The sequence below is a fragment of the Acanthochromis polyacanthus genome, chromosome 7 (genome assembly GCF_021347895.1).
Source record: "Acanthochromis polyacanthus isolate Apoly-LR-REF ecotype Palm Island chromosome 7, KAUST_Apoly_ChrSc, whole genome shotgun sequence".
Lineage (NCBI taxonomy): Eukaryota > Metazoa > Chordata > Actinopteri > Pomacentridae > Acanthochromis > Acanthochromis polyacanthus.
In genome coordinates, this window is record NC_067119.1 from 16,181,559 (window position 1) to 16,286,576 (window position 105,018).

At 42.8% G+C, this 105,018-nt stretch overlaps 5 protein-coding genes across 5 annotated transcripts; 3 read left to right on the forward strand and 2 right to left on the reverse strand.

Moving 5' to 3' along the window:
• Nucleotides 1–1,028: 1,028 nt before the first annotated feature.
• On the reverse strand, nt 1,029–50,050 carry LOC110958495 (zinc finger SWIM domain-containing protein 6). Its single transcript, XM_022205061.2, has 14 exons — nt 49,553–50,050; nt 23,622–23,978; nt 21,477–21,625; nt 19,130–19,280; nt 17,357–17,536; nt 16,663–16,833; nt 16,383–16,529; nt 15,512–15,658; nt 14,452–14,712; nt 13,146–13,281; nt 7,871–8,028; nt 7,547–7,710; nt 5,015–5,096; nt 1,029–4,905 (listed from the first exon to the last, which is right to left on the reverse strand). The coding sequence occupies exons 1-14, from the start codon at nt 49,983–49,985 to the stop codon at nt 4,040–4,042; spliced, it is 3,402 nt and encodes a 1,133-aa protein (XP_022060753.1). The 5' UTR covers nt 49,986–50,050; the 3' UTR covers nt 1,029–4,039.
• Nucleotides 50,051–52,866: 2,816 nt separating this feature from the next.
• On the forward strand, nt 52,867–56,024 carry smim15 (small integral membrane protein 15). Its single transcript, XM_022205067.2, has 2 exons — nt 52,867–53,026; nt 54,737–56,024. The coding sequence occupies exon 2, from the start codon at nt 54,768–54,770 to the stop codon at nt 54,990–54,992; it is 225 nt and encodes a 74-aa protein (XP_022060759.1). The 5' UTR covers nt 52,867–53,026; nt 54,737–54,767; the 3' UTR covers nt 54,993–56,024.
• Nucleotides 56,025–56,446: 422 nt separating this feature from the next.
• On the reverse strand, nt 56,447–70,742 carry ndufaf2 (NADH:ubiquinone oxidoreductase complex assembly factor 2). The gene is given in 5 exon segments (XM_022205066.2): nt 56,447–57,179; nt 59,768–59,808; nt 60,786–60,875; nt 70,517–70,548; nt 70,550–70,742. Coding segments are annotated over 5 exon segments (486 nt in total). The 5' UTR covers nt 70,630–70,742; the 3' UTR covers nt 56,447–56,936.
• A 74-nt stretch (nt 70,743–70,816) lies between these two features.
• Nucleotides 70,817–83,342, forward strand: ercc8 (excision repair cross-complementation group 8). Its single transcript, XM_022205062.2, has 13 exons — nt 70,817–71,007; nt 71,102–71,187; nt 73,121–73,216; nt 73,544–73,645; nt 73,950–74,073; nt 75,059–75,140; nt 76,185–76,253; nt 76,359–76,425; nt 76,995–77,098; nt 77,900–78,024; nt 80,085–80,282; nt 82,261–82,356; nt 82,991–83,342. Exons 2-13 carry the CDS (start codon nt 71,111–71,113, stop codon nt 83,054–83,056), a joined length of 1,206 nt encoding a protein of 401 aa, XP_022060754.2. The 5' UTR covers nt 70,817–71,007; nt 71,102–71,110; the 3' UTR covers nt 83,057–83,342.
• Nucleotides 83,343–84,366: 1,024 nt separating this feature from the next.
• On the forward strand, nt 84,367–89,145 carry elovl7a (ELOVL fatty acid elongase 7a). Its single transcript, XM_022205065.2, has 8 exons — nt 84,367–84,618; nt 86,518–86,608; nt 86,781–86,971; nt 87,524–87,604; nt 87,735–87,791; nt 87,905–88,010; nt 88,114–88,250; nt 88,352–89,145. The coding sequence occupies exons 2-8, from the start codon at nt 86,545–86,547 to the stop codon at nt 88,598–88,600; spliced, it is 885 nt and encodes a 294-aa protein (XP_022060757.1). The 5' UTR covers nt 84,367–84,618; nt 86,518–86,544; the 3' UTR covers nt 88,601–89,145.
• Nucleotides 89,146–105,018: the final 15,873 nt, after the last annotated feature.

The following is a 105,018-nucleotide window of genomic DNA, read 5'->3' on the forward strand; positions in this document are numbered from 1 at the left end:
ACACACACACACACACAGTATTTCTCACAGGCAGGCATCCATCACATAACAAATGGACAGTCCTGTCTGGCCTCTGACAGCAGACGGGCGCTTTTGTTGCAAAACCTGACGAATTCCTCAATATCTAAGTGGACACCTCTATGGACAAATGTGGCTCATTAATGAGCGCACACAGATGGACAACATACACACACACACACACACACACACACACACACACACACACACACACACAGACGAGGACTGAGAACTCGTGCTGTGCTAAGTTGCAGTGTGTATACCGGTGTAGCCGTCTGCGCTTCATTACTGTTCACACACAGACAGTTGCAGTGTTTTTGTGTCAATGTTTAATGAGGGGCTGGGAGTCTGGGGACCTTACTGCTGTCAGGAGCTCCTGTAGTCTGGAGCTACCACCTGTTCCCATTCACTCCCTAAAGGCTTTAACACACACATGCGCGCACACACTCGCGTTGAAACACATGCAGACACACACACAGAGGCATGCAAACAAGAAGGAGCACGCACACACACATGCACATGCAGGCCTACACAAACACACACTTGACAAACTACATACACTGATTTAGTCATCCTGTGGCACCACTGTCAATGTTGGATACATGTAAACAGGTTATTGTGGTTGGCTGAGCCTGGCTGCCTGACAGAAGCTACAAAGACCATGGGAATATCAATTGATACATTTCATATTCCTCGTCAGCTCGCCCGAGACGACAGCGTGAAAGTTGCTGCCAGCGAGAGTGATCCCTCCCTGCCTTTTTCTGACACCGCTGTTTGATGGAGATCTGAACCATCCTGACTGATCGGCTCTCGCTGATACGCCAACCAACGCACGCCTTCAAGCTCACAGACCGCGTCCCATAATGATCCATGACAGACTTCCTGAGACAAAAGCGCAGCAGCAAAAAAAAAAAAAAAGAAAAGAAAAAAAAACACAACAAAAAAAAGAAAGTTTCCTGCTTTTTTTCCCGCTTCAGTGTCGAATAAACAGCTTCGAGAGGAAATAAATATACATTTCAAAAAACTAACTTTTATTAAAACAAAAAACAAAAACAAAAAAAAATCAATTATTGACTCATTAACAAGATTATAAAACAGTGATTTAGTTACATAAATAAATTGATATCGGTGTATCAAATCTTAATTTCATAAGCATGTATACATGGGTCATTGTAATAAATAAAATGGGAGAGCAGAAGATTCCTACACAAACAAACAAACAAAAAAACAAAAAAAATGAAATAAAAACAGCTAGAAAGACTCAGAGGAAATTGTTTCTGAAGAGAACAAGAGACACTGGACAACGTATTTTTTTTCCCACCAAACACACGTGAGGAATTGCTTTGTTAAAGCATGAGTTACACAGCCATTCACTTACTAATTAAGGACACTAAAGCTGGGACCAAGGTTGGTTGTCTCTCACCTCTTAGAACGCGTTTGGTTGTTAGATAGATCTTCTGTTTGGTTACTTTAAAGCGTTAAGACAAGGCAAGAGAAAAAGGCTGCTTTTATCTTTAATCAACACAAGATAGAAAAAGATACACGGAAAACGAAAAGAAAAGGAGAAATAAAGGAGAAAAAGGGAAAAAGGCAAGTCATGAGAGGACAGCTGAACATTGCAGAGGAGACACTGGAAATTCTGCAGTGAATGAAAGGAGAACTAAAAATTCTACTGAAGTCTGTGCATAATTAGCAAACGTAAGTCTTGTGGCGTTTCGTGACTGTTAAACTACTCCAGCGATGGTTATATTACTGCACAACCAGGCAGACTTCAGCCATGAGATGTCTTTAAATGCATGTAAGGCTCAACACAAAATGAACGATTTAGTTTTTTTTTTTAAAAAAACAGATTCATCTCCAATTAGCTCCCATATAAAGCACATTATACTGTCCCTCCCCCCCGATAGGATTCCGTGGAAAACTAGGCTAGTACAACAGCTTACATGCATAAGTAAGTACTTTAAGAAATCCTGTATTGTGTTTTCAAACATTTATCGATCAATGGCCTGGAGTAAGTCTACCTCCCTCCCCCTTTTCTATGCTTTAGTCAGCAGGAATGAACAGCAATGTTTCTTTTCTCTGCCGCCACCAATCTGACTCAACCTCCATTTCTGACGAGATCCAGCATCTCGAGTGTGAGCACGTGTGGCCTTGCGATTCCAAAAAAAAACAAAAAAAACAAAAACAAAGCAGTCAACAAGGTCAGTCTAGTCCTTCTGATATGTTCTGTTTGAACCAAAGAGAGAGAGAAATAAAGAAGACAAAAGAGAGAAAGAGATGGAGAGCAAGAGAGAGCAAACTACAGCGGCTTCAAGTATTTCACATTACATAGAATACTCTGTATAAATTAGTTAACATATACTTTCAGATCCTCCATATTCAGACATATACTATGGCATATATACAGAGTACAATAAATGCTCGCTCATGTTGTGTCGTGTTTTCGTCTTTTTCCTTGTAAGTCAGTCGTTCATTTGCTCCGCCTTTTTTTTTTTTTTTCCTGTGTAGAGAAAATCCCTGAGAACGTTCTGGTTGACAATTACTGAAGGTTCCACACAATGAACTATAACAGTAGAAAGTCTAATTTCTATGATTCACATGCACAGAGGGAAGTGACACTGGCCTAGTTTGAAAATACCATACGATGGTGGCTGTCGAGATGAGAGGGGAACGACGTACTGACGCGTCTTCTGAGTGCGTTTGGAGCCAATTTTTTGGATTTTTAGGTGGGGGATGTAAGAAGTACCGATGGCTGGGCAGTGACATACAGCAGAGCCGAGCACAGAAACACTTAGCAGGAATCTGACTCTAAGTAGCCTCATAACCTTGGTCTCACTAGTCAATCCCCCTTTTTTGTAATTAACACTGTCAGCTATCGTAGATGATAACTATCATGATAGCAAAAAAGAAAGCAAAATAACTGGGAGCAGGTTTAATACCGTATCATGAGGTAGTCATCTGCCTCTGGGTTTCTGTTTCAACTACAAAAACGCAACTATATCAGTTATTTAAGTCAAATCTGCGCTTTTGAAAGCCCAAAGTTGTACAACTTTACACTAATGTAGCAATAATACTCTTTGTGTCATCACTGCATGCTGTGTTCTGTGCAGAACAGGTACTCGTTTTTGGAGGTGGGTGAGATTGCAACGATAACAACAACAACACGAGTTAGCTAAGAGCATTGTTGTGGTGCGATGAAGATAATGCCTGGAACCCAGAGAAAACTAATGGCTGCTCAAGTGCTGCTTTTCTGCTGCTGCTGCTTCTGCTACCACTATGTCTGGAGAAATGCTGATGGCGGCTTTATGTCAGTGCTAAACCAATCTGTGCCGAGCCGAGCTAAGCTGTGCAGTGTTGCCCAGTTGCCCACCAGTGAGGGCCTGGACAGAGGGAGGTGCTCTGTGTGGTTTAAAGCCTTAGTTTCTCTTTGAGGATGCCGAGACATTGTTTTTTTTGTTGTTTTTTTTCCTTTTTCTTCATCGTCGTCTTTTCTTTTTTCCGTTTTTACATGAGCGCTATTGTAGAGGGGCTTCAGCCACTTGACAACATGTAACTCAATATACACATTGAAAAAGGGTAAAAAGATGCTTGAAATAATAAAAATTAAAAAAAAAAAGGAACCTAAAAAAATCTTTTTAAAAAAAGCCATTTCACTTTTCATTTTCGTCTCGCACACATGTAGAGAAATACACACAACATTCACAATGTGACAAATTTCCTCTCTTCTGAAAAATAAAAACACTTCTGTACACATAGTAGTAATAATATTATTAATAATAATAATAATAGTAATAATGTTTATAACAATAACAACAGCAAGAACAATAATACCGCAGGTGGCTCTGTTGATTTTTTTGTCATCTTTTCCTTTCTCTTTTTGCTTCATTCTACAAGTCACATCCCTCTTTTTACTTGTCTATTTTTATAAGTCCAAAAGAAGTTCAAAAGGCAGACTCAAGTTAATAGAAAAGTACTAGAGCAGGGAGGGAGGGGAGCTTCTGGCAAACCCCCAGCTTCGCCCTCAGCCGAACCGCTCCCTCACTAGCATCATTAGTTTCTTTTTGCCCTTGTAGATCTGTTTCAGGTTGTCTATGAATTGGGTGAACTGAATGTGTCCGTCGTGAGCCATCATGAAAGTCTCCCGGGCTTTGCCCAGGAATTCGATGAACTCGCTGTAGTGGCGCGGGCTGATGTGCGTGAGCCGTGAGTGCGTGGTGTTGATGTAGGCCCCGATGGTTGCGTCCAGCAGCTGCCTGAGCGGCGCCTTGTCCAGCGACATCAGCTTCCCAGAGTTCCTGCGGCTGTGCAGCGCCGACACCATGCCCGGCGTGGTCAGCGTGCACCGCCGCAAAATGTCAGAGAGCACGGTGGCGCACTTGACGCTCTTGACCACCAGGGGGATGACGGCGGCCAGCTCATTCTTCCCCAGCGAGTGGCTGAGCGCGCAGGCCCACAATACGTCATTGATGGCCGGGTGCGTGTCCTGGTTGTAACTGAGGTTCAGGTGGGCCATGGCTAACGTGGCCAGCTTGTACGCTCTCATCGGGTAACCGCGGTGTTCCATGTAGCGTGCAATAGTGAACAGCTGCGTGTAGCTCATTCCTGTCGCTGCCGCGTCCAGTACAATCTGGTAGGCTGTCTCGAAGGCAATGTGGTCCTTTTCACAGAGTGTAAGAGCAGAGAGGGCGCAGTTCTGGGGGTCCTTCATGGCACACTGCAGCGCCAGGGTGCGAGCGGACGACGCCAGGTTCTCCTGCTGGTGGCAGTCCAGGTGGAGGCGGACGATAGTGCTGTTGGACATGACAGTGGTGGCCACGATACTGGTGGCTTCTGTAGGGGTGAAGAGGGTGAACCAGCTCTGCATGATGCTGTCCAGTGCGTACACACCTGGCAGACAAGGACGGGATGGAAGGAACAGAAATGAGCAAAAATCCTCGGTATCAAGCAAGTCCTGAAACAATTAAACAAACCAAAGCATGCAGCCGGGGTGACTCACCAACTTCAGTGGCACACGTGACCAACCAGCGCACCATCTCTCTCCTCCTCCAGTTTAATGTGGACAGAGTTATTCTCATCACCTGAGCAGGATGGACATCGAAGGAGGAGGGGGGAAAGACGGGTGAGTTATAGAGCAAACATGCACAAAATAAAGCTGCACTACGCAAGTGAAACACATCTGTAATTCAACTAAAACAGTCTCAAAAACACAGAACAACTAATACGCACCTATGTTAACAGTTTAACTCTACAAAATACAGAAACATAAGGACGTTTCTATTCAAAAAGCATCAACTCCAGCCTGAGGTGCACAGAACAAGTAAAAAGTAAGATTGTCATTTGACTCATCTTCAATCCTTCAACCATCTGGACACGTTTAGATACTCAGAAAGCTAAAGGACCCACAAAGTTGCATCTGTAATAATATGGTAGACATCTGATGGGAGTCATAAGGTCCAGTGATTGCTCTGCATGGTTGTGTAATAGCTGTGCAATATGGAGCCATTCTGCAGGAACGACAGCACCCCATAGTGCAAATACTGTTCCCTCATGATGCTCCCGTATTCCAAGATAATAATGCTACCACAACCTTTTAAAAAATTCAGTTTCATGAACGTCGGTGTAAAACGCTTCCACAGAGCCAAAAGATTTCAACATAACAGATCCATTATGATTTCATTCAATAGATTTTATCCTCATTAGCTGGATTTTTTTCCTATAGGAGAACGATCCTGCTACAGAAAGACACTAATTAATAGAATACATTTCTGGGAGTATTACAGCTTACATAGCGAAACAGTGGTCTCACAGGGAGTTGGTTGAGTTAAATGTTAAAGTCATACATACCGATTGTATTAATAGGCATTTTTAACCCAGTGGTGGGGTTAAATGGCATGTAATCTTTTAACAATCACCAAAAATACACCATTTATCAGAGCGAGTTAAACACAAAGAAATCACTGGATTTTTAACTTTCTGATAGTCCATGAACTCATCATGTAAGATGTACACCCAGATAGCAAACTATGGGTGAATCAATGTTGAATCTATGTTGAGACCTAACGTCGAAATTATACAGAAAGCGCAAGGTTGATAAAATGTTGAGTCAGCGTTTGCTTTTCAACCATAAATCGCACTTTACCCAGATAGCAAAAGATGTTAAATCAATGTTGAATTAGGGTTAAGAAGGTTGAATTGTGGTTACGGTTGAAGACTGATGGTTGGATCAACGTTGATTCAACAACATTTTGTCAACATTGAAGTTTGTGTTTAAAAGATACCATTGAATCTACGTTGTATTTTGGTTTAATTAAAATGTTTGACAGGTCAATGTTTAATTAATGTTGAATCTATGTTTGCAAACATGTAATCTATGTAAGCAAACGTTGACTCAACATTTTATCAACCTTGCGCTTTCTGTATAATTTCTACGTTAGGTCTCAACATAGATTCAACATTGATTCACCCATAGTTTGCTATCTGGGCAGTGGTCCCTTGCGGGGCTGAGGTTCCAGAACCTCCCATGATATGCGAAAATCAGCAAAGTAGCGACTTTATATTTATTTGATTATATATAGACATATTTTAACGCTTTATAAACCCTCTCCACACTCTGATAAACCTTTCCCACACTCTTATAAACACGTCCTATGCTCTTAAACACTTCATACACTCTTAAACCTACATAATTTTCGAGCTTTCTGCAATGGTAAGCATCTTCCTCTGGCACTTGGGTTCGGTGACAGAAGCCTTAGAAGGCTCAGAACGCTTGATGGACATCCAGGGCTTGAAATAAATGAAACTTTTTACGAAAATTTCACAAAAAACACAACACCACAGAGCAATGCTATGCGCAACGATCAGACGTCGATGTGAAATGGATGTGAAAATTGCCCAAAACATACCATTCGTATTAAACTAATTTTGCGCTGAGGCCCAACCGAGAAACTATTAGAGACTGAACTGTGAGCAGCAGTCACATGACAAAAAATCTTTTAGGTTGAACTGCAGGCTGGACTTACACAGCAGCCAGCCTAACCCTAACCCACAGACGTGAGAAGTATGGGGGGGGGGGCGGAAATGTAAGCAGTAAAATATCCATAGTATGTAGAGGCATCTGTATTTTCAAGTTTTGATAACACCTGTGGGTATTTGGAGAAATGCTGTACATGCTGAATTTCTTTTTTTAATAATAAGAACAATTTTAACAAACAAGAAAATATTTTTTAAAATCATTTTGTTTAATAATTTTTAATGATTTATGTCATAACAACTGTAATGCTGCTTAAAAGATAGTTTTTACTTCTTTCTACTTTCAGCCATGGTGTTATTTCCACAGATCCTACAGACACTGGGGTCTGGGGTTTAGATGGTTCACATAGGTTTGCTATGAGACTAACTTACTGACATTTGTTTTCATATGGAGGCCTGATGTACACACACATTAAAATTTACAACCTCACAACCTTCAGAAAAACATACAGTTAAACACACAGCAGTCTGACACATAACGCAGGGTGTGTGTGCATACCTGCAGTCCCAGCTCCAGAGAGACTTTGAGAAGTGTGATGTCAGGCAGGCTGTCCATGAGTGTGGCGATCTTGAACGCGTCCTGTGCCAGTTTGAAGATGTGAGAGGAGGAGTGAATGTTTTTCTGGATGGACTCCAGAACCGTCTCCAGCCTGCGACTGTCACCTAGAAAGAATGTGAGCACAGAAATAGTTTAGATTGGGGCAGGGATTGCTGGTACACCTGTATAGATGTGCGTGTGGAGTAAGTTAATAGCATGGACGTTTTTCTGTTCGCAAAATGGAATTATGTTTGTTATCCTGCAAGTTTGAAAGCATATCTGCACCTTTGGCAGCAGTAAGCATGGTGGAGGCCAGCTCACACTGCTGAGACTCTATGTGGCTCAGGGTGAACCAGCGAGGGTAGCGGTTGGGGACTACGGACACGATGTGGTGAGGTCGCGAGAGGTCACCGGACGATGCCGTCGACTCCAACACCGGCAACCTGACGGAGAAACAACACGGAACATGAGATCCAAGCAATAGTCTGCGAAAAAAAACGACATTTTACTCCTCTTAAATTGACTGTTTTTAGGCTACTTCACATGATTAGCTATTTAAAATGAACATTAACCAGTGGATATAAAAGAATGATGTTACGACAAGGAACGCAGCGTAGCAAAGAAATGAGAGATGTTAATCAGTAAGCGGCAGAGAGACACCAAAGGTCTCACAAATCATCAGCATCACAGTGAAACCACTTCTTTCTTCGTACTGTAACAGACGGACAGACAGAAACATTGTACAGACAGAAAAAGTCTTCATTACCAAAAGTGACTTCAAAATGAAAATGTCTTCAGTCATCACGGGGGGATTACAGTTAGCCTATCCCTGCAATTTACTTTCAACCTAGTATTTAATCACCTAGAAACCAAGGTATAATTAGTATTTTCTTCACTCTAATTGGTCATAATGAAGTCAGAGCCGTGCAACACCTGCTAGTGGATGGAGGAGCTTCACTAGTTTCTGTCTCTCATTATAATAATACTGACAGGGCCAAGTCTTCACAAGCACCACGAGCACAACGCGATTACCACTGTGGCCGGCTCATCTACTATTCTGCTTCACTTCTCTTCCCTCCGCTCCCACCTCAGTTTCAAAGGTCTTCTTTCCTTCAGAAGACAGCACAACCTGGCCTTCTCTCAGCCAATCACAAAGCTAATTGAGTCCATGGGGAAATTAAGGAATTCACCTTCCAGCCCTGTAAGGCTGGACACACATCAAACAAATACCAACACACATCAATGAAAAGACCCACAGAGTGTGCACACACACACACACACGCGCTCAGACAGACACACACACCTGCCCTTTTGAAAACACATCAAAGCAGCCTGGTAAAAGCAATGTAATGCTAAATGCCAGTTTCAATTTCAGAGCAAAGTGCATGTGATACTGTTGCCACATGAGTGAAGGCATGCAAAAAAAAAAAAAAACTAGCCTCGTCTTTGCTCAGTTTTTGCCCAAGAGGGCACAAGCGGGGCTCGTCTCTCGGAGAGGGAAGGTGACAAAAACCCAGTCGAGATGCGCACAAGTGTGAACGCTGACACTTGGTGTAAAATGGAGATGTTTGGAAGCCCTAGCAACAGCCGGGTTCATTCCACACACATCTAAAGAGCTGCTAAAAGCTTCCACCACACTGGGGCCTTCTGGAAGATTCCTGGGGTGTAACAAAGCAAAAAAAGCAAGAAGAAGAAAAAAAAGAGAGGGCCCTGGGTAAAGATGGACGCCTCATCAACATTCCTGTCTTTGTTTGGTTTTCACCAGAGAGCCAGAGGCCTCCATTGGATGGGAGCTTGAGAGGCCAGGCCTGCTGAAAAATAGCCTCCTTTAAAATGTTGGGAGTAAAATCAGCGCTGAGCTATTGTTCCACGAGAAGCACAAAAAAAAGTTATGCTCTGAAGCGTTCAACCTAAGCACAAGTACAGTTTATTCCCAGACAGCGGTGCATTCTCTCCAAGCCCCCCCCCCGTAACTACCGCAAAATGGTGCACGCTGGCTATAAACACGATCATCTTCTCGACGCTATAACACTATACAAACTCTCAACTCAGTGTCAAGTGTGCTTAAAACACCAAATTAAACTCATATTTCTTTACAGCGCTGCCATGGCTGGATATAAATGTGTATTATCAATGATACATAAAACACTAACAGAGTGAGCTCTAAGAGGCAATCAATCCCAGTGTGAGTCAGTGGAGGGGGGGGCTTTGGTGTCAAATGGCTCCAGTGGCACTGCAGCACCCTGTCACATCTGAGAGGGACATAGCAATACTAATAGAAATATGCAACAGCAACGTGAGGAGGGAGTCTGCGAAGGACTACAGAAGATAGACCTCATGCGGTGAGGAGACACAGATGGGTACTTGAATATTTATTATTGATGGAATAATAACTGAACCTCATCCTGATGCATTCACGTCCGGACACATGCACATATATAGGAAGAACTAAATGTGCAGTGCAGCAAGTTTGCACAGAAGAAGCAAGACGAAGATGTTGATAAAACGCAGTCCAGCCAAGTTTTTACCTAAATCCTGAGGCCCTTTGGGTTTCTGGTCTGCATCACCATGACTACTGACCTCTTTACCTCGTGCTCCTTTCCACCTCCAACTGTAAACACCCTTCACTTTCGTAATTTATCAAGCACACATCTATCAGCCAAGCGACACATCCGGTGGAAGACCTTTCGTCTATACACAAACTCTGTCAGGATGAGATGTTCAGGACGCCTGACAGCAGGCATCAAGTCATGCATGACCAGAGTGGTAACCCCAGATTTTTACCTTTCAGGGGCCCAGGATGCTTGAACTGACATTTGGTTTAAGTGATGCATTTATTTTCTGCACAACATGAGGCTCATCAAAATGTCATCATAGTCTCGAGAAAATCTCAAATCATCAGCTTCCCGATGATCATCTTCTCAATGGCGTTATATTCAGAATGGTTTAGACTTCTCTTTTATCATTTCTCCTCCTGAGCATATGTGATGGTGATGCGGCTGTTTGAAAACGACTCTATACAGTGAACAAAAGTAACTAGAGACCTACTTATTCTCACTTTATATCACTAAATAGTAAATCCATTGTATGTTTCTGCTGTATTTCAGAGGTAAATTGCATGTTCTAATCCACTACATTTTCTTTAACAGCTACAGTTAATAGAAACTTTCCAGAATGTGGATGTTAACGCAGAGCATGTGAACTACCATGCATGTTTAGACTAAAAGCAGCATAGTGCCATTTAGATATTTATTTATTTTATTTATTTCAGACACAGAAACGGTCCATATAAATGATGATATGATGCATTTGTAATAACTACCCAAGAAAATATGTTATAAATCACTCACAAGGGACATTATAAGGATTTTCAATACTTTAAGTCCTGTCTGGTGCCACCATTTATGTACTTTTACTTAAACGCGTGAACGTATTTGTAATGGAAATAAATGATCAACTATGGATTTGAAAACCTAGTTTTTCCATATGAGCATGTGAATAATCAATATTGAAAATCTGTCATTCTCTATCCAAACGACCAAGTTTAAGAAAAAAAAACAACCATCAGCTACCTGTGAGTATCATTAGTAAAACACCGTCTTGGCTTATCCTCACACTGCAGTCATGATACGCAGCGCCGTATACTCAAAGATTATGGATTATGCAGAGGATCAAAAGGTTGTGGATTACAGCGCAGATCCAAAGTCATTAGCATTGGAAGACTCTGTATCTCATATGGAAATCTCACATGATAACAGGCGGCTGGGATTTGTCTCTTTGGCTTCCAAAGAGTCGAGATAAACGTAGTCTCTGGAGAGGCGACGAGCTTCTTCTTCTTCTTCTTCTTCTTCTTCTTCTTCTTCTTCTTCTGTGGCTGCAGTCAAATTCTGGGCAGCCTGTGAACCAGTAGGCAGCTCCTCTGTTTTTGTGTTGGCCGCTCACACCAAGCCAATCGCGCGGCATATGCTGCGCTCACACACTTTAATTAACCTCATCCAAGGCGCATAAACACACACACACACACACACACACACACACACACGCTTTAAAATACTCTTGTGGATATGCATTTGTGTATGCAGGCAGTCATCTCATTTACAAAAAAAAGCTGTTTTGAGACCAACTGTGACAGAGAGGACAAATCGAGAAAACAAGCAGAGAGAAAAGTGTGTATGGGGGTGTGTGTGCGTGTGTGTGAGTGTAAAAAGAGAGAGAGAGAAGCTTCCTCTCTCTCCTTGTATCAATGATAGTGTTATAATAGGTCCATTAAAATAGCCCTGGTTACTTTACCTCCTCCTCTATATTTAACTGTCCGCCGTCCCGTGGGAGCGGGGAGGTATATGCTATCACATTACACTACGCTACATTACACACATTCATTATCTGCTGAGTAGACACCCCTGGCTCCCAGGAGCACCCATAAGTGGCCATATTATTCTAAATCGCCGGTTTCACACCAAAGGAGCGAGGATGGAGGAAACAAAAGAAGAAGAAGAAAAAAACGGAGAAGGGAAGTAGCAAGGGAGGGAAGGGAGTGGCTGACTCAGGGAAAACAGGTTTGGGACGTGGGTTTTAGGGCCAAGGAGGGGACACAGAGTGGCTCAGTGTGCAACCTTGAAGCCACACTGAGACATCCAAACCATCTCGTTTCGGTTTTGTAAGCGTGTTATTTCAGTTCCTGACGCCTCCTAAGTGGTTAACTGCAGGAAGGTGTAAACCACGTGCCTGTTGTCTTTTTGTTCTCCGTTTGTCCGACTGTGACACATCATGGAACAAGAAGAAGAAACAAACAAACTCACTTTTCATTCATTCACTAATCGTTCGCCAGTCCTGCAGCGACGGACTCCGAGAAGCCCGGCTTTGTGGAAACACAACAAACATCTTCCCCACGCTGCCCTCTCCCTGTTGGCTCGGCATGTGTATGCGTGTGCGCGCATATGTGTGTGTGTGTGTGTGTGTAAATGCGATTCCTCCTCATTACAGCCACACTAATTACACTCTCATTAATGTAATTAATATTCACTGATCCAACTCCCACTAGTCACAACATCAAAACACAGCAGTGCAGACTGATTAACACACATACACATGTACACATTGTCCACAGATGAATACACACAGGAGCTTAATATAGAGAGATCACATGGACGACACAGAGAACCACAAACACAACGGTACCCCCAACTAAACACAAGCATGCACACAGCCATAACACTCTATATGTTTGTATATTTGTCCTTTAAAATCCGCTTTAAATAATCAGGATTCAGCCATTACGGCTTTAAAGCTTTAGGGGAACGCACAACAGTCTGCATGAAAAAGGAGAGATCACTACATATTCTTTTGTAATGTTCAGATTAGCCACTTCAGTCTCCCGGTTTTAGGTGGCAAGCAGTTTTTAAAAGGCTTCAATAGCCCAAATTTAGGGAGGGATTTTTGTATTCCAGTGATCAGTATTAAATTCTTCCAATTAAGATCAATCTAATTTGATTAAGAAGGTTGTGACATCATTACAGCAGCACACACACACACAAGCAAACGTAAATGTAAGCAGACCTACCGCATAGCTCTCAGTGCAATTTTGTACGCCAGTTCAGCGTCGTGAGGTAGGAGGGAGGTGAAGAGATAGCGGGCGAAGGTGTGCATGGGAACACTCTCTCTGTGGACAATCTCTCCAAGGCCAGAGTACGGACCGGCTGCTCAACAAAAGGAAACATACGCACAGAAAATAGGACTGTTCAGTGACGGAAATACAGCGATAAACGAATGATTGATCTCACTGAATCAATACAGTTTATGACTTAAACGCAATAAACAATACATCTTTATATTGTTGCATGCTGATTTGTCTCCTGCACGCTGAGGTGTGACCTATCTGGTCTGTTCCTTTCAGCCAGGAAGAAGCCGAGCCACGCAGCATTAAAACACGCTGTGACGTCAAAAACCATATGGTCGTGTGTGCAGACTTGGCCTCACACTCTCTTCCTTCCCTCCCCCTCTTCCTGCACTTCCCCTCATCTCTGGTGGGTTATTTTAAACCCCAACAGGCTTCTGAGCCACAGACCACATCACACAGTGGCGCGGCTGCAGCCTCCAGGGGCCCGCAGAGGCCTCAGAGCCTGGTGCTCTATTAGAGACGGAGCCAGAGGTGGGTGGTCGCGCCTGGGACGAGGCTGGCCTGGGGTTTGGGTGGGGACTGGACCAGAGTTTGACTGGGCTGGGCTCTCCAGGATGTGCCACCATCCCCCTGCTCCTTCTCTCCTTCCCACAACCAAAACCCATTCTGTTCCAGCTCCAGTCCTGTAAATGTACACACTGTTGTGTGTGCACGCATAAGTGTGCTGACACAATACCCCTGGTGTTACTGTGTAAAGAGCTCATTTTGGTCTGGCCCAGGGCAGCTCAGCCTCTATTTGCACCACAAAATGAAAGGATAATAAATAGTGAGACAGAGTCAAATGTGCTTTTCCTCTTTTAGCAAGAATGTGTAGGCTCCCGGTGTGTGGGAGGTGGATGAAAGACAGGGAGGAGGTGTGTCTATGTGTGTGCATCTGTATGTGTGGAGACTGCTGGGAAATGTAGTGAAATACATGTTAAACAGATTGCATTATGGAATGCTTTTCAAACAGCTTTACAATTTGCCCCTCATTCACGCACACAGTCATGGTTGTGGAGCCGCCTGCCTCCCCCACCCTCGAGAGCAACTTGATGCTCAGTATCTTGCCCAAGGACGCTTCAACATGTGGATGGGAGGAGCTTGGGACTGAATCTCCAGCCTTGTGCATAATGGACAACCCGCTACACCACCTGAGCCACAGCCGCCCGAGAATGTAAAGAAAAAAGGACAAATCTGGCAGCTTCCTCACCCTCCAGCAGAAAGACGGCCTGTTTACGGAAGATTTTGACCAAGGAGTCATCCAGTTCCACTTCCTGCAGCTTGGCCAATAGCTGCTCTTCGTTGCGACACACTTTTTCTTGAGCATACAGCCCATCAGGCATCACCCGCTGCTGGCCTAAGCCAATCAGAGCCGTCTCCACCGCCAGCGCCACGTACGATTCGCCGTCTCCCAGCAATCGCTGCACGGGCATTCGTTGGAGGTCTGCTCGGCTTACAACGCTGGAGCAGTCTGTGAAGAAGACGGAGAAGAGAGAAGAGGACACGAGGCAGATTAGAGGTGAGAAGTAAGGTAGCATGAAGTGGTCATGAACGTCTCTGAGGGTTTGGACGTCAGATGATTCCGTCTCCTGCGTCAGGCACAAAATGCAGGTCTAAATTGATGACCACCCCCCAAAAAAAGATCAGCGCCTCAGGAGCATTCCTCTGCTCAATGCTCTACCTCAGAGGAGAGGGCTATTTCTGTGAGCAGAGGAGGCAATGAGGGACAGAGCAATCACAGAGCGTAGGAGAGGAGAATTTAAAAAGCATGAGGAGGCACGATGAGATAAGACAAAGAGACTGGCGGTGAAGCTCCATTTAAACTATGCTTTCCAACTACGTGTTCTTCATCTGTATTCTTATTATGGGGCTACATTGATTTAAATAACTACACTGCAGTGCAAATCAGGCACTTTTTAATCCCAATCCAAAAATTAAACCCTGGGAATGGTACACATCAAGTCAGAAACAAAACTGCACAAATATGCAAGTGCCTTCTGAGCCATGTTACTTTTGCATAATTCTATATTTTTTATATATGGAAGTTATGCTGCCCCTGTATACAGCATGTTATTATACAACATCCGCAATGCCATACATATCGCATACAAATCACATAGTGCAAGGATGTGGTCCTGAGAAAATATATGCTAAAGACAGTATGAGCTTTTCAGATTTGTGTTGGCTTAGAATTTGTTTCATGGCTCCATTTAAGTACACATGTGCATTTGTTTTTATTCACAACGCCAGTAACTGTAAGCCAGCACTACCTGAGAGGTCTAAGCAGGTGTTGGAGCCCTCCTCGCCCGCTCGTCCCGACTCTGTCAGGGTGCTGAACAGAGTACCGATGGGATCCAGAGGGTGTCCCACCCAGCCCTCCATGTTGGTTATGGAGGTGTGGCCTTTATGGAGCAACTCTGAGCAAAGACAAAGCAGATAAAGACCCAGTTAGTCATGCAGCACTTGTTTCGCTTATCTACTGGCAATTAGTTTTTCCGGCTTAAACAGATGTGATAAGTTTCTTTAAATTCTGATCAAACATTCTGTACGTTATACAAATCAGCAGCCTCGGCATAATGAACATAGATTGCTCTGACAAAGACATACATGCGTACAAAATGCCACTATCTGTTTCTGCCTGTTATTAACTGCCCAGCAGCGCACCCTTTTTGCCCTCCCATTCCTCAAAATCCCACCCTCTCTTCCTTCTTCCACCCTGGATGGCACAAGGCTATGGAAACCAGAATAAACAGATTTAACAAATGCAGAATGTGACAGAGCATATCTCTATTGTTAATGTTAACAAAGTTCGAGTGGTCATCGGATCTAAAAATGCAAATGTTCTTTAAAATTTTGAAAAATTAATAAACTATTGAGATGTTGGGTATGAAACTCAGAACCTAAAAGGCTTCATGTCTGCATAATTCTGCATGAATCTAGATGAAGTTTTACTTGATTCTGGTTTTACAAAAGGCACGATGGGTCTTCAGATAAAGTATGAATACATATACATTTGATGTTGCTCTTTCATTTTCCTTGAGCTTTTCAACAGTATTTCATATGAGACAGATGCAGGCTGATGCTGTTTTGTGATAACGTTTAAGGCACTGAAACTTTAAGAATAACAGAATCTGGTCTCACCTTTCTTGTGCCGGCGAAAGTGCTCCAGTTGTCTTTGCTGTTGCCTTCGTAACGTGTTCACTACAGCGATGGCCAGTCGGAGAGCTTCTCTGGGGTAACCGTGGGAACGCAGGGCATCCACCCTGGCGCAGGCCGTTGGCACATGTTCTGAGTAAAAAAGGCAAAGTTTTAACCCCGACATTCTCCCTTCAGCTGCAAGGCATTCTCGGTCCAACTTATTGTGTATAAATAACTGCTCTGACACATGTGCTCGCTCACACCTACATACGCATAGACTCACCATGCCATAAGGGCCAACCACGTGAGTCGAAGAGGGAGCCCTCCTGGTTGTCATGGTAACAGTAGTTGGCATAGAGGTCACTGGCGATAATGTGCTGGAGGTGTCGGTCCTGCCAGTGCAGGTCACAGGCCTCAATGGCTCGCGTGAACACCGTCCTGTGGGGGCGCATCTCTGCAGAAGAAGGAGGAGGAGGAAGAGGAGTGAGAGGATTTTTAATGCTACATCATCTTCATGTGGTGAGAAACAGGCGCGCAGGGCCCACATGCAAGGGTGTCTGGTTGCTTTTTTGTCTTAAAAGCCCTAATATTTTAATATCAATCTCTATCTTATTTTTCAAGCATTAGCATAATAACTGTAAACAAACATAACCACCACCTAGAAGATTGGCAGCCTGAACTGGCTTCTACACCACAGAAAATCTGCCCGGGTGGTTTTAAAGGAAGAGAGCCACTGTTGTGGTGTAATCTGAGTGTAAGCTTTGAGAGTAAATGGTCTGCATTGGAAAAAATAGACTTGTTGATCATTCTAATTAAAGCATAAACAAACGCTTGCAGAATCTTCTCTGCACAATAGATGGAGGCTGGGCTGCTGATGCCTGCAGTTACTACATGCAGCACCTCTCACTTCTCAGCTGTGAGATACGTTGCTACAAAGTATGTTATTGACAGACATACAAAACTTGTCAATCTCTGACCTTGGTTGCCATGGGCACCCTGAGGCAGTGAGTGGGTGAGGTTGGGCAGCTCGTTGCCGTGGTTACCATCCTCCCAGGGGCAGACGTCCACGCTGTTCCATCTGCGCAGCTGGCGCAGCCACGATGACTTCTGCTCTGGTTTACAGTGGGGGTTCAGTACGATGCACATCCACAGGGCACCTGGACACGCACAGCACCAGCGTTAACACACACATACAGACTGACTTCAGTTATCTGCCCCACTTCCCAATTTGTGACAATGCTGGTGAGTCATACAATGCAGGAAAGTGAATCTTTTGAGATTTAAAATATCCTAAATACATATATCGCGCAAGATCGAAAGCTGGAGGCAGTTTTCCAAGATATAAAACATCATAACATTGTTTCTTGTTCTTTCAGAGCACAGTGTTTTTTTGTGCTGCCGCCATCTTGCGCTGGAATACAAAAGTCTGTGAAAACACAGAACTTAACTAGTCCAGAGGCAACGCTGACTGCACACACATCATTTTGGAGTAAATTGGAACAAACAGAATATGAAAAGTGGCTACGTCTCTGGGGATACAAGCGCATTCAGGGATTTTACTCTCAAGACTGCTGGAGATATGTACAATGCACAGTGTGTGTGTGTGTGTGTGTGTGTGTGTGTGTGTGTGTACAGATGTATGAGTGCACGGGCAGAGGGAGTTTGGGAGAAAGGACGGAGACAAGGACGGAGACAGAATATGAAGAGAGAGGAAAAAATACAAAAGGTGCAGAACAGAAAGAGAGCAGGAAAAAAAGGGGGGAGAAGAAAATGAAATGGGAGCGGAGATGATTTGGACAAGGAGACATGGGTGAGGACAAGTGAATGAGGCATGGCTTTGTGTCTAGAGGAGAGGAGTAGCTGCAACTCAAAGAGGAGAAAGACAAAAGAGAGAGAGAGAGAGAGAGAGAGAGAGAGAGGGAGAGAGGGAGAGAGCGGCGCCGAGAGGCAGCATTCACCACACATCAGGGGGAGTGATAAGGACTTGGGAAGAAGGGTTTGAAGTGTGGACTTCAAAGAGACCGTACACACACTTCCAAAAATACGTGGGATTGAAACAGATGAGATCACTGCGCTGTCCTCACAAAGTGCAGAACAAGACCAAAGGGAGAAAACGAACATCATCATCAACAACAGCAGCGGCAGCATCAACCGAGATATTAGAGGCAAACAACAAAGACAGGAGACAACACGACTGCTGTCCTGGTGACAGGCCTGTTGGTTTTTGTGGTTTGTGAGGAAGCGTTCTGCTGTAGGTACAGTACGTCTGTCAAAGGAACTACACACAGTATCAAACCAAACAAGTGCATGGTGAGCAGCACTCTGTCACATCAACTAAATATATAATGTGAAGTGTTTGAAAACATTGCAGAGGTTATAATATTTGGGGTTTTGATGAGGCGCGATGTGCCGCATTAAACAGTTTGTAATTCACAAAGACGCGCTCGGTGAGCTGCCAAACTTACAGTCGCAGCGAGAGGGAGAGACTGTGCTGTTAGTGTGTGTGTGTGTGTGTGTGTGTGTGTCTGCGAGTGTGTGCCTGTGTGGGCTTTCTTGGACACAAAGGACAAATAAACAAAGAAATATGCGCGTGCCTTTGTGTCAATGTCTGGGTTCGATCACCCGCCTTGCTAAATCTGTCTGCGCCTGTGTGCACAGTGAAGAAGATCTGTGTGTTTGAATGTGTGCACATATAGGACAGTACGTGTGTGTGTGTGTGTGTGTCTGTGCGGTGTGTTTTTCCTCCTCACCCAGCTCGTCCCAGAGCTGTCTGTACTTGTCGGTCATGGTGGTGCCCTGCTGTCTCCACAGTGCCAGCCGAGGGTCGGCCATGAACTGTTCTGTGATCAGTGTTAACATCCTCGCTCCGTTGGAGTCACGCATCTTCAGCATCTCCCTCACCTAGAGGGGGAGACGGGGGGGACAGGCCCGCACATATGTAGTTTATACCAACAGATGCACACAGAGCAGTGAGGACACAAACACCAAACGGCTCTCACACAAGTAGAACGACATGAGATACACAAGCATGCATACAATGAGAAAATTAAATAAAAACGTATACGGAATTTCAATTATGAAATTGCAACTACACGTACAGGGAATGTGACTTGGTGCTTTGGTGCAAAATAACAGTAAAACAGTAACATAAAGTGTTCTATGTATTTTTAACATTTCACAATTATTTATAAATGCATTTATTATCAATGCCTCTTACATTTTATGATTTTATCTGTGATCTAGGTGGTGAGATGCTGCATAAAATGATACTAGATACACAAACTGAGCGTTGAACTGAGCTGAATGGAATTTAATTGCAAAATATCGTCAAAAAATACTGGTTACATGCATAAACACTTCCTTACACACCTCACAAAGCACGTCCAAACACTTTAAATAGACAGACCAATATCCGCCTGCCTAGGTTATATTTATCTCCCAGTTTGTCTACTGAAAATAACACAGTCAACGTTCCATAACATGAAACTTTCACGGTCAAATCAATTTAACCTGTATCTGACTATTAAAATGCACAAAGTATGACTGGAACTAGTAAGGCTGAAATCTTGTGACAAAATTCCTCTCACTCCATCCTCAGGTTTTTCTTAAACGCTGTTTTAAAAGCTTGCCTTTGCTTTTAATTTAAATCTTGACTTGGAAAATCAATCTCTATTCAGACTAGTTTTATGACCTCCAAATAGTTTTGGTGCTTCATTTAACGTTGGAATATTCTTCAAAACTAGAGGTCACAAAGACAAATCCAGTCACTTAGACACAATGTGGTTCGGGAAGGTTAAATATTTCCAGTATTTACTGTTGAAGTTTGTCAGCATATTATTCTGGATGTTTAAAAAAAAAAGAATGAAAATCCAATTTGGTGGGGAAAAAAATCAATAACAGAAAAATATGTGGAATAAAACATTTGCAGTAACAGTAATTTAGCAATTTATTTTTTTCCTGTTCTGCTGCACACCCAGCAGCTGCAGTTTTTTTTTGTTTGTTTTTCCTTCACTTTCTCCAGAAGATTTTCTGAAGCTGTGCTAATAGCAAGAGGGACTCGTTTATTGTAAAAGCACGGTGGTCAGCATCTTCTTGGAGCAGGAAACATTACCAGTCTTTGGGTGTGTGAGGGAAAAGAAAATCCAAGTAAACACCAGTTTAAAGTACTTGAAAAATGGGGCTATTTTTCTGTAAAAACAAGCGGCAAGAACAGCAAACAGTGACGCTGAACTTTCACACCAACACCGTGGCATTCATGTGAGCACAAATAGTGTGTTTTGTGACTCGCTGGAGACGAGAGGAGACAACATTTATTCATAAACATACACACACACAGACACACCAGGAAAATTCCACAGATGCAGGCACACTTACAGTAGATTCAGCAATGCAAATAGAGTAAGTGTGTTTTCATGATTTGAAGGGCAGCTCTGTGGAACTATAAGTGTGTACATGAATGTGGGCGTGCGAGTGTGTATGCGTCCGTACACGTATATGTGGCTGTCTGTGGGAGTGTGTATGCGCGCTGAAAAGAATATAACAGGCAACAAAGAGCATGAAGCCGAGAGATATTCTAAAAGCCGCGCAGGCTGGATGATAATGGCCTTGGCTTGCAGTCTTTACATAGCACACAACGCATTAATGCCGGCCTAGCTCTCCCACTGTAATACCAGGAAACAGAGAGGACCGCACATCTCTCATGTAATCATTTAATCATGGCGGCAGAGCGGCATACAGTGCACGCTTTTCCCTCTTTCTATACCTCTTTCTTCTCTCTTTATCTAACAGTTTCTTTCCCTCCCGCAATTAGCTCGAGCGAAGAGACAGCATGCCCTTTAACGTGTGTACATTATCTTCCCAATCCCGTTTCTTAAGGGAATAAAAGATAATACAAGCGCACTCGACACAGAGGGGGGAAACATTTATTAAAAGGACGTGATGAAGCTGCATTTGTGTGCAAGAAATAAACAGAATGAGAGAGGTTATAGAGCTACAAGGAGAGAGCGCGCTTGTGGCCGTGACCGACAGGGCTGCTATGTGCTGTATGCGTGTTGTTATGTTCTGTATGTGCGTGAACGAATGTTCCTGGGTCCCGACCTTGCTGAAGAGCAGGTTGAGCTGCTTGCCCGAGCCGTGGTATCCTCCCTGGGACAGGAAGAGCTTGACTTGCTCCTGGACCTGCTCCTCATCCAGATGCCAGCAGTTCTCATCGTCCACACTGGCTCCTGCTGTGGGGTCCGGGGCCCCTACAAAACACATGCATACAGATATGTTATCTGAGCCTCGGGTGGCTGTGTTCTCTGATTAAAAATATGGTGTTGTTGGTATAGAGTAATTAGAATGATATAATTGGAAGATAACATGCTGGATTTTGTGATGGCAATCAGTTCTTTTTTTTTAATTTTATTCCAGAAAATTGGATGGATGGGAGGCATTATTAGCACAACAACCACAGTTTAAACCTAAGTTTAACCTAAACAAAAAGACCCCTTAAAAATACAGGTGATGGAAAAGACTTACCGTAGAAAATCTGAGTTTTTCCTATATGGAGGAAATTTTGCCAGTCCCTAAAGTGGTTCTATGTGCCCCCATCCCAAAGAAAAAAACCCGATAATATATAAAATGGTAAGAATTAATCATTAACCCTCCTGTCGTCCTGACCCGACCCATTTTAAAGTTTTAAAAATGTGGAAAACATATATATATATATATATATATATATATATATATATTATTATTATTATTATTATTATTTTCACAGTGAAAACTTCCACATTTTCTAAATTTTTTAGGAAATTTTTTAACATTTTTTGGTGGAAAAAAACAAATTAAAAAAATGTTGAAGAACATTCAGAAAAAAAATCAACCAAAATCCAGTGAATTTCACTGTCAAATTTGGGGATTTTTTATTTTTTTAAAAATTAAAACTTTTGAGGGAAACTTTTCAGGATTTTTTCTTCGTGAAGATTTTGCAAATTTTTATAAATTTGGGGAAATTTTTTCTAAATTTTTGGACTTTTTTCAGACAAGGCAACAACATTTTTTGGTAAGGCCAACACAAGGGTTAAAAAACGATTTTGTTAATTGGGGTTTCATGTCTTAAACATCATATGCATTTTTGTTTATCAAAGCATCAGAAAAAAAAAGGAAAATGCACATATTTCTGTCAAATAAGGCGACACAGACTCAGCTGCCTTTACTGGCGTGCACAGTCACCCTTTCAAAGGCCAAATGTGAGGCTGGAAAAACCCTGACAATGTTACTTGCTTTTCAACACCTTTCAGGACGTTTATTTGTGTCTTCAACTGCAACAACCTCCTGCATGTACATTACTCGTGTTGGGTGCAGCAATATGTAACATTACATTTACAAATTATGTTCTAAAACCTTTCAGTCATTTGATCGTGACACTAAACTAATAGGCTGCCACTGCGGTTTAATACAAATATTATTAATATAGCAGAATTTCACGCAATCTACCCTCTTCCATTAATACTATCCTCAGTTTTTTCAAATAGGAAAGCAACTAAAAGCAAAACTAAGCAAATAATCCATTACTTGTCATCACAGAGTTACAATTTTGATGCTGCTTTCAAACATTTACCTGACCAAATGTATTAACATGTGCCCCGTTACTTGTTCATTCTAATTCTGATAAAGCATAAAGGTAAATACATACACACATGCAAAGTTATCGAATTACGACAGTTCTCTTTCTACTCAGAAATCTGTGTGTCTGCTGTTGTTTTCTTCTTTCCCCTTTCTCAGTTTCCTCATATGTTTCCTTCCTCTGAGTCTGTTTCCTGTCCGCCTGTATTTTGGACATCTCTGCATGACCTCTTTTTGCCTCCTTTATCACCGCTTCGGGGCTACAAAACAGCGCCTCTGACAACACACGCAGGCTTTTTCATACCTTCTGTGTTCACCGGTATCTCTTTCCGTGTTGTTTACCTTCTGATCTGTTTGAGGGAAGCAGCGAGTACAGTATCGATAACAAGAGATATGCACCTTTCTTATCTCTCCACGAACCTCTTCATCTCTGCCTCTCAGAGGTAAAGAACGGGTCTATAGTGTTGATTAGAGACACAGAGTCTCTCCTTTACAGTCTGGAGCTCATTAATGAGTAACATTGATCCCGCCACACTTTACCTTCATCACACAGTCAATACCTATGCGTGTAGAGGCAGGAAGACACACTTAGAACCTGCACGCTCATGTGACCTTACACACACGTTTCCTCACCGTGAACCTGGTTGATCTCCGAGTTCTGCGACAGAATCTCGTCGGCCAGCTTCTGAGCGGTGGGCAGCACCTCTGTGTGGTGGACTGATATCAGGTACTGGACAAACTTCTGCAGCTGGTCTCTGCTCATCTGGAACAGGGTTTCTGAGATGGGCAGATGCAGTTTGACCTGCTCGGGCTTCCGTACTCTGTAAAGCGAAAGCGCCACTACATGGGCGCAGTAGAAGATGTCTTTGTTTCCGCAGGTGCACGTTACGGCCGTGATCTTGCAGCGGTCGAAGCTGACGCTGACGCTGCACACAAGCTCCGGGGACGAGGGTGTGGCGGGATCCGTCACCGTGCCGCTCAGATGGAAACCTGAAAAAGTGGGAGAGAGAAGAGAAAATTACCATTTCATTCATTGTACACACGTGGACAAAATTGTTGGTACCCCTCAGTTAAAGAAGGAAAAACCCACAATTCTCACTGAAATCACTTGAAACTCACAAAAGTAACAATAAAAAAAATGTATTGAAAATTAAATAATCAAAATCAGCCATCACTTTTGAATTGTTGATTAACATAATTATTAAAAAAAACAAACTAATGAAATAGGGCTGGACAAAAATGATGGTACCCATAACTTAATATTTTGTTGCACAACCTTTTGAGGCAATCACTGCAATTAAACGATTTCTGTATTTGTCAATGAGCGTTCTGCAGCTGTCAACAGGTATTTTGGCCCACTCCTCATGAGCAAACAGCTCCAGTTGTCTCAGGTTTGATGGGTGTCTTCTCCAAATGGCATGTTTCAGCTCCTTCCACATATGTTCAATGGGATTCAGATCTGGGCTCATAGAAGGCCACTTTAGAATAGTCCAACGCTTTTCTCTCAGCCATTCTTGGGTGTTTTTGGCTGTGTGTTTTGGATCGTTGTCCTGTTGGAAGACCCATGACCTGCGACTGAGACCAAGCTTTCTGACACGAGGCAGCACATTTCTCTCCAGAATGCCTTGATAGTCTTCAGATTTCATCGTACCTTGCACACTTTCAAGACACCCTGTGCCAGATGCAGCAAAGCAGCCCCAAAACATTACTGAGCCTCCTCCATGTTTCACCGTAGGGACAGTGTTCTTTTCTTCGTATGCTTGGTTTTTGAGTCTATGAACATAGAGTTGATGTGCCTTACCAAAAAGCTCCAGATTGATCTCATCTGTCCAAAGGACATTCTCCCAGAAGCTTTGTGGCTTGTCAACATGCATTTTTGCAAATTCCAGTCTGGCTTTTTTATGAGTTTTTTTCAGCAGTGGTGTCCTCCTTGGTCGTCTCCCATGAAGTCCACTTTGGCTCAAACAACGACGAATGGTGCGATCTGACACTGATGTACCTTGGCCTTGGAGTTCACCTTTAATTTCTTTGGAGGTTGCTCTGGGCTCTTTGGATACAATTCCAACGATCCGTCTCTTCAATTTGTCATCAATTTTCCTCTTGCGGCCACGTCCAGGGAGGTTGGCTACTGTCCCGTGGGTCTTGAACTTCTGAATAATATGAGCCACTGTTGTCACAGGAACTTCAAGCTGTTTAGAGATGGTCTTATAGCCTTTACCTTTAAGATGTTTGTCTATCATTTTTTTTTCGGATGTCCTGGGACAATTCTCTCCTTCGCTTTCTGTTGTCCATGTTCAGTGTGGTACACACCTTTTCACCAAACAGCAGGATGACTACTTGTCTCCCTTTAAATAGGCAGACTGACTGATTATGAGTTTGGAAACACCTGTGATGTCAATTAAATGACACACCTGAGTTAATCATGTCACTCTGGTCAAATAGTTTTCAATCTTTTATAGAGGTACCATCATTTTTGTCCAGGCCTGTTTCATTAGTTTGTTTTTTTAAATAATTATGTTAATCAACAATTCAAAAGTAATGGCTGTTTTTGATTATTTAATTTTCAATACATTTTTATTTATTGTTACTTTTGTGAGTTTCAAGTGATTTCAGTGAGAATTGTGGGTTTTTCCTTCTTTAACTGAGGGGTACCAACATTTTTGTCCACGTGTGTACATCATATGTAGCGGCATTCTTTACTACTTCACATCTTCAGTCTGTATTTAGAGCTGATTGTTAGTTGAATACCAGAAAATGAACGTTGAAAAAATCATTTCTCAAGAAAAACTACCAAAATATCACTCACACTCTGAGTTCTATAATGGGCTCTATTCACTATTTTCTGTTTTTCTTGATGGCAGCAACACTTAACCTCTTTGTTCTGCTCATACAGAATTTTTGTTTGTAAGTTTCACCTTGAGCTGACTGTTAAAAAAAGAAAAGCAGTTTAACTATTCTCACATAGCTAGACCATTCTGCAGCAGAGAATAGTCTGGTTGTACTTCACTATCATTCTGCTAAAGGGGGTGAAACATTCTGGATTGTTTGCATTTCTTTAACCCAATCACATTTGCATTGAGTGAGGCTGAGCGAAGTATGCACCAATGCCGTTTCCTCAAAATAGGACCAGAGTTATTGTCTTGGTGGAACCTTTGCACGCAGTGAGGCTCGTAGGGATGCCTTAATGAGTGCTCCTAATCCTCTGCAAAACTATCATTTTTCAGTGTGGTAGCTTGCTAGCTGGAGTTTTTTGTTGTTCTTTCCTGTATGTAACGTGTAGGAGAGAGGCGAAAGCTGTGTGAAATGTGCGGCTTACACCCGGTGAGTCAGACTAAGGTTAAACCGATCACTAAATAAGACAGCAGTAATAACAAGCCACTTGTCTCCATACAGAGGCAACAGCTGGAAGTTTTGCTCCAACATCTATTAAGGAGAATTGGATCACTTGATTTCAGCTCACTGAATGCGCCCTTTAGAAAATTATATAACGGAGCAAATCGTGAAAAGAACGAACACACTCAGGTTGGCCACAGTCACCTGCCAAAAGCCCTGTGCTCTCTTATCATGAGATATGATCAGGACCAGCTGCAGTCCACTGCTATGACTCTGAGTGAGAGTAAATGAGCTTGACAGAAATCTAGATGCAGGAAGCCGGCGATCCACGGCAAGAGGAATTGAGAGAGAGAGAGATGGGGAAGTGAGCAGCGAGCACGACTGTTCCACTATGAATTATACAGCCTCTTGTTTGAATATAATGTTTGATCTTGTCCTGACTGCGCCATCCGGAGGCGTGGCTTGTCATTATACGAGAATGAATATGAATGAGCCAGGTGGGGTCCCCGGCAGTGGCCTAAAACACACACTCATGAGCATATGAAAGAGACACACGTGTCTGCGCGCACGGTGAGACACAGCATGAGATCATGCATTTATTAATAATGGGAGTGGTTAAGAGACAAGGAGAGTAGCTTATGAATGCATTTATGTGCTCAGGAGAGATCTCTGAAATTCATGTGTCCCCGGCAAAGGCATACATATCTTTAATATGTTTATCAAAGGGGCAGACTTCGCTGTGATATCAAGCATGTATTAACGCCTATATCAAAGTGTTTTCTATGCCTCCACATTAGGCAAGAAGGGAGGGGCAGGAGCTGAATATTTCATAGGATATAGATGGAAATGGGTTATAAAAGCAAGCCAAACAGAGGTCAGGTCAAAGTAGCTTTCCTTCCTCCTTTTGTGCTGAAGAGGGGCAGTTAGAATGCAGGTAAAGAAAAGCAGAGAAACCAGCGAATAGAGTCACAACCTCTGCCTATAGTGTTGGAGATACCCCGAGGATGGGTATAAAAATAATACACAGCTATATTTTACCTTCACATGCTCCCTAAAGCAGCTCATGGAAAGACACAACTCGGAAAACCCATTTAAATAGGCCCTAGATTAGTTAGACTGAAGCCCAATCAAAAGTCTTCATTTGCATGAAAACTTCCAAAGGCATCACAGTCGAAGAAGCAGTGTCTTGTTGTATGCCCCCCTTTTTTCCGCTCAGCATGATCTGCAGAACTACCAAGTATTGGCTGCAAATATCTAACAGTGCAGAAATGCAAAACAGTGCCATGGAGATATGAGTTTCCATTCTGAAAGCCAGCTGGCAGAGGAAGTACATGTTCGTTAACAATATCCACAGAACAGGGGTGTGGATCAAATATGGCAGCCACTCGCATCTGCAGTGATCAAAGCCTATATGTCTACAGCTGTGGGAGACAGAGAGAGAGCGAGAGAGAGAAAGAGAAGGAGACAATCTTAAACGAGACAAAAAGGTTTACATGGTGCAGCTGCTCGTAGAATGGAGAGCTAACTTGTTTAGCTGCGTAACAACATACAAATGAGAAAAGGCTTTTAATACTCGCTGATGTATTTTGTGTGCATATGTGCGTCTGTGTACATGTTTTGTGTGCGTGAGTCGGCCTTGTGTTTCAAGAGTGGCCCCTGGTCCAGAGAGGGGAGAGAAAGAGGGAACATCAAAAACATGTGGGGCTGAGAGAGCTCAAAGAAAAATCAACTTCTGATACAAACACACACAAACACACACTTATCAGCCGGTTGTAAAAGCAGCTGCACTTTCTTTTGCAAATGTTTCTCTTTCCCATAGGGAAAATTAAGGTGGATACTTTTTTTTTTCTCCAAAAAATTCAAAACACATGGAGTATGAAATAGCGATAAAAGACTCACGTGTTTGAAAAGCAAAAATTGTGTTGTGTTTCCCCCTCTGCTTTAACGGACACTCTCTTGCCTTCCAAGCCCTTTTCATCCGTCCCCTCCCTCCATCCACATTCCCACAGCTCTTTCTCCCTCACTCTCTGACAGATGGGTAGGTAATGAGTTTCGCCTTTCCCCGTCCAATCGTCTGGGCACCAAACACTGCCCCCCGCGCCAAAAATGCCCTTTTAATTTAGCCAAGCGCTGAGTACAGGGATATTACTGTTTAGATACACACACACGTACACATGCGCGCACGCACACACCTCCCATGACTCCTGGTTGGGTGGATATGAAACCTTCAATGTCTCATGTGCTAGCTATTAAAGAGCCTGGTTTCCCCCTCACCCAGTCCACCCAGCTCCCCTCCCCGAGTGGTGCTCGGGGCTCTTTTCTGTGCATGTTCAAGAGGCCAGGGTTGGCTTTCAAAGTAACCATGGCGGCCATTTTTAGAACAAGGCCTCTGTGAGGTTGCCCTAGAAACCCCTTCTGACCGCCCTGGTGAAATCACACTTGGCCCAAAGCACTGTGTAAGGCAGCGAGAACAGTGTGTGAAAGAGTGAGCAAGAATGAGCATATCTATGTGTATATATATATATGTTCAGATCCCACCAACGCCCCACGGACCACCCACACTCATTGGGGGACCCACATCAAAGCATTCCTCCAAATTGCCCTTCGCTCTATCTTTCGCTTCTGAAATTGTATAAGTGCCGATAAGCCAGCATGGGCTCTCTTGACCAGCTACGACCACTTCTGGCTGTTCAACAACAAGGGGGCCCCCAGAAATACCGGACTCCTGCTCTTATTTCAGGCAGGAAAGACCTGGACTGAGACCTGCAAACTCCTTCAGCATTACATCTGCTGTGACGGAAGAATGCCGCCTTTATATGCTCCCTATAAAACAGGATTTAGCTTCCCACATGAAGGAAGTCGGCGGGGATCGAGGCAGGGCCTGAAAGGTTTGCTTGCCTAAGCACAAAAGTGCTCGGTGTTTCCAAAATCACTGAGCTAAATTAGATTGAGCAACATACATATATTTCCACAATCAAATTAAGATTCCAAGTCAATGGAGAAAATTCAGGCCCAGCAGTGGGAAGGTCATTAAGTTTATTGGCTGAATTGGTTCATGAGTGACGGTCACCTAAATCTAATATGGCACCATGCAGTTCAGACAGCACTCATCCGTCCGGTTTGTGTGTGAGTTTGTGGTGTGTGTGTGTGTGACTCTGAATACATGATGGATTTCAGTGGAAGAAACAAGATGAAACAAATGGGCTGGTGTGAAAGCAAGTCAACAAAAGCAAAGAGGCAGAAACAGAGAGAGCAAATGGATATTTAAGGCCCACTCGCCTGCAAGGGTTCACTTTGGACTCGCACATTAATCAAATTACCTCATGAGCTGCCGACAGACAGCGAGCAACACCTAAATCCAACTCTGCCCGGCTACAGCTTCTCTGATCCAGGGAGGACCACCTGCAGTAGAATGAGCTTTAACTTGGGATCTTACTCTGTGTTGACCAAAGATAGCCTGCTAAAACCTCTCAGAGAAAAGGCTATTTGACTGGAATCCAATCCGTTTGGATGGATTGAACCGAGAGGCCCCAGTGAAAGGAGATCTGAACCACAACTGAAGAAAAGCGAGGCTGCGGTGCGGGTCGAGGAAGGGTCGAGAATTGTAGGGCCACCCCGTCCACCTCTAACACTCCATCCCACCCACAGCTAAAGGAGCATTTCCTACATAGCGGCTCCTTGATCCGGCCCAATTAATAAAGGCTACAAAGACAAATACAAGGCCTTTCGGCATCTTGGAGGGTAGGCCTGTGTGAGCAACAATGAGTGTGTGCGTGTGTGGTCCTATAAGGAAGCACCCATACAGAGACTATAAACAGAGATCAGTGCTATTCTGCAGGAGACCTTGCTCCAGGCGTGTGTGTGCATGTGTGTGTCCTAGGTGTGGGACAGGCTGGAATAACACAACTGAGCTCCAGGGGCAGCCATATTTATGCCTTAAACCCACTGCTGAACCAAAAAGTCTTTTTCTCCCCGGGTGTGTTTCCATCACCCACACATTCACAAACAGGCATTCGCGCACCAACACACACACACACACACACACACACGCACACACACACACACGCACACACGCACACACACCCTCACACACTTTGAATGCTTACCCCGGCAGACACAAATGAGCATAAATTAATGTTTTGAGATATTCTATGAATTTCGATGCTTTTACTTCCGCTCGAGATTCTGACAGCAAAATCTGAATGCTAATCATAGCATGGAAGGGAAAGGATATCTGTATGGAAGAGTGTGTGTGTGTGTGTGTGTGTGTGTGTGTGTGTGTGTGTGTGTGTGTGTGTGTGTGTGTGTGTGTGTGTGTGTGTGGACTGACGACTGTGTGGGTGATTGGAGTTGTCATCGGCTGGCGGTTGAAATGACAGTCAACTACTGGGCTGCTGCCACTTAGTTGCCACGCCGTACATCAGGAATGACTTGCAATTTTCTAACTATCACTTTCAAAATGAATTCTAATTTTGTGGGATTGGGCCTGTCAGGCAGAGCTGGCGTTACTGCTCTGCTGACTGATCCCAAAGGTTGGCGTTCCTCAAAGCTGACCCATACGGGAAGACAGCGAAGCCTGAGTGCAGGGATGGGAGTGACTCAAGGCGATGTTGCAGTTTCGGGAGGAAAATTGGACCACAAACTCATGTTATGGGTGTTTTTGATTTTCTTTAAGGGAATTAGCTGGTGAAAATTCTTTTATAGGAATTGGTTTTCTGTCTTCACAGAAAATATGAAGCTGGAGTAAGCAGCTGGTTAACTTAGCTCAACACCAAAGCTGGAAACAGAAAAAACAGCTTTGTCCCAAGGTAAATAAATCTGCCAACCACCACTACCACCACCTGTAATACATTATATTATCATGTGTTTAATCTGTGCAAAAAAAAAAAATGAACTGAAAACTAGAAATGACAAATTGTGGATTTACTGGGGGGTTATATGCCAGATTTTTTTTCATGCCTGAGAACAGCATTTCCTGGTTTTCCTGCTGGTAGGAGGATTTAGTCACCTTTCGAAAGAGCCAGGCTGGCTGTTTCCACCTGTTTCCAGTATCAGCGCTAAGTCACGATAAACAGGATGCTGGCAGTAGCCTCATATTTACTGTACAAACAGAAGTGATATAAATCTTCTCTTGTCAGTCTTTCTGTTATAGTGTTTTTGCTATTTTTCAAAATGTCTTGAAATTGTCTTCAACAGCTTCTTCAAATGCAAAAACAAGCAAAACACATGAATGCTTTTAGCTGTATAAAATCATAATTCCAGCAAAGCATGCTATGTTTGTTGTATTTAACTATTTAACACTTCGGTCTAATGCCACTATTCGGTGTAATTTCAGAATGACACCTCTGTGGTATAAGGTGAACTGTCCCTTTAGTTGCTATTGAACAAATTTCTGTCACTGGAGAAGTGGGTAGCCTGCTAATTCTGTCTCCCCTCTGTACATTAACTATACATTATCCCAATCCATGTGCAAGGTTCATTAGTGTGAATGAAATTACAGCTGGCTGGAAATGAATGTGTGTAATTAGCAGAGGTCTGTCCCAGTAGAGCCACGCAAGCTATAGATGGAGGTAATGGGATCCATTGAAAAGCCATTGTCTGCTACTTCAGCGCTTGAGTATCTGTCTAATGACAAACCTATACAGTCCAGACATTATAGCACTCCTTCCTTGGAAAGAGGCGTATCAGGGTGAAGGCGAGCTGGTCAGTGTCGGTCCAGAAGACTGCTCAGTAGACAAGAATAAACAGAAAATATGGCAATACACAGTTTTCATTAGTTTCACTGGAATGTGTGTTTGTTGGGTCTGACAGATAATTTGCATGCAGAAAGTGCCAAAATGACATTTGCTGCACCTGTCAGAACTAATTACAGATGTGCTTCTCTTCCTTAATTTGAACTTTGACCAATAAAATCCTTTGGTGATGAATCTTTTTGATAAAGCCGCTTTCAAAATTTTGCCTCAACATGAAAGCTCAAATATTTATATAAAAAAGGAAAGTAAAAACAGAACAAAATGTGGCCAAAAAAAAAAAAAAAGACTCTCTAGAGCTAGTGCAGCACGCAGACAAAAAGCCACTGTGAAAGCTAACGTGGCTGAAAGTGAACAGAATTTATTTGCATATGAAAATAGCTGGGCACCGACAGCCCTGGACTGAAAAACTCCAGCCCGACCGTGCGCACATGAGTGAGCGAGAATGTGTGTGTTTTTAGGTTCACTTCTCCATGCCAGGAAATAACCTTACACTCTTTACCCTTCCCATTTCATTTGGAAAGTCACCCGACACACTCCACCAGACACACACACACACACACACACACACACACACACACACACACACACACACACACACACACACTACCCCACCCTTTGACACACACATTGGTGGTGCCTTCATGCATGCACGCATACTGGCTTCAGTGACTCCCTGCAGTCAACCTCCTTCTGCTCACAAACAGCCCCTCCTTTTTCCTTTTTCTCTCTCCAATAACTGACTCCTCCCCTGTTCCCCCTCCCACGACACACACACACACACTCACTCACACACACACACACACACACACACACACACACACACACACACACACACACACACACACACACACACACACACACACAGAATGTTGCCTAGCCCTAAGCTGACCCGTTGTGTGTACTGACGTCACACACTAGACAAGGGGAGGCATCATTCCAGACAGACAGACACACACACACACACACACACACACGTGCACACCCACACACTCACACACACACACACACACACACACACACACACACACACACACACACACACACACACACACACACACACACAGGCCCCAGCCGAGGGGGAAGCTGCATTCCAGCACAGGCACACAGACACACAAACACACATCACCACGCCTGGCGGTGGGAAGCATGGGGAGCGCTCAGCTGTAGCAGGGAGGCGGGGAGAATGGTTTGGGGGGGAGGCAGAGGGGGGGGGGGGGGGGTTCAGCGAGAGGAGGAGGTGGAGGGAGCGATGGCTCTGAGCCAGTGTTCCTCTGAGCTCAGCACTTCCCCTTTCAGCTCCAGCCAGCCGCCAGTTTGCGTAACGCAGCCCATGCAGCCGTGCTGGCTCGTGTTTAACCCCTTCCTTCCTGGAGTCACTGAGGTCACGCTGGCTGTTCTCAGTTTGTCGGAGCACGCTGCATCCTGGCGTAAAGCTGATGCTGCCCCCAGCTCAGGCTGTCCCGTTCTAGCACTTTGCACCCTCATAATTCTGCATGATTACCTGACACAGATGGAAACGGATATACACATACGCGCAAAAAAAAAAAAGCACAGAGAATTAGTACGGTACACGCATGGAAAGACAAAATAGGTTAACCTTTCACGTGCCACTGTCTCTTTTTTGCCGTGGTTGGCTGAGTAAATCTAAAAGACAAAACAAAAGCTTGTGTAAACTTGCAAGGTAGGTAGATAACCTGTCCAACAGAGAGCTGGATTTATAGCAGCATCTCTCTTTGAAGACAAAGGCACCACAACCACAAAAACACACACCCATTAATTACCAATTACCAAGTAATTATCACTGCCGCAGACAAATATGTCGCTCATACACACGCCACCTTCACACCTAGCTATTTGGATTGTAAAATTACAAAGAGAGAAGCATCTGAAATGTGATACAGGTATCACATCTATTCAGCTCTGTATCTGTTGACCTTCCTTATGTAGGCCAAAGTGTCCACTACACCCACGGAGATGTGACGCCTGGTACATCAGATGAGGTGCCTCCCCATTTGCAAAAGTCCAGGGAGAAGTGTCATTGCTCACACTAACCGCAGCAGACACAGTCCACGGTGGCAGGACGGGCAGAGAGGGGAGGCGAATAAGGGAGGATCTCTCACATTTAATATCGCTTGACACGCGTCATCCAGCATCTCTCAAACAGCCGCTGAGCCTGTGTCAAAGCCGTGGCCCTGTCAAAGATGCACACGTATACAGGACACACCTTGTACACACACACACACACACACACACACACACACACACACACACACACACACACACACACACACACACACACACACACACACACACACACACACAAACATAAAGACAAAGGCAACCCAAAGACGAATATCGGAGCCACACAGCGCTGTGATAGACAGGCTGCTGCAGAGAATGGGAATAACTGGGATGAAGACAAGTGAGGGAAAGAGGAGAGTGGGAAGGAGGGGGAGCAAGAGAAAGGTTGAATATGTCTCTGCTGAATCGAGGTGGTCGATTCGCTTGCCTGCGGGCTATTCCTGTAAATATTGACGTTGATGTTAGCACCACTCTCTTAAGGATAAGCTATAAAGCAAGGGGGTTAGATTTACTGTGTGCAAACTGTAAGCATCTGAAATCACACGCTACGCTTGGCCTTCTCCGAGTGCGTTGAGGGGAAACGATGAGAGACTTTCAGGGTGAAGAGCTGCAACCACACGAGGGAACCGAGTTCTCTCGGTAGGTTTACAGCTCACTCCTCTCCCTCTGCCTCTCTAGATGGTTAAGGTTTCCACTCTCAAGCTAAAAGCAGGCAGCTGACATCAAAACCTTCAGAGAGACCCCTATTTCCCAGAAACAGCTCTCGTTTCATGTAAATAGCTGCCTTTCATGGCTACATTGAGATAAATTGCACCCTGCTGGACAACAGGGAGACAATATTCACCCTGGAGCCTCTTTTGTTGACATCTGTATGTGTTGCCATGACAACGCATGTCTGCCCGGCTCAGGTCTGTATGTGCATGTGTGTGTGTGTGTGTTTGCATTCAGAGGTTGTATTTGTGGGGGGCACACACCGTGCATACATGTGGGCAAACACAGCGCAGGGGAAAGCGGGCAGGTCTGCACACAGAAACAAAAATACAAACACCTCTGTGCTTCTTTGTCAAACACACATAAGCGCAGCCGCACAAAAGCTTGGAGAGAATAATACCTGAGCACGACCAAAATATAGGTTACGCTCTCCCCCGACCATCCTGTCCTTGTGGGAGGCCCAAAACTTTATAATCATCCTCCCATTTAAAAAAAAAAATCCAACTATGACAACACCTTTTCCAAAAACCTCCAGAGGATCGCATGTGTCCAGTCAACTGGGAAATAATCTGCTAGCTAGACGAATGCGATGATGCTTGAATTCATTTTAAGAAGGCAAAAAAAACAAACATATATAGCAATCCTCCTAAGAGGTACACTTACTGTGATTGTGCGCACACTCTGCATCTCCAGACTGTTCGGTCAAATTTGCTTATATTAGCATTTTCATAGATGACAGAAGAATAATCAAATCCTTATGCAATTATGCTGATCATGTCTCTTCGGGGATTTGGAGAAGTGAAGGGCTATGTCACCTCTGAGACCTCATGAAACAAAGGCCAACTGCTTTGTTTATATTTTATGATGTGCTTGTACTTGGAGATCCTCATTATGATCATTCGGGATGCCAGGCTGCTAAAGGAGGCAAGGACAGGGGGGTTTGACTGGGGATCAAAAGGGGGTTTGTAGGGCACAACTGAGGGGATACTTGCCCGGAACAACATACAAGAGATTGAGGGTCTGCTTATTAATCATAAAGATACTAAAGAATATGTGTGCATGTGTGTGAGAGAATCCCCTCCCGTGGGCAAGTCAGCATTCACCCATAAAGTAGGTCAGTGAAATTTGCCCAAATTAGGTCAGTGGCAGTCAATGGGTGCCATCCTGAACAAGAGAAAGGATAAAAGGGGGTGAGTGAGGGAGATAGAGACAGAGAGACAGAGAGAGAGTCTATAAGGTTAGGAGAGCAGAACCAAGCGGCTTACTTCATCTTAGCTTCTACACTTAGTTAATTACTGTTGTGATGGTCCATGCAAAAAATGCGCACACACACCAAAAAAAAAAAAAAAAAAAAACCTGAGCGGGGAGGAACCAAAGCTCACCCCAAAGCAGAGAGAGTTCTTTACAACTTCAAGCCGTCACTGCTTCTCTACTCAAACATCCCTGGTATCAGAATCAGGGCGCATCAAAAGCCTGTTTTGATTGAAAATGCTTTTGAAAAGCAGTCCGATTCGGTTACAGTGCTTAGGTCTGATTATTTAGCACCCCTCCTCCCCACTCTACCCCCTCTAGCTGTTTGCATGATAGCTTCTTTGTCATATGCCTCTGTTTCTTCTAGCTTTTTCGCTCCCTATTTTGAAGAATCCACATCGGGAGAGAGGTTGTTGTGCACTGTTGCCAATAAATGGCGGAACACAGGCACCTTTGAAGTCTGTGGCACATTGTGATTTGCTTTCATCGTCCCGCATCTGTCAGTCAACAAGAGAAAACGTGACTCCAAAGGAAACTTTTGCTTCCCTTCCTCCCTCCCAATTTCCTCCCCACACATACACACAAAAAACCAAAACACAACAACAGAAAAAAAAAATGACTACAAAGACAACAAGAATGAAAAAGGGCTGTACTGGGCATTATTCATAGAGGAACGGGCTGAATAATAATCGGGGAATAGTTGCAAGGTTTTCCGCAGAAGATTCTGACGGTGGTGGAGCTAGTGCAGACTGTTTCCTCCTGTCTGGGCTGCATTGGCCCACTTCCACTCAAAAGAGAACGTGCATCCTATTGTAGCTGTGGGCTGCACTATGAACTTTAGTCTGTCAGCCCTCAGTCACTCATTTCAGAGCAGTTGGGTGTCAGAAAGTGAGAGGAGCACTGACATGTGTCTTTCGCGGGCAACGTCTGTTCAGAAGACTGATGGCAGAACCGAGGCCTGCACCTAATCACACAAGCTTGCACCCTCGCTCTGACAGCCGCAGAGGTTGGGGAGGGAGGAAGAGGGGGACAAAGGGAGCCCTTCCCTGGGCAGCGATCAAACTTGAGCCCCCGGCTTGCCTGGAGACGTGACAAGGCCCACTTCCCCTTTGCCTGCTTTTCCCTATCCTCCCCCTGCTGCCAATCATGTGTCATATACTTCACACTCTCGCACGCTTTTGTGTGCTCAGCGCATGTGTTTGTGCTGGGGCTGAGCCTGTCTACACAAGTTAAAGAGATGCACAGAAACGAGAGTCGGGGAGACAAAGAGACACATGGGGAGTCGGAGAGCTTTTCACGGCGAGTGTTGAGCCAGAAACGACCAAATGTACAAGCTGAGCGTGGCTCGGAGTGAAGCGAGCCACAATGAGTTACAGTGACTAACGTTACTAGCCAGAGAGAGAAAGATGCCTGGCTACAGAGGCTGGGTATAGGAGCCAGAGAACTGAACTGCAGCCAACCTGGATGAGGCCTCGGTCCAGATACGTTGGGACAGTACCAGGGGCCCAGCTACAGCCTGTCAGAGCAGCGAGGAGGAGGAGGGGGGGCAAATGAATTAGCAAGTTATACAGAGTGAAAAAAAACAGAAAATGAGACAGAGAGAGGGCAGGCTTATAGGCAAAACAGAGAGAGAAAGAGAAGGGTTTTGAGGCTTTTCAGCTCCGAAGTGGGATGGAGGCGGGATGGTTGGAGGGAACCGCTGAGAGTCAGGCAGAGCTGGAGCTGAGGCTCAGAGGCAGGGCCAGGGCTGAGCTGGGGCTGCTGAGAGAGGAGCCAGGGCTAGAGGCCAGGGGAGGGAGGGAGGGAGAGGGGCTGAGAATAGGAGGAGGCTGTGGCAGAGCCGGAGCTGGGGCCGGGGCCAGAGCCAGGGGCCCCAGCTTTAGATTTAGTCAGCTGTTCCCCTGGCCAGCAGCTGGAAGCACGTAGAGAGAGAAAGGGAGGGGAGGAAGCAAGGGAAGACAGCACAGAGACTTCATGGGAGAATTTTAACTGGGAAACGGAAAGTGAGAGGGGATGGAGAGGAATAAGGAAGGGGGGGAAAAACAGCCCAGTGATAGAGAGGCAGAGGAGAAAGAAGAGAGAAAGGAGGGAGAGGGTGGTGGTGGTGGAGGTTTGGAAAGAGGACAGTGGAAAAGCCATTAGATTCCTATGAGAGAGAAAACAGCGCTGAGAGCAGACAGACTGACAGAAGGTGGTTAAGGCTCACTGGCTTCGCAACCACTCTTCCCTTCCTCCCTTACTGGTCCTCCTGCTCCCTCACTCCTTTCTTCCCTCCCTCCATCCATCCGTCCATCCTCCTCCTCTCCTTCCGTCACTGGTGAGCTATTCTCTGACTACCTCCTCTCTCTCTCAAAGTTGTGCTTCACCGACAGTCCTGCTATTCATTACGCACGACCTGCAGGCATGACCCTGAACACACACCGAGATCCCAAACAGGTGCCCCATACACACATGCACACACAGCGGTGGAGGGATCACACATTACTGAAGGGGGAAGACATGCAGGGGCTGTAAGACAGAAGGGCTGAAGTGAGAGGAGAGAGCTGCCTCAGAAGCACTGTGGAATGAGCAACGAGGAAAGCAAAGGTGGAAAGAAGAAAAAAACACCGAAAGGAAGAGAGAGAAACAGGGCGATGTAATTAAAGCAGAGCGTGTACACACTTTGTTTCCATAAAAGTGGTGAAATGAGATTTGGAGTAGAGTGAGAGTGAGGGGCGAGGGTTTGCCACGGGGCAAACAGCCGCTGCTAGCAAAGCACTTTACGGCCTATTATATTCCATTCAGATGGACCAGGCGTCTGGGATAAAAGCATTCAGTCTGTGTCTCAGTGAGTGACTCAGCACTTGGTGCCTTCGCAGGTGGACCCCCTCATAACCACACAATGCATATCAATGAAGTGGCCCACTCACTGCATATGGATCACTCCCTCCCACACCACCTCTGTTTTTCCTCCTCTCCCTCCACCTACACCACCTTTTTCCTCCTCAACCTTTCACACCTCCTTGTGGAAATACTCTGCCGCTCTGTTGTTGATTGTTATATTGAAGTAATTCCCGCTGCTCTGCGATATAAAAAAAAAAGACTTGATCAGAAAAGCATCCAATAAGGCAGAAAATAAAGAGGACATGGGAGAGAATGACTGGGAGCTGTGTGCTTCGAAAATAAACCAAAAGGCCCAAGCAAATGCATCCCAGTGCACATTTCTTACAGTGCATTTTCTTATGGGACTTTTACTCAAAATTAGGGGGCGACGTTTCTGCCTTGGCTGGAATAGCTGACCCACCTCCTCTCCTCCCTTTTCCTCTCATTTAGTCATGAGGTGGTAGACAGCTCCCCCTCCTCCTCCTTCTATTGCCTCCTCTCCATCACTCTCTTGTCTCTCTGCAGGTCTACCTCCACCCATCTGCCCTGTCGTCTTCGTTCTACCTCTGTGCCGTTCCGTCCCCTTCTCTCCTCCCCTCGGTAGTGGCTAATGGCACAGGGATCCAGCGTGGAATATAGATCAGTGTGAGATGGATGGGGCACCAGGAGCTCCGGCCAGTCCCGTAGGTCCCAGACCAAAGATTAACTAAATATTAGCTGACAGGAAGAGAGAGAGGCAGGGACACAGCTGCAGCTGCTAGTGCCACTGCTGGCAGAACAAACGACGGAGACTGTTTTTAACCCCCTTTGCTCCTGGGAGAGAGGCAGACACATGCAATAAACACACAAGAGATGCAAAAATACACACACAATGCATTGGGGCAAACATACTGCCATGCACGCATACGCACAGGCTATCAGAGGCACCCTGGGAGAAGAAGTCCACTAATCACATTCTCTCCTCCCCCTCTCTGCCCTGCCAAGGCGGATGGCGAGGGGGAAAAAAAGGAATAAATCTTTATTAGGCAATGTGTCCCTGCTTTATCGATCGCTTCACTCCTTCCCTCCCCGTCTCCCTCTCCACTCCCTCTCTTTCTCTCCCCTCCTTTTGTTATTTTAGGCGTGTGTCTGCCATCCAGTTCAATTGAGTCAGGGTGTACATCAGAGAGGACCATTACCCATGTCTCCCTAGGCTGGGCTGTCACTGGCTGTGAGGGGGGTATGGGGTGAGGTGATGTAGCCACCCAAGAGGGACAGCTAGCTGGCTAACTGCTAGCCAGACAGCCAGGCAGACAGATAGGAAGAGTTTGGGGAGAAATGCAGACAGACAGGACAGCAGTCACACACGGTGGTGGACAGTCATCCTCAACAACGTCAAGTAACAACACGGGTAGATCTGTGATTCACCTACAGACGAGCCTGGTGTTGTTGCAGTGACAAAGCCTGATTTATGGTGCTAATTTCCACTATGGCTACTAAAGGTGAAAAAGCAGGCCTTCCTTCGCTGAGGCTTCTAATGAAACACCCCAAAATACCACCTTAATATCAATTTAGATTCAAATCCATCACCTACAATGCTGTAAAACGGGTGCAATACACATCGAAAATGCCATTGATCAAAACACTGAGCTGTGCGTCTGATACATTCAAATGAAATAAGTGACTCGCAAAGGAAAGCTAATGATAGCAGATGCATTTCTAAAAGATCAGAGCGTGTCCGACCCTACAAAGGTTCCAGGGAGGTCCTTTAAACCTGGAAAACATTGTAGGAAGACACCACAGCAAATAGGCCAAGTGTTGTTTCTCTCGTAATTCCAGACAGCGGTAAACAGAGAGCTTCTAAATGTAGAAGCAGCGATAGCCCCCGAGGTCTGGATGTAGACTAGCACTGAGCACAGCACAGAGAGCAGGAGTTAGCTAGCCATCTAACCTTCTTTTGGGAGTTTAACACAGGAAGGACTATGGAAACATGCTGTATCTAGATAGGGGAGTATAAATACAATAATGGTTTCTATTGCGTGGCTTGGGAAATGAAACTGGAAAATTGAGAAGGGGAGACGGAGACCATGACAGCTTATAAACACAAGGAGGGAATGCATGAGAGCAAAGGGGGACAGGCAGAGGTACGGAGTGATTAGGAGTAGAGGAGCAAGGAAATAAAATGACAAGATGATAAAGGGCAGAAATGAGGTAAGAAAAAAACCCAAGCAAGCAAGAAAATGAGCAAGGAAGAAAAAGAAAGACCTCCTTCAAGACAAAACTCTTTAGAAGGGCAAACTAAATTCCATAGTCAGTTGAAAGCCTTCCTCTCCTTCCCTTTGAATCTCTCTCATTCTCTTTCTTTGTCTGTCTCTCTGTCTCTCATGCCTGGAGAGCTTTCCGAGCTCTATTCAGCCCTGCTCTGCCACAGAGCAATGAATGCATGTCTCACATGCCACACAGCCACGACATTGCCGGACTAGGCACAGCCAGAGGCACCTTGCACTCTCAGGACCTCCTCCTCCATATAGCTCACACGGCACTTGAGCCTGCCAGGCAAGAACAGAGAAGAGAGTGACCCCCCTCCTCTCCATCGCCTCTCAATCTGGCTCGGATTCCCGATTGTTCCACAAAAGGACAACAAAACTGGGCATGTTCATTGTCCCCTCTCGGGATGATCTCTCAGGTGAGAAATTGCTTATTGGAACGTGCAAAAGACACATGCACACATTCAATCAGGCAGGCAATCTTTTCCTTTGGTCAGGTGCTATTTATTGGAAAACAATAATGGGAGCATGGGCCCGTCTTTCAAGCAGAGCAATCAGCCACTGGAGGGACAGTCTGACCAGATTGACCTTTGGCTTTAGTAAATCCCTAGGGGTCAAGTGAGGAGGTCAACGCTGGGCCAGTTCGATGATGGGGGAGGGACCAGTCGGTGAGTGAGCACCTCTGTCAGAGTGTGTGTATGTGTGTGTGTGTGCAGCTGGGGTCAGTGGCAGGTAAACCCTCATCCTCTGCTGTTGTTTATTCTAAGGCGCCTAGTCACTGGCGCCCCGGCACCGCGAGGCAAGTAGTGCGTCTTGAAGCATGTGTGCTTGTGTGTGTGCGTGCAAGAGTGGAAATGAGATACGGTGGGAATGATGACAGACGGGAATGTCATCCACCCTCTTATCATTAACATGCCTCACCTTTATTCAGCCTGACACACACAGCCATAAATACGCTTGCTGAGCCATTAACACGTAAAGTCACACACGCTCACATTCACACACAAATAAAGCCGAGCGGAAAGAGTCTACCTTTACTCACAAAGCTTTGCAAGTATTAGCATATGTAAGCCCCAGAAGCGGCTTGACAAGGTGAATTCACCCAACAATCATTTACAACAACTTCAGGAGGTAAAGTTGGTTTGTCAAAACACATAAGTAACCTTATGACCTTGACAGCCTCTTTTATCAGGAAGCTGTGACTAGGTAGTTTACTATCGATAAACACAACATAACGGAATATGTAAGGACTGCAAGCAAAAGTCAAGAAATGGTTTGCTTTACCTTGCATTTGCCTGGGATAGATCCATATGATTGTCCTTTATCTAGGACAACAGCAGATACCTTTCTACTCCAAGCAAAGTATGCACTGATCATACACACATAATCATCTTTAGTCTTTGGGCTGATCCAAAGCTGTTTGGCTTCTGGGGAAAAGCAGCTGTTGACCAAATTGCACAGAGAGACTCTGTTCTGTGGCAACAGTGAAAGCATGCGTGGTGTGCAGACTTCAGCATGTACTCTCATGCTTATACATACGTGTAAGACACACACACACACACACACACACACACACACACACACACACACACACACACACACACACACACACACACACACACACACACACACACACACACACACACACACACACACACACACACACACCATATACATACACTGAACCCTCCACTGCAGTAAGCAGAGTCTTGGCCTGCTTTGTGCTTATTTCAGCAGCCCATTGGTGCAAAGAGGAATTCATTTAAAAAAAATACTGAAAGAGAGAATCAGGAGAACGCTGAGTGCTGCATTCCCCTGTTGTTATTATTGCCAAATCGAAGAGAGAAGGGCGGCTGGTAATAAAAGTCATTAAATGAAATAGAAAAAACGTCTTTTAATAGGGCCTTGTCATTGTGGATTTAGTAGCCTTTCTATCGCCTGCTCCCCGTGCTTCATTCTCCGATACCAACGCAGAAGAGGAGGCCAGGAGCTCTGTGGAAGGAGGACTGGATTCCTAGACAGAGTCAGCCAGCCGAGGAGCTGTGCTGACGCACACCCAGCAGCCACAGTCTGGGACAGGAGACAAGTCAAGCTGGAACGGGGACTGGGGCAGACATTATAGAGCTCATGCTGGAACTTTATTACTCTAGCTGGTTTATTTTAACAAAGGCCAACACATGCTGATCTTGTACATTGAGCACCTCTGAAAATGTGCCAGTATTAGTGTGCAGGGTAACTTTGAAGAGAGGTCTTTGAGCATCTGGTGATAGGCCTGGCAGTGTGGCTGATGCAAGGCAGCAGCTCAGGCTAGACCTAAGAATGGTGATTTAAGAAGGGCAGGGAGGAAACAACAATGTCTATTACCAGGAATGGGACTGAGACAGAAGCTGGCTCCAGTCAGGTAGAAGGACTGGAAATGAGGCACGCAGACATTAGTCCTAGCCAGAGATGGCAGGACTGTCTAATCTTTGGCACAGAGCTGGAAATGTGAAGAGCAGAAGACCAATATAACTGGGTGTAGAAGATGGAACATGGCTGGTTAGAGAAAGTTCTGGTCTGCGGTGGGAATAGTCTATCTACAGACACATCTGGGTCTGTGAATGAGTTTGGTTAGAGTTTGGAGTTGAGGCTGTAACAAGCACTGGGACCTTCTGGAAAATTCTGACAGGCTGGGAACATTGACATAGCTAGCAGAGGAACCATCTATGGTCATCTATCACTCAACGGCTGCAGCATGGCATTGTCAGAGTTTGCTTTATGGGTTCCATCCTTGAGGGGGCCACCCAGACTGAAAACTGGCTCTGGCTGACTGTTTTTAAGTGATCGAAGGAAGAAACTGAGCTTAAGCTGAAACTCATTATGAGCAGAACGAAAGCAATTACCACGTAAACACATTTCAGATTTACAGTGATGCTCTTGCAACTTTCACTTTAGGTGGGGAATATTCCAATTCTACTGCTGAGGAACAAAAACTCGTTTTCCTGGATGCTTTGTAACTCCAGACATCCTGTAGGATCAAGCAATACCACATGACAAATAGTGATATTACTCTATTAAAAGGTATTAAAAGATACAAACAAAACACAATCTTTTGCCGATACAGTCATATGCACAGCCACATTTACGGTCGCACCTTCACAGAAAGAGTAACAAAGCTATGGTGTTTCCATTACACAAGGCCTGAAAGGTATCCTATCTTCTTTCCGTTCAGCCAACATAATGGGACAAAGGCCTGGAATCTGCTTCTCCCAGTCTTTCAGATACACACAGCCTGAGAGAGCACCTTCACTAAACACTCCACGTCTCCTCACTTGGATGCAATCGTTGCCCTTCTCTTTCTGTCTCCCTCTTGGACAGCCAGATGTTTACACTAGCTCTGGGCTCAGTCATGTTTCCATGACGATACAAGCCCAGGGTTAGTCACATGCCTAGGGGTAGACCTCAGGCACCAGATCCAGGATCACTGCTCCATCAACACTCTCACCTTGGAGCTCAGTCCACAGATGACATCTGATCATCCGACTTTAAGGTTTACTCCACAGATTCCTGCGAAAGAACTTCTCCTTAGCTTGTTGTTCAGAATAACATGAGACATTTGTGGGGAATATTTTTATAAAATGCCCCAGAGTTGTATTGTGTCAGCGTTTCTTTAAGTCTTAAGTCACAAGCTGAGCCTCTTTACAACATATTGGTTTCCTGGCATATTCGGAAGCGCTCTGTCTCTCTCTGTCTTTGGTGGTAGGCATGTAGGCTCATTCTCGACGGGCATTGTAAAAAGATAAAGGAACTCTCTAACCTAACAGGAAAATAAAACCAGATCCACCCACATGAAAAGAAACAGCCCACACACAAACACAAAGAATAAGCCCTCACCCACCAAAAAAAAAAAAAACCTCCACTCAGCCTGATAGTGTCTTGCAGACGACATGCTCATGCAAGATTTACGTTTGGCATCTTAAATTCTGCACCTTCGTGGACAAAATGCTTGAAATGTCGATGCGGGTCCTCAAGAAGTCCTTGTGAATTCTGAGTTTAAAAAAGTGCAGAGGAAAAATGTGCATGTGTGTGTGTGTGTGTGTGTGTGTACATGCACAAGTGTGTTCCTGTGCAAACAAGCCCAGCATTACTTCAACTTAGTAAGTGGCACAGATTTCTCCTTGGCATTTGGCTTACTGCTTTTTCACACAAACAATAACCTAGTGTGTGCAAATATTCTTTGTTTTTTTAGCCCCCCTTTGTTTTGTCGGTGCTGCCTGTGTGTTGTATTGAGTTTGGTATTGGTACAGTTCTGCCTGAAAGGTGAGCACATATATAATATAAAGTCACAAGAAACTACTACTGTCCCTCTATTAACCCACCCCAAGTGTGGCTTTAAGGAGCAACACATAAGATTCTGAAGAGTCCGTGCTGTGATTTTCTCCATTCACGTTCCATGAAGAAATCGTTTAAAAGACAGGGAACCACCTGCCTGGTTGTTATTTCACCGTTTCATTGACATCATGATAAAAAGAGAGTGAGAGAGAGTAGATGACGCAGAAACCTAATTAAGATTCTCCAGAGCGTGAACAAATTAACCTGAGTTATGAGCATGCAGAAGCTAAAGACAGACACACACATATGCACACACAAACACGTGCACACACACACACATCAATTTCTCTGAAATAGGTGGAGCAGGGGAGGATGACATTCACACTCAAACAGGCATGACTGCCGTGGACATTTGGGGATATTTTAGGCAGGGGAAAGGCAAAATATTACAGGCTATCTAGTCCAACAACACCACCATAGAAAATACACCCAAGTAGTCTACAGGATGTGCGTATCTTCTTTCACTCTCGTTGAATTTAAAGCGGCCATAAAGTGTCCGCCTCATCACTCAGATTTGGGGCAGCAGCATGATAACATGACATGTAGCTTCATGAGAAAAATGAGCCTAACAAGGGGAGCTGGATAAAGAGGCTGTAGCATGTAGCCTATGCTAATGACATTGCAGAGAGCGACATATGCCAGGCATCAGTATGTCACTCCTTAGGGACATGGGGCTTACGGTAACAGGATAGTAAGAGTGAGGTGGTGGCGTATGTGTGTGTGCTGGTGGGTGTTAATAAAATAATAAAATGTTTTTTTTCCTACTTCCAGCATAAAGCCTCCGAGGTGTGGGAGGGTGGGCGGTTAGAGACATGGGGATAAGAGGGGGTCAAAGGGAGGAGGAGCAGGACAGTACATGTTGTGAATAAATGAGAGAAGAGGGGATGAACTTGACCCAGACTGGAGGACTAAAACAGGAAGGAGGGTAATGAAGTGCAAACATGCTTTGTCATGCCATGCTAGAGCCATAGGATTAGAATTCTATAATTAGAGGACGGGGCTCCATAATACTAGCCTTCCTTTCAGCGTGATGAGCTGCTGAGTCTAAATTACACAAGGGGACCGGAGAACAGATGCTGTGATCAGAACAGGCAGGTCTGGAAGTTTTCTATACCCGTAAATGATGCTCCGTTAGCACACAGCACGGTCTGATTGACAAGCTAAAGAAAGCTCAAACTTGGCACACCGGTGAGGTTTACTGCTATTTCTATGATCAGCTCATGACACTGTAATTTCTATGACAGACAGCTGACATTATGGGACTGCTCTCCAAAGCAACATGCATATTTAATTTTATTCATTTGCAGGTTTTAATGTATTATTACGCACAGAACCCTTTTTGCACAGGTTAAGGTTAGGTATGTGTTCCACTACCTGTTCAGCGGCTGACAAATTCATCAGCAATTCGACAGCAGAGAGAGCGCACAGGGGTCTGGAGCTGGGCTGTTATAAGCCCGCTATAATCGAGGAGCAGTGGACTGCTAGATAACACTTGCATTCATATATGAATATTTATCTCAAAAGCTGGCATTGGAACAGATGAGCTCGCATGGGAAAGAGAACAACCCATCTATCTCACTCTCTGCCTTTTTCTGCGCTTCATTCTTTACTTTCATACATCCCCCTTCTCTTGCAATCACCATTTCAATGCTTCTTTCCTCTTTTGCATTTTCCACCCACATTTTCCCTCTAGGCTTCCCCTCTTTTTCTTGATATCACCCCATCTATTGCTCTTCCCCTTAATCGCCACCCCCCTATCCATTCCCTCCATAGCACTGATGTATGGAAAGAGATGGAGGGGAAAAAAGGAAAAAGCTTGTGATTAATGTCTTTGAGAAAAAGATAAATAATCACAGGAGACTGGGGGCTGGTAGTTGGCCTTAGGGGAGTAAATATGGAGAGTTTTATAGCTGCTCACTTGGGAGAGAGGGAGGTGGAGGAGGAGACGGGAGGGGAAGGAGAGGAATACAGCGACAGCAGATCCATTCAAGTATATTAGCTTTCCCCCCCATACACAATAACCTCCGCATCTATTCTATTGCTCTACTGTCTTTCATCATCAACACTGAATCCCATTCCACTGACAGCAAACACACACGCAAGAAACCACACAAAGCCATGCATGCATGCTGACACACACACACACACACACACACACACACACACACACACACACACACACACACACACACACACACACACACACACACACACACACACACACACACACACACACACACACACACACACATCCTCCCAACCACCCTGCACACTTTTTTTTTCCAGGCCAGACCCACTGTATGCGTTTGATGGGCCAATACATGTGCTGTGTGATGTGGTTGACAGCCCCCTCCCATACTGCCCTGCTTTTAAGCCCTCATCCTCCAGTGGCTGCCTGTCCCCTGGAGTAGATTGCATCTTTTATTTATCATTTTCTCTTCCTTGGCTTTATCTTCCCCAGCTAAGAAAAAAAATAATTCTGGGGCGAAAATTGCAATCAGCATAACATGCCCTCCTCCTGCTGTGTACTCGCCTGTCATTCTCCACTCTCTGTGAGCATGCAGGATGAGACTGACAGCCCATGCAGACGAGGACACACACAGACGCATGTACAATCCTCCTCTGTGTTTATCAAACCCCTGCACACACTGACACACATACTCTTTCTATCTCGTACACGTACACAAACACACACACACACACACACACACACACACACAAAAATGACCTTGTTAACCTGTTTGTCACTGTTTCCGAGTATTTTCCAAAGCACACGTATCTCCTCAGCGACGCCCAGCACTTTTTTATTTTACCCCGTGCTGAGTGTTTAGCTTCCTAAAGCCCCAAAAGAGTGAGCACATAAATGAGCCTAATGCTGGGGAATCTGGTAAACAGGGCCAGAGAGGGAGGGAGAGCTGCCTGCCTGTCTGCCTGCTCCATGGCTACTATTGTGCACTGCACATTCTCTGAGCCCACAAGAGCTGAAGCCATCTCCACACAGATTCTTTGGAGGGATAGTAAGCCAAGAAGTGAGAGAGGAAGAGGGAACAAGGGAGAGAGATAGAGAGGGTGAGGGAGGGAGGGGAGGAGGAAGAAGATCATGCATAAAATCTTGTTTGCAGAATGCATTAAGATTCAGATGAACTGGGGAGGCTAATGGGATTAGAATCCTGAACCGTTTCCAAGGGTGGGGAGTCGGATTGACAGCTGAGTCTATTGCACTGACGAATGCAGTGAAATATTGTGGCTCTGGCAAAGGCAGCCAGCCAGCCAGGCAGGCAGGCAGGCAGGCAGGCAGGGGGTTGCTGAGCCTACAGCACCTCTGTTTACTCCAAGCTTTACCACAAATAATGCAGCTGAAGGGAAGGAAGGAGAAGGAGGGGGAGAAATGTGCATCTTTGCGTTTATAGGGGGCATATAGCTTGGGCTTTAAGTGAATATTGGGGGGAAGGCAGCAGAAAAGCTTCAGTCTGTCTCACAAAGGTGTTTGGCAAACAAAATAGAAGCACTGTGGCTTTAAATCACCGTCCCTCCCACCCTTTCTAAATATCGTCTATTTAGCCAGCGGTGAAAAGATATAGGGGGCTTTTGTCTGCGTACCCATTGGTGGGGGCATGGAGAGCTGGAAAGACACAAAAATAGGAACAAAGTGCTAAGCTTCCAATTGGGATGGCTCTGGGCCATTCAATGCGCGCAGCTCAGTGGGTAAAAACAAGAAGAAGTGGGCTACTATTACGGGCTTATCTTAAAATAGGCTATTCTCACACAGCTATAGGGTAGACTGGTGTGGAAATACCCTGCATTGTTTATAATAGACGAGGCAATGGAAGGCGAACACAAGCCCTTTAAAAGTCTGGTGTGGCTCCGTGGAAAAGACAAACAGTGCGAGTTAGATGGGTTTTTTGTTTATCATGGTCTGGCTTCCTGCGTTATTGTAACGTTATAGTCCACTCACCGACTTGCAATACGTTGTCCACCCAGCCACCCTCCAGCAGAGTGACACCCCGTAGGAAAGGCAGCTGGGTCTCGTCATTATTGTCCCCGCTAGTTCCACTTTCCTCTCCTCCGGCGTTGAAAGAGGAATACATACAGATCTCCTTCTCGCTTCTCGGGAATGACCAGTATACGATCCTCCGCTGGACGGGCTCCGGGATCCTCTCGAACCGCTCCTCCACCCTCTGGAACGGCCACTTCTCCGCGACTCTGCGTGCCGCGATGTCGAGCAACGACTCAGGGTTGTGCGTTTTTCCATTTCCCGACCCTCCCGGAGCGGACCCCGCGCCGCCACACAGGACTCCTCCAGCCCGCTGCCCCTGCCTGCATGCCGGGTTGTAGCCGGGCCGGCAGCAGAGCCGCTTGGCTGGGGGCTGCTGGACTCGCTCGGCCATGATCGCACCGCTTCCAACCTGAAGCGCAGTTCCTCTCCGATCATATAAACGGGATAAGGAAGAGAAAAGGGCAATCTCGCACCGATTGTTTGCCGTACATGGAGAGACTGCCCTTATTTGGAAAGGTGGGCGGCGCCTGCGAGTTCCGTGAAGTCCTTTGTGTTGTCAAAGTAACCGGGAGGGGCGGGATCCTGGAGCGCAGCCAGCGCACGAGTGGCGCTATAAAAGGAACTGGAGGCGGAATTCCCGAACGTCGGCAAATCCTTTGTGAAGCCGTCCGGGAGCGCGAGGGCGGAGCCCCGGCGGCCGACGGCCTTTGAAGTTTCCTTCTTATTTGAGTTTAAAGGCGGGGACTTAATCCAGGGGCGGCCTCACAGTTTCCCACAGGGGTAAAAGGGGGCAGGAAAGCTGACTTTTTTCCTTTGGAGCCTGAGCTACCACCCCGGGCTCCAGCTTCTTCAATAACAACTTGATGGTTGTTTTCGAGGCTTTAGTCCAAAAGGACTCTCAGCTGTCAGAGGCAGAAAAGGCCGTGGGAGGAGGAACATGAAAATATGAAGCTGGACATGCTTGTCCTCTGTAGTCACATCAGTCATTCCGGGCAGCTGTTTGGCTTACCATGCTGCAGCCTATGGACGATTAATCAAACACACCCTGAAAGACAAGCTCTCTCTCTCTTTAAGTCTATTTATCTTTATTTTAAGTGGGTCCCTCTGTAGATTTTGCACATGCAGATCAGTATAATCGGCATACCGTGAGCTCCCTTATGTCTGAGTAAATAACAGTGATTGAGACTGTCATTATTCCATCAGAAAGCCTCTTACTAACTGAGGTGTATGAAACATGATAATTTCAGGCCTTAAGCTTGATGATCATACAAAGTTACCTGATGTGACCTGCAGGCAGACTTGTATTTTTGCAGTATAACCCCGACTTTAGACTTTAGATCAGATATCGAGGCAGGATCCACTGATTTTGACCATTGTTTATTTAGGCCCTTGCAAGTTTCCCAGCTTTATGAAACTCTGATTGATTAAGAACCCCTTTAAGAGCCCTGCATCCCATCCTGTTTTCTACTCTCTACTCACTCTAGTAGTTGAAAAAATGATGTTCAAAATTCCTCTAGGTCTTGCCAAGTGTAGTGTTTTCTCTCTCTGTCTCATATAACACACAAACTAGTGGAGCTAGTTAACTATAAATTGTGGTGCAGTCATTTTATGGTCCCCCACCCTGTCTGGTGATAATGTTAGTTCCATAGCTGTGTCATGAATAGGGGGCCCACTTCTGTCGGAGTAAAATACTCATCAGGGGTTAGGGTGTGGTTGCACTGCCCATCCGTTGGATCTTGCTGCCTGATGAGACATAGCAGAAGCTAATAATTATCAGCATGTAACATAAAAAGCCACCAGGTTGGAGATGTCTTTTTTTTTCTAAATTGCCTATAAAACTTAGCCAAAACTATGCTGGTAAACTCATGAATGTGTGTTTGCAATGTGTCTGTCTGCTGCATGTGTTCCCAGCTGCCCTTCTCCTTCCTCTGTGAGTAGGTCTAAAAGGCTGGCCTTTGAACTGCTCTGAAAGTGATCCATGCCGTATGGACAGAGCAGATGTGGCCTAACCTGATTTGGTTTCAATACTTCCCCACAGGAAGTTCACAAAGCCAGCAGGTCTTCCTTTGTGATGTTAGTCATTTTTCTCAGAGGGCCAGTGCAGCCGTTTGCTTTTTTTTTTAGACTCAGTTATTACCTTGTAATGTTCTTTATTCTTCAGATTGAGCAGTTCCACATGATCAGGATTTTCAGCTGCAAATAAGTGTGATCTGATTCTGTCTGTGTACATTCTGACTACACTGTGTTCATTTAGTTGTGTTTTATTCTTCAAGTGCTGTATTCGATGTTGACTTTAATCCAGCATATGTGCCTTCAGCAGCCATGATCACAGCTTTTTTGATATTGTTATCAGAATTGGCTATAATCTGATTGTTTCACTCATAAAGACCCAGTGTTTTATTTACTTTAACCAAAACTTACATCTTAAATTTTCCATCCTAAACAAATAAAGGGCTTTAAAGCTTTCTTCAACTCACTTTATGCCACATGTTTTTGTTACTAATATTAAGAATAAAAGAGAAAAAAAACAACATCCATAACAATAAAAATAGATTTTTTCAGATTCAGAAAACTTTATTTGTCCCCAGGGGAAGTTTATGCCTCTCTCTTTTTATTACGGCTGGTTTCATCTATTCTTCTGCATGTACATTTATTGTTTGGTTTACTACATTTACTGTGTGCGCCTAAAAGCCTCTGGCCTGTTCCTGTCAAGCAGTTTAATGTTAATATACTGATAAACATAACTTTCTAAGCTAAGAGAAGTACATTAACTGCTGTTTGATGTGATGTTTTCTTATAGGGCACTGGGCACATTGGTCAAGCTCCAAAAATTAAGTTAACAAGTATCACACAACTAATCTCTTTTAAGCACACAGGGCCAGACTATAACATAAAATCAAGAATATTGCGCTGCCATATTTAATTAAAGCGTGACAGCAGTTCCAAGATGTGAAAAATCGTGTGGCTCAGTACATTTTAGGGCATTTAGTCTCTGCACAATTTCTGATTGTGTGCATACCGTATAAAATAGCTTTCAAAGGTTAAAGGACTACATTTCCCATCGTTTAAGAATTGCGTCATATCCAATCACGAGGAAGCTGCTAATGCTGCATTCACGTAAGATTATTAGAATTGAAATACGAGCACTCCAAAGTGTTGACGAGATCTTCATTTGTTGAAAACAGCTGCAACTATTTCAACAACATATTGTCAGAATGGGTCTTATTACATAGCTAGTGGTATGGCTACATGCTTTGGAATAAGGGATGAAGGCTACTAAGTCAGAAAACGAGCAATTTTGCTCGTTTTCCAATTTTACCGACATTACGTGAATGCCACATCAAGTAGGAACCACACCAGTTACACTTTCCGGAACAGGGAGGAGCTCATCGCTTTCATTGTGGATATATATACACAGATTTCTGCACTTTGGTAAGTTTATTTATTATTTGTGGTGCGCGTTATGCCACAATTAATCGAAATCAAAACAAAGACTCGACGTTTTGTCACATCCAAACGCGTTATTGTTGAGTTGTTTTGCCGAAAATCAACGCTCTTGCTCCTCAAAGTTAGGCCGTCACGGATAGGCGGGTTAGCTAGCGGTTGTGGAAATTAAACCGAATATTTTGGCTGTATTTTCGAAATTCATATCTAGTCCCATTAGCAGACGAACCAATTTTTTTTAGCTTAGCTTCTTCGTTTAACAATGTAGCTAGAGCGAATGGTTCATAGCCGTCTTTGAATACATTTATTGTAAGCTAGCTGCGACACTGGCTGATGCTAGTTAGCCGCTTAAGAAATAGCTATAACTTCCACTAAGTAGCTCAATAAAACCCCAATGCTGACTCCGTTTGCTATAAAAGTGAGGACAGTGGACACACCTGTGATAACTGAAATAGTTTATGGAATCTAATCTAATCTCTGTGCTTTAAGTTAGGTCAATAGGAATGAGCGCAGTAAGTAACGGTCAGGCTAACGAGTTGTCATGAATGTGTGAGTAAATCACTGGACCTGTTTACTTAATGATGACTGTTGTGTAGCATCTGTTTGTTTCCGTGTTTTGGCAATATTGTGACAAATTGTATTAAACAACAACTTCTAAGTCAAGTGTTTATTTTTCCCCGGAAAGAATTCCGTAATACTAAAGAGCACCAGCTCAAAGTGACTCCAGATGGCTTTAGTTTTATATCTCTTATCAAACTCCAAAGTCTTACAGTAATCACCTCTGGACTTTCCTCTGTCTTAGTTTTCACGATGTTTTTTTTTTTTACTCATTAAAGATACCTAATCCTCCATTATAACCTACTAAATCAAGTTTTGACTCGCTAGTACTGAATGTCCTATGATAATACTGCTACTATTTCACTTTTAGCATGCAGTCCAGTGTGTAGAGCATCAACTGAGTTGAACTCTGAATTTTAAATAGTTTGACCCAAAACGAGATGTCCTTATGAATATCTATTCCGGTTACACATGTATATACGTCGACACGAAATGTATTGATTCTGTCAGAGATTTTACCATACTTTTTAACAGTTTATACAGCATTGTTATGAATGGTCATTCTAGTAATGTAATAAGTGTCTGGAGTCAATTTGCGCAATATTGCAAAAACACTGAGCAGAATAGCTTTATAGCAATGTTGGATTTTTTTTCTTGCATCAAGTCAGAAAGTCCCTTATCTCATCATTATTAAGTTTGCTGATGAGTCAGAAAGTGCATATCAGGTTAAAGGCTACAACTAATGATCAGTTAATTTGTGTCGATTTATACATTTATACAGTTTTTTGAGATTGTTTAGTTCATTAAATATAAGAATACAGTGAACTGTTTGCTTATTTCATACCTTAATTCGAAAGGATCTAAAATATTAGAGTAACCAAGCCATATATTTTTCCTTAATTAAGCTGTTTTATTATACATTTTTCACAGTTGACCGTTTAATTACTTATGTGGTCGATTTTTCAATGAATTATTTCTCATTTGATTTTCCTGTAAATGTACTATATTGTTGTATATATTGTTGATAGTGACATTTTGGAATTGCATAGACTGTGAAATGTTTACACTCACTCCCAGTATATTTACCAGTAGACGGCTCTTATCATTTACAGTTTTTTTTCTCATGGTACTCTTTCTCAGGTTTGATTAAACCTCATTGTTGCTGAGCAGGATGATTGACGTCCGAGCATGGGCGGAGTACGTGGTGGAGTGGGCTGCCAAAGACCCCTACGGTTTCCTCACTACTGTCATACTGGCCCTCACCCCTCTCTTCATTGCCAGTGCACTGCTGTCCTGGAAACTGGCCAAGATGATTGAGGCACGTGACCGTGAACAGAAGAAAAAGCAGAAACGTCAGGAAAACATAGCCAAAGCCAAGAGGACCAAGAAAGACTGAGCCTGTGAGGGGCAGGATGAGGGCATAAAAAAGGACGAGCAGCCATCACGCTCACAGCCCTCCTTATTCCAAATAATGACACGGTGCCCTTCCTTGTCCCAGCCCTACTGTCAGCACAGGGCCACTATGTCCAGGGTAGGAGGGGGGGACACTGGACCCACAGACTTAACAGTGCTGAGATGGACAGTACTGCCCAGAGGAGGCTTGTCCCAGTGGGACTTTGGTCAGCAAGAGCGCAGTGGTCATCTGTGTGATGCTTTTATACAGAGAGCTGCTGTTATATTGTGCAGCTGTTGCAACACCTTGCATTCCATTGTTAGCATCCCTGTTCTGAAGAATTGATCATGTAATGAACATATTGGAACTTTTTTTAAACTCAGTCACTTTCAAGTTATCCAAATTATTACTTTCTGGTCAATAAAGTTTTCATGGTTGATAAGAAAACTTTCTCTTTATGGATTTAATATTGGATTATAAAAATCTTAGAAATGCTTTTAATTTAATGAACAAGCAAATTATTTACCTACTCCTGTTTTTTAACTACACAGACAACCTATACATTGCATAAACATAGCTGTGTGCAATAGGAATGCAATAAGTGGATTTAGCTTAAATACTCTTGCATCTGTAAGGTCCCACTAGTTTGGGACCAAAAGAAAAAAAAATAAAAGAAAAACTGCCATATGGAGGAAAAAGAAAAACAAGTCAGGAGGGTAAAAGAACATTTCCACTGCATAGAGTAGCCCTTGCAGTACATAAAGATAATTCATAAAAGCAGAGAAAATACATAACAGCTGTGAAAGATGAACCTAATGCCTAGAGTGCCTTTATTAAATACTAACATGAAGGATTGTTTTGGCCGAGTTTTAATTTAATGCAAACAGCTTTGTGTTCTGCATACTGTATGTTCTTTATTTAGGTATATTTGTAAAGATCTGTGTTAAGTTTAATAGTGTTTTTCCTGTTCATCAGTATAAAGAATGAATTACATTCACTGTGACTCAGTGATGTAAAATAAAACATTCAAAAGTCCACTGTGGATTGATACTTTTATAGGTGCTGAAAGTCTAAGTACTTGTCAGCCTGTGAGGAAGCAGCTGAAACTAATAATTACAAATGCAGACAAGTGAAGAGATTTTTTTTCTGTTTTTTTTTAATTTTTTATAAAGCTTCATTCATCCCTGGGTGCAGAGAACTGTCATCTCTTTAGAGCATTTAGAAGAACTTAGATGAGCAGGGAGACGTCGTTTTCAACTGCAACAATCCAGTTCATGCTGCTTTGTCCAAGAATTGGCTATGCTGAACTCTTTCCAGTGACTTTGGACAGCGTGCACTATGACCAAGGGAGAATTTCTTCCTGGGATCAGTTTACTGTAACAGTATGCATTTTTGTAACTTGTGATTTTGGAGCAGTGGACACCACCTGCATGGTAAACAGAAACATTAGCACTGTGTTATACTACTTCAATTACATTTTATTATGTTTTACAAAATTTCTTACAGTATTTCTAAAACATTTGTGTTGTACTCCGTACGCTACTGAAGCACAACCATTTCTTTATTCACATACCTTTCAGCTGAATATAGTTATTGTCATCACTTAAAGTCAGCTTCAGGATGTGTGATGGATATTGTCTTGCGTATATACAATATACACAGAGAGACAAGGAAAGAAGGAACCCATTTATAATGTAATGCAGTCCAATAAAACTGCCTTGAAATAAACACTTCCTCTGTGAAGACGAGAGACAAGTTGATTAAACTCTGGTTATTTCTGAGGTCATAGTTTATGGGGTTGTTGACCTGGATTGCATTATACTGAAAGGAGATTAAATCTCAACTAAAAGTGAATATCGGTTTCACAAACGCAGTTTTTATTGCAGGGCCTTGCTTCTGGATTGTATTACAGTGTACAGCAGTCTCAGTCAATGTGGGTGTCTCAGTCTATTTCTTGGAAGTGGGCATCCAGGAGCCAGGCTGGAACGTGTTTGCAGTGCTGGTTGGGTCCTCACTGATTTCCTGCTTGCCGAAGCTGGTGGAAGCTGCGTGACCCTTAGCCACAGTCCTTGCAGGAGTTGCCACAAGACCTTCCTCGTACTCCTTAGCCTGTAGAGCCAGATCTTTCTCCTCTACTTCCTTGGCCTTCAGCTTGATCGCCTCCCTTTGGGACTCATTCTTCAGCAGCTCCTATGAAATACACAAATACTTATTCAAGGTTTCTGCACTCATCACCCAAATGAAATGTAAGAAGTCCGTTATAATAGCGCATGGAATGCAATCTGAGACCTTTTTCACTGTCACAGAATGATGGACGACCCACAGGGATGGTATGGCCTATAATCATTTAGTACGTGAATTCATATACTTTTGTCAGTACTTCCCAGCTATATGTAACAACAATTCATAGGACTATAATTAATCAATTTACATGACCTAGATCCAGATAAATGTCAGAAGACTTCTGGATGGATTACCTAATTAAAAATGAACAAGCTTCCTACCTATTTCCTACCTATGGTAACTAGCAGTAATTGCTGTAAGTTTGATGGTACTCAGTGACAATCCATAAGAAAGAGCTGAAGATCACAATTCACAGTTGTTTTTTTTTAATGAACGTGGAACGTGAACCAATTGTTCACAGCCACATACAAAAAAGTTATCTGTTTATATAATGGATATACAGGGGAACTAAATGCCTAAAGACAACTCTGATATTAAATATTGGATTCTTGTAATGCTACAGATGGACAGAGGGCATTGGGTGTGGATGATACGGAGAAATCTCTAACACAATCTTTTACAATTACATGGATAGATGTTGAGCAAACTTTTTTTTAAATTACATATATTTAACATCGGATGAATCTCATTTGACATAGATGTAACATTTTTTAAAAATCTTTTGAGGCAGCCCTGCTTGTCATTTCTCCAACACTACCCATGATTGCTGTCAAGTTATTTTAAAGCCACAACTAGCATCACACTGTACAGCAAAATCTGTTATCCATCCATCCATTCTCTATACACCGCTTTATGCTCACTAGGGTCGCGGGGGGTGCTGGAGCCTATCCCAGCTGACTCGGGCGAAGGCAGGGGACACCCTGGACAGGTCGCCAGTCTGTCACAGGGCTACATATACAGACAGACACTCACACTCACATTCACACCTACAGGCAATTTAGAGTAACCAATTAACCTCAGCATATTTTTGGACTGTGGGAGGAAGCCAAACTGCCCAGAGAAAACCCACGCATGCACAGGGAGAACATGCAAACTCTATGCAGAAAGATCCCAGGCCCACCCCAGGATTTGAACTGAAGATCTTCTTGCTACAAGTCGAAAGTGTTAACCACTACGTCAATGTGCAGCCCCAAAATCTGTTACACTTGACAAATTTATTGTCATATTGTCCAACCCCACTCGTCATTATCTGATCTTCCAAAACCCTGTGGTGTTGGAAATGTGGAGGTGGCAGTTTCCTGAAGATTTGTGAAAACGGAGTGTGACCACAAGATTATTCGCTGGAACCTGCAAACTGTCTTGCAACACTGAAGCAGTTCTAATTTCCACTCCATAATCAACCGACTCTGTTGTGTCTTAGAGCATCAGCTGCTCATGACTCGAAAGTGGAAGAGAAATGAAGTTGAAATGGGGAGCTTCCAGGAACAAATGTGTGTATCTGTCGAGTATGAAGTAGGGCATTCACTAGAAAAACAACAAGCGTGTTCAGTTAACCTATATTGGTCCAATAAACCCCGGTTAATAATGTAGTACTTGGAAGGAATTGGTAAGCTAACATGACAGGAGGCATTCACAATATAAACAACCATTCCAACTTGTGGAAACAATTACAAACTGAACACTGTCCACTGGTGGAATAGTTACCCACTTGAGCCATTGCTAGTGTCCAGTGATGTTAGCCTCGCCCCGGCGCGAGGAGCCAAAAAAGAAGGGAGGACTGGGCATAATGCTGTTGTGTGCTGGCAAAACTGAAGGACTGGAAAAGAGAGGGGAGAGCCATGGCCAAAAAGCCTTGCTTTGGGGAGGGAGACAAACATACTGAGCTGCTTTTCCAGCCTGTTAATGACAGGATTTAATCCAATCAATTTATGTCGGCTTGGACCAGGAAGAGAGGGAGCGTGACAAGGGGTAGGGTAATGTGCTGGGAGTGAAGCCTTGGCCACATCAACACTGTCCAGCTGTCGATGGCAGCTATTGGGCAGACGCAAGGCAGAAAATTGGAAGAGAATGTTCTGGCAATGGAGGCAGGGGATGGCATTGGCTACTGGCAGGGAGAGAGGACAGAGAGATAGAAAGAGTGCCTGGGTACTGGCCTTCCAAGGGATTTCCTATAGACCCACATTTCACAGGCCGAATAATTTCCAGCATTCTCACATTTAAAGAGCAATAAACCCAGTGAGAGGTACACAGGGGGAAAACTGCACTCCTTCACCATTCCCATCTTCGAGACTGCCAGAAATAAAACACAAAAAGCCGAGATGCAGGCTTCTGCTGGAAAAAAGGAAAGTAAACTAGGACATGGTGTCAGTGAGCCCCTTGTTCAGAGGCTGTTTTTGCTCTCAGTCTCGCCATCAATGCACTTGAGCTGCTGTTTATTTTAACACCTGTCCCCCAAAGTTCCTGGATTCAGTTCGAAACTGTAAGATAAAACAAATCAAAGCCTTTCCTTTCCATCTTTGCTTCTTTTCCCTCCCTTGTAACTAGTCCCCCAGAGTCCAACCATCAGCGCAGCGGGGAAGCTGGGGGAGACGTACCTCAACGGAGGGGGGCTCCTTCCGTCTGCCTCGGATCCAAGCTGGAGGAGGAGAGAGGGGGGGAAAAAAAAGAAGAGTGAGAACACCCACACAAACATACGCTGCACAAACAAAACCTGCAGTCATATTTAAAGGCTGCAGCTATAACATCACTAAGTTTTAGGGCACTACAGTAGCTCAGTGTGACTACCGAGTAACCAAGCTAGCTGGGGGAATGTATCCAGGGTTTTTTTTAGTTTGTTTTGTTTCATTTCACTTAGCAAACTATAGGGAAAACACACACAGCTATACACATGGTAAACTCAAAACATTAATACTGCTTTAGTCTAGGCAGAGAAGGGCCATTGAGTGCTGTGTCTCAGCAGAGAAAGTGTGGAACTGCTCTGATCTTTGAATTTGAAAGTACACACTCTGTCATTCTTCATCAATACCTCTGTCCTTCTTTTTCCTCCTGAGTGGAACTGTGTCTGTCTGTCATCTTTTTTTTCTTTTTAAGAAGCTCTATTTTGGCTGAGCTGGCTGCACAGCAGAGCAGGTTAAAGGGAGTCAGAAACAGAGAGAGAGAGAGAGATTTTGCAACTCTTCCTCCAGCTAGCACAGGGATTCTGGGCCTCTTTTATCCCTTTCTTATTTGCATCCTGATGAAAATGCATGAGGGATGGGGCGAAGCAGGATGAGGGGTTTAAGGTGGATAAAGCCAGTCTGAGACAGAGGGAACAGTTTGTATCCAGTTGTAAGAAATTTGAAACACTATTTTATGGTACGGTTGTATAACACCAGCAGAAGGCATCTTTGATAAACTCATGAATACACTTTTCCCAACCCCCATTCCATCATGCAGTATGAAAAAAGGATGGATTAGCCTAGGCCCCAAAAGATGCAGCCACGGATTTGTCATTCCATTTTATTTGTGCCGCACTTTGTGTACTCTGCTGGATAGCTCTTTTGTTAACATTGTCATTTATCCATGTTAGTGATAGTTTAAGTATGTAACAGTGATGCTGCAGTCCAGACTTACCATCCCACTCCATCGGAATGTTGCCTTCCATATACTCATATTCTGTAGGATTGGCTGCCACTACCATCCGCTTGGCACGGACGAGCCTTCCTGGGAAAAAAATAAAACAGCAGGAGGAAGCAAGAGTGAGATAGAGATGCTCAACAATGATGCATACAAAATGCGAAGGAACACAAACAAACACAAAGAGGTGCAGACACAATGCTCTCTGTCTCCTGCGCACACAGACACACAGATACAGACAGACGAACAGACACACAAATACACGGAGGGATGACAGTGCTGTGACAGGCCATGGATGATTACCTCGTGGCCCTCGGGCCCTTCTCCTCAGATCTCGCTGAGTGGCTCCAAATCTGGGCTAAGCCTTTATGCAAATCAGCCTCCCTTTAACCCAACCAACCACAGCCCCCCTCACTGGCAACCTCTTCCAATCACAGTGCTCTGGCTAACAATGCCCTCCAAAATCAACATCAAGCCGAGCAGGAGACAAAAGAGGTCAGATATCACAGAGAACGGGAGAGGCACGAGCTGCGTGGAATATTAAGTGCTCCTTTCCCTATCTGTATACAGCACGACGCTCGCTAGCAGCAAGGCCACGGCCAATTATTTTGGTCAAATCTGCTGATTAGACAAGTTTGGCTGGCACACAATGACATGGAGACGAAGGCAGGAGGGGGAGCAATGGAGGGAGATACAGACACAATAAGAGAGAGTGAGAGAATTAAAAACACCCAGTTGTGTTGGGTCTTTGTGTGGTCCTGCAGCGTTCACTAATAACAAGTGCTGTGCTTCTGTAGTTTGTTCTCACAGGTAGCCGGATGTCTATCCATCGCTTCCATCCCTCTGAGAAATGATGAGGCAAGGAAGGAGGAGGTAGAAGCAAGGAGAGAGAGACGAAGAGAGGGAGAGAGAGTGATGATGCATGGCAAACATGGCTAGAAGGAGAGAAATGGATGGGCAAGGAAAACAACACGCTCCAAAACACAGACAATCTGTCAGGATTCCATCACAGTTTCTCCGCAGCTGACTGGACATGGACAAATGGAGGCAACCACCTCCGTGCACACTGCAGACTGATGGCCTTAATGTTTACTTCAGCCATAACAGATAGGTATGGTGCTGGGATGGATAAATGATGGCACTCTGAAAAAGTGGCTAAGTGTGGGCTGCGTAGTCACTTCACTTGTGTCTCCTTAACTAAAATGTATTTGTTGGCTTTTAGACTAATTTCAGTAAAGACAAAAGCATTTTTCGTGCATGTGCTCTTCTGTAATTATGTCTTATGAGGATGACTCCTTTCCATACTTTATCCAGCCTATATAGTAATCAGGTCAGCTAATTAGGCTAGTATTGCTTTGGTTCTGCTTTGGTTCCCACTAGATTGTCACTATAGGGCCTCACAGGCTCCAGCTCTGCAGCTTTATTTTTGTGATATCCAGGTCTGACTAAACACCGCATTCTCTCACCTTATCTGCAGAGCTTGCCCAGCAATTTGTGCAAAACACATTATATGATCCTTGCATTTTGTTTACATGCACGCCGTAAAATGTCTTTGGAGAAACGGTTTCCTAGAAAACCCCCACGGTAGCACAACAAAAATAACTGCCAGCAAACAAAAGGCTGTGTTCTCTAGGCAATACTATCAAATGCATTTAACAGGTATGCTAATTATAAACAGATCATATCCATATTTGCACTGGGTGTGGGTGGCAGCAGACTAAAATGGTACAATTATATTACAGTCCCCACAAGCAATGTGCTTAGCTACAGCTAATGCCTAGCTAATAAGCATAAAGAGAGGCACCTACTTCTTCTGTGTCTCTATCTCTCTCTGCTACGTTGCATCTCCCCCTCGTCTCTCTGTCACACTCCAACATGGCTCTCCTCTTGTCTTGTTGCTTTTGCAGCATGACTAAACCCCTTCCACCACGGCTTTTATCCTTGGATTTGAATAACAAATACAGTATGTACATATATTTATGAAACATGACTGATCCTCCCACCACATACACATTGGAGGGGAGGCTTGTCTGTCTGATTGGGGTGAATTTCACTCTCTTGGTAATCTCTGATCTACTATGACAAACACACTGGTCCAGGCTATGCTGCTTTTACAACAAAAGCACAAAGGAAATAGAGAAGTTCTCTTAAAAATGGCATTACCTTAACATGAGCTGATAAAAGAATTAGCCGTATTAGAACTGAGTTTCATAAGAATGCAATTATTTCATATAGGCCTACACTTCACATAATGTAGTGTAACAGAATTGGCTGGTCTGGCACATTTTTTGCATAATGATTTCTTACCTCGAGGAGCTGCCTGCAACTAACAATTATGTTAATTACAAATTAATCTAAAGATATTTCATTTTTGTAGCTTAGTCTTCGTTATTTCTCAAATCAGCAAGCAACCTAATAGAGCTTAAACACAAAAACCATATGGACAAATTAGCAAAAACAAGCATCTATAGATCCTTTTGCTATTTAACTGATTAACAATTAATTCCTTAAAATGACAAAAAATAAGGACAAAAGCCTGTTAGAAGTTGTCAGACTCCCATGTAATGTCTTAAAATATGATTACTCACATCCACAGTAATATTATGCAAAGATATAAAACCAAGAAACTCAATAAAAGTATGACATTTAAAAGCGGGTACTGGTAAATACTACAGATGTTCAAATGTCAAAGCGAAACAGAATACAAATAATGAAAAATGTCCGTCACAAGGATCCAACTCAACACGTGAAAATTCAAGGCAAGTCAGTCAGTTGTACTTACATGACTTGAAATCATAAATTTGTGCCAGCATTTAATAAAGTTGCTTTCTTTGTTCTTTTAAAATTTTTTAAAATCCCAAAGTATTCAGTTTCCAATGATATGAAATGGGTGAAAATTCAACGGAATATTTAATCAGTGAGTGTTTTGTGTTTTTCTAGACAAACATCAGTCACGATCAGCTTAATTTTTCAGATGATCAACTACAGTCTCAGTGTTAACTTCATATAGTCTTCACTTTAGGATTCCTGACACACACACAGTCATCGAGCTAAGATATCTTTCTGATTCACAGTTCAGATCCTCCTTCTTCCCCACCTTGAGAGGGAGCGAGGAAGAGAGAGTGAAAAAGGGAGAGAGAGAGAGGTATGAAGGGTGTTAGGAGCTCTGGATCTCAGCGGGCCCCCTTGTGACAGGTCTGCCTTCTCATCACTCACTAGGGGAAACCTACTTACTAGACACACACACATGCACACACACACATGCACACACACACACGCATACACACAACTGGCTAGAGAGCAGGCAGATTAACCTGAGGGACAGGAGCGAGGACGCTGCCTCTTACCGTGAAGGACAAACGCAGCACTGCATTGGAGAGGGGGAGGGGCCAGAGGCAGGAAGAATGAATTCCCACTGCATAAATATTCATGAGCCATCTCACCTGTCTGAGCGCGACTCATCTGTGAGCCCTAGCTGTGGAACCCGGGGGGAGGGGAGAGGAAAGGGAAGGAAAGGAAGGAAGGGAGGAGACAGCGAGGCAGGATGGGTGAGGGGTTGCTGTGGCAGCCGCACTTCAAATCCTTCCCATTCGTTAAAATAAGACATGATGCGCTCCGAGGGCTGCTCTTTGAACCCTGAACACACCCCGCTAAACTCCATCACCTGCTTCAGCACACACACTCACGCGCACACAAAACCCCCAGCTTCACACATCAGCTCCCAGGTGAGTACTGCTGAGGGCGACCTGAGAGGTTTTTCACCTCCACAATGTCATTCCTGGCAACTTGCGCTGTCTCTTTCGCCATGTGCTTTTCTCCTGCGCTGTGTTTGTCATTACAGATGCAGGTGTCAGTGGAACACACTTCCATCGGCACCATCCGGGGTAAGGAGAGTCCTTAAAACTCAGACAGAATGAGCTCTGTACATGTGACCCCAACTGGTGAACCACATCTCATGCTCCTCGCCATGATGTCTAGCCTAAGACGCATCATGTTTGCTTGTCTCTGAACAGATTGCAATGTAGACAAAAGCAGCAGCATGTCATTCAGCAGCACTCCGTCTCAAGAGAGAGAGCTGCTTTCTCAGTCTTCATGATTGTGCGAGGTGAAGCAGCGAGTTATAGGCCAACACAAAAAAGCCGTCCAGAAACAACAATACCTTCAGCCTGGATTGAGTCTAGTTTGTTCCTCTCCAGCTGAGCTGTGTGCTAGAGAAGGATGGGGGGCGACCAATACGTTTATCGTAACGGACAGCTTTATGAAGATGGAGTGATCCGATAAGCATCAGTGATACAAGGGCAACCAGGTACCGATGTGGACACTCTCTCGCCCCTGTCTGTCTCCCTCCTTCCAATCTCCTTCCCTGGAAAAAAATGGAGGGGATGTGTGAGGCCTGTAACCATGGTTACCCATTAGCCCAGAGCCTAGTGATGCGGGATGAGGTTTATAAGGAAAAGGCCAGTCGGTGTTTGGCATCAGTGCTGGAGAGAGGAGAAGCTTAGGTGTAAAGTAGCTGCTGCTGCTGCTGCTCGGTTTTATTCAGCCCTCATTCTGTTTGTCCCTGTTGCTGTCAATCCCACTGAGGTTTGAGCGACTCACGGCAGAACAGAGGAGAATAATTCATATAGAAGTAATAACATGCTGAAGAGAATACTTTGATTTCCCCTGTGTGTGTTACTTTTAACTAAATGCAGGCATACTTAAGGGTGGAGGAGATACTTTAGCCCGCTCTGCCTAAGACTACCCATCCTTTTCAAGTCTCCTCCCTGCCCAGTGGGTTAGAGAAAAGGGGCCGTGTTGAGCCAGGAAGTCAGCATCCTTTGTGAGGCTGCCGAGCGGTGTGGACCCCCTTTCCTTCCTCAGCAGCTCCTTTGAGGCCCTCGCGTGTGATGTCCATACACCGAGCTGTCCACCCTATTCTATTCACCTCCATCACTCCCATCCAACCCCCTTCTTTTCCCCTCCACCTTAAGTCCCCCCCCACTCTCTCTCCATTAACCTATCTCCACCTTCTCTCTCCTCCTCTATCTGTCTGCCTGTTCCACCCACTCATTTCACCCTCTTTCTGTCAGAAACCTTCCTTTCACTTTTACTCTCTCCATCACCCCCCCTTCACTCCATAATTTCACCCCATATGTCAGCATCCCCTTTGTTCTTTGTCACTCACTTTCTGTACCCCACCATCTTCTCCACCCTCCCGAGTCTCCCTCAGCCTTATCTTTTCTCCCTTACTCCTTGCCTTATTTCTCTCTGCCTGTCTGCTTTATTAAAATATTCTGAATTGAATAAGCAGCGGCAGGCTCCAGGAGATGTCTGCTTGTGTGTCGGCCTGTCTGTCAGTCTTCCTGGTTGCGTTTCTGACCGACAAAGAGCCCTGAGGTGTCAAAACCTCTCACTGGCTATCTGACCAAACAGAGACATGAGCGTGTTGGACGTGAATCGCATCTTGGCCAACTCGAAAAATTGATTTGATTAATTTGTTGTCTTCCTTCTGTTGGCATCATCTCCTGTGCACCATAGTTCATCACACAACAAATCAGTTTGCAGGATCTAGAAGCAATAAATTTCGTATTCAGGCTGAATGTATATAGATACGGGTCTTAGTGTAGATATGCAGTGTTTAATGGAACTGCAAAATGCTTAAACCGCAGATATTGGATCTAGGCCCATTTGAAATGCTCCGCCATTGAAAATGAACGTGCCCATCTCTCATTTTCAGCATCTATCTTTTCAAATGCCTTTTTAATGAAGTAGTTAAGCCACTCCATGATGTACCACCAGATACACATACAAATGCACAGTTGGCAACCAATATACGGCAAGATGAGCTAAATCCTATAATGATTAAACAACCTTCATTTAAACCCCATGCATTGCAAAGTTGCTGATCAATTAGCATGATTTACTGTGGCGGGGCCGGACATAACTGCTCTATGGTAAACACTGACTTGGTGTCCTACTGTAGGATAGACCTTCCTTCATCACACCCTAGGGATGACTTGTGGCAAAATAAACAGCCATTTGGACCCTCGTCGCTCTCCGCTGTGACTCTTTCTGTGGAAATATGCGGCTTGAATCAACGCTCTGATGACACACAGCCATCTGTTGTTGTGTTAAGTGTGCTAGGGCATGAAGTGGAGAGAAAGCACACAATTGCAGATTTTTTTCTTCGTTTTTAAATACAAACGAGATACAAATGCCCGCGTGCACACACTGAGTGTGTAGTTGCATTGCCACACAAACACATGTACACAATCACAGATGAACACACTAATGCAAAAGCACACACACCTCCTCCCTCGGTCCCGAGAGTCGCCCATCCTGAAATAGCAGAACTGAGGCCTTTTCAGTTTTTCACTTCATAGAACAGAGCCGGGGAATCAAATAAATAATAGACAAAAAGAGAGGGATAGTGATAGGACGACAAGTCAATGCGTCTTTTCTCTGCAACAGCGTGGCGCACCTCTGAAGAACCTCTGAATCTCTTCCATTCTCCACACAGTGGAGAGGACCAATAGATTAAAACTGCATGGCACACACTGCTAAAATGAATAGCGCTAAAAATACATCCTTTTCACTGAGACATGAAAGGAAACTGCCTTTCCCCTGTCCAGTATTGAGCAGCCATTGATTCCAAGACAAAGGCTACACCTCCTCAAAGAGGTAAGAAAAATAGCAATCATACAGGCAATTATTTTCAAATGTGCCTGCAGCGGCCGATAATGTCAGCGCGCCTCTCTTCCTAAATAAAGGGAGGGAAGGCAGGCGTCAAAGCTGCAGGCCCACTGCTGAAGACGAATGAGCCCATCCACAGAATGCTTTGCTTTCATCTGGGCAGCATGACATGGCGCCCCATGCAGCGTGAGGCAGAGCTGGGCCTCGGGGACAGACGCAAACAGAAAGAGAGAAGAATATATATTCTCTATTCAGCTCTATGGAGACAACACCAAGGCAAAGACCTTCTAAGACCAGTGGCCAGATTGCCAGTGGCTCTCTTGTAGCCCTGCCACAGACAACAATCACTGGGCCTCCACTACGCCTATAGCATAGTTCTCTCTATAAGGCAGCCGCAGCACACGGCAGGCCTTTAAAGCTGGACCTTTAGTAAAGACAGAGATTCTCCCTCTCTGAAGGCATGTGCTTCAGACCCAGCCTTTTCATTTTGATGAGGAGCAGCATCTAAGCAGAGGGGGTTAGAAAGCTCTCTGCTGGGCCTAGCCCTTCTCACTGCTGAAACACTCCACTGTTTTGAATAGAAATCTTCACTGGAATTACTTCAAAGGAGGGAAATCCAGAGGCATCAATAAAGGGGAGGAGCAAGGGAAGGAAGGACTACGTGAACGCAAATAAAAAGGGCAACCTAAGGAGAGAAGTTGTTGAAATCAGATAAAGACGGACCCATAGAAAACAAAAAGTTGTTTCCTTTTTGCCTTTTCTGTCTCACCAGCCATTAACATCCTAATATGCTGCCTACCCCTGGCTGTCAGGATTGCTTACGCCCCAGTTTTTCGAAGTTAACAGATTGAGAGAGGTAGAAAATGGAAGCAGCAAAGCATGGATAAAGGTAGAGAGGGATGGACTGAGCACCAGGGATGGACAAATGAATAGAAGAAGCAGACAGAGAGGCAGAGAGAGAGCTTCCTTACCTACTTCACCCACTACTTATGTGCTGCAGTGGAAAGCCCTGCGGTCCATGCCTTAAGGCCGTGAGCCCACGCTTGGCCTATCAGTTTAAGATCAAAAAGAGCTCGCTTTAGCAAGACATATGGACTGAATAATGCATCTACTTTATTTCCACAAGGCTGGATGGGCTGAGTGGCAGAAAAATGTGTGCGGCATATATTTCTTTTATGTTTATTACAAATGCATATGCGAGTCCGTGTATGTGCCTGTCTTGCAATCATGACTGTGTTTGTTCCTAACCAGCTTTCCTACAAGCCAACTAGCGTCTCTACAGTGTCAGTCATTGTGACGGGACAGTGAATACGGTAGCCTGTAGCGTGCTAGAAAATGGGCTTCTGTGATGTCTCATTTGAATAGTCTGACAGCCAGGGGTAGAGGAGCAGCCTTGTAATGAATTATAAATACGAGGTGGGTGCAAGTTTACCCACAAACTGCTGAGAAAAGGTGAAGCACAAAGTCAAGTTCAGTCAGAGAGAAAGCTGGCTTGCAACCTGCCAGAGGTCGGTCCCTCCTCAGCCAAACAAAAACAACAACAAGAAACAAACAAAACCGCTTGGTTCCGCCCGCTGAGGAAAGTACCGCCGACTGTTTTCTATGTCTGACATCCATTTATTCTGTGCTAGTGGAAGATAAACTTTATCTAGGCTGCATTATATGGTACCAAGAGAGGGAGACAAACACAAGCATGTGTAGGTGGGATAAGATGATTCCTAAATTCCTGCTGTCGAATCAACGGACACATTCTTTGGGAATTATTGCTCAAGAACAATAATTCTGGAAAAAAAAACTTTGTTGTTAATAAGCCAAATGTCTGCCTGTTAACCAGCAGTGTCATGTCTGAAGCAGGCAGAGGTCTTGCTCTTTGACCTGTGTTCCCTGACCCGTGACCCATAGTCTGTGTAGGATCCTTGCTGATCATGATCTAAGGTGGTAAAGCAAGATGGAAAGTGAGATTTATAGCTTAGATTATGTCAATGAGTTAAATTCCGAGACAAAACTTGTGCACCTTGAATGCATCACTGTGTTTCCAACAAAAAGAAGATAATGTATAGGTATGAGACATTATCACTGTATTTTTCTTGCCATTTTGTGACAGTGACAGTTAGTTATACCAGTATTTCCTCCATGTACAATTCCTCACAAAAAACAGGAAAATAAATCGAGTGCTCAAATTTAAAAGGGCCTCAAAAGCTAGATGGAGATTGCCAACAAACCTCCTTTCACCTTGCTGAAGTGAGTCATTATCATGGTGTACACCTTGCCATGTTCCTGTCCTCAACACACTTTTATCTGCCGTTAGAAAGACATGACAATTGGAGAGGGACTCACAGTAAGCCTGGCCATTGAGTGTTGAAGGCCAACAACCCAACCACGTCCTTGGCCTTCGAAGTCAGAGGCAGTGTGAAGGACACCATTGGCATCCCACCATGGATTAGCCTGACACACTTCTACTGCTTGGCTTGAGCAGTACCTACTGTAGCACTGCCATGTCTCAGTAGGGATATATGACCTCCTTATAAATCCTCATCACAGACAAGTAATCGTTTCATCTGCAACGGCGAACGACTTATCTTTTCTCTTTGAGTGTCAGGAACAGTGGAGCTGTCATTCTGCCTCCCAAAACAACTTAAATGCAGTTGGCAGTGACTTGCATTAAATACAGACAAAGAAAGCTGTTTTTAAAAGTCCAAAATGACATGTTGTTATTGAGACTGGTGCTCCATCTAGTGGCAATTTTGTAATATTACAAGGAGGAAAGGCGAAAGCCATATCCATAGTAGCACATTGACGCAAAATACAGAATAAACAGCATGTATAGTGAAGAATTCTGAACCCGAGAGCATTAAAAGCAGTTATATGCACGTTAAGGAGCAATTTAGTTTATAGCAGTGAATACAAGCACAGCCTTAAAACATACTGTAGGGGTTACACTGGGGAATATATGTTTTAATAGGCGCCTTTTGAAGTTGTCTCCACTTATCTGCATTTGTGAGGATTGTTAACGAACTTACGACTGGCTAATGTTAGCACAAGTCTGAATTTACCTGTCCAAGACTTCTGCTCTGGGATGAAGTAATTTATTCCCCAGATGGTCTGTCCCGACGTGCTCTCGTATTACTCCAAAAGTACGCCGTAGAAGGCCAGTAAACCTGCTCATCTTCACAAGACAACACGAAGGTTCTGGAGAATATTATTCGTCCCCTCTCAGCTGTCTGTCTGTCCTCTGAGTCGGTTGTTTATGCAAGTGTTAGTGGGCCTGGAACAGAATCAACAAACTGTTTTGTGATTGGACGCTTGTTCTCGACTAACCAATCATAAGACTCGTAATAGAATGAGCAATACAATCCAACATGGCAACTTATTGCTTTGAGTTGTGACGAAGCTAGTCGATTTTTTGCAAAATGAGCATTTAATAACAAAAACATTTGCCGTACTAGATTGTACAAGCTCATCTAAACGTTATGGAACTGTAGGTACAACGTAATGCTTTGTGGGACGCGCAGAGACTTAGTGTGGATTAGAAACGCACTTCATTGTAGGTAACATGTTAGCCTTAGAGCTAGGTTAGCTAACTTTAGAACAGGTTAAAAAATAGCTCTGTTTCAAAATTTATAGCATTTTTCCTTCAGGCTGAAGCAATGCTGGGGTTTCTGACAGCAAGACAGGCTGGTCTGGATGATCCCCTGCGACTGAGACGTGCAGAGTCAACAAGAAGGTGAGAGAGAATGTCAGTACAAGTGTCAGTAAATTCAGGGGGCATATGTTTACGAGCTGTTGTGTCCTGAGGGTCTTAGTAGATCTTGTGTCCATAGAAAACGGTTTCATAATCAACAAAAAATGGCAGATGCATTTATTTCATGTGTGCGATGTGGTTGGTTAACTCATTAAACTGTACACCTTAAATTATACCGCTAATATATGAAGGTTTTGTACAGTATCTATAAAAGGCATTAATCTTCTTTGATTTCCCTCTTTTATTGCTTTTCAGTATTGAATCATTTTCAGTATAGTTTGTTTTTTTGACAAGAATTTCCAAAATAACTTTTTGTTCTCAAAGTCAAAACAGATTTGTACAAGATAATGTCAGTTTGTTTGTTTGTTTTTTAAATGGTAAATTTAAGCAACTGTGTCAGTGTTCACTCCTTTCAAGCCAGTATTTAGTCGATGCATCTTTGGCTACAATTACAGCTTCAGATCTGTGTAGATCGGTCTCAATCACCCTTAGACATCTGAATACTGCAATTTTATTCCCTTGTACTTTGCAAAACTGTCAGGTTACAGGGGAATCGTGCAACAGCCCTTTTCAAGTTCAGTCACAAATTCTTAGTTGGCTTGATGTCTGGACTCTCACTTTGCAGCTTCGGAACATTTACCTTGTTTGATCTGTTTATGTGTACATTTGGCTGTGTGCTTTGGGTCATTGTTTTTATGGAAAATAAATTTTCTCCCAAGTCACACTTCCCTTGTAGCTTGCATCAGATTGTCTTCTAGGATTCCCTGTACTTTGCTGCATTCAGTTTGCCCTCTAGCAATAGAATAGAATAGAAATAATTTATTGATTGGGGGGAAATTCTGGAAATGCCTTAAACGGCCTGCTGCAGAGATGCATCATGATGCTGCCATCACCATGCGTCATAGTGGGGATGGTGTGTTTTTGATGATGTACAATGTTCTGTGTCCATCAAACACGATGTCTGATGGCTTGAAAAGCTCAATTTTCGTTTCATCAGACCAAAGGACTTTCTTCCGATTGACTTTCCTTTAAACACAACCACAGCACTTGGATGATCTCCATTTCACTTGTGACTTGTTTTGAATTAAATGAGTCTCTTTAAAGAGAGTTATACTATGCAATCACTTTTTTTTACATTTTGTATTTTTAATTAATCCACATTATAGAAATCTATTTTCACTTTGACATACAAGCCTTTTGTTTTTGTTTGTCAAAAAAAAGCCTCATTAAACTGACCATGAGAAAAACATTTGTCCTCAGTATTGGTGGTTATATTTTTTACATTAGGCTGCACGGTGGCTCAGTCGTTAGCACTGTCACGTCACAGCTGTGAGGTTTGTGACCTGAGACTGTTCTGTGTGGCGTTTGCATGTTCTCCCTGTGTCTGTGTGGGTTCTCACCGGGTACTCTGCTTCCTCCCACAGTCCAAAGACATCCTGAGGTTAATTGGTGATTCTAAATTATACATTGGTATGGATGTGAGTGCGCTTGATTGTCTGTATCTCTATGTGGACCTGTGATAGACTGGCGACCTGTCCAGGGTGTCCTCTACATTTGCCCTAAGTCAGCTGGGATAGGCTCCAGTGACCTGACAGAGGATTAAGCGGCATACAGATAGTCATCCACATTGTATTTTATTAAGAGTGTAAGATTGCTAAATTTGTTTGATGAATATCCACAAGCTTTAAGTTGTTCCCTAAACTAAGCCAAATTTTATATCTGAGAAACTTGACTGACTAGTGTTTACCAGATTAACTTTATTATATGACTAGATGCAACTGCATCTAATTAGTTTTCTTTTACAACATTCAAGGCTTCTTTGAGTTATTTTTCCAGGATAATGGATATTAAATATTTATGTGAAGCACTTAAGAAGCCCAGTGATGCAAATCTTCCATCTTCTGTATCGCCTCAGGGTCCTCGGTCTGAAGTTGAATCCTGATAGAGATGTGGACCGAATCCATGGAAATGGCATTAATACCATTGACATTGATGCAATCGAGGGCAAATAGTAAGTCTACTTATTATAGGCTTCATTTATTACAGTTTTTCATTTACTAAATTACTCTTCCCTGTGGATGTGTGATAAATGCAAAATACACTGTAGCAATGATTGGGATATTACCAATGCAGAAAGTGTAGCTTACAGCTGGGACCCATTAAACATGTTTTTTTTCCCAGTGTACAGATAACAAAATTCACTGTTTGTGACAATTCTGTTTACTCCATTCTTAGATTTGACATTGAAATGACCAAACGGACAGATCATTGAATAAGACAATGCTATATAGGATCACTAAAATGACACAATGTGAAATTAACATTTTCCATTGTTTAGCATGTTGTCTGGAGGTGCAGATGGAGTAATCGCTATATATGACCTGGAGAACTACAGTGGGAAACCACAGTACACCTGCAAGGCAGTCTGCACAGTCGGCCGGTAAATGTTACTCTATATACTAACTTCATCCACTAGAGGGTAGCATCCCATTGAGATTTTAGAGTAGCATGTCATTTTCGGCTTGTCACAGACTTGACTGTCGGGTGTAATAATATATTGCACATAAACGTAAAGTGGTTTGAATCATATGTTTTCTTCTCTGATTAAATCTGGTTTTGTCAGCATTAATATGAAGCGCTTAATCAAAAATGCATCTAATTTGTTGCAATGTGGCCTCAGTCTAAACAGTCATATCAGATTATATCTGCTGTTGCTCTGTGTGACTTTGTCATATTTTTTCTAGATCAAGTCGGTATGTTCACAGATTCAGTGTAGAGACAGTCCAGTGGTATCCTTACGACACGGGGATGTTTGTCTCCAGCTCCTTTGACAAGACCATGAAAGTGTGGGACACCGAGACATTAAAGGTATGACTTGTCCCCTACAGACTTATTAACCACGTTTATTCCACATTATGTGGGTACATTAAGTTTAAAGTGGTATGGACTGAATTAGAGCCAATGTCAACAAATACTCAGTGTTGTAATATAAACTTAACAAAGATAGAATTTATTGTGGAACCAAGAGCATGCATTGCATTTCATGGTCTCATAAAAAGCTCCACCACACTTTTTCTCCTTGTGCTCTTTTCACTATCTTCCCCTGTTTCTTATTTTCTGCTTCATGCTTTCTACCTTTCTATGCCACATTGTCCCATATGGCAGGCCCAGAGCTGTGCTAGAGTTACACTGGCACCACGCTTACCTCTAAAGGTCAGGGAAGGGACAGAAAAGAACCCACCGACCTTTCATTTGCTTAACTCTGTATTTCTTTCTCCGTCTCCCCACAGACACACTCACTCGTACCTATTAAATTATTTAGTGTGACTGTGTATTTGTACGTTAGTGTGTGTTTTGAATTGTTGAGCACTTAGTGTATGTCTGTGTGTGGCATTTTTATGCAAACAGAGCCTCCTCTGTGTGTGCACATGTGTATGTGTGTGTCTGTGTGTGTGTGTGTGTGTCTGTGTCAATGTCCATTGGCTAAGTGTGTGCTGGTGTTGGCACACACTGACAGATGGAGCACAGAGAGGCTTTTTATGTTTGCTGAAGAATTTGCATTGTAACCACCACTGCTGCTCGGATGAGGTGCCTTCTGAGCTGCTGTGCCCTCCCTCGCTACTCATTTTATTTTTATCTAATTCATTCTGTGAACTCTGTCCCTGAACTCAGACGAATTTCTAGCACTGTTAAATTTTAAGGCCATGATTGTGTATTTTGTCCTAAAATTAGATTTTCATTCACACACACACCGAGCCTTAACTAAACTACATAGATAACTGAATTTCTGCCATACCTGGCCTTATCTGAACTGATCATCTCTCTCTCTTTTTCCCACATTGTGATTATTCAGCCTGCTGAAGTGTTTGAGTTCGAGGGCAATGTCTACAGTCACCACCTGTCCCCCATCGCCAGGAAGCACAGTCTCATCGCAGGTGTGGGTGTGAAGGCAGTCACAGTTTTTGCTGATCTTAATGACGCAGAACAAACCAGCTGGGTTTGCTTCTCACATTTCTCTCATCGTGTGCTCAGGAGCATTGAACTTAGGACAAAAGTCTCATTAGTTATTCTGTCTTCTGTTATTTCCCCAAGCATTGTGTTACGTGCTTTCCCTCAACACACTGCAGACACCACCCTATGCCTTGTACCCCCAAGTTGTAAAGTGACATGTCCCTGAAGGGGACAGAAGTAGGGCAAAAGCTGGCTACAAATGGACAGATTTCTGGGAAGAAACATCACAGGAATCTTGGTCTTTCAGTGCCTCCAAGCAGGACCAACAGGTTACTCATGCCTGTTAAGTACATCTCCTAAATGTGCACACATGTTCACAAACCACTCCCTTCCACACTCCCGTTTCGAGGCCAGAAACAATCACTCTGTCTGTTTTTTTTTGTTTGTTTGTTTTTCTCAACATGTCCTTCCCTCACAGAGGTGTTACAGATGCTAGTCAAGCAGGTAGCAAATGTTTCCCAATTCTTTTACTTCATCTAGAAAGAAATCTTCCTCAAAAACACTAATAACTTATTAATTCAGCATAATTTGGGCTGTTTAGACTTTAACAGCAGTCTCATCTTATTCCTTGTTTGGTAAAATTTTACCAGCTAACTTGCCCACCTCCCGTGTTTCATACCAGGTGTGTCAGCTTCTGTTTATCAGACGTTCAAATCAGTAAGTTTTCATAGTAACCACACCTTGTCTGTGAAAACCTGTTTTTCCTTTTTTTTTTCCTTTCTGCGGGTAGCAGTCTCAGCAGCAATTCTCTCACTGTAAACGATTATACTGACACATACGTATACTAAGATAAACTTAAATTTTGATAATATTGATAAATGGGAATGTTGGATTGAAACAGTGTTATTGAATGTAAAAGCAGTAAACTATAAGTTATTATTCTGTTTATTCAGTGTTTCAAACCAACAATAATGGCTGCTTTGCATGTCCTTTCTCTTTACTATCCCTGGTTTTATGCCTTTTCACAGTTGGCACCAAAAACCCTAAAATCCAACTGTGTGACCTGAAGTCCGGCTCACGAATTCATGTTCTTCATGGTCAGTGGACTAGAATTCTTTTACTTTGCCAGCTGTTTTCCTTCGCACACACACATGTATGCACACGTATTTAAGTGATAAACAATGGCTTATTTGCCCTTCCAGGTCACAGAGGAGAGGTCCTGTCTGTGCGGTGGTCGCCCAGATACGAACACATCTTAGCCAGTGCCAGGTAAGCTCTGTTTGCTGCCTTTCTTGCCTGTGGAGATTCAGCCTCTGAAACTGTAGCCTAGTTTGTCCTCAGAGCCACATCAAAGTATAATGCCAGGTACAGGCCAGTCCCCACCATGTTGCGTCCCAGCAGTTCTTGTCATCTCACTTCCCAGCCATCTGGCCACATTGCAACCCCGAGTCAAGGATAATGGTACCACATCACTACTAGATAGGCACTGTGGCACTCTAGTAGCCCTGTCAGTGCAGCATATGGTAGATACAGTGCCCACCTGTTTTATGCCACATTAGACCTGCTAATTAACCCATTGGGATCAGTGTGCTTCTGTCCCTTTGGACTGTAAGTGATTTTCAAAACAACTGGCACAGACAGGCACACAGACCAGTATATGATATTCTGTTAGGAGCAACGTATTAATTCCCAACAGAAAATTGACCTTTTAAAACAAACACGAGGTTCCAGGCACTTGTCTGCAGCAGATGAAACGCATCAGTCTGAATTTGCACCTTGTTTTGCACTTGTTAGTGTCGTAATCAAACACAAATAATTCCCCAATTTCTCCCTCTAAGCGCAGACAGCAAGGTGAAAGTATGGGATGTGCGCCGTGCTTCGGGTAGTCTATTCACTCTGGACCAGCACAATGGAGACAAGTCGAAAGCGTCCTCCGAGGCAGGTAGTTACCTCCCCGTTTTTGCTTATTTTCAAGCATCTTTTCCTCATTTATCTTGAGTGGGCAGGACTTTTAGTAGATCTTACAGCCTATGTTTAGCGAAGGGAAAATGGGAATACAGACATTGAAGGACATTGTGACAAGATTTGGCAGCCCTGTGAAGTGTAATTGACAGGGTAACAATTCAATGCCTTCCTGTACCACATCAATCTACCTGTCACTGTCCAACATGTCCCTTTAATCCCCCACTATAAGGCCGTTAACTTACAGTGGTGCTGCTCAGACATGATATAGGCAGAACAAACAATAGAAGCTAAGGTGCATGCAAACCCTGAAATACCTCTCTATACGAGCTGAATAATTGTGGCGGCACACATTACTCTCGGTCCACAGAAGTAGCCTTCCTGATAACTTCAAAGAATATATGTAAAACTTAATTGTGCAACACAGTAACTTCGTAATCCTCTCAGTTGTAATGTATAATAGCTTTCAGGTTTTTCAGGTTAGTACAGCGTAGAGTTTCTCTGGAGGAAAGGTCAACATAGTGCACATACAGTATCTGTTGTTTCTGTGTGAAGGCTCTGTGTTCAAGCCAAGGGGACAGATGCCTAAAGGGTAACTAGACTGGAATCAAACCAGTTAATTTAAGTTATTATACTGCATAATAATAGAAGACAGAGCGCCTTAACCACAGACTGAAAGGATTTTTTTGGTGGATAGATAGTAGTAGTGCAGAACCTCTACAGTGATGGTGGAAAGAGATGACAAATGCTCTGTTGCTGTGTCCTACCTGTTTCTACCCAGTAAACACAGCCCATAATGGCAGAGTGAATGGCCTATGCTTCACTGGTGATGGCCTCCACCTCCTCACTGCTGGAACTGATGACCGGATGAGACTATGGAATAGTGCCAGTGGAGAAAACACACTGGTAAGGTGTATTTTACACTCTACCACGCTTCGCACTCATAGTGTACCGAAATAAACACTTTGAACACCACAGTTGTAGCATGCATGTTTTATTTGCATTTTCCTAAACAGACTCCTGAAAGAAGAAGAAACAAGTGAATACAGTATATACCCACCACATCTCATCGTGTTTTGACCACCTGCTTAAAATGTGCCCAATATCAACACTCCTTGTTGGATGTTTTTGTCGGTACAAACTACTGAGAAAAAAAATCAGCATTGGTTGCTGCCTAGCTGCTAAGTTACATTAATTATGTTCAGCTTTGTCTGTGTTTGTGCTTTGGTGCTTGGCAGGTAATGTGCAGTGACTGTAACAGGATGTTACGCTGGAAATCAGTGTCTACAGGGGGGAAATGAGTATGTCCCAGCAGATAACTTTAAAAAAAAGACTAAAGGTTAACCATATCTGCAATTTGGTGCTGATTATCTGATTTGATTTGATTATAGAAAGTACTGATTTTGAAGCAATTCCTAGCACTTATGTACAGTTGCAGTTGTCCAAAATATCCAGAAACATACATGGACTACTGGTGTAAATAGACTACTAGAGTTGGAATCCTTAAAGCTTCAGTCTAAGCTTGAATGACAATTAGTCTATTTGGTGCTTTCTCCTCTGGGCTCCTTTAAAACTTTGAAGTATCTGCAGGCAGTACTGAATGCTACTGCACAAGTTTCTAACCAGGCAGAACAACAACCACGTAACACCTGTTTTTAAATTTTTACACATCCTTCCTGTGTATGCTAGACAGGATTTTTACTGTTTCCTGCCTTTCTCAATTCCAGATTTAAATGAGGCCGCCTTGATTTTGTGGTGAATATAAAAGAAAATTGAAAGTTGTCATTTATTTTTTTCCAAAATGCACTAAAATTGAGTTAGCTATTTTGTGCCTGGGGATCTTGTATACTTGTCTTAATATTTTCATGTAAAAAACAAATGTTTTGTCGCTCATAGTAGCCAATGCTTTTTTCCCTAAACATCAGTATTGTCTCAAATGCTGCTTTTTAAAGGATCAATCAAGAAATAGGAGTTACCCCAAAGAGTGATACTGTCAGCAATAATTAAGTTGGGATATCAGTATGTACAGATGAAACAGGAACAATTAACAACCAATTATCAATCACTGTTGACCTAATTGGAAAACTTTGTTTACATCACAGCTCTGAAAGGAATCTCAGGAATGAATATGTGACTCTTTTGGTTTTGTCCGTGGCAAAAGAAAAGAATAGAAAAATAGAAATCAGAGCAGAGAGATCAACCAACAGCCTGAATGGGTACTTTGTCCCTGACTGACTTCATAGCATTGGGTTCACACAAAAAATAATAATATTTGCATGCGATATTTGCATGTTCAACTTGATACAGAACCCCTCATGACAGAAATAGGCCCTCACTCTAATGCCTGGGCAAACTATGCCTTTGCCCTGGGCTCTCTCAGCCTCCTGTCCTCATTTCCTGCTCTGCTGCTTCATGCTGCAGTTGCCATGGTAGGCATTTTTACATCTTGAGGCTGCAGCAAATCTAAGACTACTAGTGACTTAAAGATCAGACTCGGCTTATGTTGATGTAGTGGGAATTTCTGGTATAAATAAAGGAGTCATAAAAGGAATGCAGTAACATTATGCCTAGTAATCCTGTTCTTTAAAGGTGGCATGATTTGTTTATTTGTACTTGTTTTGATCTCAGGGACTCTGGAAGTCTTGGAAAAATGAGCTACAATGTATGAAATGACGATGATATGAATGCTTTGAAAATGCATCATGCTTTATGGCCTCGGTTCTGTTCCATAAGGCCTTAAGATTGCATTTACCTCCTGTCCTCTCTTTTTTATAAGTAGCTTTGAAAGTTTTTAAGAGTCTTAACTAATACAAATGGATACATTTGTCCACACTGGGGAAAAAAAGCTTCACATTCTTCCAGCAAACATCCCATCTCATGTTGTTCAGTGTAATAAGCATTTCACATTTGACCTTGTATACACACATCATCTGAGTCTTGTGTCTCTCCACTTTTATATCCTTCAGGTAAATTATGGGAAGGTCTGCAACGAGAGTCGTAAAAGGCTACAGTTCACCGTGTCACGTGGCTGCAGCCCAGAGTTTGTGTTTGTGCCATGCGGCAGCTCAGTTGCAGTGTATGCCCTCCACACAGGAGAACTGGTCACTATGCTCAGAGGTCACTATAACAATGTTGACTGCTGTGAGTTTCATCCAGACTACCAGGTAAGAGGCACCAATGCCCACAATGGTGAGAGTTTACCCATCCATCTGCAGTTTGTTTATGTTTTGCCAATGTATGTCTGCTTGTTCTCCCAGTCAAGTCTGGTTTGTCTCCTGTATGCTTAGAGGATTCAGGCCAGCCTTTCTCTGTCTACCGTCTTTTCCTTTTATTTAACCAGCTGTGCAGTAGGAGCTATTAGAAATTTGCAATCGCCATGGCTGTCTTAAATGAGCCACTTTCCCCTGATAGGTAGCATAGTAAAGTCAACATTTGCTGCTATAAATGCAAAGCCAGGTGTTCCTATTGTGAGACGCAAGTTGTTGCTGAGCCTCCATGTTGGCTGTGAGTCTATATTATTGGCAGAAATCATACTGAGTCTCCATCAGTCGTATGAAATGTGCTATATAAATAAATTAACTTGGCATGGCTGAATTTTCACTGCACAAAAGCAGTGCTATCTCCTTTTCTTGTCATTATTAGAGTGAGAACAGTCTGACTTTAGTTTCACTATCATCATTAACACTCTCCCGGTGCCTGGTATCATGTAGAATTAACGGATGGAATTGTGAGCATTGCGAGCTTCACGGGTCTTACACATGCACATTGTGAAATAAAGTTGTCATGTAAATAAAAGGATTAACATACAAATTTAAAGATGACTAAAAGCAATACACTCAGGTGTGTTAAAATAACAGGACATGTCTCAGACCGTTAATGTCTGAGTTAAATGTCACAGTGTAGTACACGTAACATACATATGACACATACAGTAACAAGCACTATCCACTGACTGTATGTATCAAAAGAACCCTCTGTGGCATCACCTACAGGTTCCTTGAAGAGTGGTTTTGAAGCTTAGTGTGGTAGCTGCGGCTATTGTCACTCACAGCAGCCACACCCTTAATAATGTATACGTTTAATAGAATTTAAACAGGTGAGTTTTTTTTTTTAAACAATTAATCGCCTGTATCATTTTGTACTATTTTGTAAACATGCTTACTTATGAGTTAAAATTGGCCATTTTAACATGAGGTTCTGTGGAGAGTGACTCGTGTGTAGGGCCAGCCAAAGTGCCCATTTTGCTTTGGCTTTTTGAGTTTTCTTTTCAATTTGCCGCTTGGCACGATCCGTAAGACAAAATAGAGTTCATTGTCAAATTTTTCAGCTGTTTTCTGTATGCACTACTTATCTGTCCTTGTTTGATTATTCTAAAATAATATATAGATTTTTTAAAATAAGATTATTCCTACATGTAGGGAGAAAAAGCTTAAGATTATTTTTAACTTTCAATCATTAACTTTATTATTTTGCTAATTTCCCCAGGGATGTGCCATTCCCACAATGAGCCGGATATTGAAATAACAGTAATATTTGCTTTAATTAAAGCAGTTTCCTGAAATCAGTTACAAGTTTGGCATAATTAGTCTTGTATATTCTATAAATGTTCTTTAATAATAGCCTAATATGGTAGGAATCTGCCTTCACTTTTTATGTTTATTTAGCTGTCCGTTATAACCTTTTGTGTTGAAAGCACTTTAATTATTGCATAACTTAAGTGTAATCATCATAGAGGGATGTCCAATCCACACCCTTCTTATTAGGCATTTTCAGCATTCAGTGTCAGCCACAGATTTTGAATGTGTAAGACCCATAAGAATGTAGTTTGGCTGCTTGTCTCTTGAGAAAGGACAGGTGCTTCTGAAAATGTGTTTTACCTCCTTTTTTTATGCTTCTTGTCAGACGTAATGACTATAATCAGTCCCATGGCACTGACAATGTCTCCCAAGAGTTCTCTTGCTTTGCGTGGACAGGTGTTTTTTTTTTTTTATAGCATATTAATTACATTATTCTTGGTCCCTGTTATACTAGTTAACACTAGTTTTCCTCTGATGTCTTTGGAAGATCTTAAAGGTGAAGGTTTTTGCTGTGACGATTATTTTTTTCACATTTTGTGAAAGTGTTTCTGTTGTTTGCATGTAGGAGCTGTACAGTGGAGGTAAAGACTGTAACATTCTGGCTTGGGTTCCTGTCCTCCGTGTCTCAGATGTAGAAGAAGAGACGAGTCGTGAAAATAAGGTACAGGAAACGATACTGGATGAAGGAAAATTCGGAAATTTGTTGCATCAAAAAAAGATCACAAGTCTGCCGTAACAGAATTATCAGGTGTCCGTATGAACACTGAAACTGGTTTGCTTTCTTTAACGTTTCGGCCACTTTGGATTGGTTATTAAAGAATTACCTTATAATGCAAGTAATGGGAAACAAAATCCAGAGTCTATCTTGCTCTCAAATTTTAAAGAAGAAGTTTAGACCAACTTAAAAATAAGGAATGTGAACCATATCACTGCCTTCTTATTGTGGCAGAAATTAGATCACAGATGAGTGTACATCATCTAAGGAATTCTGATTATGACATCTCAGTGTTCCTGAGTATGTACTGCCACTGATTTCACTTTGCTCTGCTCTGTAACGCTGCTTTCACATTCAATCAATGCCTATTAATATACTAGTATTTTTCCAGTTGAACTAGTTGGTACGTTAATCAGCTTAACTCCGATATCATCAATCATGAACACATTTGACAAGGATGCACTGTTGTTATATTTCCTCCACTACAGGAAGCCCATATAAGGTTGTGGTTTGTGTGCATACTGTATGTTCTTTGTAGTCAAAGAAGCCGATCTCAGCTGAATATCTTGATTCCTCACAGAGTGCTGCTGGCCAGTCTTCAGCGGACCCTGCCTTTCAGGATGCATGGAGCAGTGATGAAGATTGATGTCTGTGTTTTGAATATGTGGACTCAGTAAGGTCACTGAGCATGCAAATAAATCTGCATCCATCGCAATTACTGCCAAAAACTGTAAAGGGACACCAGTGGAGATACTTCACGTGATGGGAAACTGCTCCCATTTGCTGAAGCTGACAAAAGCCTTAAATGAAGTGTATAAATAATTGTCTGATTTTAGAAATATGCACAATGTTAAGAGTCATGTGTTTTTGTACATTGGATATAGAATTCTTATTGTTTTTTTTTATTTGAAAGTAAATCCAACTGCAAGTTTCATGGTGTTTTTCTTCTTCACCTGTTTCAAAACAATTTAATATTTTCAGTGATTCCCTGTTCAAGTGGGTTACATGCCATTATTTGTGCAAAAATATAAGACTAAATAATGCATCTTTATCACCATTTCACAGCACTCACACAAGTATTATAATGACACTCTATTATCCATTTTGTGATACTGATAGAAGGTTTTGGTTAAATGGATCCTACAGCAGGATTTGTAAGCTTTTTTTAGAGGTGTGGTGTCAAGTTTTTCAGTGTGTGTGTGTTTCTGCAACTGAGTTGAGAGGAGCGTGCCCATAAGCCTCACATGGGAGTAACCAGGTATTCAAAACATACTGACTGTCTTATTGCCATTCCTGGGCGAATTTGCATTTGTTCAACTGTCCTCCCGTGCTGAAACTAGCAGTGAGGACGGATACTGAAACCTCTCCCTCTGACAGACCACCTCACAGTTTTACAAATTGGCAACGCTACTCAATAAACATCCGAAACTGTTGATAATGATTTTAAAATGGACCATTATTACAAATACATTCAGTTATAAGAGCTTTCATACAAAGCATCTAGAGTTATGGTTACAGGTCAAAAATAGCATTGCACTCAAGTTGTCTTTTAAGTTCTTGATGTTTTCCCCTCTCATCTTAAAGACTTCTTCAGTTCTTAAGACTTAAAAAGAAGTGAATTTGCTTTTTACTGAAGCTTTTAGAAATCCTGTAACCTGGATGACTGAGAAATATATTTTATACTGGGTATACTGTTTCTGTATCTTAATTTAGTGTAGCAAAGAACTCTCCTTTTTAAGAAATTACCTGAAGTGTCTATAGTTAAAGTAAAGCAGTGGAAATCCCACCTCTTTTCATTCATTCGCTTTTCCAATCTTACTCAGATTTTAGGACTGCAATGGAAAACAACTGCAGTAAATTAAAACAATTGATCTCTTTTTTTTTGTACTGAAACCAACTGTTCCATTACGTATGAAAAGGCGAATCTACACATTACTCAAAATCTGACATAGTTTTCAATGAGGCATCACTCAAGAATGAACTGGATGAAACCCTGTTGAACCACAAATCAGCCAATCAGCGGGTGGGTGGGCGTGGTTCAGAAATATGCCACGCCCCTTGCCGCTGGCATAAGGACCGGATTCCGTGTGCCCAGTCAGTGTCTGAGTGGAGCCGGAAACACACCTGTTGGGAGGTGAATCAGGAGTCTGGATACAAACAATTCGACAGACTACACGGATTTTCATTGAGTGTCAGCTGCACTGAAAGGTTAGTAAATGCGTTTCCCCCAAAAAAATCTTTTTAGTCAAGACTTAACTGTGAATGTCGGTAAAGAAAGGAAAGGAAAGGAGGAAAAGTTGGAACGCAGGTGTGTCGACACAAAGCCTGAAGCTCTGCGTGTCATTGTGAGATGGATGGAAGCTATTGGTCTTGTTTTTCGATCAGTTGCGTCACCTGTTGTTCATAACCATTACAGTGGTATGAAAAGGAAAACGGGCTAAAAATAATTATTAATGGCCTATTTTGATGATTCACATGCAGGTAACACACCTGGGTATTTTTTTTCTGAGCAAGTTCCTCATATGTTTTTAAAATCATCCTAAAATTGGAATAATCTTAAATTTTGTCTAGCTTCTGTTGCAGTTTGTCTGAGTGAGAAAAATAACTTATAGAGTTTGAGTGTTTCAGTCGGTGCTCATGTACGTTTAGTCTCTGTGCTCTATGGAAGCTGACATTGCAAACTATAAGGAGAAAAAATGAATAGGTGTGCCATGGGAGCAGCAGCCTTTACATCAGGATCTCTGACTATAAAGTTAATTGGCATGTCAAGGCTTGCCATGTCTTCATTAGTGTGGAAACTCTAGACAGCCTTGCCTTTTTTTCTTTACTCATGCTGGGTAGATGATCCAGTTGTCCTTAGGTAGACACACCTTGAAAACTTGTCCTGTAGGGTTATGGCCACCTAGCAGACAAGGACTGAGATTTTCTTTTGCCCAGGTGAGTACAGGTGAATGACACAATGGGTTTAACAGAAAAAACTAAAACAACATGAGGCATTGAGTGTTTGAGGTGTGGTTTGTCAAGAAAAGGTGTTGAAGTCCCCCCCCTGGCTTCATTCCCATTTTACAGGCACGTTTCATAAGCCAGTCGGGCGAGTCATTAAAAAGGTGTTCCTCATTGAGCCCAACATTTGCCTTCTGCAGACTGGGCATTTTGATTTCCTTCATGAATCATCAGGTATGGATTAACTCCAACTATTCACACCTATAAATTTTACCTTGTCTATCTTGATTTGAAAATTTTCCAGTTTAAATTTAGTGTGATTCTCATAGCAATCAATAAGAATCAATTGTAAACAACTTTTTTTATACCACACCATAGTTGCACAACATTACCCATTACCACGCCGTTGTTGACCAACCATAGCAATTTCCATTCACACAAATTTACTCTTATCATTCTGAAAGATGGCATGAGTTAAGATGGCATGGTTTTGTTGTGACACCTAAGTCCTTTTTAAAACATGGGGAAACTTGTTTTTCTTGAATTATTCTGGACGCTGTTGTTCGTTCTCTGATAAGCGAGAGACACCGACTGCTACTCATTGTACTCTCTTCACACTCTTGGCTTTGTCTGCTTGCAGTGGTTAGAAAGGGAGCCAAGAATGGCGGAGTGGCCCTTTTTTTTTTTTCTTTTTTTTTTTCTCCCCCCCTTGTACAGAGCAGTCTCTGAGCCAGTGTAGTGTACTGTACAAATATGATGCAAGGCTATTTTTGACCTGTAACCATCAAATATTCAGACTTTAAAATGATACCATGCATGTTGGTTGCATGTTGAGGAAGTGATGCTGTGCACTGTTGGTTTCAGTGTAAAGCTCATGTCACATTTGGTTTCTGTCCATCTAGTACAGTTGTTAGTCTCCTGTTTAGCATTTAGAATGATCATTGAGGATATAGTAGTCATTAATATGCTTAATAGTGCCTTTGTTTGTTTTCACTCCCAAATCAAAATCCTGTAAAAATGGTGGGGTTTTTTCCCACTTTGTTTAGTTAAATATTCATACATGTTTTAAAGATGCTAAATACAGAGGCTTTCCAGTCTTGGACACAAATACCACTGACATGTAGTCCAAACTGACATCCCAATCTTTGCTTTTGCTCCTCACAGGTGAACTGCAAGAATCTGCTCTGAAAAATGGAATTTGATAATATTAAGTCTTCTGCTGCACTCATTTATGATGAGTTCATCCAAAATGCAGGTGAGTCTTTGATTGTTCAGGAACATTCAAGATGACTTGATGGCGTAAAGGCCTATGTAATTTGAAACCTGACACTGTCACTTCTAGGTTTGTTTCTGTGTATGAATTCACTCTTTTCTTTGTATCTGAACATTGTCAATCTCGCAAACATGCCAATGCTCTTCTGTTGCAGACTCGCGGACGGAGGACTGGCTGCTCATGTCGTCTCCTCTCCCTCAAACGATCATCATCGCTGCATACATTTACTTTGTCACATCGCTGGGGCCACGAATAATGGAGAACCGCAAAGCCTTTGACCTCAAAGGAGTCCTCATCGTCTACAACTTCGGTGTGGTCGCTCTCTCGCTCTACATGTGCTATGAGGTAAGTTGTCATTTTGCCGAGCTGACATGGAATTCAAGTCTCTTTTAATGTAGGATTTCACTCTGCAGAGCATATCGCAGGCTCACAAGGTGAGCAAACATCACTACTACTTGTATTGTCTCACAAAACCATAACACATTCCTCAGGCAGTCTTGTGGAATTTTTTTTTTTTCTCACTGTGAACCATTGATCTGCAGTTAAACCAGATCAGCAGGTATCATTTCATCTCTCTCTGTGCTGTTACTTTCATGTTGAGACACATTTCATTTCAGTCATTTAGTGATTTTGCACAACATGTTTTATTGTGTTTATGTAGTATGTTTTGTTAGCTCTTTAATTAAAGCACAGTAGCAAATAGTTGTTATGCCAGTGCTAGTTGTTTGTTTTTCCCTCTCAGTAGGATGATTAATATGAAATATTCCTCAGGTTACTGTATGACAGAATAATTTTACAAGTTGTTCAGATAAACAAATGGTTAAATTGTTTTATGAATTTTGCTTCACAGCCCTGTTTGCTCATGACTAACTGTAATCTTTGCTGTTTCTTTCCTAGTTTGTGATGTCAGGATGGGGAACGGGATACTCTTTTCGCTGTGATCTGGTTGACTACTCAAATTCACCACAGGCCATAAGGGTAAGTTCCACCTTTTACAGACTTTGCTCAAATGTTGCATCTCATTACATTTTGCACTGAGCATGCATAAGATTTAAATGCTTTTGGGTGGCTGAACCAGTGTTAAAATGCTCTCAATTCCTTCCTCTAGATGGCAGCAACATGCTGGCTTTACTACTTCTCAAAGTTTATTGAGATGCTGGACACGGTAAGAGGCACAGTTCCCATTTGATTACACTGTATCTGCCATTTTTCAGTTTGTGATTTACTCAGACCGACCCTCCTTTTTCACCCTTCTTCTGAACGCTTGTCCCTTTTCAGATTTTCTTTGTACTGAGGAAGAAGAACAGCCAGGTGACATTCCTTCATGTCTACCATCACTCCATCATGCCCTTCACCTGGTGGTTTGGTGTCCGTTTTGCTGCAGGTACAGCCCTTTTTCTCTTCTCTATTGCACAAGCAGTATTTTCTATGACATGGATTTATTGGTATATATTTTGACGCTACTCCTGTTCCACTCCTTGTTGCAGGTGGACTGGGGACATTCCATGCTCTGCTTAACTGCGTTGTCCATGTTATCATGTACACCTACTATGGGCTGACTGCCATGGGCCCCAAGTACCAGAAGTACCTGTGGTGGAAGAAATACCTCACTACCATTCAGCTGGTATGTTGAGTCCTCTGATGCAAGACTGTATCTTGTGTTGTTTTTCGTGAATGCCTGTGTTGAGTTTTGTTAGTCAACCATTTCTTTCTTTCTCTCCCCAGATCCAGTTTGTTATGGTGACCAGCCACATCTGTCAGTATTTCTTCCTCAAAGACTGCCCCTACCAGTTCCCCATCTTTGTCTACATCATCGGCCTGTACGGCCTGATTTTCCTGTTTCTCTTCCTCAACTTCTGGTACCACGCCTACACCAAGGGCAAGAGGCTACCTAAAGTGCTGCAGGCTCAGACTTGGGCACACCACACCAACGGAGTCATGAATGGAAACGCAGGTCAAGAAAAAGATGAGTGACGCAGGACTCAGGTTTATCAGGGGTTTCGGGGTTGACCTCATTTACGTAAGCAGACCACTGTGGTAATCTCAAGATTTAACCTCGGTTTGTTTAGTCTGTTTTTGATTGCTTTGTTTTTACGTGTAACTGCAAAAGACAATCTTTAAATTATGACCAAAGTTATATTTAAGAAGTTTATTGAACCAAGCTGAAGGGTTTTATTGAATTTTTGTTTATACTGAAGGTGAACCCCAAGTTCTGCTATGGAGATTTCCAAAATATCCATCCTTTGCTGCTGCACTATGGCTTAAAGAAACTATTTCACGTCTTCACCATTTACACTGATGAGACTTCACCTATGGTCCCACTGCAAGGCCCTCAGCTGTACAGCCATACTGGCTCTCCTCAAAAAGCTTCTAACTCGAAGATCATTTTATTTATTTCTGTGACTTGATCTTACTCCTCAGAAGACTTTTAGGAAATCCAGTTTATTATTATTTTTTAAAAGTTGTGCACTGAAAAGTTAAAGGTTGTTTATTTCACTAGGCCTAACATGTTGACATTTTTTTTTTTTAAAAACACGGCGTTAAGGTCTTAAATGGTTACATGCGTGCAGAGCCGGGTTTTTGTTTATTTTTTGACAACACATGCATGCCCCCATCTCTATGGCTTGAGTCACAGCTGCTGCTGATGGTAAAGTGGCATCAATTTATTCTCCTGACTTTATTCTCCAATGAAGCAATGTTGTGACAGGGATATCCGAGAGAAAGCCTGACGGACCACTATGGTTCTTATAGGATCCAGAGCAGAGCTTTAGCTAGAGTCTTACTACTTTTTTACTGAGACATACTGCAAAATAAAACTGTTACAAAACGCAGTACACACAATTACATCGGTTTCACTATTTAGCTATTGAGGCAGAAAATGAGCAGCCTTTCTTGCCTGCTTTTTTTTTTTTTTTTTTTTTATATTTTTGCTTTATGTTGAAACTCTGTGGCTAACAAGGTCTTGACATGGCTGGAGTTGGTGCCTTTGGACTTAGCTCTGTGGAGTAGTTTTATAACCAGTTATGATGATCTCGAACTGAGAAGTGAATGTAACATTCTGCTCCTCTGGTGACTGAGGACACTGGGTCCAGCTTTATGTGGAAAGAGTTCCACCATTTTTATTCAGGTGAAAACCCATGTTAACACCAAAGGTTTACAGATATCTAATACATGTAACTGTGAGTGAACTTTGTTTTTTAATTTCTTTTTGAATTCCTCCTTATACCAATGAATAAAACTGTAAAATATGTGACATGGAATGTTTATATTGTTTTATATGTATTTATATAAAAATAAATTGTCAATGTACCTTGAACATGTTGTCTTGCTTTTGTCTGTTTGAATTGTGGAACTCTTATTATTTTCAATGAAGTAAAGCAGTGGCAAAAATGAAAGGTGCAAGATTTAAAATGCAACTTCAGAGCAGATTGGAACTTAACGATAGTATGGTTAAAGACTACTTTCGGAAAGGGGGGTTCTTGGCCTTAATTGGATAAATTTAGTTCATGATCTTTAAAAGTAGCATGTAGCCGAGACCAGACTTTACATTCTTCTGTGTCCTGCAGATTTTTTTTCTTTTTTGAACTGCTATCATTGCAAATTTTCTATTGCATAGATCTAACTGTAATGAGCCATTTCCACCAGTAGGAAGTGCTGTTAAGCAGACTGCTGATTAGAGTGGGCAGTGCGTTCATGTAAAATGGAAAGCCACACACAAAGGTAACACTTCACATTCATGAGAACTAATGGCACTGCTATAAGTCTGGAGAAATGTGTTGGTGAGCAACACTCCTTTTCGGTCTTGCAGCACTGAGTGACTAATTTATTTCTCTCAACCTGCAAGATAATGAACAGCAAATTGCAATTTTGCTGTTGCTTAGGGAAACACTTGTTTCTCTAAATTGTTAGTTTTCCTGAAAGCAGAGAGGTAGATTCTTATCCCAGCTACCATGCATTATTCACTTCATCTCGAGGGATTTTGAAAGGGTTTTCATCACATCTAATGCAGTTTTTCAACCAGCAGAGTAGCATACGGATCAAATTTTGTTTAGTTAAACATGCAGACTAATTAAATGTGAATCTTGTTAGATGGGAGATGTTTTGTTTCCTTTCAAAGCCTGCACATTAAACTTAAGCTGCACAGGAGTGGTTTAAAAACACAAAGCCAGGGGAGATTGTAGCTTCACTCCATGCAAAATGACATGGGGACAAGGTAGCTCATTAAGGCTGTAACTGAATGCTAACTTGGAGTTGATCAGTACTTGTAAATAAGTTAATAGCATTTTATTTTTCATGATGAATGTAGATCAGTTTGCATCTGTTTTCACTGTGGCATCAATGGCAAACTTCATACTGAATGGCGCTCAGGTGTGTGATTACAAATATGAAATGTTCACAAATTGCAGAAATCAAGTCTGATTTGCTTACTGTAAAAAACAAATACCAGTATGTGGCACATAAGTGCTGAAGCTAACCGGTTCAATGGAGAGATGAGGACAGGCAGCAGGACAACCCAACGCTTGGAGGCCAAGGATGATCGCTCTGTACAATGATGAGTTCCAACAACCACGGTCTGTCTTCCAGCCACCCTTGCAGGTCCTTCCCTGGCTTTAGTGTGCGAGAGGCTGTGATAACTAGGTCATTATCAGGCTGAATGGGAGAGATGGCTCATCATTTCAAATATATGTAACACAAATTTAATGATTCAGTGAGCATGATTTGTTCCTGCCTTTCTCCAGAAAATACATAATGGATATAAAAAAAAAAAAAATGTTGTGCAAGACAGACTCAAATTGTGTTTAATCATTTCAGTGTCCTCGTATTTGCCAGTGCAAATATGGGGGAAAAAAAGAGAATCAAACTACTTGTCAACTTCTGCCATCCCCGTAGTTAAGAGTCAATATTTCTAATTTGTTCAATAACATGTGAATCATGAACTATCAGATCTAATGGCAGAAATGACAATATTTACGGTGTCTGTCAAACTGATTCCAGCTTTAAATGCGTGAGTTACTTATTAGTTTCACATTCAGGAGTCTCAGAGCAACATTTGCAGCTGTGTTTCTGTCTATTTGGTAAAAAAAAAAAAAAGTCTTATGTTCACATTCTTCTGATCTGTCTGCTGTTTAGTCCCATAGTAGTTAGTTTTTTGAGCTTTTCAAGTGGTGAGAACAAACTAAAACAGTAAAATCACAGGTTGAAAAACCAAAACATGAGCTGAAAAATGCTAAAAGAGCACATAGAGCACAAGGGAAACACAGGCAAGTAGTCAAGTGATCCAAATTTGAAATAAAAATGTTGAGCATAGCTGCTTTAATGCCAGAGAGAAATACTAGTCTTGATCCCATTTTTTCAGTTTCCATACAAGATGCACTTTGCCACAACCAAAAGTGACACAATATGCGTGGTCACACCAGGACCACACCACAGTATGTGTGGTCCTGTTCTCATGACTGTCAACACAACTTGTCCAACTGTAAAAAAAAAAAAAAAAAAAAGTCAGCTGCAGGTAAGAAAAAGAGAGAGAAAGCTACATGGTAATTGCTTTCTTTGTGGGGACTATAATTCAGCAGATCACCATGCTGCTCGGCGGTGGCAGCATCATGTGCAACAGTGACAAGTCTTGAGCATGCCTGCTTTTTTTTAGATGCACTCGTCGTGGCCACAGTTTGGGAAGAATATATCTGTGTGTCTCCTGATCCTCTGTCTTGTGGAAGGGTGACAGCACCTTGGAAACGTTCCAGTCAAGGACAACAATGGACGATGAAAAGCACTGACTATGTGGGAGAGAACTGGGGTAGCTGAGGGGAGAGAAGACACTACAAAAAGTACAAGAAAGGAGGCAAAAATGTAATTTTTTGACATAGATGTCTGTAAAATGAGACGTTTATGTGCAGTCAGTGGTTCAGTTAATGAGGGTAAATTAAACCAAGACATGTGAACAAGACAAATGTGTGTGTATGTGTGTGTGTCAGCAGAGAGCAGATGTTTCTCTGACAATAATTATTGGTGTTTTCTATAATAATAGGTATTTTGTTGGACTAATGGTAACCTAATTGTCCTCTGTCCTTTTCTCTGTCTCTTTTTCTCCTCAGTATAAAAAATAAGGATAAGTATGATTTGGCTTATAAAATGTTAAAAAAACAAACACAATGGCGAAGTATTAATGTGCTGCTCCTAACAGAGTCTGCTTTCATTTGTAATGCAATCAAAATGAGTAATGTTGCTGTGTGACATTTCTACAAATAGAGTTTGATAGGCTAATTAAAAGTGACACATTGTGTCTTTTTTTCTTTGGTTGGTGTTATTGAACAAGCTCAGCTGGCAGAAGTGATGCTGAGAAGGAAGACAGCATTTCTGAATCTGTAACTTGTAGTCATGTTTTAATGTCACACATATAATTGAATGTTCTGTGTCTTTCAAGTCAAATAGTGCTGCTTTTTTTCAGGCCTCGTGTGTATTATAACGTTCTTTGAGTTTGGTCCAAACTTAAAAGATAGAGCTAGAGCTAGAAATCCTCACGTTGGAGGGTTAGCGAACGGCTGCAATTTGGTCATATTCAGCTCTTTATGTACACCATCCAATCTCGAGATGCGTGATACCAACTGTGTGTTCGACCCTTTGGGCAAAACTTTGCAGAGTTCTCACACCTCACATCGTGAAATACACCTCTATCCCCCTCTGTGATTGTTGCTGTCAACAGCTTTAGCAGTGCTTCTTGGTGCATGTGAGTGGAACAAATATGGTGTTTTGCCAAAGGATGCTACTTACGTATCTACCCAGGAGTAGGGTATAATCCCTCCCAAAGCAGACTTATTGATCTGGGTCTTGTCTTTCAGGAAGACTTCTGTAGAGTGAGTCTGGCCCCGCTGTGTGTGTGTGTTTGTCAGCTGCTGCCTCTGTGGTTGTAAGTTGTCATATCTGTTTTGGGAGAGGCAGCATGGAAACGCTATTTACATCGCCTGCTTTCCACTTTTTTATGTCTTCAAGGAATTTCCACCGTTACATTCATCAGGGTTTACAGACTGAACTGTTTTCCGTTGCTCTGACAAATGAAAGATGAAAATATTTGTTGATTTCCTGTGGATAACCTGGTGCAAGATGTTTTGATGCAACAGTACCAAAGGGGAATAAAGTGTACACTCTTTGCATAGTATTAGAACAACCCTTCCACTCCTGTGAGTTTGACGAACCTTGGGGCCAGACAGCTTTGTACAGTAGCACTCTGCTTGCTTGCTTTGCTGATGTCTGGCCTGCATGCCTGTTTGCCTGGCTGTTCCCTCAGGGCCTGCCAGCTCTGCTGTCTGTATCCCTGCCTGTCTTGCTTCTTGTTTGCTTGTCTTCCTGTCATAATTTAGCCTATTGCAAAGTTACACCTGAAAGATTTAGACTGATATTTTAGGAAATGTATTTATTTATTCTCAGACAGAGAGCTAGATACACAGATTCATATCTTTCTGTGGAATCTGGTGGTGGAGCCAGAAGATAGTTAGCTTAGCTTAGCATAAACACTGCACACTGGGGGACACCGCTAATCTGGTTATGTCCACAGAAAGAAATTGACATGCACCTCACACATTACCACATTCTTTCCTGTTTTTTTTACATTTAGAGTTTATAGAACTATTTCTTTCTTGTCTGACAATCACACAGTGGTGACAGAATTCCATGAAATCTCTGTTTCTGGTTAAAAAAAAGTTTTAAACTCTGATAAAATCACTTCGACAGGTAAATGTGTTCATTAATGAGCTTTAGATGGCAGATTTTTTACCTTTGCACAGAACCAAGCTGGCTCCGTTCCCAGCCTTAATGCTAAGCCAAGATAGTTGACTATAACTTTACGTTATTATCATTAATTGACAGTGGTATCAATCTGCTCATTTACCTCTTGCCAAGAAAGCAAAGCGTCTTCCCTAAAACTTAAACTATTGCTTTAATTGCTGGTCATTCTCCCTTTGTTTTACTTACAACCAGCACACGGTATTCAAAGAGAAATCAAAAGCTTTTACCTAAGTAAGCTAAGAAATGAAATATTCCCTCAAGATCGTTTTAAAAAATATACCACATATGGATGTGACAAATGGAAAATGTAGTCTGATTCGGACATTATCATTATTATCTACTGTGTGAAAAGTGGGTGGCTGTTACAGATGTGAGTGAGTCTCTTAAGTCAGGCAACAATAGGAGCATTACATCAAAATGTATTCTATGAAATTCTCAAAAGTATCAACAGCACAGTTATATTTGCTGGATGGATCTAATATTTCTATGTGTTTGTGTTAATCTTTGTTTTTTTATTTGTTGTTGATTGTATACAAATGTGTGTGCAGTATGATGTTTTCAGGTGTATGTCTGGATGTAATCTGATTGATGTAGGGTTAGGATATAAACCTCTCACGCAACATTCTCCAATTCCACTCACTGCTTGTGGCCATTCTCAAATCAACCTCTACCTCCAAGCAGCAGAGCAGCTGGCATGCTGAAAATGGCAGGTTTTGAAGAAGATTTGTATCGTGCATTTAGGAAGGCCAGTTTGGTTCTTTCACAGACTGTATATAAACACCAGTTAGAAGTTTTTCCAAGCAGCAGTTGCCATCTTGGCAGTGCCTGACTAGCAACTCCTGGCAAATCCAAGAAAGAGCAAAGAGGTGGAGATTGAGTGGAGCTGAGGTCAACCATGGAAACTTCTCAGGGCCATGGACTGTCCTGTGACAGTATAAAAAGTGTGACTCAAAATTTTAAGCCTTAATACAAATTTAAACTGGTGAGTTACAAAACAGGTCACCCCTTCTTCACATAATTGGCCATTTTATTGACATGGGTGCAAATATTTCACCAAAACAATGCCCCTCTTCACTAATTTGCAGGGGGAACAAATTGGTTGGTTGGTTGGTTTAAAGAAATACAAACAAGCTAGGGTGTGTTTCCCTTACAGTAGAATGATGATGAGGTGCAGTCAGATATTTCCCCAGCACATTCACTGCACTGTAGAAATAGGTCTGACTATATTAGTCTTGTCTGGATGAGAGCCCAAAGCTGAACATGTTCCAGACATATAGGAAAGGATGGCAGGCAGAATTGGCAAGAGCTTTCCAGAGGGGCCTCTCACAAGGTGCACACTTTAATTTGATTTGATTATCCCTGATGTTTGCCACATACTATTATTGCATACAGTAGAAGCTGCTTTTTACTTTCTGTTATCCTTCGAGCTGTTCGTGGGTTCACGTGGTCTACTTTAAATTCGGATGTTTTATAACCATCAAATCCTTATTTCCTGAAGTGCCACACTGACTGAATTGAATTTATCCTGACCCACTATTCTACTCAGTTTAAAGGGGTCATCCAGCAATAATATACTGCACTTGCCTAAAGACTTGCCATAAAAAAGGCAACTCAAAGTCCTGCCTGGCTGAATTCACCTCATGACTGAGGTGAGAATCTCTCTTGACCAAACACCATGACTCCACAGTCTCTCCAGGGTGAAAGGAAAAGAGGTCTGAGTGTGAATGCATGCATTAGTGTGGTTATCAGCACCACTGATAGCTTTGCAACCTAAACAAACAGAAACGAGTGTGTTTCAGCCGTATACTAATAGAGCAGACGTTCATTGGCTCTGCAGCACAAACTATATCCGCCAACGTTTTGTTAAGAATATTTGCAATTCATGTCTTTCATGCTGTATTCCCAGGGTTTGCTGAAACAAGAGAGAGTCGCATCATCACTGGGAACTGGAAGTGCAACTGTGAGTGTGCTACGTAGTAAAATATGTCACACTTGATTCAGTCACAGTCTTTATTTCAATGCTATTTTCTCGGGAATAGATGCTAAAAGTTGGAAGAGGAAATACTGTGATGATTCATAGACCTGCCACTCATCTCCTTTTTTGGGTGTCCAAAAGCAACCCTGTATCATCCTTCCTTTAATATAATCCTATATTAATTTGACTGATACAGGCAGCAGTAAAGCAGGATCAAGGAGGATATGTCATCACCTCAGCCGAAAAAATAGGAGGGCAGCTTTACTTTATTTTTTAAAGTAGAGTAAGCCGATCTGATATATATTCCTTCAAAAAAGCATCTTGACAGAGTAAATCTTAATCAGAGTAATTAGTCTTCGACAGATCAAACAACAGTTTCTTCTTCTTACTCCATCCGCTTGTACGCCACTCTTTCGTAATGGAAATGTTTCCACAACTGCTCTATTCTTATTCTTTCATACTGTAAATACAACAGCAGTTCCTCCCACTTTGTCATACTCCACAACCATGAGCCTGTCCACAACGATGAGAACTTCAGCAGGAGGGGGCAGGAGGGGAGGGAAGTTGGAGCATGAGAGATGTGTGATTGGCCAAAAGGCGGATAGCTCTCCACCATGATTGGCTGGAAGCCTGGGAGCTGTGTGCAGAGTTCCCTCCTTATTCCAGAGAGCATCAGTGAGCGGCAGAGTGAGACTTGCTGTGACTGAGATGTACAGCAGATACTTTGTTTTGTTTTGTTTTCTTTGATTGGGACCCTGAGAGCAGACAGAAGACACTGTGCTGGAGCCAGAAGTGGATAAATAATCCCTGGAACTTCCCAAAAATACAATAAGGTAAGTTCTTACATTTCTTTTTGTCACTCCACTACATTGGTAGCAGCTGTACAGTAGTTTTCTTTAAAGTTGCTGATGGAGCAAAAGTGACATGAGTAATGCGATAAGAAATCAGCACAAGAGCTGATACAATGTGACAGCAGAGATAGTAAACAGAGAGGTGCATCATCACCATCACCAGCTCTCATGCATGTGCAAGTGTGTGCATGAGTGTTTGCATTGTGTATACATGCACAAGCATGCAGGCATTTAGGTGTGTGCATGCACTGGAGTGTATGTTCTTACATTCTGTTTAAAGGATGCATAGAAAGCAGATTTGTGTTTTAGGGGAGGGAACGGTGCAGTGCGACTTCACAGTGACCAACCTCATCAGCAAACTTGTCACTGCAATGCTTCGCATTGACAGAGGAGCTCAAGGACTCCCCTCCCAAAATCTCCTGGTGTGACTTTCAGGCTGCGGGATGGTGGTGGCAGTGGTGGTGGTAGCCGGCTATAAATAGGCCTGCTCCAAATTGTACTGCAGTCACACATAAATTCAGGGGGAACAAGAAATGACACAGTCATTGTTTTTTGTATTAGAGTTGGGAGCACTTTGATCCTCTCAGGACTTAGTGTGTCCTTTTGGCTGATTGACTCCAGCATAAACACAGACAACTAAGAGTACAACTGAATACCCTTGTTTTTCTTCCATATTATACCAACAGCTGTAACAAGAGGAGGAAGGGGAGATAAAGGAAAATGGAGATAGCAGAAATATACAGAGTGTAGCATGTGTCTCTCTGTGTGCTTTTGTCAGGATGCACTGTTTGTGTGGATGTAAAAGTGTGAAAAGTGTTTCGAAGTGTCTCAGCTTTTCTTATGCCATGTGCAGAGAAATGCTCCACACTGTTCTGTATTAACTCATTATTGTTACTTCTGCTCCCTTGATTTCCATAGAGATGCTTATCAAACTAGTCAAATCAGCTTGTTATAATGTGAAGTGAATATCTTTGCAGATGTTGGAGCCCATGCAAGGGCAAATGACGTGTGCTCACTTGTATGAGCATATGAAGAATTAGTTTAAAAAGTGACATCATACTTACAGAACATTACTTTCTTATTGGATCCAGGAGGTTTTAGTGTTGAGTCTGCAGCCCAGCTACATGTGGACCTGTTTATGTTTTGTATCCCAGACCCTCTCATAGGTGGAGACCATGACTCATGACATGACCATGACCACGGCTCTGGTATGACGTCATGATCATGTTTTGCTCCATCTCTTTGTTTTTCTTAGTTTGAAGCCATCTAAAGATAAACAGTTAAAAGTTGTGCATGTGACGACAAAAAAGCTGCTTTCTTCTGTTCCTCTAAGCGAGGAATTAGCCTGCAGTTTTTAATATCTACCTGTCAGTCAGCCAGAGCTCCTTTATTGCAGTGTAGAACACAGGGTGCCTTGTGTTGTACCTGACCTCTACTATGCAAATATATAGTGCCAGACTACCAGACAGTGCTGCACTCCACCTCCACGTGCATGAATCTGTGAGATGGGGCAGCACACTAAGCCCTTTGTTTCACCTGTGCATCACCTGAGTGCTGAGACAGACGCTGTAGCCTCAAGCTGAAATTCTGACTTTAATGACAGCAGTGTTTGTGTTCTCCTCTTCATCTGTGCAGAGATCAGACAACATCAGAATAGGCTGAATAATAAATGGCTGTGCTGATTCATCATTGGCAACCTGAAAACTGTGACGAGTCAAAGAAACGGATAATGGAGCACATGTGAAATTTTCATTCTTGCAAGCTTCTGCTGTCACCCTTGTTATGTTGAGCTGGGTCTCTTTTCTGAATGAGCGTTGCTGCTTGGCAGTGTGAGTGAATGAGAGTAGAGAGTAATGAACTTAGCCCTTATGCAAGTATCTGTAGTGTACAAGGACAAAAGCATCTGCACTGCTGCTGATGTCTTTGTCTCAGTCTTCAAAAGACGGATTTCTGCAGCTGTTTTTGAGTGTGTCATGTACTGCTTGTGCGCAAATCTGATGATGTGTAGGATCTTAACTTAAGGTGACAATGTCAAGTCAAGTGTTTATCAGACATTGTTGTACTCAGATAGCTCTGTTTGCAGGAGAAGATATGAGTGATATAGTGAGTGATGTAGCTCCTAAGAGTTTCCAGAGGTGAGGGGGTCAGGAGTGGAGAAACAGTGGAGGACCGCAGTGTTTGGTTCCAACAAAGTTAAATGTCACAGGTTTCCCTTAGTCATTCTTGGCATTTTATGAGTGAGAGTTAACGGAAAATTATATCATTTGCTTCCCAAAGCATACTCATTACTGTAATAAAGGCAGTGTTTGTTTTTCTTTGTTTTCTGGAAAGGGGGACATTGAGAAGTCGTCTAAAGCTCCCATACAGAGGCACTGCAATATGCATACATACACACTGACATGCACACACAAACACATATAAGTAAGCAATGCCAAAGGCATTTCAGAATCTTTTCATTGGAAACTCTGTTCCCATAACAATGAGGGGGTCATTCTGGGACTTCAGTAACTTTAACTGGGCTGGTGGGTTGACTGTGAAAGTTTGTCCTCTTTTGCTCTTGTCTTATGCTTTTAAAGAGATCATTGCAAAGTATTTGTTACCAATTTGTCTTACATCTGTTTTTCATTTATAAAGTGACAGCAAGCAAGGTTTTGTAGTCATGAATGGTTTGTTGCCTAGGTAAACGATCTTCCCTGCGTCCAGATGTTTGGCAATATTGTCATGCTTCCAGTACAGAATGTGCTGTCTGACATGAAATCTGTGTGACTTCTGAACCGCAGTGGAGTCTTTTGGCGCTGCACACCCTTAAAAGGCAGCAACATATGCATGCCTGAGACTATCCCATGACGCATAATGAGTTATACAGACATGTGCAAAACAGCATAGAGAAAATGATACAAGAAGGTAAAATTGTCTCCCCCTCACCCAGCCCATTGTGCCTCTCTGTCTTGCTCTCTTTTTGCACTGGAGCCCAATACACACTGACCTTCAGCACAGCTGGATGGTATCAGGAGAACCACAACTTAGCGTTTTACTATTAAACCACACTGTTGGATTTAGCATTTAATTGGTGTCATGTATACAAACATGACAGATGAAACAGATGACGGTGCTAGGATAGGATCTGTGCCTCTGCAGCAGCATCTGTGTGTGGAGCCGTTGTCGCGTTAGGCAGGAAGAATGACCTCCAAGGGACACTAGAGAGGCGAACAAGAGAGAAACAGCTGGGCCCTGCAGCTCACTTGCACTTCCCTTTCCGTTTATCACACTGGAAGTCCTGTCATTGTTTGTTTGTGAGCTTTTCTGACAGATAGAATGCAACAGCTCACACTGCTTTTAAAACAGAGGTTTGGGATACCGTGGCCTCAGTTGTAGAGGGAACTGCTGGGCGGGGTGGGGGGGCGTCTTGATGATGTCTCCAGAGAGTAGTGGTATTTGCTGGGTATGTTTTGGTCGTCTCTTGCGCTTCCTGGCGCTGTGTTGAACAAATACAAATGCTTTGTTTTCCTTTACTGCAGAAAACTTTCCATAAACAGCTGTTGTTATTTTCTATATTGGGACCGGGTCACTGTGATGTTGCTCTTAAAAACATACAACCAGAAGAGCTTTGTGCTTCTTCAGGCTGGGGCAACATTTTCCTTCGACCCCAATGCTTTTTTTTTCTCCATATATGCTCACTGGATCACACACACAAACATGGAGTGTGTCTGTCCAAGATTAACAGGAAAATGAGTGAATTGAGCATTTAATGATCATTCCAGTTCCACCACAATGTGTCTAACAGAGAAACAACAGTCAAACTGCTGGATAGAGTTGCGCTGTAACATTTCAGCTTGTTTCTCTTTGAGAACTGATTGCCGGTGCTTGGAGTGAGCACAAACTGCAGAGTAATTAAAGTTAAGCGCATTTGACAGCTATTATTTGGCCAAGGAAGAGATGAATAAACATCAAGGGTGACACACGGATTATTTTACTTTTTTTGTCCTTTAACAGAAACAAAAAACACCTCTGCTGAATTATAGTTGGCTCAGTGGTTCCTTTGAAACAAGGGCATTTGGTCAGGTGTCCTATATTATTTATCAGGTTGAAGCCCTGATAAGAAGCCGGCTTGACTCAGGACACTGAATGGAGTGAAGCCAGAAAGCTAACATTAGTCCAGACACACTTTGCTTATGTTGCAACATTCACATTGCTACTCACTGGAAATACACACACAATACAAGTTTTTCATTGAGGTGATACATTTAAACAGCTTACGCTCTGCCAAACTGTCTTGGGAACAGTCCAATCATGTTACATCAGGAAGAATAATCCTGTTTTCATTGTGCTTCATGCTGTTGCTGCTTTCAATTCTCTTTCTCCTGAATTGACAGCGTGGTATGCTCTAATAAAACTAGTTTGTACAACATTTGCCTGCCCACGTCACTATGGGGATAACACCCCACACTTTCACAGCCTCTCCTGGAATGTGTTCATAGTGTTTCTCCTACTGGTTCATTTGAAAACACTGTGTTAGGATAAAAAAAAAAAGAGAGAAGTTCAAACCCTGCTTAACAATCACTGCATGGATATGAAAGTTTTAGTTTTAATATTGTAGGTCTAATAAAAACTTTCCAATACAGTTCTGACAAGGTTCTGGTTAGGGGAGAGGCTTTCAGAAACTGTTCAGGCTTATTTTATGATGAAAGACAGAGATAAGAGATTGAAATTGGCGTTAAGGTAAAGAAGAACACAGAAAAAAAGTCTAAAAGTACTTGACAATATTTTCATTGTGATGTCCTTGGAGCTTTTGGCTGCTGCATCATTTAACAATAACCTGTTCAACAACAAACAGGCATTTTTCCAGCAGCTGGTATATATTTTCAGAGACATGTCTGCAGTATTAAGCTTGAATTTAAGAGTTTCGTCTATTCAGTAAAAAGACAACGTATGTGAAATTATGACAGATTTTTAAATTTTTTTGAAAAGATAAAAAAATTATGGTTATTTACAATGACTTTCCATTAGTCGTATAAATCCAATGATAATTTTCATATTTTCGCATTTCAAAAGTATAATAAAATACAATGGAAAACAATTACTAATTACAAAATAATTTCTAGTTAGCTTTTTTCTATTTTTTTTTTTACAATTTAAATAGGATACAGATTATATTCTAAATTTAAGTCTTTGCATACATAATTATATCCCTTGGTAGTATTTTCATTGTTTATTATTCTTTTCATTGGCTACTACTTTCAGCTCTTAACATCCGCTATATTCTTGCGTTCATAGAAGTGGTTAATATATTTCTTGAGTTGACTGAGATAATTAGCTTCTTGCTAATGAAAATATTAATAATCATATTTGAGTAATGACATGGAAAAAACTTTGCAATCCATCACAAGCTAATGTAACTTGTTTTTTGTTCTGATGGGTATACCACAGAACAAAAAACCAACAAAAAAACAAACAAACAAAAAAAAACCTGTTTCTCCCAGTGTTGGTTCCTTGTTCTGAGGGGGTTTCCTGTTGTCTCTCTGTGGATTTGGGTCAGCAGTGAAGGTAATAATGTAAATTGAATCAGGACACTCACATAATTATTGTCCTGTTATATCAACTTCACGGGGAACACAACGTGGCTTGTGTCACACAGTGATGCATTTTCTCATGCAAATCATGTTCCTCTAATCATGTGACAAATGTCTTAACATAATAGTGAAAGGTTAATGTGACATCTTGCTGTCTGTCTCCCACCATCACGACATCGGGTGTGCTGAGCTTTTTGCTCTACGCTGCTGATTCATTCACTTAACTCATTGCCATGCATCACATTATATGTATCATCTAGCAAATGCAATCTCAGAGGAGATATATAAATCCTCTGAGGTGTTTTTGTAGGTTTAAACTCAACTTAACAAATATCTGCTTATAAATAACATGTCTAAGTCAGCTGATACATTATGATAGATTTGTAGATTTTGATCAATCCATTTCAGTTCAGTACACCTCTGCAGTATTTCGAGGTCTTTTTTTGAGCATTGGAATAGTGGATTTCACACATGACTGGCTCTATACCTAATATAATGCATTTTGAAGGGACATTTTTTATTGCACGAGTTCTGAGAAACCCTAAAGATTGCACCAATACATGGCAAAATGCAGCAAGCATCTGTCTTTGCTAACTACAGTGGAATTTCTTCATAGTTTTCGCTTTAGAAGGAAGACTGTAATCACACTATACTGTTACATTACAAAAGCAAAGTTCCAACAATAGCTTGTTTTTAATTACAAATTCTAATCTACCACATGATCTCCTTTATGTTATTTATCCATATTTGTATATAACAGAGAGCTGCTTGCTGATACGCTGGCAGCATTTCTTTCCAGGTTGGGACTACCAAAATACTTTCTACAATAATCTGTCACTCTCTATTTCGCTCTCTCGCTCCCACTTTCTTTTTTTCTTTCTCAATGCAGTGGGTGGAAGAGCATTCAGTAAAGTCTCAGGGTTTAATTCCATCTGACCATGTAAGGACGGCGGCTCACAGGCCTTCAGGCTGGCTTAAATTAATGTCATTATCATAACATGTTGATGTGTAGCATAACGATGGGCTCACACACAGCTCTGTCCAATAAATCAGTCATACAAACGGTCATGTTATGGTTGCAGGGCGATCGTGGAGCGATGAGCTGCACTGAATACAATTTAGTGGATGCACTGGAGGGCTGCTCAGTGGAGTAGTGGTTAGTACTTTCGTCTTGCAGCAAGAAGATCCCTGGTTTGAATCCTGGGGTGGGTCTGGGATCTTTCTGCATGGAGTTTGCATGTTCTCCCTGTGCATGCGTGGGTTTCCTCCGGGCACTCTGGCTTCCTCCCACAGTCCAAAAACATGCTGAGGTTAACTGATCATTCTAAATTGCCCGTAGGTGTGAATGTGAGTGTGATTGTTTGTCTATGGTATGTAGCCCTGTGACAGACTGGTGACCTGTCCAGGGTGTCCCCTGCCTTTGCCCAAGTCAGTTGGGATAGGCTCCAGCACCCCCTGCGACCCTAATGAGGATAAAGCAGTATATAGAGAATGGATGGATGATTTTATTGCGTGCATATGTGAACTGTGTGCTCTCAGGTCAGATCTGTCAGTCAAATGTCTATGTCAGTGAACTTTTCTATCTGCACCGCTGGCTCGTGACAAAGCACATCATAAAATAAGAGTTGTCCCTACATTATATGCATCATTTCTGAAGTTAAAATAACTGAGGGAGTCCAGAGATTGTGATAAATCTGTTCTGCTGTTTTACTTTGACTCTCATACTCGGTCATACGCTAATTAATGGGACTTGTCTTCTCTTGATGAAAAGTTGGGCAAGCTCGTAGTGTCTGCTGGAAAATATTTGGCCTTATTGTTTGTGTCTGGTATTACACAGAGAGGATGCCAACATTTCTCTGCGGTCTCGGTGCTGCTTCAAACTGGCAAATCTGGTCTTCAGTCTCACTGGAGGGAATCAGTCCTGCTTTGTGTTTCTGCCATTGGAAATGTTTTTATAAAAATAAGATTACAGATATGTAATCAGCTTCCTGGCTCTCCTCACATAATCCGACAACAAACTAAGCCTCAGAGGTTGGGTCATCTTTACATAACATGACATGAACTCAGAGCGGCCAAATTTTTGGCTGCTTTGCTCTGCAGATTGGTTTATGTGCTGTGCTCACCTGAACCCAGTTTTACCTTGACATTATCAGCACAGATTTTTATTTTAGTTTTTTTTTCAGTGTGAGAATATTTAATTACACATACTGAAGT

Excerpts from the sequence above, each read along its gene's own strand:
- LOC110958495 (XM_022205061.2), bottom strand. The coding sequence starts at position 49,985 with ATGGCCGAGCGAGTCCAGCAGCCCCCAGCCAAGCGGCTCTGCTGCCGG. Across the intron at positions 14,713-15,511 it reads CACCTGCTTAGACCTCTCAG|ACTGCTCCAGCGTTGTAAGC; the intron begins GTAGTGCTGGCT and ends TCTTCTTCACAG. Across the intron at positions 4,906-5,014 it reads CACGTGTGCCACTGAAGTTG|GTGTGTACGCACTGGACAGC; the intron begins GTGAGTCACCCC and ends CTTGTCTGCCAG.
- smim15 (XM_022205067.2), top strand. The coding sequence starts at position 54,768 with ATGATTGACGTCCGAGCATGGGCGGAGTACGTGGTGGAGTGGGCTGCC.
- ercc8 (XM_022205062.2), top strand. The coding sequence starts at position 71,111 with ATGCTGGGGTTTCTGACAGCAAGACAGGCTGGTCTGGATGATCCCCTG. Across the intron at positions 71,188-73,120 it reads CGTGCAGAGTCAACAAGAAG|GGTCCTCGGTCTGAAGTTGA; the intron begins GTGAGAGAGAAT and ends GTATCGCCTCAG. Across the intron at positions 75,141-76,184 it reads GAAGCACAGTCTCATCGCAG|TTGGCACCAAAAACCCTAAA; the intron begins GTGTGGGTGTGA and ends GCCTTTTCACAG.
- elovl7a (XM_022205065.2), top strand. The coding sequence starts at position 86,545 with ATGGAATTTGATAATATTAAGTCTTCTGCTGCACTCATTTATGATGAG. Across the intron at positions 86,972-87,523 it reads CGCTCTACATGTGCTATGAG|TTTGTGATGTCAGGATGGGG; the intron begins GTAAGTTGTCAT and ends TTTCTTTCCTAG. Across the intron at positions 87,605-87,734 it reads ATTCACCACAGGCCATAAGG|ATGGCAGCAACATGCTGGCT; the intron begins GTAAGTTCCACC and ends TCCTTCCTCTAG.